Genomic DNA, 144,179 nt, shown 5'->3' with positions numbered 1-144,179 from the left:
ACTTTGGAATTACTTTGCCACGCAGCTTTCCTGGTAACGCATACCCTTGTGAGCAGGAAGGTTCAATCTCTCGAAGATAGTTAGCCAGTTTTGGATTGTTTCTGTGAAAATGGTAGGAAGGAATGTTGTCTAGTCCGTGGATGTTCGCAGATGCATATTTTGCTGAAAATGTAACGGAATGGAAATAAGATAGAAATTTGTTATGCTTACTAGTAGGTTAAACGTGTACATTATTTTGCATCGTTTGCTTAACGTGTATCATTGTATTTGTTATAACATTTACATATTGGTTAATCGGGTACAATTATATTAAATTTCGTATCACTTAGTAGTACCTTCGTATGAATACAAATATTTGATGCTATGAAAATGAAGTTATGAAATCGGATGGAAAGACACTTCGTCAAAAAAATAAGGATATGTGGCATACTTTTTGTAGGCTCTGTATATCTTTTGCATATTTATTATTATTTTTATAAACGAAATTATAAAAATGAAAATTAAATAGAGTTGCTTTAAATGTTGTGTCCAGTACTTTACTTTGAATATTATATATATTTTCATATATTGTTTGCATTCTGTATATTTTTACAGACTTAAATTAGTTACAAATGTATAAATATCGGCAGTCCAGTAATCAGTCTCAATTTAAAGTATATACTTACACTTTTGAGTCATTGGTCAAGCGTTGGATATATGCAGGGTGGTTGGTAACTGGTTGGTAACAAGCGGAAAGGGGGTGATTCTACGCGAAAAAAGAAGTTGAAAATATAGAATAAAAACTTTTCGTTTGAGGCTTTGTTTTCGAGAAAATCGACTTTGAATTTTCGCTCGGTACGCGTGCACTTTATCGCGTCTCGTTATAACGGATCTCACTGTAGATCGTTGTCTCGATGGAAAAATTGAAAAAAAAAATGAAAAAAAAATTTTATTCTATATTTTCGACTTCCTTTTTCACGTAGAATCACCCCCTTTCCGCTTGTAATAGAACAAATTAACAGAATAATCGTAAAAAGGATTTTAACACCTTGTTTTACCACAATTTAAGTGCGATATTTCCTTATTTTTCGACACTTTTATATTTTCACAATTGAATTGTTCAGTAGCCTCGTTATTCAATAAACTATTCTTTTTTTATGCTTTGAGCAGATTTTTTCGTTATTATACACGTACGTTAAAAACTTACTATATTACGAAATTATATCATAAGAGAATTATAAATGTCCTGCTATTACCCTCGAAATAGTCGACAAGCCGTTTCATGTTTCTTTGTATTATTATTACGCTAATGAGATATTACAGAGAAATTAACGAAGAAAAACTACTTAACATTCGCTGTGCTACGAATACCCCTTTCGTTTGACTTTAATCCACTTAACTGCTACTCTGTAGTACCTTTTGTAGAATCAAGTATATTTGCATCCTTTTGTTTCCTGAACGATTTTAATAACGAGTTGTATTCAAACAGTAATGGCAACAATCTCTATAATTTCATGAAAAATATAAAAGTACGTGTAGAAATTTATGTAAACTATAGGAGTAAAATGTTCTTTCACCTGCTATGGGTTAAATTTTTCGTATAAACTATAAGATATGTCGTTAATTTGATCGTATATTCTATATAATCTTATCACAGAATATAAAAGAAAGAAGGAAAATTAATTCAATTAAGAGAAATTAAAATAATGACAAGAGAATTTTTACGGATTTTGTTAATTTAAATTATTAATTAATACTGGAATCTTATTACTACAAATAAAATATAGTCAATGACGTTGGTTCAATTATGCAGGAAGAGTTAATAACATTTTTTAAGTAATACAAATATATAGGAATGAACATCGAATCAACTCAAGCAATATACTTTCTGTAATTTAACATCAAATTTAATAAATTATGAAATCGTAAGTTTGTCAGGAAAGCTATTGTAAAAATTGAAGATTTCTTTCTTTCCTATCGAATTAAAAATAATAATTCTGATATTACTGCAACGAATAAAGTTAGATTTTATTTTATTGGAAAAAATTGGATACTCGTGAGCGTAACACGAATGTTCATGACTGTAGGACTTTGTACAATTAAATATTATTTGCGTTCGTCGGAAATGTTCTCAAATTGAAAACAACGAAACTGTTTTACATTTGGATTTCATACAGATATACAATGGACAGTTGTTTTTCAAATTCATATCCTGTTACACCTTTCTGCCGTAACAATTTACGTCTAATTAAACGCGGCTCTTGTTATACGAAGGATTAAAATCACGTGTTTGTTTTCACAGGATGCAATCGCACTGTCAGGAATTCCGTTGGATGGATACGATGGACGGGACGAATGGGACGATGTATTATTCGCATCAGAGCGCCTCCTAGAGATCCTCAGGTAAATAAAAATTCTCTTATGAACAATTGTGAATTAAATATTTTGCATTTATTATATTTTTCTTGCTTTCTGTAAATCAAATTTTCGCTCTGTATAAAGAGTAAGTAAATCGAATAAAAATCACGATAAACGAAGCAAAATTCGTTAGTTTCATCAAAACGAGAAGATTAGTCAAATTTTTGGTAATGAAATCTCATAGAAACGCTGTACACAATCTTCACCGACATTTTTCTTTAGAAAATGAAAATCCACGCTATTAGGCATCGAATACGTAAATATCTTTTATACAGAATTTCATTTCGTAGTAATGTTCTGAAAACGCTATAAAGATGTCCTGTAACAAAATTTGGCCCGACGCAGGTGATCGAGTTAAAAGTTAGGAGGTTGCAAGTTGGTTTCCTGAAAGAAACCAGATGCGCTTCGTTCAATTCTCTGATGGCAGCGAGGATCTTGAGGATGAAACAGGACGTTACTGCGGCTATGTGAGTGGCAACACAACCAGGTAGAATATATTTCAATTTGATATTAGCTATTGTATAGTTACTGTCAATTATATTACTATTGCAAAGAATTTTATATATAGATATGTCATGAACAAAAATATCGGCACAGGCCAGATTTTCCTATAAAATTCTATATAAATCTGCAAAACACACGAGTTTTCAACCAATTTCTTTGTAAAATATCTATAACTTTCGAATTCTGAAGTTTAAGTACTTCATGATTTATTGTCGTTGGACTCTATGACAAAAGTGCAGTAGAATAGAACAGTAGAATAAAACATAAGATTTTATCTCAATTACTGTTGAATTGACCTAAGAATCGATTCTGGGACATTTTTGGGCCGTGGGTAAAAAAGAAAGGTAACGGTTCTATAAATTTTAATAGAATTATATTCATTTTGTAATAAAGGTTATCGTAACTGTTTTCAGTTCTTTCTTATGATGCACTTTGATTTTAAATTCAGTTATTATATTTTATGAAGAAAACTGATTGCACAAATACCTTTGTTCATCGCTCTACATTATACAGATCATTATAAGATCGTTATGCAAAAGAGTTTCTCTTATATCGTCAATCGGTTATTACTATATTTCACATAATTATACTGACAGATTTACGTAATTGCTTTATCGATAGGTATACTTTGCATACATAATTTCCTATGAATTTTATTCCATTTTTTATCCTATTGTACCTACTCAAATCTGAATAATCAGATATCAAAAGAAATTTGCATTCGTAAATATACAGAACTTAGCAATTACTAAAATAAATCATTATCAGAGTACGAAATGTTTGTACGATAAAATACGAGTGTACTAAATATGGAGATAAAAGGGAGGAGTGATTGGTGGATCGTTAATGAAAAATAATTAACCGGTTGGAATAGTATTCACAGCAAGTTGTAAACCAAATGTGTGTAAGTACCTCTGGTAGATAATGGATTAAACAGATGCCTGTTGGTTGAAATGGCGATTCCAAGCCGCTTATAAACGCGGCATTTAATGTTTGTAAATATACCCCATTTCGATATATCCGATAATTTTGGTTTGCTTTTTAATTTCAATTTTCTGGCTTCCGAGTCTCTTTTGTAATCCTTATTAACACGTTTCTGCGTTACGAATCATTTTAATACAGTTATTTAATCATTCTCTAATTTATCGAATGTACAAGCGAAATATGTTATTTAATTTGAAAGATAATTTGCCATAATAATAACAACGCATCATTAAATTTTACTTCGATATTCAATTACGATAATTAGGAAAATGGAGAGTTACATTTGTTATATTTATAATGTATTCTAGAATTTAATTGATTACCAATTGACCCATTACCAGACAGATAGTTGCTACTTTGATGTACGAGTCTACCGATCTTGAAAACTCATATTTTACCGCATTACGTATCTTATTGACCTTCTTATTCCAGCTATATTTTATGCTAATTATAATAGCAGAGAAATTAACATTGTTACTAACTTGTGGTTGTAACTATTGCGTGTATTATATATAGTAACGTTTCATAGATAGCGACAGCTTCCATAGCGATAAATTATATTTATTTATACTACAAAAGTGTTGAATGAAAAATTAGATCTTTCCGTTTCAATATGTCGTTACAAACGTAAACCAATTGACTGAATACGTAACAAAATATTCTTGAATGATTTATCAATAATTACTCATATGTATTGAAAATCTTCCCAAAATCTTGGAATACATAATAAAATTGAAAGATACATACACGCGGCAGACATTAAAATCAACAAAGGAGCTACTATCCACTTTTCAAATTCCCAACATTTTTAACATTACAACGAATTCTTGGGTATGTTAAACGAAAGTTTCGAACCTCTATATTTCATCCACTTCGTATTAGATACCGTTAAACGTAGAAATACCAGCGAATCCATTACGTTTTTAGTTCGTTATGTCGCAAAAACGTAATCTAGCCAGACCTTACCTATTCGGCTATACCCTTTTAATTATCCCGCAGGCTGTTCCTGCGAAAGGGACCGAATTTAACGATCATAATGGACTCGGACGTAAAGTTCGCCGCCGAAAATCGGTGATCTTCTCCGCCCAGTTTTCCATACTACCTGCCCAGCTGGCCGCCGAACGGCATCGTGGATTCTCCCCGTCCTCTTCGACAGAGTGCCCATTGGAGTGCGCCGTGAGGAATGATCGAAGGTCCTGCAGGCTCGCATCCCCGGGTTATCCGGGCGTGTATCCACGTGGTATCAAATGTAGGATTGCTCTGGAGTCGAGCGCGGGTCGCTTTAAAATCGGCGGACAACCGGACGACCTTTTCGACCTGATGAACCGTACGTCGCAGGACGGTTGCCAGACGGAGAACTGCGAACAGCACGTTGAGATCGTGGCGGAAGTGACGAAGACGAGGGTCGCCAGATCGAAAGACGGACGATCTCTAACGGAAGAGGTTCCGGTTGAAAGGCGAGCGAGAAGGAGCCCGGATCACGACGAGGAAGTGGAATTTATCATTGGGCAAACGTCGCACAAGACCAGGAGAGGCAGAAATAATCGAAGAAGACTTAAGAAAGCCAAAAAGGAAGCGGACGGATCAAAGGGTCCGCGCGGCAATTCCCATGGAAAAGCAGCGAACGGGGATATCCGGAGAAATATCGGCCGTCCAAAAGAGATCACTGAACAGTCTTCAGCAGACGCGTTCCACGGCTCGAGGAGCAGCTTCAGGCATTCCGGTGGCTATCGCGATCAAGGAATCCGGCTAGAATCTATCCCGAAGAGACTTCGTCACCCGCAGCGCGTCCATAAGAAGTCCATGGATTCGATAAGCTCAAAAAAGAATTTCGATCATGATCTAAGAGATATATCGGACGCGAGGATTCTACCCGACGGGTTGGGACACGAGATTGCAAGGAAAGGCTTGAGCCAGGAAAAGATCACCGCGTTACAGGTGAGTTATCCCCGGAAATTTATTTCGGACGACACCTTCGGACGCTATCTCGATCGTTTCGATCAGGTTGCCTAGCGTTTGATTGATTGCCGTGTTATTCGACAACGATAACGGGGGGAAAAAATCTCGTGTAAATACTAATAAGCAAGTAAAGATGTGTAGGTATGTATTGATCGCGGTGTATATTGTCGTTCTATTCTATGATACATATAGAGGTTATCTGATTTTAGTTGAACTTATAAGGTTTACCGCTTGGCAATCTGATAACCGAACTTACAAGGTGCTTCAGTTAGCAATCAGATAGACGAGTTGAACTTATAAGGAGTTCCGTTTACCATAACATGTTCAAAGTGTGAATCGATATATTTGAACGAATAAATTGCTTAACTTATAAGGAACGAATATTATGGTTATAAAAATCGCTCTTAAAATTTAAAAATTATTCATTCTTTTCTCACCGAGACATAATAGAGAAACAATAAAACGAAACAATAAATTTTTATTTGAATTAAAATGATTATTAATAAAACGAGTATTACTTTTCATTTTTTAGATAACGTATTAAGCAACATGTTTATTTTACAAACTCTATTTACAAGCATCACGTATAAATTACAAATACACGATTTAATTATATTGAGAAGAGAATTGAATTAATTAATTTGATCGGTTTACTCAAAATTAAGCAATCGACGTATCTACTGCCTCTTTTTAAATAACTTTCATCTTCAAGCAATTCCCGATTCTTTCAATAATTATTGCTCACGTAATTTTCGTCTTCCCCCGACTATTCTCATTCACTGGAAACCAACAACGATAAATATCCCTCGAACCCCGATAAATACTTATCGATCATTCTGTTGGTGTGAAATAGAGGTTGCAATTGGAGAAATTATTTTGCAAGTAGATACCGGTGCGCTTTAATTTCGCTGCAAGGATACAACAGTAACTACCAAACTCTTGCTAAACAGTTCGCGCGAAGTTTCCTTTTGCGGACCAAGTTGATTAAACGTTTCGCTTCGCGTCTAGCGCAAGGAATAGATACAACGCGTGAATCTAGTTAGACGATCTAACGTAACGTAGAGATGAAACGAAATAATCGAATTACATTTCTTCACCCAATAAGGTTCCCGACTACAGATACGCAAAGAAGAGTCGAATACCAGAAAAATTAGCAAGCACCAGTTGCGTGGGCGATTATCTGGCGTTGCTGGAGAACGTGGACGGAAAGATCTTTGAAATTTTCAAGTTCTGCGGAGAGGGTCACGTTCCACGGATCCTTTCGAAAGGAAAGAGCATTATCGTGGAGTTCTTTGCGGAACAGGACGGCACTATAATGCACGACGGGTTCCAGTTGTCGTTTCAGGAAACGGAAGAGGCGCCCGGCGTGAAACACGATCGAAATTGCGAGTTCGTTTACAAAAGTACGGAACGAACCAGGGAAAATATCAAGTCGTTGCAGAGCTGGTATCCGCCGAATACTTTGTGCAGTTACAAATTTATGGGCAGATCGTCGGAAAAGATCTCCGTTCATATGAAGATAATCAGGAACGAGCCGGACCAGGAATACGCTTCGCAGAAACGGAACTTCAGCCTGAATTACTGCTCCGGAAACGAGATTGCGGTTTACAATGGGATCGAGGTGAGTAACCGTCGAGCCAACGTAAGAAATTAACGGCTTGTGTGGTAAACATAATAGCTTCCCTGTTGCTTGTCTTATTGTGCTATTCGAAATTGTTCTTAAATGGTCTTCGTTCTTTTAAAAAAAGTCAATAAATTACGTAGGTACAGGGTCTAATTTCGTTACACCTACCGTAAGAAATTTTTCATTTACTTTCGATTGAAATTGAATTTAAACATTGTGAACATATTACGTTCTTTTTTAAATTTTATTATATCGTTTTAATGTTCATATTTATCGTATTTTCTATTCTATGAGTGTAAGAATTGCTTCTTATAATTCAAACAAACAATCGGAGGGTTGGGGTAAAAATGGGAAAAATTTTTCCATTTTATAACACACTTTGTTTACGAGAATTGAGATAGCATAAATTGTAACGATTATAATGTTCGAAAAATCATCTTCATAAGATAACATTAAAGATTTAATATGCTGATTAAAAAGGGTATGTATAGGGTATGACCATTCTATTACTGGAACAAACACGGATAAAAATGATTAATATTTTATTAATCGCTCCTTTTTATGATGTCTAAGTAAGATATAAATTTTATGAACACTGCCTTTATGAACAATTTAATTGAATGCAGTTCCTTCCTTAGTGGACTAAAACTCAATTAAAACTCAATTTTTTCAATAAAGCTATTTTGTAACATTCACTGTTTTCTCCTTTTGCTCTTCAATTTAGATAGTCGAAGTTATCGAGATAGTCGAATAATAAAGAGTTATTATAATTGTTAAAAATAACCACAAGTTTTCGTATATTTAAGTGAAACTAATCCCTAAAAATGTTTTGGAAAACTATGAAATAAACTACGAACATTTTTTGTGTATTTGTGTGGTTTGCTTAAAAGTTTCAACGCTCGAGTGCTTCTATATAGAATATTTAATACTTTAATATTATCACCGCAATATTAAAAGCCGTTGAAAATTTTACAGATATGTAGTTATTTATTTAATTACAACGATTCAATTACGTTCGTCGTCCTTAGAGCGTCACTGACTTATCTAATAGCGTGACCCGCATATTAATCAACGTGTTAAACAACATATGACTATCATTAACAAGAGTTGCATATATAAATTTTTTAATTTTACTTTATGCTATCGTCTGACTTTTTTCAACAACAAAACCACTACATCTGTTTCTATTACCTCGCATTAATTTGATTCGCATCTTTTACAAAGATATTTTATTAAATTTACTCAAACTTTTGTATTGCAAGGAACATTTGCATCTTTCGAGAATGTTCTCTTCCTCGTTTCGTTTATACTATTTCATTTCCATCCTACAGCGAACTTTTTCATCCTGCAATTCCTGTTATGCTAATTATAAATCTCTTCGTCATGATAAAAAAAACATGAATATATTGAACTTCCAGGTGAACAACAGCGTCTTGATGTGGTCTTACTGCGATGTGTCCCACCAGGATATTAATAACATTCAAGTTCCTCTCACCTCCAGCGGAAATGAATTGTTAATACAATATTATAGCGCGAAGGGCTCGTACGATGGGCAAGAATTCACTTACACGATATCCTACAGATTCATAAAGAAATCGCAGAATTCTACCACTAGACGTCAAGTCCAGGACGATTTCAAGCTGATCTCTCTCAGGCCGGTAAACTTTTCAGCGTTGAACTTCAACGAGAGTGAGAATTGCAACTGCGATTTCGGCGACAGAATCGGCAGCTTTAAAAACTGGTTTATGGTACTCGTTGTCTTAGGAATAGTCTCGTTTCTCGGTGCCATCCTCACTATAATAGCTCTCCTTGCCAAATGCATCAAAATGCGATCGATGGAGAAGAAACTGCTGCAGACTCCGAAACTATAAGCCCAATAAAATTTTGTACGATTTTCTATCTGTTCGAATAAAACGATTTTTTTTACAAGCGAAAATAGATTTAGATCTACGCATATGCTCATTTGATCCACATTTGGACATCTACATTTATTTATCGATTGTTGCAATGTGATTAAAATTTGGCCGGATGTAATGATCTTCAAATCTTTACAACTCGAATCAAAATTGAATTTGGAATTGAAGAATTTGGAATTGAAATAGATATCGCAGATATTTCTCTTGATATAACTTAATCTATACGTTGCATTATTTTTGTCAGAGGAGTTTCTTCTTAAGTTACTATTTTTTAATAAAAATATTTCTATCTTGATTTATATTCAAATTATATCTAACGACAGTTCTTGATATTCACGTTTCTCGTTCTTTTCCTGTAATTTTAGTCAACTTTGCATTCACCGAACAAATTTTCATTCAAGATAGGTTTTATTAAAAATAGATGAAAATGTATATACAACAATCCATGGAAAGGAAGAAATATAATGGCAGTACAAGATACAAAAACAACTACTACTTTTGTAACTTTGTTCTATACTTGTCACATTCTCACCTTCGTTCGTTAATTTTTCCTTTAATTTCCACTTTCGATATCAAGAGAAATTATGTCTCAAAAAATATAATTTTATTTCATGCTCGATAATTAAACCTGAAAATATAACTAGTCGTATAATTAAGAACAAATCGTATGATGCTAAAGCAATCGAGCATCTTGTTCGAATCAAAAAATATCGCCTAAAAGATCAAGGTCTCACCGAGATTTGAACTCGGATCGCTGGATTCAGAGTCCAGAGTGCTAGCCGTTACACCATGAGACCTTGAGAATTTTTTTACAGAAATTAGAATAGTATGCATGTGTAAGTAAGTGCATACTTTACACGTTTTTATAATGAATTAACATCGAGAAATATAAATGACAATTGTGATCGACGCAATGGCCAAGTCGATCAAGCATAAAATTCCATCAAACTGCGAACATGTAAATACGGATGATCCTCGACATACATATCTAATTAGAAAAACATAAGAAAATCAAATTGTTGACGTGGAAATGAGAGAAAACGAACGAAAGAGCGTGCGAAGTAGATATAAATACATACGATAAAAATTATCATACTTTGATAGGAGATCTAAGGAAATATCATCGCTTGAGGAGAAAGCTTTAAAAAATTTTTTTTACCGATAACAATAAGGGCTAATTGTACGGTCGTTGCGGACGCTAATATATACCGTTATAAGTGTTATTTTGCATAAAAGAATAAACGTCGCTTTTATACAATATGATAATTAATCAAGGGGAACGTGTAAAGTCCATGTAATATAAAGCATTCTTCGTTGAATAAATTGCTGTATTATAAACACTTCCTATACCATCAAATGCTATTGATTCTCATTGTTGGATCTGAAGTCAAAGATGGAGAGGTTTCTTCGTGCATAAATTACGATTATTCGGTGCTCGAGTCAAACCTTGAATATTCAGATCTCAGTTGAATGAATGAAAATTGCTTAGGACGTATTAGTAAGTTGTCCTAAGCAATTAGCAAACATGAAAGAATTAGCGTCAATTGTACATAATAATTTACCATAATGGAATGAGAGGACAGACATATTTCTGTGTTGCAATGAAAGTTGAAGCTGTAGAAAGATATTGTTATGTAAGCAAATCTCAAAGCAAAAATACGCAAAGAAAGAAAAAATGCAAAAATTAACAAATCGTACAGACTAGTAAAATCAGAACATTGAATCCTAATTCTACTCTCAGCGGCATACCAGAATCAAAGATATCAAAGAGTACGTTTTTATTGTTGCGATCGTGAGCAATTCAAGTAATTTCGCGAGCAAACTTTAACGATATAATGTGGACAGAATGGAGGTTCAAATCAAAATATTTAATTATAATTATATTTCAAGCGACAAAGAGTTATGAGAAAATCATAAGTAGATGTGCTTGGAAACGGGATGAAATACGTGTGAACGAAACACTTGGGGGCGTAATATCGTCCGACATAAACTATCGCCCTGCTTATTGCATCTTGTGATGAAATTGCAATGTTACATATAAAGAGGAAAGATAATCACAAAACAATATCACATAAGAGATTAGCTAAGTAACCACTTGAGAGGAGTAATCTCTTAAGTTATCTGTATTCATAATTTTTGCAATTCACAATTTATAATACATAAAATAAATGAACTACATCGTTAACAAATATGAAAATTAAAAAATTTCTTAGGCAGACTTAAGATTTAAGAAGACAAAAATGATCGCTAATCATATGTAAAATGTTTTGCTAAATGTAAAACAAGATTTCCTCGTTGTTCTTAACATAGATTATATTTCATTTTTTATCACTTACGAATTATTTAAATTAATTAACTAATGCAATAGTACAGCTATTGTTAAAAGCGATAGCAGAAAGATTAAAATATTATCGCTGAATAACTAAGATTTTAGTATTATAGTTATAACCGCTGTTAAAAAATTGTACAACATTTCAACAAAATTGGATTAAACGGGATGCCGTTAACGAGATATTTTTTCTTTAAATTCAAATGATGATTTCAAAGATGTAATAACTAAATGTTTGTTTTTTAATTTGTTTACATATAGAATAAACTCTTTCTGGCATCACATTTCGAGGTATTATAATGTCGTTTTAAAAATCTCCATTTTAATTTATACAGGTGCTTCGTTTATGAAAATGGTAACTTTTCCATTAAACCGCAATCTACCTACATTAATTTAAGAGCAGTTTCGGTGAACGCATAATGCGGGACACAATGAAGCATTCGCACTGACAGTAATTGGACGTTGCGCAAGCAATGATTTACCGGAAATATATTACATTGGCTAAGTCAAGGCATGAATCAGCACTTATTCGTGTATTTTGCCCATGTTTCATAATGCAACGAGCAAAAAAAGTGAACAAGCGACACAGCTGCGGTGCCAAACAATAATTTGTTAAAATGTTCCTACTCGTTTCGTACACGAAATATCGCGAGAATGTTATCGAATGTAGATCTCTAAGTATTAATTTTTATTATCCTCGCATATTCACGTATCTCCGTCGAATACTAAATTGATCTACATTTATAACAATGGAACGTATTTTTGTAAAAAAAGAGAAAAGAAAAATAAAAAATAATAATGAGAAAAGCAACTTGTAAATGTGATAAATATTTAATCGAATTGTAAGCCCACTAACAGTAAGCGATCTACAATATGTAATAGCATCAAAATGCTCGAACGATGTGTAACTGTATCAAGTGAAATGAAAACACTTCATAATAAAAACAAAAGTATTGCTAATTGTATACGATTGCATAATTCTTCTTATTCTGGCATGACCTAATTTTTTATTTGTTTTATATAATTTTGATCGTTACTCTACCAAATGAAAAATTAGTTTGATGGATACATCGCTAGTTTCGTTTTAATTACAAGAGTTTCATGATAAATGACACGATAGAGGTTTGTAACTCTATTAATTAAGCTTCTTTTCATGTTAATAATAGAACGATTAAAAATATTAGTTATTAAAAGTATTAGAAACATAATTGATAATTATAGATACACTTATATATATTTCTGTGATGAGATATTTATTTATTATGGAATAATATTTATTTATATCTAAATAAATCTTACTTACGATTTATTCATTATTACATGTACTTCATGATCAATACATCAATCTCTATATTATAAAATATTGACAAATAGTAGTCAAAAATATGTATACATTTAAATTTGTTCTGCTCTTAATGGTTCTCCTATTTTACCAATAGATGTCGCATTTGAAGTCCTGATATTCCTTTCTATGTGGTCGTTTGTCAACGGTATCGATTCGATACATGTAAAGTTAGTAGTGAGCTTGCAAATTCGCGGACGGAGTGTCGTTTCTAACTGTAACTTTGTGTATCGAAAATTCGAACAGAATGGCAAGAATAGCAGCCATAAAACAATCTTTGGAAAAAGCGTTACACGATGAAAGCAAAACATGGGCAAAGTATCTAGGCAAAGTCGAAAAAAAGACAGGAGTCGATCGACTTTATGTTTTTTTAAGTATGGACGTTAAAATCATATACTTTGTAAGCTTTTTGTGGCAGTTTTTGTCTTGCTTGATAAATCAATTAATTATCACTTTACGTAACGAGAACCTAGTACAAATTTCTCTTGGAAACAATAATTTAGTCGTAATTTTAAATTTAATTCTAAAAGTTTTCAAATTACGCACATTTCACTCGCATTTGACTATACTACAACGATATCGTATAGATTGTAGAATATAAAAGAACCTTGACAACGCGGTTATTTTATAGCGTAAGATTCTACAAAAAGCATTCGATGACAATTGAATATTCATAGGTATAATAATAATAAAGGGAATGATCGAGTTTTTCCGCATTTATGTAACATACACATTTTACTGTATCACAATAAGATTCCTGCAATTTGCTTAGAAATTTTGCTTACAATAATTAATTTCACTGGATTTTTTTATAATGTTGTTTAATATTTTTTAGGTTTTGTTGGATTTACAGCATTATATTTGGTGTTTGGTATTGGTCAGCAGTTAGTTTGTAATATCTTTGGATTTATATATCCTGCTTATTGTTCTATGAAAGCCTTGGAAAGTCCAAAGAAAGAGGATGATACAAAGTGGCTGACCTATTGGGTGGTTTTTGCAATTTTTACAATCGTTGAATTTTTCGCAGATTATATTTTATGCTGGTTTCCAGTCTATTGGCTGTTCAAGGTACTTTGTTATATTTTAATTACATAAATATAAAATGTAAACCATATACTTATTATATTGTTGGTTTTTACAGTGTCTCTTTTACATTTGGCTAATGGCACCTATTGAACGTAATGGTTCCTTAATATTATACAACTGTATTATTAGACCAAACTTTTTAAGATATCATCACAAAGTTGACGCATTGATATCGTCTGCTCAGGATGCTGGTATATTTTTTATGACAAGATATATATATGTACATAGTTAATACTTTAATACTTATTACAATCTACTAATGAAAATACTTTTATTTCAGCTGTTAAAGCTGCAGCAAATGCTTTGCTGACAGAAAAGCAGGAGTAATATTTATAACTTTGAATTCCTGGAGGCTTAAAAAATATGCCTTAAAAATTTTTACTGTTTTCTCGTCTCGTCCATTTTTAATAAAAAGGAAACTGCAATATATTTGACAGTTTTAATTTCCTATATATAATGTTTATATAGTAGTATAAATTTTATAATCAATTGTGCCTATTATCAAGATGTTATAAAATCCAATTACACATGTTATTGTGTATCTTACAAATTTCTATAGCTTGTCAGGAATGTAGTTCATCAGATCACAAAATTTTGAATGAATGTAATAAATACATAATACTGTCATAAATGCAAATAAAAATTGTATGAATACATAAAGTTTATAAATACAAGTCTTACAAAAATGGCTGTGTAATGTTACATTCTGTAGCAAGATTTTTACATAAGCCAAGCCAATTTAGTAATATTGAACAAATAATTCTTACAATATCATTTGTGATTGGATATTGATGATATTTTAGGCAGTTATAAGCACTATTTGAGCAAATGTTTTCTATCGTAGTATAATTGTCTGTATAAAGATATTTTTATGCCATGATATTACAGTTATAAACAAGGTGAATATTTTTAGTGTTGGAAATGAGTGTATAATGATTTGTAAAACCACCAAACAAACGACTTCTGTAAAAAATACGTAACACGAACGACGAGATTTATATTTGCAATTTTGTAAGTGAGGGTAGGATTAGGTAATATAAAGATTGAGAATATGTCATAAATCATGATACATGTGTATGATGTATGGATACTAAAAATTAATGAATTGTAGGTAAGCGCAAAATTTTTGAAATGATAAATTAGATATTAATCTTGCACAAGTATAAAGACAAGCTTTTATATGAGCTTTAAGTATATTTGTAGCGCCAAACTTATATTTGAGCAGACGTTATTATCTTATAAGAGGTTGAAGAAATATGTGGCATTTTGCGACTGACCAGTCGTATCTTAACAATCGGGAGACAATGTCAGGTCATTGTTGATCCATGCCAAATTCGCGTATTCAGACCTTATAAAATAAAGTGTAAGAGGTTCCATTATTCTTAAAATAAATTCTATACATTTGAAATATTTACGGTTTATTTTCAAAACTAGAAAATTTTCAATACAAATGGAAACGTAAACATCGAGTGAGCGAGACGGAATAAAAACAAATACATTTTCGTTCTCAAGCCAATAAATCGACAATATATCTTGTGACAAGGTCAGTGCACTTTTTACAACACAACTCAGGTCCGAATTGACCATGTACCGTCGGTGAACTAATACATTTTACAGTAATAAGTGAAAAATAATCTGTTTTTTGTATATTGTTCCTGCTTATACAAGTCGACTGGTCAGTCGTGTTTTAAACACCTTCGCACTGAAGAGTTTCGATGACTCCTTGTTATTGTTTCTGTTGAAAATCTTAGTCCAACGTTAATATTACAAGCCAATAGGTATGCTGAGACTCCTATTCACTAATAATTTATTATTCCATTACATTTTATTCAATTAAGAAGACATAATTATATTTAAGTATACAGATTTATTATTGGTTGATAAAATCTCAATAAATGTGTTTTAGGTCAATTCAATAAAGATGATATCTTTTATTTCATATTCTTTAAATGAGCACTTGATTTTTGTACAGTATTCGCAGCGCTGATATGTTACAAATGATAATCTGTTTCTTCTAGTGTACTTCTACAATTTAATAACGGTAAAATTAATTAAATAATACATACATATAAAACAATTGAAATAACAAAAATACGTACATCTCTTTGAAGTGTAATTTTTCTGCTGTTAGTGCAAGTTTCCTAATATTTCGAATAGTGCAGGCGGCGGCGATTTGCACTTCCGGGTCATCTGATCCCACCAAACGTAGCACATGCTGTAAATTTTTAATATAAACACATCAACAATTGTAGAACACGTAGAAATTATAGGATAAATGGCTTTAGGCCGTTTTAAATAAAAACCTTGTATAAATCTGTTGAAGAATTTTGACGAAACATTATTATTAACTTATATTTGTTAATATCGCACGGTTTTCATCTTAATAATTTCTTTATTAAAAAATAATGTAGAAATGGCGTAGTCGAAATACTTTTTATGTGGAAAACATTACTGTACATACTACATACCTTTATAACACCGGCAGAGTGCATGGTGATGCAGTTCATAGGCTCTTTACTTAAATGATACGCGGCTATGCAAACTCCCCTAAGAACATTTGTATTTTTGCTAGTCATGTAGTCAATTAATGGTGCAACCGCGTGCAATCGACCAAATTTAGCATTATTCTCCCCCCATTCGCAACAATGAGCTATGGCTAAGGTCAAATTTGCACGCAAATCTTCATTTTCCTAAAAGAGAATAAAATGTTAAATTGAAATAAAGCATTAATATATTGATTATTAAATTAAATAGTTCTAAATATTCAGGGGTTTAGTAAAATGTCGTTATTTCTATGTGTTAAGAATTACTTGAATAAGAAATTTGAATCAGTTCATTTTCGGACAAAAAGAATAATAAAATATGTTAATAAACTTGAAATTATAGATAAAAGCATGCAAAAATGTTAGGAAATTTATTTACTGTTTGGACTTACTGGATTCTCTCTCTCTCTCTCTCTCTCTTTCTATTTTACATAACAATAAAAACGTGATGATATACATTATGCATTAAAAATATACTTTTATCATAAATATCATGAGAGGGATATTTTAAATTTCTGTGGAAATTATTTAAATTAAATCATTCGAACAAAAATGATTTGAAACAAAATTAAGAAAAAAGAAACGTAATAAGAAAATATCATTCCCAATCTCAAAATATTTTAACGAAATACTTCCATTAGTACAACACATAAATTCTAACTGTCACTTGATATCTGATCTGTAATATGTTAACATGCTTCCTTCTTCTTAAACTAGAAAGATTGACCCTCTGAAAGAATCTCAAAAAATGCCGAAAGAATTGTTAAAATTCTTTGGATATTCTGCAGGAAAGAAGAAAGAAAAGGTGTAGCGCCGAATAAAGATCGCAAAAATTACCGTGGACACAAGATTCGCCAGTTTCTCCACTACTCCATGATCGCTGAGAATACCCAAATTTTCCGGGTCCGTAGCGATTCCGGCAATAGTGGCACATACTGCGCTCAGTACTTCAGTATTGCTACTTTCAAGAAGACTGACTGTAAGCTCCAATCCACCTACAAATGCCCGTACCATTTCTGGAGAGTCTTTGGCATATTTGATACAGGATACCAATGCGAGGCAGGAGTTTCTTTTGATTATGTCACTAGGATGTTTCAGCAATGACCAGACCAGTCGAACACCATCATTGATGTGCTCTGGATCGTTGATGATGTCCATGCATTGTTCATTTTGCGCGCACTCCTTTATCACCAATGGTATGTTCTCCAATAAAGGCTCGTACGTAGAGCTTAATAATTTGATCTACACAGTGATTTAGATCTTATTAATATTTTTACTGCCATATGTTGACGATGACCATACTTGTTGGACCACGAATGATTTTTCAAATATATTACAGGCGAATTGAGTGACATTTTTCTTTTCCTTTAATGTGTATTTCATACTATATCTCATTCTACTTTTGTATAGATTATATACAGTTCAAAACTGAATTTTCTAGCTCATATTTAACTTCAAGTTAAAATCTCAAAAGTAAAGACTTTCTAAAAGAATTCTAAAGAAATTCTAAAACAATAGTCAAATTAAAATGAATGCCATGAATTTTGCGTTTACTTTGTTATGTATCTATTACGTTGCTTCACCGCTTCTTTCTAATACTTTTTCAGCTACTGTAACTCAAATCTACAGAGTACGTGCGAGAAAACTTTATGAGATAATTTAAGGAACAAAGACGAAATCGGCCTTAAAATATTGAATCAGAGGATTAAAACGAAGATAATGACCACTTTAAAGTAGCAAATAGAGATTAGAGATACTCAGAAGTACCGAAGGGTATTAAGAGCCAAGATTAGGAAAATAATGATAATACCTCTCATCACAGATAAAGAAACAACTATAAACAACTAAAACCCGTAATCCATATTTTGATTTAACATATTAAATTCAGTAGAGCGACGAGATAAAAATATTTCCATAAAGAGAAATAAACGTAGAATCACCAGATTTGGCAAACCATCGTTGATCCTCAGAACATCTCTGTTAGCAGGATCTTTACAACATTCCGCCAGTGCTCCTACAACATTCGCCTGCACGTCATCATCCTCGTGTTCTTCTAAAAATGGCACTAAAGCAGCGACCAAACCATTTTGATTGAATCTTATTACGTTCTCTGGACTTATGGCACATTTCCATATTCCGCCTGTGACTGCGGCTAACAATTGTTTATTAGCCCGGACTTTTTCGCATTGTAAAAGCTTGCACAATATATCCAGACCAGATGTCTGGCGAACCATGTCCCTGGCAATTTTGTTTGTTCCACATTTGAATATCGCCAGAGCGCAATTTTCTTTCAACTTAATATTGTCACTTTGCAGGTGTCGTACAACGTCACAGATAATATCTGTGGTCTCGAACGCTTTGCGAAATACGTTCTGTAATTGTGAAGGAATTATCGATGGACATATGTAAGTTGATAAATGTTTTATAAATTTTTAGATAAGGATTTGCTTATTATCTCGTTTATCGCAAATATATAAACAGCATTTATGCAATAGTATCAATCTTGATAATAGATAATATGTTGAACATTGATAAGAAATATTGGTATTATTGAATATTGATGAGAAACAAAAGATAATTGTTATATAATAATTCTGTTTATACTGAGAAAGTTATACTAGAAAATAAGATACACTATATCATATAAAATATACCACCCATGTAAACATATAAAACATGCATCGAAATTCGTGAATTAAAACACTTAAGTAAAAATATAATAAAATCGAGTTAAAAGAATTAAAGATCCAAAATATTTTAAATTTTAGTATCCATAAATTGCAAATCAGGTATTTTGACTTTTATCATGGAATATTACCTGAAATTCTCAAATATCCACGTTTGAAATAACAGTTTAACATTTAAATTTCATTTACCTTAATTGCACATTGTTGAACAGCTCCCATCATCGGTACTACAAGAGAAGTGTGATGTGATTTCAGGAAACGTTCCATGAGCTTCACCACACCAAACTTGTGAAGTACGTCTCTCACTTTCGGACTACTGCTCAGAGAATCTAAAACTTTAGCACAGCCTATGGCAACCGCAACTAATTCCTTGTTAGTTTCGTTCAACTCATTGTACGATGTTCGAAGAATAGAATCTGGCACGTCCATCACATCTAACTATTAAAGGTTACAATTTTTTTATGATATAAAATCTTCGTTATACGATTATTTCGTTGATGATATGCTAAGAATTTAAAAAAATTTGTCAGAGGCTTCATAAGAAATTTCGCAAATAATTTCATTGATCACAAAATCAAAAAGTTAAATAAATATTTAAGAAATTATAAACTGATTAAGAAAGCTTACAATGAGAGGTATGCCTCCTCGAATTCGTATTTGTTTCCTTGCTTTCCTAATTCGTGCAACAATAGCCATAGTTTCTGCAGCTAAAACCTTCGCAGCAATAGAATAGAACGTCAATATAAAAATTATTCTCATTATTTTTATGCCATTCAATCGTATCTTTAAATTAATGTAACTTATTTTGTATTGAGCTTTATTGGAAACGAATCTTATTACTTTATTTCGTGAATAAATTTTTCATTAGATTTGTTCAAAAAGGTGTACTATCATTATTATTGTACAAGAGGAATAAAATTGTAAATGTTCTTGTGCAAATGAACGATCAGTGAAGTATAAGAAAGTATACTGAACGAGCGAAAAACTAACTTGAATGTCTCTAGCTGGATGCTTTAACATTTGAATCAACGGTGTTACAATACCAAGATCGATTAGGTGCCGTCGCATTTCTGTAGATGATACGATCTGGAGTAAAACCGACAGGGAGCCATTCTGGCATTTTAAATCTCTCGTTTCGAGTAGATTCACCAGAATCTCCAGACCTCCCATCTCTCGAATCGCCTTTTGTATAATCTGTTATCGTAGAAAATTAAAGGTGCATTTTATTTGTCCTGTTTTATTAACTCTAATTATGGAGTATATTTTTGGAAAATTTGAATTTCTAATTGTCTTTAATTAATACATTAAGAATTTCTATGAAAAAGTTCTCCCCCTATTTCTTTCTCCATTATTTCATTCTAGATTATTTAATAAAAGTAATAATAAAAAATTACATTATTTAATATAAAATAAATGAAATAAATTTAATGTAAATATAATCGATAGTCAAAGTAGATTCTTAGTTTTCTAATCGTTGGCACCCGGCATTACGATATACGATTAATTTTCATTTTCGTATGCAATACAAGTAACAATGATTAAATATCGTATAATTTTTTGAGAATATTTCACGCGAATGAATGGAATGTTGTAGAATTAATTCTAAATTCTTCGACATGTGAATTCATCGAATCTTCGCTTGGAAATTTTGTGCTTAATAATTAAAATTATAATTATATGGAATAAAAACTAAGTGAATTACCCTATTGGTCAGATCATAATCTTTTAAAAGACAGACAGCCACCATAGTTGCGGTTTGATTACCCGCTTTCATGTATCTGATAAGCTTCTGTATGTGCCAAAACTCTGATGGCACTTCCGGAGCTTCATCCTGCACGTATCTTAATTCATCGTCACTTTCTGATTCAGGTTCGTCATCTGTACTTTCTTCCTCCTGTTTTTCGCTGATGTAACGGACTCGAGGACCGAATGGTTGTCCAGTGACTGCTGATATTAGTGGCTTCGATGGTTCTTCCGGTTCGATTACTTCCAGCATATCCGGCTCGATTCTTTATTCGAAAAAAAAAAAAGAAAAATAGAGAAGATCAAAATGAAATGTCATAATTGTAGATCGTTGAAATAAAATCATAGGTTTCTTTAATTAAGCGATTAAACGCATAATGCAGTTATTTAATTACGAAATATCGTGATATTACAAATACTTACATATGTTAAATACTAAGGCTGTGAGACAAAAAATATTAAAAAACAAATAACTCTGTGAAATGACGGCTCTGGAACAAAAGGTATTAAAAAATAAGTAGAAGCATGAGTGTTGCAAACGTTATATAAAATTTGTTTTAGCACTTTGATGCGTTACAAAATGAAAATGAAATATTTATGAGATGATTGAGATTATAAGACGTATCGTTTTTTATTTACTCGGAAACTTATTTCATTTTTCAATTATTAATTTATCAAGTTTGACAATAAATAAGTAATCAATCGTCATTTACCACCAAGTATTTCTATACACACGTTAATATAGTACAATACTATATAATTAAATACTATAATTTATGTTTGAAGTACAGTGATTCTAAACTTACGTTGGTGGCGGTTCGATGGATATTTTCTTGGCATCTTTTTTCCGTTTCGGTGGCATAATCTTCTATTTCCAACTACAAGGAACGATGGAAACGTTGAAAACCTTGTTTCGTGTGGATAGGATAAAGTACCCTCTTTGTTTTGGACGCTTGGATTAAGAAATTTGTTAAGCTCCTTGTGCACGCAGCTATCGATCAAACAATTCATTACCATGTACAGCTCATGTAGGCATCTGTTCTGCGAATGATATAAAATTAATTTTATTTAATTTTCTTTCTTATGATACTTATTTACACGTCTAAATACTTATGTTTATATATATCGTAAATGTGCTTTAGTTAGCAACTTCTTCTATAATCTCTATCAAAAGATGTATTTTCTTCTTAAATATCTTCGACGCGCATTTTTAATTTCGTTTAGTTAAATTACATACTTGGTATTACAATACAAAAAATTGATCACTCGCTCGATCGATCAAATCGTTGTTTACTGACCTGAATAAATCGATTAATCGGACATATTTTTGTTTTATATACGTACATACTACGAGGGACAAACAAAGCAAAAATAAAATCGGAAAATTTAAAGCTATGTACATTTCTACAGCGCGTATACAGAAATGGACGATATATTAAAGTATAAACTCACATGGCAGATATATGACGCTGAAATTATTCAGTGTAAAATATTCTGAACGTAGCAGTACTCTGCCATACGATATTTATTTTTCGTTTAAATGACAGTTTCGTTTCGATTCTTCGCGTTCAGTCGATAACGTTCCAGGTTAATCGTGTCAATTGAGATTTACAAATGACAGAGTGAACATAAAAGCATTGATCGTTCGTCATTCTAAATTCTAGGTTAAAATTCTACAAAATTCCGGTCCATGTGTTCACTAATATCGAAACAAATATTTTCAGAACACATATATTCAAGCACAATAATGTATAATCATAATTGATGCATGGGAAAAGGAATTTACTGACTAAATATCGTTTTACGCAACTAATTAGATCGATGTAAAAGCATACGATGCACGTGACGTAAGCGTAAGGTAAGCGTAATAAATAAAATTAAGGGTGTTTACTGTTTGATCTTTGGGAAACTCAATTTCGTTGTATTTTTTAAACTCTTATAGCTTCAAAATAAAAACCCTGGAGAATGTGGCAAGTAGTGGCTAAGATTTACATTTTTGAATTATTAGTTTTTTTATTTCAATCTATTTACTGTTGCAGCCAAACTCATCGTAACTAAGAATCTTCGGATTCTTTTATCTTGTAATGTGTATCGTATCGTATCGTGTATGTAAGTCGTAAGTCATTTTTCTTACCTAAGAGAGCGCGTTCTACGGTATATAATACTGCCAATTTGTCTATTTCTTTTTAGCAAAATTTACAGACGTTACTGAAACATAGATAAATACAGTTTTTGCAAAATGTAAAATGCTAATGAAAAGGATTGTATAGATCATTAGTAAAAAAATGTAAAAAAGAATCTAATAATACGAGTCACTTTAAATGTTACAGAATGAAGAACTTTATGGAAAAAGGTGGAAGTACGGAAAATCTAAAAGCGGTTTGTAAAATTGCTAAGAAAATCAAATGTTCCGTATACACATATATGCTACTCCATTTTCAGTGGTGTTGCTTTTAATATCCTTGTCAATATGGCTTTGTATATGCCGCTGGGGATTTCGGTATAATTTGAAAGACCGAGAAGTAATTAATTACTTATATAAAATTATAATGCTGTTGAAGTATCTTTAATCATCATAATTGTGTTTTATACTTTTTAAATTAAATAAATGAATGGACACAGATTAATGACACTTATATAAACAACTTACACGTACAGATTTTATCCTGTTTAATTTTATACTTCATCGTCATTACTATGTTGAACATGCTTTTTTTGGGTCATATGCGATTTTATTGCGAACGTCCACGAGGAATTAAGAATTAAGAACCACATACTGTAACAGGTAAAAGCAATAATATTTATAAATATATATTGTTCATACTCTTTTTAGTTGATCTTTATTGAAAGGATAAAAAATGAAGAAATCGATTAATATTTTAATATACGTAAGAGAATATATTACACATTAAAGTTTTTACAAAATGTATTATTACTTTATAGCCACAGCATCGATTATCACAGTACTTTTATTATCTTAATTCGTTAATCGATCAAGAAATATTTTCTTTATATTGTTATGAAAATCAAGGAATATTTAAATTGAAAGTAATTTATCTAATAATATAAATAAATAGAGCATTCAAATGAACCGCGCTTAGAAACTGAATATGTCGATCTATCGGAACGGTATACTTACATAGGTTATATTCACAACAGGTGATCGTACGCTTATTTTAATTTTTTCTGAATAACTATACGTGTTTAATCAAAATTCAAGGTATTGTATCAAATGATCTACTAGATTAATATTGAAATTAATTTAAATAATAAACGTAAACAGTACTTTTAACATTTTTGATACATTACTAACCTATAAGTGTAGTGTTATTTAAATTCAACATAATTATTGAGATAAAGTATATTATTAAAGAAATTATATTAGAATCAATCCTATTTTATCTCTTATTAAAGAAATTATATTAGAATAAGTTAATGTCATATGTTTATTACTTACTGTTGTTTTATAATATCCATTTTATGTTAGTGAATACTTTTATATTATATGTATTAATATATTTTAATCTCGTTGCAAAAGGCAATTAAAATGCATATGCAAATGCAACGATTGATATAATAAACAAGGAAAATATTAATAAAGGTCTAATTCTGGATATCCTTTTCAGATGGGAATGCGTAAACATGCTCAATTTCTTGCTCGGACAGTTATGGTTCAAGATAATAATGTAGAAAAAGCTTCTCGTTTGTTAAATAGCATATTGTCAAAAGAAGGTATTTTTGAACAATATAGACGTACTAGATACTATGAAAAACCTACCCAAACAAGAAGGAGGATTAATTTTGAAAAATGTAAAGCTATTTATACCGAGGACATGACTAGAAAAATTCAGTTTATTTTAAGAAAAAATAGAGAAAATCCATATCCTGGCTCTGACTAAACTGTACTTATGTTTTAATTAAGTGTCTTGTATAATTTTAAAGTCATCTGTAAGTTTGTATGCATATGATATAATGGTAAATATCCTTACTTTATGTATATTCTGTATAACTGGTTAAAAGACGTTAAATAAATTACAAACGTACGCCGTCGGTATGTCAGAAGCTGATACACAGAGTTCCATTTAATGTCACGTCTATCTTATCCTTAGCCAGTTATATCATTACATCTGTACCTCGTTTATGGTCATATGTCATATATTATTTCATGCTGAATCGGTAACGTCAGAAATTACACAAAAAATTACGGAAAAATAGAAGTTCAGAGGACGCGGAATAAGATGGTACGTTAGATATTAGATCAACTTGTAGTTCTTGTATTAAACTACAGTTTCAAATAAATTGTATCTGAAAAGGAATACATATGCATATAATCCAAAGTATGATTTGTATCGTGGCGCCATCCTATGAACTACTTGAACCACTGATTTCTTTAAAACTTGATGGATAAGGGTCACTTTTCTGTTTGTACAATTTTTTAAACAATTTTCATCTCTGGTATAATAGATATCATTTTCATTTTAAAATTAATTATAAAGAATTTTTCAATGTATTAATGGAAAAACAAAATGTCGTTAAGATACACTGTAATTTCATAATTATCGATTTAAAAGGATATGAGATAAGGGTTCATTATTCAACATTTAGCCTTATTTTTATATATTGTTTCTTATCCAAAGTTACGAAATGAGAAATTTATGAAAATTAAATCAAATATAATACCAAAAATATCGTAAGCTACGATGCAACTAATTTTATAAAGTATTTGAAGTATATCGAATAAATATTATCAAAGGTGCCAGAGTAAACAGCATGTTTTTGACAGATATTTTCAACGTTATTTTCAACGTTGTAACTTCATTGACTGTTCTAATTTCAAAAAAACCTTTTACCGTAGTATTCTACGCATGTGAAACCAAACAATATATATATATATATATATATATATATATATATATTTCCAATTTTTCACATTTACAAGGTGCTACACTGTATTAATTCTGTGACGTGTAACTGGAAATGACGAGTTTTGTCGCTTTTTAAATTTACATTTGTTTACAATAGTCAAGAAAATGACGTGTATATTACAATGGTAAGCGTTAACAATAAGCGTAATCTAGTTCTCATGGAAAATTACTTCTGGTTATTTTTAATAACGCTGTATTGTTCTTTAACGAGAATAGTTGAGCTAGTTATCGTTAGCTGCAATTGAAGCGATCTTGATATAATTTGCGAATTGATTAGCAAGTTGCAGCTTCGTATCGAAAGTGAAACGTAATGAAGCAGAAAGTTATTTTTCTCAGTATTATTTAGAGTTACAATATAAGACCCAAATTTTTTATTAAATCTTAAAAATAGATCAAATATGTTTGGATATGACCTTTAAAATTAAATCAGTATTTTCTTAATAATCTTAAAACAACGTAATCGTACGAAACGTACACACATACGCAAACATAGGAAAGTAACAGTCGTATTAAATTTCTTAACGTTATTTCTCCCTTATTATTAAGATTAAATGCTTGTAAAATTAAAAATAAAGTTTGTTTACCTAATCAATACATTATTTACAGTGAGTGATATGAATCGGAATAAATTGTGCGATCCGTATTAATTAAAATAAGGAAAATAATAATACACAGTATATAAAATATAATCAGTAATTACGCATAATATTTAGTGTGTAATGTGTAATGATACAATAACAGATGTATGTACAGGGTGGTTGGTAACTGGTGGTACAAGCGGAAAGGGGGTGATTCTACGCGAAAAAAGAAGTTGAAAATATAGAATAAAAATTTTTCGTTGGAGGCTTTGTTTTCGAGAAAATCGACTTTGAACTTTCACTCGATACGCGTGCACTTTATCGCGTCTCGTTATAACGGATCTCACTGTAGATCGTTATCTCGATTGACGTTATTTTTAACATTTTTTAAATTTTTAAATTTTTAAATTTAAAATTTTTTAAATTTAAATTTTTATTCTATATTTTCGATTTCTTTTTTCGCGTAGAATCACCCCCTTTCCGGTTGTACCACCAGTTACCAACCACCCTGTATATAAGGAAGGAGATACCAATGAAGTAATAATGTTTATCAGTTTATAAGTAGACCGCAATTATAGTTTGATTTGTTTATGAGGAATGTTCGCTTGCTTGCGTCTTACACGTATATTGGCAAAATAGTTTATTATTCAAGAGTAATAAGACTACGTGTATATGTCTGCTATCTTGAAATATACTTTCTTCAGTAGTCTGTATATTTTCTCCTAGGGCTGAGATCCACATTTAGAACGTTGGTAATAAGAACGTAAACGTACTCGTGACGCGCATGATGGAATTATGAATCGTCTTAAATTTTAAATTTTCTGGTAACCTGCTATTAAAAATCCGATTATATGAATTAAACAGAGGGGGATTCTAAAATATAATCTTTTAAATAATTCAGTAAATCTATCGTGATATTTTATGGTTCTAAAATCTAAACGTTTCTGTCAATATGTATAAGGTTTACGTTTTTCAAAATACAATTTGTTTAATTTTTCTAAGGAAATGTTTAGAAAAAAAAAATAGAAGATAAGCCATTTTACGATGTAAGATATCAAGTAATATTTTCACGTTAATATAAGAAGTTACGGTCAGTTTATTAAAAAGGAGAAATGTCGTTCGTGCGTTATGTATCTATATCGGTCTTCTGCAAAAACATAGTCCGGGATGGTAAAACTTTTTCCAAGTAGCGCACCATTTTTCCTAAGTAATTTTCGTTATCTTTACTTTGGAAAGAACTTTAATCTAGTTTTTGCAATCATCTTACCAACTTCAGGTTCTCGACTAAAAAGATTATGAAATACAAAATTTTATTTCGTTTATTTTGGTTTTATGTTTAATTGATTCTTTGCTTCCACTGTATAAATATCTTCACATATCCAATAATTAACTTCTGATACGATAAGTACGTAAATAATGTTGCAGTTTACAAGACAAAAAATTCACCATAGTAGAAAGAGGACGAAACTCTCATTGTAATATGATGAACGCATTAAGAAAAAATGATTAGGAGATTTTTACGCAATCGAAAGATACATGAAATTATTCGATTAAAATAAACTGAATAATGATTTTAATAAACTGAATAATAATTTTTTGTCCTGTCTACGCTGGTATTCCTGTTTTTCCTTCTTGCTAGGGAACTTGGCACTACTATCCATTCATTTTTGCTATCTATTCAATTTTCGCCAAGTTGGCGAATTCATTGCCAAGAAAACCGACAAAACGTTTTGTCTTTGCTCTGGTTTCAGCACGCGAGGTAGAAAACACGGAGAATGAAGTCAGAGTTTGTAAAAAACAATTCAACGAGATTTGTCTTCTTGGATGACAAGCGCAGATTAGGAAAGCAAGACGTGAAACGACGAATACTTTTATTAAAATTGGAAAGTTTTAAGAAAGAAAGTTAGAAATTGAAAGGTAAAATTACGATTCCATAGATTACATATTTCTTTTTCTTCTAACCCGTTTATTTATTTGCATTTTTTTATAGATTATCTTCTGACCGTCTACAGACTGTCAGAACTAGAACTTACAAGTCGTTCTAGGAAAAACAATTTTGCGCACACATTTTACGATCAGACGTTTGTCAAAGTGACGCACTAACTGTTTACAATCTGTAATTTCCTCGATAGAATCGTTCATTCAGATACGAATTTCGTTAATGATGATTGCATTATACAGGGTGGTTGGTAACTGGTGGTACAAGCGGAAAGGGGGTGATTCTACGCGAAAAAAGAAGTCGAAAATATAGAATAAAAATTTAAAAATTTAAAAATTTAAAAATTTTAAAATTTAAAAATTTGAAAATTTAAAAATTTGAAAATTTAAAAATTTAAAAATTTGAAAATTTAAAAATTTAAAAATTTATAAATTTGAAAATTTAAAAATTTAAAAATTTTAAAAATTAAGAAAATAACGTCAATCGAGACAACGATCTACAGTGAGATCCGTTATATCGAGACGCGATAAAGTGCACGCGTACCGAGCGAAAATTCAAAGTCGATTTTCTCGAAAACAAAGCTTCAAACGAAAAATTTTTATTCTATATTTTCGACTTCTTTTTTCGCGTAGAATCACCCCCTTTCCGCTTGTACCACCAATTACCAACCACCCTGTATAATATAGTTACGATATTTTGCTTCGATCTTTCTATCTTTCGTCGCGTTTTCAAAAATATGAATTTGCATTTTGGTACAATCAGTAATAAATTATTATTCAGAAGGGATCTATCGATGACGAGATTCAAATTCAGTAACGAGGAAAGAACTATAATAGATTCTGTATAGGAGCAGACGAGAAAAAGAGTGAATTGCGCGGACAAGGGGAAGAAACGACGAAACAAACAATTTACAGAAGAATGCAGAGAGGTTGAACGAGAAAAATAGTTAACTAAACTAACTAGCAATTAATTGGAATTTAATAAAAATTAATTAAAATTGATAAGATTCTCGAGTATTTCGAGTATCTCGAAATACCGAAATTACCTTTAAATTTTTGTATTTATGAATAGATATATCGATTGGTACACATTGTACGGTACTGCACTGTATTGAGCAACCCGGGAAGTTAGTTTCGATTTACATTTCGATGCTCAGGTTTTTCGGTGAGAAACTTTTCAATATAATCTTTCATGTCGACCAAATTCCATAGAAAACGAAACGAATTTTCCAGGCAACCCAATATTTATATATTGATTTTATTGGCTATGCCAATAAATGATCAAAATATAGAAAGAAAAAGGCAGATTTATCTATCGTCGTGTTTCATAAAAAGTCGGTCACATTGCATGGTATAACGATGTCAACTGACAATTGGTGAGTCAGAGCGTGAGCGTGAAAATTGGCAAGTCGAGGATTTGAAGATGGATAAGGGAGAAGCGGAGGGTAGTGTGCAAACGGACCGATATAGAGAGTACGAAGAAATGGATAGTTTCCCGAGAGAGAGACAGAAAGAGAGAGAGAGAGAGAGAGAGAGAGAATTCCAGTTCCAGGCAAACTGTCTTGCCAGCAGTTCGAAGATAGTTTCGGTCCAGATTCCTCGGAGTTAGGCCAAACCGCGTTTCCAACCAAAACGTCCACTGTTTTCAACGGAGTCGCTTCTCCACGTTGACTTCGAAACGAGCTTCTTCCGAATGCTGAGTGTTGGATTTCCTGCGTAATCAATTCAACGAATACGATGGTTCCTCTTCTTTTCTAATTGTTGTTTGTATTAGACGTTTGTATCGGTAGACTTTATTCGATTACACGACAATTTTTCGCTAATGTTCGTGTCAATGATAGAAATTGCTTTTTCCTTCTAAAAAGTAAGTTGAATCTAGATACAAGATTTTAGAAATACCATGATTTCCATGTGCAATGAACAAATGATATTAGTAAATTAAGAGATTGTATTATTTAGCAATCGCAGTTTGTAGAATTCCTTTGGACAAACTGTTTTCGCAATTCTGCAAGTTAAAGTAAGAAAATACTACAAATTGACAGAATGAGCGAACATTATCCATAATCCATAGTCAGCAACGAAAATTATTAATCTGTCGAAATTTGTGAAAATTTTGCAAATAATCTTTTGCAACTCGCGTCGCTGTTGTACAATGAACGCTTAAGAAAAAGGGAATGAAGTATTAGTCAATAATTTTTAAATTGTTTACGGCTGTCGTGTTGGCTTGCATGCAATTAACTAATTCGCAATGTATAAAATCTACTGGAAATGCTTTATTTGCTTTACTATTACATAAGAGAATTTATTAGAATTATTAGAACGACGTTTTCATAAATTATGGTATTTTATTAATATTAACAAGTTAATTGTGCAAGAGCCCTATGTAGTTATCTTAAATAGTAAAGATAGGATTCCAAACTTTGGGTATAGGTACAGGATACCACGTGCTGTTGCATAATATACATTACTGTTTCCCTTTCATTTGATTCCTACAAATGTTTTCGAATGGAAATTTATTCTTCTGTGTGTTTATATATGCACATGTCATATTTATGTATACGTCCACGTGTACGTTATACAAATGTTCATCTTTCTAACGGGATGTTTGTTGTTCATAAATATTTTCATAGATTAATTCCAAATGGATTTCAATGTTTGAGTTGCAAAAGTGTCAGCTTTGACGTAAGAGAATGGCAAACATATTTTTAAGAACTTACACAGAATATCATAATTTAAATTTATTCTGAAGATACTTAGTGACCTTAGAAACTTTTACCTATCTTAGAAATAACGACGAAGTATATTTTTCATACTTTACCTTGTATATTCTTCTGTTCCAAGATTTTTTTCACTTCCTATTGAATATTCATGATTGTGCCTGATTTGATGACATGAATAGATATATAACACCAGTACCATAATTTATACATACATCCGTGACATATATATGGTTAATGATCCTACTCATTCGTGTTGTGAAATACTGGCAAATTGATGGGCTCTCATACATTGTGTATGTCAATTCGTAATATCATTGGCAGAATATTTGATTCTGTTTACTTCTCAATTGCTTCTTTTATTTGTAAAACTAAACCTCTTTGTTATTCGTTAAGGTAACAGAACACAATGAAAAGATTGTAACTTGCGATAAGACTACGAAGGAAATACGCTTTACATATTTCTTCAAAGCACAATCCTCAGATCCTTCGTTTTCTATCAATCGAGGCAAAAACCAATAGAATTTCCTATATTGCTGGAATTTCCTAAATTATTGCTTTTGAATTTCAGCCACTCTAAACATTTGAATAGATAAAAATTACTGCAAGATTTATCGCCGTGAGCTTCATTTGATTAAAGAGCCTAGTCAAAAGTGTCAGAAACAAGATTTCCGGGAAGGAAGACCGTGAGACAGATTTTCAACCGAGGCGGCAATCCCAACGCTCTTCTAACTTTTAGAGCGCTTCGTTGTGAAGCGATTACTCTAGTCCGTCAGCTCATGAATACCACTCGTTAGGCGTACGTGATGAGAGCAAAAGGAATCGTCGCGTATATCGTAAGGGGAAGGTTGAAAATTGCTTCGAAGCGCACGATTAACGTGGCAAGATCCGCCTTTAAATATGCCAATTCGATGGAGAACTTCGTTTATGATTGAAATACCGGCGGATCGCGAGCGTGTTTCTTGAAACTGGGACCTGACCCCGCTATAACGAGGCCGAACTTGAAGCAACAATCTCGTTTTGCAACTTGTTGCAGCTGTTCGTTTCGTACAAAGGGAATTAGAATTGGACGATCCGATATCTTTTATTCGGGTTTCCAAATAATAAGGAATAGAGGATTATAAGAGTTTGAAGTAGAACTCGTTCTTTGCGTTAGGGACGAAGAGATGCTGGGGGAATTAGAATAGAAAAGTAAAAAGATCTGATCTTATCGGAGTTTCTAAATAACGAAGAATAAATAATTATGAGGCTTTAAAATAGGAACATCTCTCTTTACATAGAAGATATGGGGTTGTTAAGAGAGTTGAAATCGAAGAATGAAGTAAATCTGATTTCTACTATGAAAATTGTATCGATACGGCGTATAGTATGTAGTATCGTATGAATTGACTTTTAGAATAGAAAATTCTAGGATTGTCGAATAGAATCCACTTTTTGTGTATGCGAAATGTTGGGGCAATTGAAACTGTAGGAGAAAGTAAATCTCATTTCTTCCATCGAAATATCCAAATACATCGTGATTTTTCAATTTTCAGAGTAGAAAATCATAAGAGGTTCGAATAGAATTCTTATTCGATACATAGGAAATGTTGAAAGGATTGGGATTAAAAAGTAAAATAAAACAAAGTACATAGTGTCAAAGTAATAGATTATGTTAGTTATTATAAATTGGTTTCTTCGAAGATTATAAAAATGGAATACTAGCACACTAAAATATAATAAATGGTTATGGAGATGTCGTCTTCTGTATATGTAATAATAATAATAGTGATCATTGATAAATTTCTCTTAATCGATTATACGAGGAAATAGGTGAAAATTGATGTTTAAAATTGTGTTAATTATAGTCACTACAGCTCGAAACGGACTCTCGGGATAGAAATTTCAAAAATATTTTTTTAACGTTTAACGATTCACAATTAACGATTGATTAAACATTAATAGGTTCAGCATTTTCAGTATTATATTTTTAACAGTATCTTCGGACTCGGTAAATGATTTTATACGAGTTTAGAATTAGATAACATTTAGGGCGCAATTTTAAAATAACGACGATTCGATGATTAGAATTTATAAATGAATCACATTTTAAAACGAAAGCTTCGGCTATTCGTAATTTCCAATCCTCGGATACTAATTTCAATCTGCTCTCAGGAAATTGAAAGACAAAAATATCGTGTAATCTTCCGCTACTAAAAAGAGCGCAATTGAGAAATGACAATCCCTGTCTGGGAAGAATGCAGAGCAGAGAACGGAACGATTTCACCAAACAGAAGTTCGATTAAACGAACGATAGAGGAAGGAATTGGGGAAAAAACCAATCTGCAAAGCGTTAGATTTCAGCTTCCTGAAATGTATTCTGCTGAAAGATCAAAGAGTCCTCTTGCAAATATCAGTTGGTTCCGCTAGAACAACCGCACTTTCAATCATTAAACCTGCCAGGCGATATCGTCGATTACTACACGTAGAAACTCATCATTAAACGTGTAGAAAAGATCCGTTATTCTGCACAATTTGCTTGTAATCTGTGAACGATTGCTGGTATCAAAGGCGCTCTTTACAAAGCGTAACTGATGTTAATTTTATTCGTTTTCTCTGTTTGGGTTATATCATTGGCAACACCGTTACAAAAATTGATTGATTTTAAAATGACCAAAAAATAAGAATTTAAATTTTAATCTTCGTTTAAAACTTGTACTTCTGTGTTGATTATTAAATTCGAATTATCAACGATATTTTAATGGTTTTCGTGTAAATTATAAATTATCTTTCTCGAGTTTGTTTTACTTCTGTCTATGCTAAAATTACGTGTTTTTAAAATCGAACGTGGCTAATTAAATATCATATTCACGAATTTATTAGTTTCGTATATTCTCCTTTTAGAGGATATTTTTAGTACAGTTCTTCTAATATTATTTCAAAATAAACACTACTCATTATACTTATAGACTTATACTATTTTAATGTAACTACAGGACAGCAAATAATAGTAACTAAAATACATTTGTCAACGTAACAATGTAACGAATGAACAGCTTATGGATGCTTCTTCTAAATTGAAGAAGATTAGAAAAAAGTGTAATGCCGGAAAGAAGAAGGAATTTCCATCGTCGATTTAACGATAAAAGATTCGAACCAGATAGAAACCTAATAAGAAATTATAATACACGTAGTGAATAGAAAATAGGTATTTTTAGAATTAAAAATTACCGAATACACTGAGCGAGAATTGTTTAAAACGAGAGCACCGTGCCTCTAAAAGTCAAATTTTTCAAGTTGTTTTCGGGGCCCATGACGAAAAGTTGTACGCTGTTTGTGACGCTTGAAATGATTTAACGGGGGCTGGGCCGGATAGAAAGAAGCTTCCACCGCGCTAGACAGGCAGGATATCAAAAAACTTTCAGGACAATATCTTTATCTCGGACGAGATATTCGCGTAGTTCTTTAAAAAAGTTCACAAGTTGGAATTAACCGGTACTTTATGACTGACTCTCTTTACACGACAAACACACTCGCAGTTCGTAAATCACTGGGAATTTAATGCGGCTGTTTTCACATCATGATACTGCACGAAGTTTGACTTTAACACGGAGTAGACACTATTTAATCAATTTAATCGACAGTTACTTTGGAACGCGCTATTTCCCATCTTGATATTTCTGTGAAATTCTTAACGAAATTCTGATGAAATTCCTCTTTAAGCTTCAAATTATTTAGTATACTTACTTTAATATAGAAGAGTGACACGTATCAAGGATCGTCGGTATCAAGATATCCGCGAAAATTGATGGGAAATTCGGTTCCTATTTAGTCAAATTATATTATTTAAAAAGAAGAATGTTACGATTAAAGAAACTGTTTTATTGGTAAAGAATAAAAGACTCGTAGAATTCAGAGACCATTGACTGAATTGCAAAAGAATGATGTAACACTTTGTTATCGCTAAATAATTATTATAAGACAGACCGCTGCGATGCATTTCAGAAAAAATTCACGTGCTCTAGTTGTAATCTGGCTTTCCCTAATGTTATCATTTGCGGATAATTCCTTTGTACAACACTTATCAAACGTTGTTCTTTTTTTCGTAATATGTTTGCTAGTGGTAGAATAATAATGTCACGTATTAATGGTAGGTTAGATATAACTTTTATCATAAAATTAATCATACAATATCATCACCATTAATGACGAAATGTTCTTTTATCGGTAAGTATGTGTCATTAAAAAGCTATTAACGAGAGAGTAATTCTTTCACTGTTCTTATTTCTAATATTCTGTTTCAGGCCAGTGAAACGTAGAGTACTATGTTATTCAGAAATATCGCGTAGCAAGATAAATTTCACATGATCACTCTTTTATATCCAACTGTAATATCATTTGTACAAAAACAACATGACTCTACACTTGTTTATTATTTATTTATTTGTTTATTATGTACAATTTTCAATCGTACATATAAATAAAAAATCTGGTGTTATATCAGTAAGACAGTTGATACGATTTAAATAATAGAACAACAATAATATACAGAAAAAATATTCAATCCTATATAAAAGTGAAAAAAATTTCATTTATCATTCAACTTATAGCCTTATTTTTATTTTCAAATAATCATAGCAAAATAATGCAACTGCAATAGTATTAATTTTAATTATTTATTCAACATTTTGAATGATCACATCAGATTCGGTATTTCGTTTAAATCTATCTAATCAATTTAGAATTTATTAAGATACGAATTATGTGTGGGTAGAAGTTATATAGAGACAGTTGTGTATCAGTAAAGCAATGCACAGAAAGAATTTTTCAGTCTTAAAATTGGCCATTTAAGACTGAAGAAAAAAAAAGATTCAAAGACTCAAAAAAGGATTCAATGTTTCTGCTTATATTATAGTCTATTTTTAATTCGCAAAATGAAAATTATTTTTCAATTTTCAAGAAAATATTAGTTTAGATTAATTAAATTAAAAAAATGAATTGTTCAATGTAAACATTTTTTATTAAATTAAACTGCATCTGCCACGTTAAAAATGTAAAAAGAAACTTGATTCGACCATTACTTTTAGAAATAAAAATTCCTAACTGCAATTTTATAAAAATTCAAAGTTTCGTATTTTCTAAATATATTCTAAATTGAAAAAATAATACCTTGAAATGCACTTAGTTTACATCATATTTCCATTGAAAAAAATTTCTAACATCGATGTTGTAAAGCTGTCGATGTAATGTGCAGAAATTCTATTAACTAAACGTGATATGAAATTAAAGTTCAAGAATTTATTTCTTTTGTTCAATCGAAAATAAAATAATTAAAAAATAAAATAAAATTGTCTTGTTGAAGGGCTATGTTCGGTAAATTAAAAATTCATAAATGTTGACTTATGAATAAATAAATTGTTATTTTGAAATGAAACAGATTGGAAAAGAGGAGTAGTAGTTTATAAAACGAGACATTTGAATAAAACTTTTCATGTTTAAAACGTTTATATCTGACAAAAAGCATTACATCCCTGATGATCAGAAATTTTTTTATGCAGATACTACATTCTATTGTATAACTGGTCGTTGTTAATTTTCCGAATAATTTCTAGCACATTATTTTTGTCTATTTTATTCTGCAAATGACGAGGCATGCGATAAAGTTCGACTCGATTTTTTGTACGTATTGATATATAAATATCAATATTTTATTTACAAATCCATTCTCGCGTCATTTTATCTTTTTATTAATGGAATTTTTAAATAAGTGTCGTACGTTTGCAAGAATGTAAAATGAGTTTTTCATTAATAACAAGAACATTCCAGAAATGATAACTATTATCGATAAGATTTATAGAACATCGCAGTTTCAAGAATCGTATGACTGGCTTTTTTGAAAGTGAATGAACGAAAGCCACTCCTGTGCCTCCCTCCACCGATGTCATTTATTATTTACGTAATACATCGTATGATCCTAACGTGATTGGTTCGCTACAACTTCGCCTCACCTAATGATTTCGCTAGGAAAGATATCATGCAATGTCATGTACATACATTTGAATGAGATGGAATTACAAGAAATATATATATGTATCTTTTTTGATAATTAGATAGTTGAACTGATAGCTACTGATTACACATCAATAAACATGCCATGAAACAGGTAATATTATGCAAAATTATGCAGAACGTGAATTTACAAGAAAGACGTGAAAGGTGATTCATTTAATTTCAAAGATAAATTTGATAAGAACAATATCTACAGCCTTTATCTCAAGGATAGGAACATCTGAACGGTCCACGGGAAAAAGAGCCGATGTCAATTTTAACACATTTTCGTATGCTCTCGTGTATGCTCCTTATCACTGGCTGTGTCGTATTACGAATTAAAATTTTTCGAATTTCACCGTAGTTATAAAAGTTTGACGCGTAGAAAGGAAAATGGATGCCTTTCATTTTGTACAGTTTAATGTGTTATATATCACTTGAAATTACAAGTAAAAGTTGAAAATCACGTAGAGTAAAACGATGTTTTATTTTGATAATTATTTTGAAATAGAGTTTGAAAATTTGTCAATCATAGTGGAACTTGGCTAATTCCGGAACGGGAGTAAATCATCAAGAGTTAAATTAAAGTTAAATTACACGTGAAAAGGAGTGAAAAATATCGACTACAACTTTTTCATAAAACGCTTTGTTTTCGAGAAAAATAAATTTCAAACGCATCACACGCGTATACCAAACCAGTTTTTAACTACACACGTTCAAGCTTTCTTGGCTTGATCCCTATTATTACATTTATTTGATGAAGTTCATTACAGTCTTAACTGTCATTGTTTATGAGCGCAACGTTTGTTCCCCTTTATTCATTTTCATACTAAAGCATTTGTATTAGGTTGTCCTATAAAAGTTTCTTTCGATTTATGAGGAAATAATAGACGCACAACGTTTTTTGTTTTATATTATTTTGCCGAATTACGTACGATCCATTTTGTTCTATTGAGATAAACACCGCGACATTTCACAGACTTGGTTTCACGTTTGTATGAAGCTGCATTGTTGTAAAAAACATGTTTGCGAAAGAAAGACACTTTCCGGACAAGTTACTATATATACAGAGTGGTTGGTAACTGGTGGTACAAGCGGAAAGGGGGTGATTTTACGTGAAAAAAGAAGTCGAAAATATAGAATAAAAATTTAAAAATTTAAAAATTTAAAAATTTAAAAATTTAAAAATTTGAAAATTTAAAAATTTGAAAATTTAAAAATTTAAAAATTTGAAAATTTAAAAATTTAAAAATTTAAAAATTTGAAAATTTAAAAATTTGAAAATTTAAAAATTTAAAAATTTAAAAATTTGAAAATCTAAAAATTTAAAAAATTAAAAAAATAACGTCAATCGAGACAACGATCTACAGTGAGATTCGTTATATCGAGAGGCGATAAAGTGCACGCGTACCGAGCGAAAATTCAAAGTCGATTTTCTCGAAAACAAAGCTTCAAACGAAAAATTTTTATTCTATATTTTCGACTTCTTTTTTCGCGTAGAATCACCCCCTTTCCGCTTGTACCACCAGTTACCAACCACCCTGTATATATCGACGTTTGAAACGATATAATACATTTTATCTTATAATACTATACATTTTTATATTGCTCCAGAAGTTTTCCATTAATTTCTTTTATAATGCGCGTATTTAATTATTCTACATGCAAAAATAAGTTGAAAAAAATAGAGTAAAGTTCGCAGTTTCAGGTCTCGTTTTCGAGGAAATCAAGTTTGAAAACTCGTCGAATACATGTGCACTCAGCTAACTTTCGATTGAACGCGTTTAGTGCGGTTGTCAACGAAGCGTCGACGACTCCCAATGCAAACTCGATTTTCTCGAAAACTAAGTGCCCAACAAAAAAAATTTATTCTGCGTTTCCTACTTATTTTTGCACAGAAGATAATTTCCAATTCTGTCATTCGTTCTGGAACATCCTGCTCATATCATAATAAAATATATACATAAATACATACATACAGGGTGGAGCAGACAACTAGAATCACTTCCATTACTGAGCAATCAATGATTTTGAAGAAAAATGTTTCAAATAAAAGTTGGATGAGATAGGAGGACACATGGAGGACACATGAAATTTGTTTCTTTATGCATATCGATAAATATTTTTTATTATATTCATTACTTAATCGAAGTGATTCTAGTTAGGTATTCCATTTTGCTAAATATATGAAATCAGTATGTACATAATAAATCTGCATAAGAAATATAGATAGATACAAAATTTTCAACTTATGTCTGAAATATAATGAAAATAAATGACAAGGAAGGGAATCTTTTCAAATTTATCTCTAAAAATTAATTCAATAACTGTGTCAACCCCATAAGTATTTAGAAGATTCTATGAAATTCAAAGATGTCATATAATTCAAAGACTGCATAATCCAAAAAAATCAATACATCTATCAACCTATCAATTTATCATATGCTTTCTCTCCTGTTAAGAAACAAAAACTATTGATGACGCTATTTATTCCTTAACACTAGAGCAATACTGGTCTTTAGTGTACATATATCTAAATATATTACACACACACACACATAGACTTCAAAAATGTGCGATACGTATTTACACACAGCATTATTTTCCAATGAGTCGTTTTTTAATCAGGTCTATGTACTAATCAGGTCAACTACTATGTATACTGCTGTATACTACTACTACTGTATACTACTAAAAGATACGAAATTTAATAATATACTTGTCCCTAATAAATTGGTATGTAAATGTTGTAAGAAATACAATGGTCCGCAAACATATGTTGTAGCCATTGCAATTAATCAGAATTAAAGCAATGTGACAAAAATAAACAAGTATATGTAATCACGTTTCCAGCTTAATTAAAAGTAAACATTGATGGTACCAGAAACACGGTTGCATGTCTTTGATAATTACTGAAATCAAAGATTTGATACCAGCCATTGTCACTGGTTTGGCAGTTCTGGTATTAACACGATGCTAATTTGAATATCGCATATCACGAGATTCGTCCTAGCTTCTGGTAGTAGCCAGCGGCACTTCCAGCCGCACCGTGTCATCGCATCCCGTCCTGGTAATTCGGTAATTTTTTCTTCTCAACAACGACTCGAAACCTCTAATTGCGGAATTGGTTGTCCATGAAATTACTCGGACGCATTAGTTGCATATGTAAATGTACACGGTGGTTAAAGTAGATGTTACAAATTAACGTAGCGGTCGCGTAATTAACAAGTACCGGTCGTGGTAAAATCAGAGAAAGGGAAGAGCGGCATAAACAAGTGAAATGATAAAGTAATTACCCTTAAAGCTGCTGCGGCCGAAATTAATGCGCGCCACGGGAAAAAATAAAAATCGAATTTGAAATTATCTTGCACGTGATTCGAAATATTTGACGGTCACGGAACAAATTAATTTTTGTGGAAACTAATTATTTGTCGCGTTTTAACACGGCACGATTTCGCGAGACTGCTTTCGAGTATCAGTTGTGTTTTTTCGCATATTGTACGTGTTTTTCAATAACGAAAACTTTGGTATTACGAGCAATGAATATTTATATTGATTCATCGCCCAGCCACGTGTATTAGATTCAATTAGATAAAATTTTATTTTATTTATCGTTTTACACTGTAGAGCACGTATAATTTGCATAAAATAACAGATTCATAATAAAGTAACTTGCAAGTAAAAGCAGTAAAAAGCGTTCAACTTATAACTAGATTGTGGAATTAACTACGACCAGCATTTGTATGGAAATTCGTATTTTTGAGACTACAATTAAGAGTTGATCCTCGGCAGAAAATTGTTTTACCTATCAAATATTATAAGAAGCGTTATACTTTGGGTACTTTATATATTTTGTCATAGTACCTAGATTTTGTGCAATTTCCCGTTTTCAAATTTCCTAGGAATGCAGAACAATTTGTAGTCTACTTGCAACAAATGTGAATAAGTGTACGTGCGTAAATATCAATAGTACGTTTCGTTTGTTACATTCGATGTGAGAAAGAGTATAGAAAAATAGAATGTGTGCAAACTTCATGTGCACAAATTTATTTATCGAGAAATTAGCGATTCGTGGTATATAACAAAGAATTACGTTTCGTTGTGTGAACATTCAATAAAACAATGTCATGAATTATAACAAAATGAAATTTCTTAATAACAAAATGGAATTAAAATTAATCTGATATCATCAATTCAAATATTTTGCTTCATTCTTTTACGCTTTCGAGCTTATTTGTGCACCGTATGTGTTAAATTATTTCTTATCCGTGCAATATATATACTGTGGAAATGTATTTAATAATTCGTTATTCACATTATGTTTTGAATATATTTCTCAATATCCTGAATTTTTCTTGCGTTATCTTTTATTTGTGTTTCTCGCGTAGCACGAAACGCTTTTACAAATCGAGATTCTTTGAATCGATACGATAAGAAAACTGATATAGTTGAGAATCAGCATTTTCAATATTCTTTTCAAGATAAGATGATAGTGTGGAATACCATCAAATTTTTCTATTCATTCTCTGCAATGTTGCAGAAACTTGTGATAAGAAGACGCTCTGATAAAGGGACAGCTACATAAATATTCCATATATTACATATCAAAGATTCAGATTACATATAAAAAATTAACGTGTGAACTGTGAAGGTAAATATTTCATGCTCAGGCTATTTCGGCCGAATTGAATTTCTCGCAAGGTAGAAAACCTTTTTTCGCCTACCTAAAGAAAGTTATTTTGCAAAAGTTTTATGGTAATCATAATTTAATACGTTTGGAAACATTATATGTATTCTTTTTTTTTATCTTTTCAACAATTATTAACTATCGAAAAATGTATCGTACATAAGAGTCCCATGTTTACAGTTTAAAAGCACCGTAAAAATATTTACAATCTAAGGATTAAGATAACATATCACATTGAACAGGTTACAAATAATTTACATACTTATTACTAATACTATACTAATACTATACTAATTGAGTTATGTACATAACTCAATTTATATATTAAAAACATTTTTCTGAATACATACGTATGTCCGATGCTTACGTAAGAGTAATTTTAGATCTCCACTACTGCGAGTGAACGTTCCACTTTCTTCAAAGCGTTTCATTAACTTATTACACGATAAGGTGAAAATTAATTTCCGGCCAGCAATTTTCCCCTTTCCAACAAATCTTATTTAACTGTCTATGACATCCGTACCTGTAAATAAACGCTACTTCTTATAGAAATTATTATTATTAAAAATTCCTTCTAATACAGATTTTATTGCCTAGCAGTTACAGAAGATTTGTATAGTAAACCATTAAGTAAAATTTTATCCATTGATTAACACGCATTATCACACAATATGGTGATTCTCGTATCTGCATACTGTACATATATTAACAATCTAATTTTGACGAAATCTAAGGAAAAAATGCCTACTTGCTTTTTTCCATAAATTGATTGTCTGAGTCCAGGATAAAGTAAGTAAAAAATCATAATAATAAGTATATCACATACTTACGTAAGTAATTATATAGTTTATTATAAGTTGCCAATTACAATGTATTTTAAAACATCTTCCTGTACCTTGCTACGTGGAAAGCATAATTTACGTGCTTTTCTCTATATTAATAAAACAGAAATAATAAAATCGTGTAAAACTTTCCATGTCATGTCCAGTGCACACGCAAACGAAACTGTCACTGGTTGAGCTGTTAAAGCATTAACGCAACGATGAAAACTCTCGTTTATAATTACGAATACCATGAAAATAATGTTCGGATGTTGTAAAGAGGCGTTGCTTCTTCAATTAGGAATCACCACGCGTCCCTTTGAAAATGGCCTTGAGTAAAAAATAGGGAAGGACAATCACAAAGGGCAGTTGACCTCGTGGTTTTTCTCGTTGCTCCATTTTGCCGAATGTCGGCTCCCAGCCAACAAAGCGACGATTTACCAGCAGCGAAATAATAAAAACGGCTCGTTTAATGGCGTGATGTTTAGCTACGTGCTGAACGCGCTGCGTAATAAAACGGACCCAATACAATCGAGCTAAGTGCTCCGGTTAACGTCGAATATTTTGCTTAATTGCGCAACGTTATAATAATCTTGCGGGGTAATGTAATTATCATTATTTTCAGACAGAGCTGCCTGCAACCGTTTCGTTGAAAATTTTTAATCATTCCTCGTTAATGAAACCTCGAACAAGGATGTTGTAGCGTGGTTTCGCGATATTTCCGGAAAAAGATTCCGGCGCTTAATTCTCGAATGATATTATGTCATAAATGATTCGAATAATTTACCTTAGATTACTAAAATTCAGACTGTTTAACTTATCACGCGTTTTACATATTAAATATTCCAAAATTAAACTATCCAATCCTACATTTAGTTAAGAGTTAATAACGTCGTGTTGAGATTAAGAACGTAGAGTTGTAATACAGATAAGTTGATACTTGACTCGATCCGTAACTTTTTACTTTTAATGATTCCATCTCAAGTTTTAATACTTTCCAGAGGTTGCTGTTTATCCTTCTATCCAATGCATCGTTACCTCGTCAAGTATCTTCTTCCTTTAACTATTTTTTCCTGGCTCTTTCCACCAAGTGAAGCCATTTTTCATGATGGTTCTTTTTTTTTTACTAAATGTTTCTTGTTTCAAGGTTTTACGAACCATGATTTTTCTTTAACTTGTATGTTTATTGTTTTATAATTAACTGAGTTCAATGGAATATGATACATTTAATTTTATTACATTTATTTAATTTATTACACTTTATTTGAGTGAGTTATTTAATGATTAGGATGTGACTACGTTCAGAGAGGATTTTTATTATTTAATATTATAAAATATATTTAATAAATGTTTCTTTCATTAATGTATATGTAAAATTATGATTCCGTGTAATATTCTAACGAGACATTAGTTTGAAAATGATTCGTTAAAATTCGAGTAAATTCTGCGTTTCTAATTTTTCTCCTAATTAAATTCTGATATCCCGTGAAAACAGTGATTATCTGAAAAACCAATGGGTTCAGAGCCCATATTAAGCTCAGATTTTATTTGAAAAAACCAATGAAATTATTAGTAGGTCATTAACTAGATATTTAACAATAATTTAAATATTTAACGCTTCAACTATTGATAAAAAAGTGACATAATATCGACATGATGAAACATGCTAACGTCATAGACAAATTAACCGAAAAACAATGAAATAAAATTCAAGTAATAAAATTAATTAAATATAACAGACAAAAGTATAAAAAGTGAGAAGGTACACACACACAAAGGAGAAAAAAACAAAGTTCACGTGAAATTTGAAACATAGAAGCAATATAGTTGAAAATTCAAAAGAGGAAACAGTCACTTAAAAGTAGTTATTCTGTAACCTTGAATTCCGTAACTGGAACGTTTAATCGGCGTTATTCGACGACAGTCTGACTGGCACCGGCCATGCGTCTGATATTCCTTTAGCTTTTTGCTAGCTTCTCTCATTCCAGTACAAAGATGTGACGTAGGAGGAGTTACATGTTATCCATTCATCACTTCATTCAAGGTTGTTTCCATAAATCGCCAAATCTCGGACTAATAAACGAGATATATGGAGCGTTACTCGCCCCAAGTAATAATAAAAGACTGTGAGAAACAACCATGAATCCAAAGTATTAGTTTAAAATATTAAATTGAAGGAAAGGATGTAGAGTTAATTTATTCACTATGGTCGCTTTATTTAATCAATTACTTACGAATATTCAGTAAAAATTGAACGCTTTTTATTGATTTTATTTTCTAATTATTTCGATATAAATCTACCGTTAATATACCAAATAAGGTAAAATTTGTTAGGGTATTTCAAGAAATCTAACGAGTAATACTTATGTCCAGCAGTATGCATTATATAATGTCATTATAAAAATCGAATTCTTAATTAAATTTATCCAAAAAATAATTAATAGCACCTGATTTACCTGTCGAGCTTGATTAAAACGAATGACGAATTGTTAGTTGCAATCTATAGATCTTTAAAGAGCAACATTTTAATTACTAACGAGATTCAATTATTTCGATCTGCAATTAGAGAAATTAGAGTAAAATAGAGATTAATGCAATTTTCACGGAAAAATGTTTCATGTGTTTTTGTATTGTTCTTCTACATTTTTTCTATATTCATTTTGGATAATCTTTGAGCTCGTAAGAGAAACATCTTTTTCGTTTAGATAATTTTGTGGAAGTTGAAAAAGAACGATGATCGAAATTCGTTACAAGCAGTGACGTGATTAAAAGTTGACGTTGCCACTTAAGAAAATGAAGATAAAAAATACTTATATAACAATTTATATAATTACCTTTATTCAATATTTTAACATGTTTAAAATCGTACATTTTAAAAGATGCTTTCGTAAGAAAATACAAATTTTACAGGTATTGGTATCTGACTGTTATTGATTATCTATAAATACTACACGAGTTCGACAGGAAAATGTGACAATTGCACGATTAAACGCGCAATTTAATGTGAAATGGCTCGTCCTATTCTTCCATTTCCTTCTTTACTTTCTCTCTTCCATTTTCCGTGTCACTGTTTGTCTCTTTGACAGCCATTCGTTCCCGGTTCGGCGTCCAGAAGGACTCATGAAGAAACGAGCAGCAATGTCAGGGGAAGGGAAAAATAAAACGAAGGACAGAGGACGAATGAAGTTTCTTGTTTGTCGAGACGTGGCCCAGTTTCGCGGGAACACCTCATCCGATGGAACGGTTCCAGAAATACTTTACTTAAGTGAAATGTAAACAGTCGGTAATGGATTCGTAGTGAATCTTTGGGTAATTGCATCTGATTTTCTGTACAGCTTTACACTCCTCCAATTACACGTAGATCCGTATGAAAACGTAATTTCCGCCGGATATTCATAACGGAATGATCGGCTATAGAAATATCCCATCCTTTCAGAAATACCCTCGCACTGAATTACGAAGAAATTGCTCGGACGATTTAAATTGCTTCCAACAGTTTAAAATGCTTAGGTATACTTTCCATATACATATTAATAAACGAAGAATTTTATTGCACGGTTTTTTCTATTTTTCTTAGTATTGATATCATCATTGGCATACGGATGCTCAATTTGACGCGTTCGGATCGATAATTATGATAATCAATTTTTAGTGCTATGACATGGTTATAAATTATAGCTGCATATCAAAGTGCATACAATGCACGTACTAGGGAAAGATATATAAAATATAATATAATTATAACGTAATAATATTTTATAAATGGAATAAATATTTGCTTATATTCTACTTTTCCAATTGTGTTCATAAAAATATAAATTTTGATAAACTTTCATTGTGTGATTAATCTAGCGCATGATTTTCCGAGATAGTTTCTTAGATCGTACATGGATATCAAATAAGTTTTAAATGGCTTGTTAATCAACTCTCGATGACAATTATATTTCGTACAATCTCCGAGTAGATCGCGAAAATTTACCGTTTACGAAAATGAGTCTTGGCCCATAAAAGATTGGGAAGCCTTGATCTAGCATATGTATTTGTGTATATACCTGTACCATTCATTATTATGTTATTAAAGTAATGATTTCTTTAATTATCCACGATTGTCATGAAATAAAAATTTCTAATTAAATTGCTCTAGTACAAAAAATGTCATTCATCAAGATAATGCTTAATTCATTAATCTTGCATGCACAATTTGCAGCATAAATTGATGACGTATACTGAAATCTATGAATAAAAGATATATTCCATTACACTTTCCTGATACAATGATAAAGTTAGTGTTAATGGAGAAACATGATTATTTACGATTTATTGTTTTACATCTTTCATAATAAAACATAACGAGCAAAATTAAAGGAACGCTAAATTTTTACCGAAAAATTGCTAATATTTAAACTGTTATATTGCTATATTTTATAATAAGAAAACATACAATTATTTTATGTTTGTTTTAAAGCGTAAAGCCTGCATTTTCAGAATCCCTAAGCTAGTTTCTCCAACAGAGGTTCCTGTATAAAAATACGGAAGCGAAGATGTTTTTTCTTTTCCAAAATTTTTCAAATTCAATCGATTCCACAGACATCAAGATATCTCTCTCTCCGTTACAACGATTCTTATAGAGTTAATGTACAATTTTTCATTGTCGTTTTATTGAACTTTGAATAGAAGGTGGCATTTATAATGCACACATTATACGAACGCGCTAAACACACATACATTCTATGCAACCTTGTGTCACCTTGTAGCACAAGGTGTACCTTGTGTTATTCTAATGCCGGTGGCACATTTGTGTATTTCATTTTTTCAGTCAGTCGGACTATTGTTTCCTTTCAACAGGACAAGTCGTGCTTAATTTAAATTTCGACGTACTTCATTTTTACCAATTAACATGACCCCAAGGTGAATATATACAAAACTGCAAAATTGTCGAAATCGATCATTTGATTGGATATACAATATCACGCACCATCCTCTCTGATGCCGACAAAATTCTTTATTTAGTATCGTGTTTTATTACGCGAGAGTTATGAAAAGGGACGAAAGGAACTCTGCGGCGAAACTGCTGGTAAGTTATTCAATGTTATTTTTCTCTCTTCCTTCCGATGCCTAAGGTTTGAAAATTGAAGATTGTAATTTAATATCTTACGTGTAACGGAATAACCTAACTCGTATTACATTCTATCATGTTTTAATTTATAAAATTACATTTCGAAATACGTATTGTGTTTCAATTTATAAAATTATACTTTGAACTGTTTTAGCCGTGAATATTAATACATTTTCAATAGAAAGGATACGTTGTACAGGGTGCTTAGTATAATATGATACGTTCATTACTTTTACCGCATCTGTCAATACGGTAGACAAGATAGTGTTTAAATTTTCTTCGCATAATATTCACTTTTACGCTAAAAGCAAATATCCCGCGTGTTTTTCTATTTCTCTGATATAATGTGAAAATATTGTTATAAATTCTTCTTTACGTCATACTGCAGCAACAACATAGACTAATCTATCGCTTCTCGATTAACGAATTCCGATAGCGCAACATACTTCAAATGTATCTCAGTCAAAAAAATGTTTTCGATAAAGCAAGCTAACGGTTACTTTGTGTTAAAACTCTGTTCTACGCGAAAACACAGAGATTCAACACGTTGCGGTAAACGAATTTATCCAAAGCCAATAAATCACGATCATGCGATTGAGTTTTTTTTTTTTACAAAGATACGAGGATTCCGTGTTTTTCAACAGATTTCCCTTGATCAGCGGGAATGTACAATTTTTCCATGACGATAACGGGAAATACTAGATGCGTAATCGGTGATTACGCGCGTGATTCGCAACGCGATTTTGACATTATCACCCGACCGCTGACGTTATACCGCGATGTAAACATTGTCGAAAACGCATTTATGTACAATGTAAGTACATGCATCGGACTCGATGTTTCGTCACGATAATTTCGTTGATTGGATTTGAATGGTGTTTGACTGTGCTCGCGCTACGCGCTCACGATATTATCGGTATTAACCGTAAAATGTCATCCACTGGTGAACGTGTATCGTTCGGAAACCATTAATGTGTGAATAACTGCGAAAAGGCGATGAAAATACATAGAGCGTACAATGACGAGCCATGGAACTCGGCTTAAAATTAATATACATATTTATTTCAAAGGAATATTATTGCTATTACATAACGTTCTTTTAAGTTGACCTAAATATCGAATTATAATTTTTCTATCGAATCAAGAATATATAGAAGACTTGACCAAAAAATTCGTAAGACGTTTATCACTTACCCTCTTTTAAGTTACCATCTTCTTAGGTATTCAAAATGCTATTCTTTTACGATGATACATTGTCTGAGATGAACAATAACAGTCTGTAACGTGTCATCGATTGTTTCAGGGTGAATAGCATCGCACGCTCGAACTATTCTATTTTTTATATCCTCTGGTGTATTGTAGTTCGTTCTTCGTTATAAACGGTTCATTTTAATTCCCGACAAAAAGGATCAAAATTGGTGCGAGGTTCAATGCACGCGATGGCCATGTTATAATTCCATTACGTCCAATCCAATAATTTGCAATGTTCATATTTAAAATTTGTCTTATAAAATGTGTACGATAAACTGGGCAATCCTCGTACTAGTATCCACATTCTTCGACCAAGATCTAACGATGCATCATGTAAAAGCGTTCGTAGCTCATTTTGCATATTTTTGAATGCTGCATTCTTTTGTCCGCTTAATGTATTATTCATAAAGTAAGGTCCACCTATTTATGCCGCTTCAAACATTTACGTTCTACAGCCTTAATTTGTACGCATATTTCAATCATCGTGGGATTTGAGATTTTCAATTGACCAGTGACGCATATTTCTCAAATATAAACGGCCATGGTTGATGAAAGATGTCTCGTCAATGAACACAACATTTTAAAAAAATGTTTGAAAAATCATTTTCATATTGTCGTGGAGCCGATTAAGAGAAATGCACGTGATTTTCAAAACCTCCCTCATGGAGATCCAAATAGCGAAATGAATAAATAAACGAAATAAATGATACGATTGAAACCTTTCTTCGTAAAGCATTCGTATTACGCTTGTTCCCGGAATACCACTTACACGCTCAAATTCAAATTATTTCTAATAATTTTTCTATTACTTTCGTTTCTCACAGTTTTGATACTCACACACGATACTACTACTTCTTCACGATACTACCAGTTTTACGAACATTCTTTACTACCTTTGCTTATGTATGTACAATGTAATGTGATAATTAGCTTTAGAAATCATCACATGTGTATACATTTGAACCTTTAAGCTGCTTATTTTTCGAGTTACATAAATGATTATCATACTCATCTTTTGAATAATTTATTACAGATGGTATATCGACACACCATTAGAGTTGAAAATCATCAGATGATTCTCAGGGCTCTGTAGTGCGATAATAAACATATTTCCATATTTATAAGCTTCCACTTGTATTTTTTTGCCAAAACTTGCGATTTCGATAGATATTCACCTTTAATCTTAATTTCACAGTCATTTTAGTGTCATGTTTTTATATATGTACATGGGTGTGTGTGTGTGTATGTGTGTATCTAAATGAGTTTTACCATAAGATACAGTAACAAAAAGAAAGTGATGGTAATAAATAAAAAAAAAAATCGATGACTTGTAAACTTAGAAGAAGTAACCTTTGAAAACAAATATTTTTCTATGATATTAATGCCTTTAAACATCCAAGTTATCTATAAAATGTTTTACGCATCATAATATTTAAATGGATCACTCGGTATATCTTATAATATTTTCACCTATACATTTTGTATATTTTAAATGAAATAAGAAATGTAACGTATTGAACTTCGTCCAGTGAATTATCCTCCGATAAAATCCATACTAGAACATGAAATGAATTTGTTTAAATCAATTTTCCGGAAAATCAAATTCAAGATACAAGGAACGATTGCTTGGTTGAAGATACAATCGTCATTTCCATCTTATTCATCCATCATTCTCTGAATTTCTAAATTCCTTATAGACATTTCGCCGTCATAGCTCGTAAAACTGTATAGGATTTTATATTTTCATGTCTAACGTAGGATCCAATTTTGTCGACTTAAAACAAATTCCTTTGATTTATGTCTATCAACTTAGAATAATATCTTTGTTCGATTAGTTCTCCGGTAAAAGTTGAATACCGTTATTTAACAATGATTTTGCAATGAAATTATCAAACGTTATGCCAATAATATATTTAAGTAGATTTCGGTCATATTGATACAAAAGTGATATACGAAATAAGTTTTTCTTCAAATAAATTGACATTAAATGTTATGTAAATGAGCGTTTCTGTCAATTTTGCGAATTTCTTGCAATTATAGAAACGATATAGAAATGAAATAAGAAAAACAAATGGGTTCCTAATTTTCCAAGAAAAAGTGAAATTGTAAAGTTAAACAGCATTACGAATATTATAATCGATTATCTGTAAATTGTAATATCAATTAGATTACAAGGTATCAGAGCAAATTTTACAGTAACGCGAAAGTGTATTGGTATCCAATAAATGAACTTGTGTACGTAAAGGTGAAGGTTTGTGTACTTGTCGAGATTGGTTACATGGGAATTTAAAGTGATTTTGTAATTATGTGTATAGTACTACATACTTCAAAGGCAAACACATTCCATGATTCGATACACGTTTTCAACTACCTGAGAAAATTGAGTAAAACTAATGTAAATTACTTCTGGTTTCACTATCCTTTATAATCATGCTTGTTTAAATCAATATTGTTTTAAATAACATTAATGTATAAATATTTAAAAATACGTTATAAATATTATTTGATTTTTGTACATGCAAGATGAAAAATCTCTTTTAAATGAATATTAATTTTAAGATACATACTCTTTTTTCAAATTCACGCAGATATAATAATAATTGTAAAATTATTTAATTTTATTAAAAGCTCTCTCGTAGAAAAAAGAAACTTTGTCTTAACTATCACTTACATATTAAGCATGCTGATATAACATTCAAGTTTAAATTCAAAAAGGAAATTTTTAATCAGCATCAAATATATCTGTAGATTTAAATACTTTATCTTAATGGCTATCTTTTTACTGCTTTCTAGTCGTAGTCCATTATTTTATCTTCGTCTTTTGTCTCATACACGACGTCCAGACCAGCTTGGTATTCACCAAGAGGAACAGCTCTTAAAAGGATCAAATTATCTTCTCCTCCTCAGCTTCGATATTTTCAGCTCCTTTCTCTGGAAATTGTGACTTTATACATTTCTTGTTACTAAAGCTTTCTCTTTTTTCGCGAACGGGGCAAAACTCGTGTCGGGTCGTAAAACTTTACGAGTTTCGTTTTCTTCTTGATTCAGCTCGCACTTAGTAGCGACCGCTTTCTGATGCGAAAACCTCACCATTCTCAGCGCACTCCGTTTATCCTTATTTGTTTTATTTAATTCTTCATTAGCCTGAACGGTAAACGTATATGCCACAGCATATTGCCCAATATTCTGTTTGAATTTTGCAAATTCTCCAAGTTGTCGGTCCGATACGTTGCACAATTATATATATATATCTTTCGTTGAGTCTTTCCAGGGTCTAACCCAATATTCAGAAATGGAGGAGCAAAATATTCCATATTTCTACCTTTTTACTAAGATAGTGAAGCGGGCTTGTGAAGTATTTGTAACAGTAAGATAAGTTCTTAAGGTTCGAATGAAAAAAAGACTTGAAGAAATTGCTTGAAACCATATAAATTATATAAATTATGTTATAAGAGAATAGGAAAGAAAGAGCTTTTTGCAAAGGGATAAAACCTGTAAACTTTTTCAAGATTTATAGATGTTAGATTATAAAATTGTATTGATTTAGGGGATAACTGTTGGTTTATACATAATTTATCATTTCGTTGTTTCCAAAGGATGGCACGAATGAAAAATACAAGGAAGAATACTAACAATAAATCATATTTCCTATTTTTTTTATAAGAAAGTAATTTTAAGATGTACATTATGTTGTCAATGAATCCCATTTCACCGAAATTATCTTCGTACTTGATTTTCCAGTTAAACATATATTTTTATATCCTCTACAAAATTGAAGATACTAAAACATTAATTGTTTTAATAATTATACGTCCGGCTTTCATAAGAATTCGCCAATGTATCAGACATTTTTAAAAGACTTATATTTTCGAATGTAACAGGTTATCTTCATTTTCAATTATCTCATATTAAAATCCTTCTGTTTAATCATATAGTGACATTAAAATAAAAAAATCGACGAAGCAACCTATTTGCTCTGTTTTTCCTGTGATCTTCAAATAGAAGATTTTGGCCACTGGATCTATTTTTTCTATTATTAAACTTAAGCTTATTATTATTAAAGGTATGCTTAAATATAAAATATATATATTGGAAAATCTAATTTTGTAAATGACGATAATAAAATAAAATTTGTTTACAAAATAATAATATTAAGTAAATAATAATAATAAAGTTTTAAAGATATTTAAATAAAGTTCTTCTTTTTATATCGGTGAAATGCCCTTTTCACTAATCGTATAACGTAGTTGAAGAAATCCTGGTCCCGTGGTCGAGAAACAGAAATTAATCTGTCGCCTAAGTTACGATTTACCCGGATTATTTCCCGAAATTATTCTGTTCCCTTGTGAACAGAACTCGCGGTTAAACTCCGCCTTGGTCACCGGCTCGATGTAATCAAATTGGAAATTTGCATAATGCAAATTCGACGAACTAGAAAAACAGTGAACGTTGAAGTTTCATGAGAACGCGAATGTACGAGCGAAGTGGGTTCATCGTGTATCCACGAGCATTTCTATGCTCAATTAAGAGAGCACACGGAACACTGCTCAGAGGTAGAGCGACCAAAGAGGGAAAATCATTTTTATCCAGCCTTTGAAGTAAAAAAATTTGATATTTCTATTATTTTCAAAATATGCCGTAAAAAAAAAATGGATACTTTGCCTATAAATGAGACGGGAGAAGCGTAAACAAATCATGAACTTTTAGGACGCAATAAAATTAATTTGATAACCATTTGCTGTTATCCAAAATTAATATTTCTAGTAGTTTAAATATCAATTTATTTTATATCACGCAGATTTTGATTCGAATATAACAAATATAATAAATACTCAGTATGGATTCAGTGATATTAGGTTATTATTATCTAAATTTATTATTTAATTATAGTTAAAAACATCTATTGCATCGAAAATAAAAGAAATAACTTCCTGTTCACAAATACTGCGTTTCTTTTCGCTATGATAACAGCGATTCATATATAGTAAGCTCACAGAAATATTTAAGCATTCTTTAAAGCAGAATAACTTTTTTAAAATTGAAGTAAACGACGTGAGAAGATGAATTAGAAGAACGACGAATTAGTTTGCTAGATGACACGTAAAAATATTTTGAAATTGCAATTGGTATAGCCAACCAAAATCCTCGTAATATACGTAATGGAACATTTGTGAACAATAGAATTTTCTAACACTTTTAATAAAGTGCTTGCATTAATTATCGTACAGTGCAAAGGATAGAAAACTTGGTTCACTACTTCGCTAGTATTCTTTGTTTCATTGCAAAAGCATATAATTCACACGTCTACGTAAGCTGTCCAGATTATTCCCAGTTGCGACGAGTACTTATAATTAGTAATCACGCAAAACCATGACGAGACACTTTCAATAATTTACAATCTGGTTTCATTATGTCGATTGATCGCCACATATAAAATGACTAAGTGTTACTCGGGCTGATTGATTTATTAGATTATAATAAGTATAGTATTTTCCAGTTTTTATATGGCCTGTATCTATATTTATTTTACATTTCTAAATAATACTCGCGACATAGTTTTAGCTTTAGGAAAGCGTAATACGACGAAAATTTTCTTTTTCTTCTAACATGCTCAAAATTTCACAAAAAAACACCATATCACAATAAAAATTTATATCGTCAGAATTAAAATTGAAACTTTTATTATTAACGCATCAGTTAAGTTTTTATTGTTAAAATGACCGCTGAAACGTAATTTTTAAAACGATATATATAACATGCGTGGATGTGAAATTATCTTATAACCTGATAATTGACATGCCATTGTATTTGAGATTAAACTTGAGATTAAAAAGACATTCTTCTTTCTATAATTAATAAAATAACGTTATTTGCGTACTTCTTTTATTCTTTTCGGTATTTAAATGTCCTCGACCGTGTACGACTTGAATTGTAGATTGAGTGTTAACATTCCTCCCTTTTTTGTATCGTTAGCCGCAACCGGTCGTAATCTGTTTAATGAAAACGTATTATTTTGAAAGGATCGACGAGGAAAACAAGAAATGAAGAAATATCGTTATCCTATCGATAAAGATAAAAGATTTAATGGAAATTATTTCAGAAAATTTCTTCTATAATATTTTCTTGCGTTAAAAGGTACAGTATTGTTGTACCTTGTAAAAGTAAAGTATCCTTGTTACACGAAGGACAATAAAAGTTTTTATGATAATGAGAATTGTATTTTTATAAAACGAAAAAATATAAAAGCATTTCTGAAATAAGTATTTTTGCAGCGTGTTTTCTCTCGTCGTTATTTATGTTATTTCGAACAAATGGTTGCACAGGATTATTTTCACTGCTGAAAATCGTAAATTCTCCGGTACTTTGCCGTAATGGCACAAAAAGTACAAACGAAGCAGACCTGAACATGTGTATGTTTCGTGATCTCGTCATTAGCTAGCTCTTGTAACATCTACATAACGTAACATAATAACACCAAAAGTATCATTTTATATAGCTTAATTCATTAATTCGTAAATCCTTTTCTGAAATTCATCTGTTAAAGCATAATTTGTTAAAAAGGAAGATTAATTAATAAAAGAAGCATCGTTTAAATGAATGTTTCATTTTTAGTTGTTCAAATAAATCTGATTGCTTCTTATATGTATGTTAAAGATTGACTTGTAACATTTACAAACAAAAACTAGATTATTCCTTCGAAAATAATAATTAAGTAATCATTTACATTTCATACTACGTTTTAAAACATTTATCAGAGGGTAACTTTATCCATTCATCATTGTTAATTTTATTAACCTCACACGCATATTAAACGACGGTACGTTTACTTTTTCTAGAACACACATATCTTAATCTCCAATCTAGTTTCATTGGAACGACGGCATTTCACTATCACTTTTAATGCATCTATAGAAGTATCATTTCTACGATCTAAATAGGAATGAAATTTGGTTGGCTAAGCAATTATTGCAAATTGACATATTGAATAAGCAATAGAAAATTTTCAAGTGTATCCTGATGTATGAATTTCTCTGATGTGGAAGAATATAGTCGTTATTTGATCACATCTATCAATTTCGAACATGCCTTTATTATAGATTATAATAGATAACTGTCTGAAGTCTAACTTCTTTATTCAAACCAAGCATATCAAGGTGTACCGTGCAACTGGGACTAAAATAACTTCAAAATGATTATAAATAGAAAAATGCATTATGAAACAAAATGAAGCGGTTCGTTTAAAACATGCAATTACGTTTTATACTTCTGCTTGCATTTTTGACGTATCTTCATGCTTTAAAAATCATTTATTTAAAAATTAAGTATTACAATCTGAAATTTGGATTATTTTGACATATTATTGAACGTCATGTCATATTTATGATATATTATTATATACACTTCCATCTTCTTCTTCGTACTATTTATCATATGAGTCAAGTCTGATCATCATCAATAATGTTATATTACGTACATACATATATGTCATGTGGTAATCTCAAAACGAAATTTGTTTATAACACATATGAATATTTATATAAAATTGTCACTTTCCAAAAAAAGAGCGCTGTAGACATAAAAATTATATCAGTTAGCAATTATTTCTTTTTCGGAATTTTTTCAATTTTATAGGAAAAATATTTCTCTATCACTGAAAATATTCATTCATTCAGCTTTCTTGTTATACGAAAGAATTATATAATCAGTGTTTTTAATGGAAAATGAAATGGATTTTCTTTAGACACTGTATATGAACTGTTGTACTGAAATCAGTACAACAAACTCTCGTTTTCATCGCAAACATAATCTACTTATAGGGGAAATCCTGTTATCGCGCAATTGTTAGGAATCTCTGTCCTATCGGATCTAGTAACGTACTCGCCACAGTGTATTGATTCACTTACTGATTTTGCTATACGTACTTCCCAAATGTAAATAATGGAAATCTTTTAATGTAGAGTGTAGATCATAATTTAGATAATCGGTAGTCGAACAGTCGATAATGCGAATAATGCGATTGATACCCAGAGTTAGTGTTATCATAGTAGTGACGCGATACAGATATGTCTGTAATAAATCCAACAAATCTTAGACACAGGACTATTACGCAGGCCTGAAGATCACGTATTCTACGTTTATTATTATACAAATTTAATTATATTTTGTAAAGCCATAAAAACGTGTTATGACGAAGAATAAGGCTATAATTTAATAGATTATGAAACTCTTACGACGCTTGGTAAGATGATGCATTTAAAACTATGGTCTTCGGAAGTTCACAGAATCAAGTCTTGATAAATCTATTTGTTACGACCGTTCGCGAAGAGACGCGGTCGCGAGGAAAACGCGTCAGCGAGAGTCGTAAATTCTCGCTACGATTCTGCTAATCGACACCGCGAAATAATCGTTCCCCTGTTTCGATTAAGATAACAGAGGTAGTTCGATGAATTTAACACTGTATTAACAGGTTAACCTAAAATAGTATATTTGACAATAATATGATGAACACGCCACAAATTGTTTAACAATGAATACAGTAAATATGTTACAGAAGGTTGACCCGACTTTACGATATCTCTCAATGAATTCGTTAGACTATGCGACTTTAATTTTACTCGTCTGACCTCTCGATGTATAACGTTTGACTCGTCAGAAGGGACTGATTGCCCTTCGATCATTTCTTTGTCTTCTCTGGGAAACGACCCCCACTACGCTCGGGTCACGCCACCGTTCGCGCCTATGATCACGTATACCACCTTCTTGTGTGGAAAAAGTAACGGACCAAAATCGACGTTTCTAGATCTCGCTACTTGGTGACAACTATACGCTCGTCGATACATTGTGTATGTTTCGTCGGGTAGATAAGACGATCTGTCTGCGACACTGTAGGACCGTGAGCGATGGTTAGAAATACAGTCTGTGGTAAGCCTCGTGGCGTAACACTATTATTGTTGATTTTCTGTTTATTTATGTCGTCTAGTAGTTGTAAAGTGCTTTAATATATAAAAGTTAAGATGGTGATAAACTTAGGTTCCAAGATAATCATTTTAATCACTGGTTTATAAACAAATAATTCAACAGGTTTAGAATAAACCGTGGAATAACTTCATAAATCCACGAAGACCTGAGTTCTGTTGATAAAGATTAAATACTATTCAGTGTTTATTATAATCTTTAATATCAGTCATGTTTTATAGTTCGTTATCTTAAAATAACATGAAAGTTAGTTTACTTTTCGAGAATATTTTGTGTGATGGTAAATATTTAATTATATGAAATTTAATTGGTTTCACGAACAAACCAATTTGCATTTTAATATTTAATTTCATCGATACAATTAATCAGAATATAAATGGATCTACATCGGTGATGATTTATAATTAGTAGGTAGTACTTATATCGAAGACTGATTAATTCTCAATTGATATCGTTAAATCGTGGATGCCTCGCAATAGTTTAGCCTAAGTTACTTTTAAGATATTTTAAGGTATTTTTAAGTAATTTTAGTGTATATATTTCGTCTTAATTTGTATTTTTATGTTGTGACACAGACCATCAATATTTATGATCAAAGATATAGAATAAAGTTTAAAATTAAATATTATTAACGCAAAGCGTTGTGTGACGTATAACCCACGTCAGACGATTGAAAACACTAAAGAATTTATTTTTAAAGGAATTGACAACAAAGACAGAGTATTGTTATTAAAAACGAGTTTGACGTAATACATTAATGAGGCGCGAAGATGTTCTTCTTAATTTTAAATGATCCAAAAAGGAAACGATATTTCATTTTGTAAAAGTAAAACTATTCTACTCAAAGTTATTTATTTGCATACGTGTCTGTATAATTCAATTAAATTCAATAAAAGCTTAATCGATACACAATTCAATTAAAAACAATCAGTTTTCAGCTACAGTTTTCAGTCCCCATTTACTCATTTCCCGTAGTAATTATAACCATGCGGTATGTAAAAATATTTCTTTTTTGTGCATGTAAAAGCGAAGTATTAAAAAGACAATTATGGATAATTCTTTAATAGATGATTTTTTGATGGAGTATCATAATAGCAAAAATATAAAGCATAAGTATCGTGAAATAATTGGTCCAATTAGTAGAGAAAAATAAATTATAAATGCTATACGCTACATTATATAATATGACAACAATTTTCAGGAAACAACGTGGTTAACTATATAAAACTTAATGTTATAATTAAACAATCATTAATTAGGACTTTATCGCGATCGATACCCATGGTCGTAACGTTTCATCTGATGCGTATTGTATCATCACGATTATCAGGGACACCCGTTGCATACGTAAACACCCAGACGTGTTGGTATTCCACCTAAATCCGCTAATTACCCATCACTATTGTCCATCGACAATGAAAGCATGTTCTTAATTAAATTCCATTCTCGGCAGAACACAAGGTCCTGCTTTGTCGTTGTTCTGAAAAGGCTTTCGATTAATGAGCTTGCACAGCCTGCTACGAAAGCTGTAAGCTGCAATGAGTAACGACACCGGCATTAACATACATAGTTCGGCAAAACATCGCAGAGCTACAGCGAAAGAGAAAGAAGTAGTCTCAATACCCCACCAAACAAGCCGGTGGCGTGAGCGGTGCGCGCACGCGCACTCAACGAGCGCCTTTAAAGCTTGCTGCCGCCAAAATGCATTCTCAGAGTCAGTTGTGCACTACCGGTTGCGAAGTACGGGTCGTACTGTGATTACGTGTTCATTGACTGGTATTCGTGAGTTAAGAATAACATTTTACGGTATCGGAGAAACTGAAACAACGTGCGTGTGACACGTTCTTTGCATTCTATTTAACCTTTCGAGGAAACACGCTCGTTCTACACTATCGTGTGTTAGCGTTTCGAAAACACTTTTGCTCTCGTGTGCGAGTCAGTTGCATTCGCGTTTTTCGCTACGACCTCGTCTGAGTGAAACAGAACCTGTGAAACAAACTGTCGTCGAAGAAGTCTAGAAATGAGAAAACTTATGGAGAAACAGCTGTCTTGGCTTGCCTTACTCGTCACTGCGTTCTACTCTCGTGAGTAACTTTTACGTATCTTTCGTGTGATTTCTCAGCAGAAAGTCTGAAATACTCTTTACGTATGGTATCGCGGACAACAAGATTATCTCAGTTTCGGTCAACGAAATCTCGATCGAACAGTCAAACTCTATACGTGCTGTTGAATGCAATAACGGTGGTATTTTGAGGGAAAGGTGTGTGTATATTTATGTTTGAAGAATTTGATTTTTCGCAACAGTCGACCTAGCGTGATATATTGAAAGTAATGGCGGCATAATTTTCGTATCCAAGGAAACATTTTACTGATCGAAATTCGATGATCGAATATCTAGATTCGAAACGTTAGACGGGGACATTGGAGGCGGCGTTAGTGTTCTATCTTTAGATATTTTCGCTCTATTTCTGACGTGTTTTGCGAGTGTAATTATAATAGCCGCCTGTGAGATCTCGTACGAGCTATTGCGTGTGAATTCGTAAATTTGTTTACACACGCTGCCTCTGGTGACTAAACCATTAACTGACCTACACAGCGTTCACTGTGTCCTTGATTTCATTCAATCAGACACATCTGCCTGCGTAACTTATCAATCGCGTAAATAGTCCAATTTACGACTTCATCATCGAGGACGATTTTATTATCTCTTTATAACGATATCAATGTATTTCATTCACAAGTTTCTACGTTATTTAAAGGATTGAACTTCTTTATTAAAAATACTTATAAGATCGATTATAAATTGAAATGATAATATCGATGGGTGATATTAACAGAGAAAAAAGTTGATGTATGTTCTTTTTTTTCTGTGATGCCTAATTGGTCAATTAAACGAAATATAGCTGCAGCGAATTGAAAATCAACAGCATATGTTGTGACGTGCAGTCGCGATGCGTTTGTATTTTATTAACGTCAATGGTTTGATTTTTATGAATAAATATAATGTGAAATAAAAAACTGTACTTAATTTCATTCGAAAACGGTATTTACGATCGCATAAAGAGTGAAACACGCATGGCGTGAAATTCTAGAATGATCGTTTGAGAACAGGATCGTGCAATTAGATTTTCTCGTGGTGCGATACTAAAATAACACGATGCTCTTACCACGTGGGTGAGTCTCTCCGTTACATCGTACGAGATGACGTTGCAGTCGCTGATTGGACGACCGGATGGGCGTGCGCCTGGCCTTACCTTAGCAGCGTATAGCGATGGGACTGACTCAGTCCTTGGAATTTTCGAACAAGCCGGTTGTCAAACGTTTTCCACCGTAATTACATAAATCAAGGAAGATCGTAGTGTTTTTCACACATTGCTTTGAAACTTGTTCTGAAAACCAGATGATAATTAAGGTGTATGTTTGATGAATCATTTATAGGATGATAATGTTTAATTCATACAAGATTTGATTCTGGAAATTATGGCTTTAAATCATTGATATAGCAAATTATCTTTCTTCAGAATGACATAGATTCACTTTAGCAACACTGTTTAGCAATGTGTACATAGAATAAGACACTTACACTTGAGAATTAGAATTTTTGCGATTTGAATTCAAACGAATTTAGTCAGTCGAAATTAAAATTCGGTAATGAAATTTACACTAAAAATAGGAAGAAACGAATATTTTATGTCTTTTAATTTATCATTTTGTATCATAAAGAACAACTTATCCCACGATTATTACTTACGTAAGTCTATATGGATCTATTAAAAGTCAACTTAAAACCGTCAGTATGTATTATGCTGCACAGGAGTTCTTAGGCTATTTTTAGCATTAACTATAAAGTAAGATCATGAGCAGATGCTCAGGGTTAAATTATACTTCCTGTATGTGTATTTTCTATTTTACACAATTTTCTCATTTTGTTAAAATCTAAAAATATACGCACAGAACAAAGACAGAAATAACTTGGAAAAGGTTATTCAAATTATTAAGATGTATTATTTTGTTTATAATTTTAGTTGTTACAGGACTCTTATGTTAAATATTGTAATAAAAACTGCAATTATGCAGACTAAGATTAGGTATTTTTTTTGTACGTTTTATATCTAGTATGTAAATCCATCGCGTTTTTCGATCATTGTTTCATTCACTATTTGTGTGTATTATGTTTTCTACCATATTTGTTATTTTAAGTCACATTCATATTTCAAGTATACTTCTCAAAGCTTTCTAACTTATTGAAAATTATTTCAATAGAGTGATTTAAATTAGAACATCGTGCAAGTCGACACATAATTTTTCATTCATAATTTTGTTATAATTATTGTAAATGATTTTTGTAAATTTCTGAATACGAAATGAATCCTTTTACATGAATACAAAATTTTAATAAATTAAACATTCCTTGATTTCCTTGATAATCAATTATCACATTTCGTATAAGAGCAGAAAAAGACTACACATTTGTGAATGAAGTTATTATATCTGATCTTAATAAAAAATTTAATGTGTTCTGTGTTTTGCGTTCGTTAAACCTGAAATTCGGTACTCAATATACGCTTGGCGCCACATTGCTTTTTGTTCCAATCTGTTTATATAATATTACGTGATAGTTACGCAGAATCAAAAAAATTAATTAATGTACGAAGAGAACGACGCTGCGCAACAATGACCCGAATGGCAGGTGTCGATTCTCCACCTTAATACAAGAGGTCAACGATGACAATTGTTCTGATCGATTCCATCGCTATTCCATATACACAATGACAAAACTGCGTGTCAAGGTTTTCTCGAATCCATGCAGAAAATGGTCGCATATCAAAAACATTCTCAGCCTCTTTTTCTTCACAGGCCGTTCTCTCACACGAGGAGAGCCGGTTTCTCGCCATGCATTCCTTCGAGTTTAAGTTCTCCTTTCGTAACCAGCCGCGTAGGTATACGTGCACGCCCAAGATAGACGGATGTCCGGTCATCAGTATCTCTCTTCTTCCGCGAGAACTCGCTATTCGCGGAATGCGAAATGGCATCACGTTATTTTCACTCCCGCCACCGTTGAAATGCATTTCCATGCTGCTGCTTTTATATCGTTAACCCTCTGTAATCGAATTTTTCTTTGTTTGCGAGGAAAAGAAATTACAATTCCTCGTTCTGATGGGAGTAGGAAGTAATAACTCTCAGAAACAAGTCGTGTAGCAGTACAATGATATTATGACGAAGGAAAGTAGCGTAATAATAAACGTATGGGAGAGTACTGTTAAAGGTATTATAAATCTTCGCTCCTAATCGAATTTCCTCGTTATCTATGGTAAATAGTAAGAAGTCATTTTTCAGATACTATTATGAATGAATTTTTAAAAATTTCGTAATTTTTTATTTAGAATACACGCTCACTTCTCTCACTATTGCTCAATAGTAATTAATGTTTGTTTAATTTCTAAAGTATTTGTCCGATAAAGATTTTGAAATTCATACAAAGACATTCGATATTAATTGAAGGAGTAAATTAAAAATTTCCGACTATGTACATACATGAATCATATATTTAATTGTAGTATAAGTCCTTTAATAAATAATCGTAATAAATAATAGTCGTGGTGTACGCAGTAGATATGTCGACGGTCATTTAAAATAATTATTGGAAAGTAATTTCTGTTTCGAAATCGATATAATAGTAGATATTAAAATTTGCTAAAGTGATTCTATTATCAGATAACTGAAAATCTAAGATTCAATTTCATGAGTTAATTAATTAGTCTTGTTAAGTGGGAAGAGGATAAAGATTTTCGAGTAACTGATAACAATAGTTTAAATTAACGAGCTCTTGAAAATCGAATTACTTTTTTACGTCTTTTATGGGAAGCAGTTCTTGTAATTTCTTACTTGCATAATCTGTGCATTGAAAGTATTGTCAGATGTTGAACACCCTATATAGAAGAAAGTGATAGCGATCGAAGTAACTCGATTTCTATTTCGTTGATACGATTGTACATCTATGAAGGCTCATCATTTTTTTTGATCCTGTTCGCGTTTCAGCTTTAGCCTGTTCTTTTAGATTTAGATTTAAACCGTTTTCGCTACGATTAATTACCGAACCTTTCAGTCGAAAAGAGTTCACCGGGCCTAAAGTTCATTCGAAAGAAAATCAGCGTATAAAGAACCAATGAGTACGCGTATTTACGAAATTCAGGTCTTATAGAGACATCGCTTTAAATTCAGATTACGATTATGGCTAGGATAAGGTAGAATACGTGCAGTTTGATCACATTAAGAGGATTCCTTCGCACAGTGTTCGTTAGGGAGGAGCAAGGTATCGGTATAGTTTTCGTAGTCTCTGCATCTTTCACGATTCGACCACTGTTAGCTGACTTTATACCTTAATCCAAAGTCGAGAAGTTCTCTCGTAGTATCGAAACTTGGCCCCTTCAATTATAACCGTAAATAACGACACAACAACCACCATCGGTCGGCTTACTGGTCCAGAACCCGCGTTTTTTTCTTTTTTGCTAGTCTTGTTTCATTCGCTTGCGTACTCTCTCTCCCTTTCGTTTCGTGCAATTTCATTCGTCGACTTTTACTTTTCGTTTACCTTTTGTACCGCAATCAACGCGCGAGAATTCTCTGGTGAATATGGAAAACAATGTACTCGGAAGTACGCAGCACTGGTCTCGATCTGTTGATTTTAAACGGGCGTCGATTGTATCGGCCCTGTTCATCTGCTTTTTTGATTGACCAGAAACTCGAGCTGCGATTCCGTTGGGACGATCCAGTTGTTATCTATTTATTGAATGTTACTTCATTCAGGACTCCCCCTTTTTTAGCACTGTAGTTTGTTAGTTCCTTTTTTTTCCTTTTTTCTCAAATTTAATCGAGACGCGATAGATTTGATTTACGTTTCGATGGTAGTTTGTAAACGTTTTGTAAGCTAAAGTATTTATGAAATTAATGTTTGAGTACCGTTAAAAATTCGTTATTGGTATAAAAAATTATTGGATCATACGGTTTTATCCATTAATTGGATGTTACTTGATTCATTCTTCTCTCTCTCTTTTTTTAAAATGCTATTTTGTTCATTTTTTTTAAATTTAATCGAAACGCGATAAATTTGATTAAAAATTTCGATGGTAGTTCGTTAACGTTTTGTAAATAGAGACATCTATGAAATTGATTTTGGAGTACTGTTAACATTTTGTTATTTCTATGAGATTTTGCGAGACTGTTTAAATTCGGTGTAAATGTTTATTCGATTAATTAAAATTCCATATGATTTAAGTAACAAGTACTTGGGAATATTTAAATTCTATCTCTGTGATTTGAATCGCGTTTAATTTAATACTTTCGAAGGTTCACTCTATATTATAATTATTAATTCCGATAGGAGTGACCAATTGATTGGATGACAATTAAATCAGAGCTAAAGTAAATTGAAATATTCCTTCGGTCGTAGACTCTGAATGCAATTGAATATTAATAAAATTAAATCGTTTTATAGTCGTACACCGTTATTAATTCCAATTGCATTTTAAGTAATAAAAGCGACAATTCAGTATCTCCGAAGTAATTGATTTATCAATACAATTAAAGTTTCGCGAACCTCAATGGTATTTGATTTTTCTACATGAATTGTAATCGGAGTAACAATTAATCCAATTTATCTTTACGAATTTTCTAAATTTTCTAACATTCCAAATTTTACGCTTTTCTTATTCTCTTTGCTAACAAGATCATTGCTTAATAATATGTAAAGGGTAAACATCTTCTTTATCCATGTTTGGAATTAATAATTCATAATTTAATAATAAATACGATTCATGGATATAGTTTGAGATCGTTTCATCGTTCGACTATTGAAATAAAGTATTCGGTCTAAAGACTGCTTGTAAAAAGCAGTTTTACGTTGATTTGCGATAAATTGTAGGAAGACGTTGCAGTTCGATACCGAGCCTCATAATTAACGTGAGTTCGTACATGCAACCCGATCATTTCGAGAGGGAAGTCGCAAGACCAGGAAAGTTTTTGGCAGCCGAAAAGCAGGGTCGTTTGTTGGCAGGGTCATCCATCTGTTTTGTCGAGGTGTCGAGCGGAGCCAAGAACTGCAAAAAGACTCGTTCGTATGTCGGTCATTTTAAGTGCGACAGACGAGAAATTTAAACCCCTTGCAAATTATCGCGTACAATGAATCGATTAGCGGTTATTGATTCGTGAATCTTCGATAAAAAGAAAACGTTTCCTCAGTGATAAGATACTATCTTGATACATACTATTTGAGATTACTCGATTCAATAAGTGACTTTTCTTTTTTATCTTTAGTGGATCGTAGCTTGCTATATAGGGAGGATTACAGGGAAACGCTACAATGGTTGATTTAGATTCTTGAACATAGTCAGAATATAAATAGTTTTCGACATTTTAAGGTCTGTGGAGTAGTATTTTGTGATAAACTTTACAGAAGCTTTGAAGAATGGATCTCTGCAATAACTTTCAGAGTATTAGAAATAAATTATTTCTAGCAGTTTTAGTAATTTTAGTAGTTTATTATAATGAGCGAAACGAGTTTTACTGTGATCTCCACTTGCGATTTGTAAAAATGTTGCGCTTTATTTCAGCGAAATATTAACTCGTTGGAGCTGAAAATCTGATAACAAGTGAGCTTCGAAACTGACATCTGCATCCGTTAGATGTTATCGACGATTATTGATTTTTACATATCTCACGATCTGCTTGCAAAAATAGCCCATTTGTTTAAAAAATGTTTGCTAATATTTCGTTATTAAGAGATTTGCCTTTTGAAAGACAAACGTCACACTGATCGTAATTATTTTAAAGTTACTGACGAAACATACTTTCGTATTATAAAAATTCACGAATAAAAGATTGTTGCATTTTTTATTTCCATTCACGTATCACTAAACTTCGTAAAATGAACCATTCTAAATCAGTTGTAAAGCGATGAAAGTGTATTTGTCATATTTCAAGCGATTCAGGGTTGATGGAAGCGAAAAGGTAACAAGATGAAAAATGCCAACGAAAAAAATTCCAGAGTCAGTGAAAGAAAGACGAATTCACGATTGTAGAGATATGTGACGAATGCTTTTAATTTTAATTAAAAGCAATCGCGTTTTGTAACGATGGTAGTAGCGGAAACAATTTGTCGCTCCATTTTGCAGAATCGCCCTTTGAAAGCTTAATTTAATGCCGTTGATACACGTGTTCCATCGTGGTTTCTGATTTTTCGAATTTTTTCCTCCATTTCGATTTTTGCTCGAAAACGAAAATGCTTGCTGGACCATTATCTCTCACGGCCGGTTTGTAATTTACCCTAATGGAAAGGTTATCCGTACTCGACTTGTTCGAGCCCGTACAACGTTATCTTCGTTATTGTTGTTATTGCTGTTAAATACATGCCAGAGGCGACGTCAGGTCAAAGAGTATCCGATTCTGATGCGGGAGATGACAACGTTATCATCATTGTTTTGTCTAGTGTGCCAAAGATAATAGACGTCATGTGTCAGTTGCACGCCGGATATTGTTGCTGATCCGGACATTAAAATTACTGATCGTCGTTACAGTATTTAATTAATGTGATCAGTGATTTTAATTAACGTGCTCGATTAAGACGTTCTTCTGCTGCAAGCTGTGGTGTTTCGGCATCTTTCGCAACAAAACTATACAATTTGTGTTTGTTGAAATTTTCCACATATTTATTATATATATTTATCTATATCTTAATAATATTCATAAATTTTCTTGAATGAAATATTCAAATTTGAAGAGTATTTACAGCCTGGAATATACTTACATATTTATACACTTTTAAAGTTGAATTTTGTTTAATTGGTAAATTAATTAATATGATGATGACGACGAATGAATTAACAATAGCCATGTATTTTACCTAATGTTTTTCTAAAGAAAATACAATTGTCTAGGATTTGGGACCAGTTTTTTTATCATTTGGTTAATCAATAATTTGTTGAAGCGCGAAAGAGAAATGTCTTTTTATAGTTTCCATAATTTCGATCTGCTTAGTTAAGATAGAGAAAAGTAGATTTTTAATTAGGATGAGTTCGGCTATAATAAGTAGCAGAATGAAAGGAGAAGGTCGTTAATTAAAAACGTGACAACATTTTGGAGTCTAACTAAAATAATAATCTTTATCTTTTTGTATTTTTTGTCGATTGGAGAAATGAAAAAGTAAGAGATTTTGAATTAATCCTAGCAAGGTTTATAACAATACATGCGTTAAAGATGTACATAAAATTTAGAGTTGTTCAAGTAGATTTTTTTAATATCACGAAAATCGCTTTAAAAGATATTTAAACATGTATAATTTTTAAAACTCGAAGATAAAATTTTAGACATATATTTAATAATAATTCTTCCTCTTTCTTTGAATCTGGATCTTCTCTTTTCTGTTGAACCTTGAAATGCTTGTGGAAATTTAATTTAATACTAAAAAATGGATTTTTGATGATTATTGCTCGTGAATATTTGAAGGGATGTAACTATAAGGAGATGTCAGAGTTCTGAAAGATAAATTGCAGTAAATACTAGATGATAGTTCTCATAATAATTTCTGAATAGAAAATGTGCTCACTTTTGAGAAATAAAATTACTAATTCATAGCATAGTTATGTTACTATAATAAGGCAGTAAGATATTCATTGCATTTCTTTATCCAAATGAATATTTTCGAGTCCAATTATGTAATGGGACATGAACTTTTCATACAAGTATTTTTTACTTTTGTAGTTGAATTATTTTGTATCAGATTTTATCTCTGTAATTTTCTAACCGATCTAATTTCGTAATTTTCTAGTAAATCTCAATTACGTTCATTATTATTATGGTACATTTTTTAGTATCTTTTGAAATATCTGTTGATTCTTTTACTTTGAAACTTTTCAATATCTTTCGAATAAAGAAATACACGCTCCTGAATATTTGATATTCGTAAAATCTTATTAATGTATTATTCAATACTAACGATTTCGTATCTACAATTTGATTCGCGGAAATTGTATTGGTTTATTGTTTCACCTGTATTAACGGGGTACGTTGAAAAGGCAAAAAGTCATCATGATTATTCGGAATGGTACTATTACATTTTCAATCATGATATCTTGCTCGACATTCTGTTTATTTTTACCTTTCAAACGTGGCTGGTGAGATATAAATGCAGGAAAGTTGGTTTCGAAAGCTCGCAAATGTTGCAACATTTCGGAGGTGGATGAAAACGGTCGAATAAATTCACGGAAACGTCCACTCTGATTTCTAGTTTAAAATTACATCGCCAGATGCAATTTCCTGGAGCAAACGTCAATAGTTTTGTTTGCAGTCAGTTACGACATTCTTCCAATAAATTAGTCGCGTCGCCTTGCCATCGTCGATCGTTCGATCGTTGTATAAAGAGAGAACGAAAATGGTTCATGACGCGTGCTTAGTGCTCGTCTTAGTACAAAACAACGCGGTATTGTTCGTTTCATAATTGGATGAGAACATTCCACGGAATTTTCATGCCACAAGTTTCATCTAATAAACATGTCGATCGTATCGAATATTTTAATTAATTCGCATTCCCCTCGATAGATACTTAAATTTCATTTCGCCAGTCCATTGTCGGCTACTATTTTGGCTTGTAATCCGTACAAACTTGGAAGAACTTTGGCATTTCGAATAGCTGTAAAGATATTTTGATACAGGTCGTACGTAAATCCTGGGATACGGAAGCGTGAAATTTCAGTGTCTGACACTTTTAGTAATTTCTTTATTATTTTTAGAATTTTAAGCTTGACATATTTCGAGAAGTTAATTTTTTCGTAAACAATAGAACTTTAATATAATATAACTGATTATAATGTTTGTGAAAACTGCAATTACAAGAATTATAAATTACGGTAATTATCGCGCAAGAGGGATCCCAAGTTCAATGACCTTAAGCTATTAAGATATGTTGTAGACAGGAAATTTCAGTATAACATATACTTTGACCGAGGCGTGGGACGATCATGGTTCAAAAATTAGATTAAATCTTTTGGGGGGTCTGATGGGCTCCGCCTTGAAGCTAATGAAATCTAATCTAACCATATCTTACCATTATTAGGATCGCAATCCTGTGCAAATGTGCATGCAATTTTATTTTTAACCACTTGTATTGGAGTAAATCTAACAAGTACCATTTTTCTTTTTGTCATAAGTTTCGAACCACGATCGCCCTACATCTCGGATAAAGTGCATGTTACTCAGGACCCTGCCTTTTACAAGATATCCGAAATCCAACAAAACTTAAGTTGAATCCCCCTTTTGTGCATAATTACCTCAATTACAAAATACATATATTGTATTTAGTCACTATTTTATAAAATTATTTTGTAAAATAACTGTCATTGATAAATATTATTGATGTTGGAAAAAACAGGTATAGAAAGAAATGAGTAATCCTTAATAAGAATCGCCAGAACAATGATATAGAAAGTTCGATACCACTTATGGAGGTACATATTTCATTCTAAGATTGTCATCGAATTACCAATCCCAAGAGTGTTTTGGTATCATCTGTATTCTTGATAACGTTCGTAACACGATATCTACAGCCTCTTGTGTATCATTATCAGATTATTAACGAATTTAATTAACCTAATGCATCCTCGTGTTCATCAATTACATTAGACTTGTAATCGAGTATACAAGACTCACATGTAGCCGAAGTTGTTATTATTACGTTATGATTTTATCGCTGGGACGTACGTATGTACATATACTCCATGATTTTAGTGAAATTTGTTTGCTGATGTATCATATATACTTTTTGTCCAGACTGAATATGTTTGCTAATGGATTTGGTATAAAGCGTTTCGTAAGAAGATGTATCGATGCATAAATATCAATAAAATTATGATTTTCTGCAGCGTAGGAAAAATTGTTGATTTTGGCAACTACACGCGCGCTGTTTACGAAAACTCACGGTAAATTAACATTTTTCCTGTTATCGGTATTGCTGATAGTTTCACTATGAATTTAGTTTTCGTTTCCTTACTATTTAATTTTAGATCGTCGGTAATACTCTGTTTATACGAACCTGTTGAGAGAAGCGGTTTATAGAACTGGAGTTCATAAAGTACGATTTACTGAGTTTTCCTACTGCTCGTGATTTTTCATTTATATAGTAGAAATTCACGTTCAGATAAGTAGATTTAGTCAATCATACAATAAATTCATTCACTCGAATAAGTAGATTTAGTCTTCTAGGTAAATAGATTTGATAAGTAGAAATTCATTTAATCGAACAGTGACTAAAATTTTATTCAAATAAATGAAATTCTATTGTAAATTTAAGTACTAAGAAGTCACATTGATTAATTTTATGTATTGAAATGTAAACAAAAGTGTGTTAAGTGTTTCCTTCGATTTTAGTTTATGCAATTTTTCATAATAAATAAATTTATGGAAGTAAATAATTCACTTTCTTAAAAAGTTTAACAGTAATTACGTATCCGGATAACGAAATTGAGATATCTTTAAATCGATCAATTTGATTTCTGAGAAGCTAAATCATAACTCGTTTGTAACTACATAGTTTATATTGTACACTTCTATCGTTTTGGTATTAATTTTAATCTTGAATTTTTATTTAGGTGTACGATTTAAGTGTATAAAAGTAACGACCGTTAATGATAAAAAAAGATATGATAAAGATATATTTTATTTAGGAGTACGATTTAAGTGTATAAAAGTAACGACCGTTAATGATAAAAAAAGATATTCCATTTAATCCTTTCATATTGCAACATAAAAATCCTCGCATTAAGCCTTGAAGTATAATATATGCTAGACGTTTTCTATCTTAAGTGAAAAATCAGAATTGTATATTTTGTATACCTGACATTAGGAATGCAAGAAATCCTGACGTTGGAGAAGTAATTATTATTCTATAGAAAATAATTTTCTAAAACAATAATTTTATACGAAACAAAAATTATTCTTTGGTATACTTATTCTCTTCTTCTCAATAATTATTTTCATCCCTTATTTGCTAAATCTTCTACTGTCCCTTCTAAATTCCGGGTTACTCTATTATTCCCCGTGTGAATGAGTTAAATATTGTAGCAGAAATTCATTTACCATACTATAAAGGTGACAAATTCCATTCATTGTAAGTTCATTCACGTTCGTATATTCTCATTAGCAGTTCCTATTCCGCGGATAAGAAATATACTGTAGTATCGGAAGTATTGATACACCAACAAATTAGATAACTACTCTCGTACGTAACGCGGATTACGTATCTCCGGATATGGTCGTCTATGTTTAGTCTGCAGAAACGGAGCTTGAGTGATAAGGAACATCCATTGTGACGCAAATGATTTCATTCCTCTGACACGTTTCCACGGTGTTATCGCGCGTTCTGTTTGCGAATTAAGCGGATATCGTGCTGTTGATTTTTTGCTGTTATCGTTAGCCGAGCGTAATTTCGCCTACAAATCGCGAGTTTCAGCCGTCATTCTAATCGAAGTCATAAAAAATTAGATTACGAAGAGGCTCATTAATATATTATATCGTTACATATATCATATGAACGTATGATTGTATATGTTGCGAATAACAAACGAAATAAGATATATGACGTACTAGTTAGACGAGATGTATAATATCTACCAGCGATAAGCATAACGTCAAGCAACACATCAGTTTTTGCAGACAGTTTGCACAAAACAAGATATGCACTGTTGGTCATAAGTATTAGGATACTACTCCTTATATTACATTTATTGGGGAACTCTCACGAACCTTGTATTTGACCTTACATAATATTTTAGATAAAAGTTTCTTTTCAAACATTTTGTTTCTTGAACATACATACTTATGTCTTATAATTAACGAGTTCTAAAATTGTATTTAACATTTTACACGATAACACAACAATGACACGAGGTACGATAGCAGGTTTATTATAAAATTACTTACTAAAAAAAATAGAAATAGTGAAAAACATTCAATTCGTATCAGTAAATGTTCTAATGCTTATGATCAACAGTGTATGTCAAAGAAACGTATGTAAATGCAAAAACAAAAAAAAGATAATAATAATCCTGCTGTCTTCTTGTTTTTCTTCTTTATTTTAATAAATTAATTGCATATAATGAGTGTCACTTTGTAATGGTTATATATTTATATGTATAATATCAAAATGTGCCTGTCTACTACTGCTAGTACTACTATTACCACTGCTATTGCTTGAACACGTTTTGGCCAAGCTTTACCTAAACGAATATTATCTAAAAGAACTAGACAATTCTGATTTTAGTTGTTTAGAACATGATTTGTTATTATCAGTGATGTTATAATCCATGACACATGTATAATTAATAAATTAAATAATATATCATATTAATAAAATAAATAAATGTCGCGTTTAAACGTTCTAATTTGTCAATATTATTTTAAAACAGCGGAAGGAAGATTGGTTTATTTGGTGAGGTGTATTTTTATCATAGATTATTTAATAATATAATAATATATATCTAATCTATATCTAATAATATATCTAATAATAATTTGTTATGTGCCACCTGTAATTGACTGATAAGGTTATGTAAATTATGAAATATACTAGATCATATGATGGAACCATTGAATTGAATTAAAGAAATAGAAAATTTAATTGGGAGTAATACAATGAACACTTGTTTTTATTATTCGATAAATGTATGTTAATTTAGACAAAATTTTATATGTCGTATCTTCTTTTAGCGATTTTGAAAATTGTTCAAAATGTTTGTATGTATTATTTGAAAAATAAGTTTCATACAACGCGTGATCTGATAAGTAGCAAAGTATGTGTGGCCTGTAGATTCGATGATAATAAAATTCCATTAATTTATGTTTCGTTGCTTACAAATATGCACGCAATTCGCTCGTTTGCAAATTACATTTCGAGGCACTATGTGTTACAATTGTAAAGTCATATGATTCGGATGAAAATAGTATGTACGTGCAGTAGAAACAAATTTCGTCCAACTGCAAATTGTGTTCAGCTGCAAATTGCAAGTTTTTACTCCAGCATTCGTTGAAATTTTTCTGCTAAGATTTTATTTTGATGAAATATTGCAAGATCAAATCTTAACGTTGGCGAAAGTTTTGTAAAAAAGTAATTAAGTAATTTCTGGGTTAAATAAATTATAGAGAGAAAGAAAAATTAATTAATCAGTAAAATGGTGTTATTATTAAATTATTTATCAAATAAAAGGTTACTTAATGTTACTAACATAATGTAGATGTAGTACATACACAAGATATTATGCATTTCTTCAGTTCTCATCTTTTACTTTAATTCAAAATATTTTAAAATTTTTCAGCGAAATGAAATGAATTATTCAGTTGTTACTTTTTTTTATATATTTGTTTTGTTACTCACTCTATTTTCAGTATTTCTAATAATAAGCTGTAAGATGGAAAAGTAACAAAACACGTGTTATATGTAAGATATAAACTATAAGGTATGAGATGTGGATACTAGATATCGTAAACACGAAATTTGAATTTTATCGATCCGCCATATAGGATGAATTTAATAAAAAAAAGCGAAACTAAATTTAAAACTCATAGAATTTTAGATCCTGCAGCAATAGATGTTATGTTTAACATAGCTGTTCTGCTGTATACAAAGGGAATCCAAAAGTTATGTTTCAAGAGAGAATTTTTTCAAGAATATAATTTGTTAAAGTACTTCCATAATTTTCAATTTTACATTTTAAATTGAATTCAGAAATAAGTAGTTGGTATTCCTATTTTACGCTATTAACGTCTATTAAATTGTATTTTATAATTTATTAAGGGGTCACGAAGTCAACATAATAAATAACGATCGCTGTAACTCGAACAAAATGGAATAAGTAAATACATTTTTCTATAAATTTCACTACTTTTGTTTTATCAAAAATATATCAAGTCGCGACATGAAATATACTTTTCATAAAAAGTTACAATTAGGAAAGTTTGACAAACATTACCGTAGAGCAACTCATGACTCGAAGTATAATGCCTCCCAACTAAGTTGCTTTAATTATATGTGCACTAAATTGTTGCATATGACGTACTTCTCATAATAAGTTTTGATGAAAAGTTCAAAAAATAGTATATTAGGGAATTAAAATAAACAATTTGTTAGCCTTTTACTATCTTGACAGTAAGTATATATGCAGCTTTTCAGTTTTATCATATTATTATGTAACAAATATTATATGACGAACATCGAAATGTAATTTTGTAGAAAGCGTATTATTACAAGTCTACATTTTTATTGCAAGCCAATTTATTTCCATAAAATACAGGAGACTTTTGTTAGTGTATCTTATTGTGGCGAAACCGTTTGTGATAGTTGTTCAGAAGTTTTAATCGTAACTCCTATGTGGATAGAGGAAATTTCCGAACAAAAATATTGAAATTTGATTGTATATCCCTTTAAATCATTTTTCCGTGGATATTACTGTCTCAATACATATACTCGAAGACCAAGAGAGAGTACTCGCTTCGCGTAAAAAATTGATGACGCGAGAGACCAGGGACATTTTCAGAGGTAGCCTAAAATTTTCAAAGCTTCTCTAAAATTTTCAGAGCTTCCTTGCCTGTTGCTACTCCATTTAACCGTGGAATATTTTCTAAAATAATTTTCTAGATATTCCTTACTTTTACGTCTAAAAGAATTGTTATTTTCTATACTATCGATCATTAACCAAATAATTAAGATAAAGCTTCCAACATCGTATGATAAAAATAAAAATCCAGATAAATTCGTGATTTTTGCAGTGTGTAATTTCCCGGTTACCGCATTGTTATCTAAATAACGTTCATCCTAACAAGTGTCTAATAAACTAAGTACACACTAACTTACAATCAAATACGTATAACGACCTACTACGATAGCCTCCAACCATAGTGCTTCAAAAATTCCAATAAAACCTCCGCATATCTCTCCCACTAGGTCACGATTACAACGAAAAACAACAACGACGCGCTCTATCAAATCCTACTGCTCGAAATCCACTACCTTAAATCCTTGCCAATTATTTATCCCTATCACGAGTCTTGTTTCACACCGTTCCTTTGGTACGCGCGTTGCCACCCACGCGAGCGTAAGCTGTGATTAAAGGACCCGTGGCGGTGCGGCGAAGGACCGCGTCGGCTAGAAAGTTTCATTAACCCGATACACTTTCTCGGTGTTATCGTCTGGGCCGCAACGTGGCCAGCGCTGGCGTCGCGCACGCACCGAGGCGCCTATTGCCACGTTCACCTCGGCGTCTCTGTTTCGAGTGTGCGATAGTGGTGCACAGGCCCCGTACTCTCACGTTCGCGCGCACACGACTCTATGTGTATAAGTACTTGCGTACGTATTCTAGTTAACGTACGCGCTGACGCAGCGATACGGACCAGCAGGCTGACTGTCGCGAGGGGCGAGGGAAGGGATCTTATTTATAACGAGACGAGACCATCGTACGATGCCGGCACGACCAATCGCGTGGCATCTCGTGGTCTGGCCTTGCGGACTGTTTCACCGTGTACACGCACAAGCGTGCGACTGTAATTCAGTGACGCCATAGAAAGCATTCCTTGCCTGTCTCTATGTTTGTTTCCAACGCACGTGTGTAAGTGCCTGCACGTCGTGTGTGTTCCAAAGGCGTTCGAACCTTCTCGACCCCCTTTTTTGGACTAAGAGCTTTTGGGTTAGGGGTAGCAAGGTCTTGTTTGAATGGGGATGGATTGGTTACTACATGGGTTTGACTCCCGGGGAATGGAAAGGGTGAGTGGATGATCGGTATTGATCAGTGGGGCACGGTGACATCTGGGGGCGTGGGGAATGAAAATGCGATGAGAATTGTTGAATGACTGCGTAGAACGATAACGTTGACTCGTGGCAGGATCTGGTTGTAGAATTAGCTCTTTTGTCACGCAATGAGAAAATTAATGGTCGTTAACTTTTTATACCGTGAACTAAAACATCGTTCTTTGGTCAAGTTTCTAATTTTTTGAAATACACATATATTTAGGTATAGAATTTTCGAAAAATCTCGGCAAAATATTAGATGTGAATTGGATCTATGTATCTCTGTTAATTGCAAGACATGATCTCAAACACCTGTCCTGACATAGATTATAGAACTGATTCAAAGACACCAGGATTATATTATTGTAAGATATTTGCATATATGATATAAATACGTAACATCAATTAAAATATGCTTCTACCTGTATCAAGAAACTAAAGTAGTCGTATCTTGATATAGATGCATTTTAGAATACATCATATATTTTGCTTTGGCAGATAGAGGTAACGAGTATACCCATATTTTTGCTCCAACTTTCTGATATACCGTGTACATGTCCCGAAGAATGAGGATTATTAACATTTTCTTACTCGTGTAAGTGAAACTTGCTGAAGTCGTATGATTCGCCGTGACTCTCGAAAAAGTCGGTGATCAAGTTGTACGTTGATTAAATACATCCCACTTTTACAGGCAATTTATGTTCGTTTCTTCGCTCTCAGTTCCAACTCCATACAAATATGAATAAGAATGAGGTAGTAAATAAGTCGGTTATAAATATTCGAAATTGAAATTATAGAACGGTTGAGTCACTATTGGGAGAAAATGGGGTGATGTGTGTTGCTTGCTAATTTTAAACTTCTATACGTATTGCTATGCGATTTGGAAGTATGTTTATATGTATATATGTGTGTCTGTATATATATATATATACTTAAATGATCATTCTCTTTAATTTTATTTTGGTTACTTATTGTTTCACGAATGTATTCTATTACGCTGACATTATTTATATATATCGAAATTAAACATTTTTTATAACAATGTATGCAACAATTTGCAACATTATGTAAACATTATGTGTTTCTTCTCAGATTTGCATAAATCCAAATGTAGAATGTTGGAGATCCTTTTAAGACCTTTATTGGATTTTAATTAGTCGATGCAAATAGTTATCTACTCGAATAGGAATTAGAGAATTATATCACAGAATTATAGAATTATCTATCTATATTATTGGATTGATATTGGAATGTTGAAATAGGAGATAGGGTCTGAATGCTTGGTAATTCCAATTTTGTGGAAAATAATATTTAGTTTGAATAAAAAGTTCTAAGAGGTAACTCTAGTAGAATTTAAATAGAAGCTTTTGTACGTTTTTATGAATTTATTTATGCGTGCTATTCAAATTCCATGGATATATTTTGTGTAACATATTGCCTTAATCAAGATCGATGATGAAATTGTTGATTATGTTGCTGGCCATTCACAGAGAATTTTTGAATTCACGATACGTGAGTGTGTGACCAAATGCAGAAGTTCCACTATTACGTGACCAAATTGAGATCCCTTTTCCTTCTATGTAACCCACGTTGCACCAGTAACATATTCTTACGATTAGAAAGTTCCTGATACAGTGTAGCTTTCATTGCATAGATCACATTTATCTATCATGTTTGATGAGTAGGCAATTTTGTAGATCTTACGTTGTATTTGAATGAAATAATTTTATGCAACTGCTTTAAATAAAAATATGAAATATAGCCAAATCTGCTGTAGTATATATAATTTTTTAAGAACTAGGCTAATCTTCCATTTTTCTATTTTTGGTAATCTTTGTAGAATTTTCAACACTTATAGTTAATCACACAAAATTATAACGAGTCTCTAGAGTATTAAAAAATTTATCATATGTATTTCTTTTTTAACCTTTATTTAAGAAACAAGTAGTGGAATAACACGGGAAAATTTCGTGAATTTTGAAATAAAGTAACTTACATATTATTTTATCAAAGTATAAATGGAATAGAAAAATAGGTATTTGCTTAACAGAAATCAAATACATACTTCTTTGTATCAGTTATGTTCATTCAGTATTTGATAATGCAAATTATCTGCAGCAGCTCGTAAATAAGTGACGATTGCATCTTGTTAACGTGATCTTGATGTTTACTTAATTAATACATTAAAAAGCAATGGTATTCAAAGAGCCTTTTTGTGTTCTTTATTATCCTCGTATGTCAACTTGTCAATATCATGTCCTCGAGCTATACGTTCAATTTAAACTCATATTTACCTCATGTCACATACATATACACGCTTGGTACGCACATATGTTCGCTCGATTGAAAACATATGAGGTCGACACATACGTGTATGTTTTTAGTGTCATCGATGATTATATTGGATGTTTCACTATCGCATTTGTCTCGACAGTCATTTCAAAGGACACGTTTCGCGATGTTCGCGTTCTGGCTGGTGTAGCTTGCAAGGTACAGAAAGGTAAAAGTTTCACGGTGAATTATAAGTTGTCGAATAATTCTCGCGCGAACACAGGTGCAAACTCGAAAACGTGCTTTAAAAGATCGAAGTTTCACTACGAGATACGTAAATTGCCTTTAAAATGCGTCGAGCTTACTGATGTAGTATGTTACGCGCGGAAAATGTTGTATGTATTATGCATTCATCCGCTTTATTTGTATGTTCTTTGTCGCATTTACGTTTTTGCATCGCGACAGTACTTGATTTTACTGTAGCATTTAATATACTAAATGCAAATAGTCGTTATTAAGATAATTTGAAAGGAAAATTAAGGAAATGAGTATGTATATATAATTATGTTTTTGTGTTAATAATTCTATGGAAAGTACAAACTAAAATCCTTCAGTTTGAAAAAAAATTCAACAAGTTTGCAAGACAGTAAAATTTACGATCTGCTAATATTTATCAAGAAAATTAAATTAGTGGATACATTGGTGTAATATAATGATTCGCGCATAATATGATCTCCCATATTGTCGCTAATAATTGTGTAGTTAGCAGATAGATAGAAGATAATTAGCAGGTTTGATAATTCTGATGTTGTGTTTTATATAAAGTTGTTTTCTAAGGTTAAGATGTAAAGGAAAAGTCTTGTGACTCCATAGGGAAGGGAAGTTAACTCGACAAAGAAGCTAAAAAAAATTGGACAAATAAATTAGATAGTTTTTATAAGTATAGGTATCTATTGCTAATTATTCTTGAAAATATTTAGCATAGTAATATGTTGGAATGTAGTAATAATTTTAGAAAATCGTCGTAAAATCTCTAAAATTATGTCGTATTAATGTAAATATTTATCTATAAATTCCTCTGCTTTCAATTGCTAGGAATATTTAATACATAAAATATATTAGCAGGAAGCAACATGAAATCATAAAATAACATTTACTCCTGAAATTATGATTCCTTAAAATCTCTACATTTATCAACAGATAAGTACGTACCTACGTATAAAACATAGTGAAATCTCGTTCAATGTGTACTATAGAGGATGTTAATTTTAGATCAAATATCTGACTTATTTCCACTACTATCGAAGGTAAGAAAAAATGACTAGTGTGCAACTATTTATCTTTCTACTTTGATTTTATTAGACATATCGTATGAAAGGCAAGGAAAGGTATTCGTGCGTTCATGTTTCCTTTGTTTTTCGCAAGTAAGTTTCAACAAAATTAGAGTTTAAACATCTTGCAAAATAAGTATTTTTGTACGCGACTATCGTAATACTTTTTTATAGAGATTAAAAAAGAACGTGAATTGGCGTATAAAAAATATGTAGTCGCAAAGAAATGTCAATGATCTCGAAGAAACTGTCCAGATGACCGCCACAGAATTTTCTTTCTATTACCACCATATTTGTTTATTCGACCAATCGCGGGGAGACGTAATCGCAAGGAGAGACGTCAACGGGGGTCGTAAATCCCCGTTACGATTATAACAATCGACACCACGAATTGATCGATCCCCTGATTTCCGTTGAGATAATAGGGGTGATTGAGGTTGTATAACCCTGGGATTCACAGAATTATAAATTATATATTTCCAGCACTTAGATTACACTGACGTAGAGAAATAAGTAATTAACAACTTGTCGCACGAAGCTAAGATAGATATATGCGTTAGAGCAGGGCTCTTATAATTAGATTTAGTGTATTAGTGGACGTAGCACTATGAGATTTAGGAGAGGAAATGTATGCTCGACAATACCGAGACCGGCTCTCGCGTTATGCTTAGACTGCCCCGCTGGGCATTAGCGTATACTTAGTAGTTGACTTTTCCACCGATGTAGAAGAAGTGAAGTTGAGTGACGATGCTGTGTCCGAGGAAAGCTAAGGATGGGTGTGTCTAGCGCACGGGACCATCGGATTTGTTGGTGCCGATGTTATTTAGGAGAGTGAGGGAATAGGCTTCGTTTTTAATTGGTTAAACGAAGGGTCTTAACTGCCCTCGAGAGAAAGTGGTTAGTGGGAGGAAAGTTGCAGCGTGCGTGAGAAAAACCAACTTTCCCTTGTCCAGCCGTGGTAGACAATAGTGTTTAGAAATTCCTCGGAACCAGATGTTTGTTTTGTTTAAAGGACCTTTGCAGGCAAGTGACTCGGGCTTATGACGGATGCTTAAGGCTACCGAGGGTACGCCGTACGGAAGAGCGGACATCTGGTGTCCGTCTGGCCCGCGGTGTGTGACCCGGGCCAGGCAGAGAGTCGCCCGGCGTAACATCCTCCCCCCGTTGAGAGGGTACCGATCAAAATTTCATTAAAGGTGGAGTTAATTGGAACAGCCGCCCGACTCCTTGTTGATTGCTGATTGTCCTTATTCTGCTTGATCGGGTTGGCTCGCTGGTAGGACGAGCTGTGTGGCACGTCGTTCCAAGATGCTCGTTGCCGTATGACTTGTGGTAGTCTGGATGAGGCCGTTGTCGCCAGGGTGCCTTCGAAGATACGGTCGAAAGTCCGGTGCGTTGAGGATATGTTGTCTTCCTTGCGTTCTGGATCGCCGTGGTCATCTGCATTGCCTGGCGATTTTCTATTGTGGCTCGCGAACCAGGAAGTGTCGTGAAACAGCTCGGCCCATGAAGTATCGTGAGACACCTCGTCCCAGGAGGTGTCGTTGTACAACTCGCCGATTTCACAAAGGCAGGTGAAATCCGTGGGTGGTCGCACAATGAAGACGTGAAGGAGGTCTACGGTGGATTGGGGGACAGGGCTCCCCCCGCTGATCCATTCGTATCGCGCCTTCTTGATGATGCTTGGTGGTTGGACCGGCGTGGTCCAGTTTACTGCGAAAGACAGAATTAGAGACATCTTACCTTCCGTTTGGTTAGGTTTGGATCTGGAGTGGGAAGATTTTGCATCTCGGTCCAAGATGCTCGGCTCCGTATGAGTCATTGCCGTCCGTAGGTGCCGTAGCTGCCAGGGAAAATGGATGGCCAGGCCTAAGGGTTGTTGCGTTGAGAGCAAGTGGTCCACCTTGTAGGCTGCACTGACATCGACGAGTGTGGTGTTTTGTTTCAGCCCATTCGTCGGTGTGCTCCATTTCGGCGATAATGTAGTAGGAGACGGCATGTCGGCTGGTAAGGTTTCATCCGTCTGTTGATCCAGAGACTCTTGAGCGGCTGTCTGATTCAAAGCGTCTGATGGCGTGGAATCAGATTGTTGCGATGCTGATGATGTGAGCGAGGTTGTCGTTGGGTCTCGGGTGGGTGACACGTTGTGAGTGTCACGCGATGAGGTCCGCATGTCATGCGACAAGATCGGCGTCCGAGTCGATGCGATATTCTCCGTCGGCTCGGGTTTCACGCATGAATCGCGTGTTTTTGTTGTCGACGGGGTTGTTGCTGATATTTGTTCAAAGAGACCTAGGAACCGCACGTCAAGCTCCCGATGCTCTTGCGATAACGAATCTAAACCCTCAGCTTCCCCCTCATCTAACCCATCTAGCTCGTCTTGAACCGCGAGTATCGTCCTCCAAATTTCATCGAACGAGTTGCGGCAAGATATTAGGAAGAGTCTGTTTGCCTTCCCAGACGCTTCGTATTCATCGAGTTCGCGCCTTATGGTTGCAAGTCGACGGGCTACGGCGCCTCGTCTCCGCCGTAACGTGCTGATTAGTTCAGCTTGGGCCATATTTGATTTTACTAACCGGAACGATCTTGCTTGATCAAATGGACGTTGATCTGGGACTCGGTTGATGATCGTTACGATGCGGCGTTGGCTCGTGTAGATGCTGAGCGACGGAGGTGCTCCTCTCCGATGGCTGTTCCCTTGATCAGCTGACTAAGTGGTTGGAACTTGGATTTCACGCGACACTGTATAGTCACTGGTCAGTGCACTTTTTGGGCGACACGAAATCCGGCTCGAAGGACCATGTTTATTCGACCAATCGCGGGGAGACGTAATCGCAAGGAGAGACGTCAACGGGGGTCGTAAATCCCCGTTACGATTATAACAATCGACACCACGAATTGATCGATCCCCTGATTTCCGTTGAGATAATAGGGGTGATTGAGGTTGTATAACCCTGGGATTCACAGAATTATAAATTATATATTTCCAGCACTTAGATTACACTGACGTAGAGAAATAAGTAATTAACAACTTGTCGCACGAAGCTAAGATAGATATATGCGTTAGAGCAGGGCTCTTATAATTAGATTTAGTGTATTAGTGGACGTAGCACTATGAGATTTAGGAGAGGAAATGTATGCTCGACAATACCGAGACCGGCTCTCGCGTTATGCTTAGACTGCCCCGCTGGGCATTAGCGTATACTTAGTAGTTGACTTTTCCACCGATGTAGAAGAAGTGAAGTTGAGTGACGATGCTGTGTCCGAGGAAAGCTAAGGATGGGTGTGTCTAGCGCACGGGACCATCGGATTTGTTGGTGCCGATGTTATTTAGGAGAGTGAGGGAATAGGCTTCGTTTTTAATTGGTTAAACGAAGGGTCTTAACTGCCCTCGAGAGAAAGTGGTTAGTGGGAGGAAAGTTGCAGCGTGCGTGAGAAAAACCAACTTTCCCTTGTCCAGCCGTGGTAGACAATAGTGTTTAGAAATTCCTCGGAACCAGATGTTTGTTTTGTTTAAAGGACCTTTGCAGGCAAGTGACTCGGGCTTATGACGGATGCTTAAGGCTACCGAGGGTACGCCGTACGGAAGAGCGGACATCTGGTGTCCGTCTGGCCCGCGGTGTGTGACCCGGGCCAGGCAGAGAGTCGCCCGGCGTAACAATATTCATGTCTTTAAATTCTCAAAACCATAAATCCTTAATCATTTTTCCTTACCCTCAATAATATTGTAGATAATTTAAATGTTCGATTTAAAAATGGCACCCAGTATAATAGATTCTTTGCTAAAATGAATTTTCGACGTATTTATTGAAACTAATGAAATTTAATTAATATGGCGATCTTCGATGATTCTAATAATTACGGGCCACAGCCAATTGAATCGGAAAATATTCGAGCGAATTCGTTCTTGTTTGAAGAACCAACATTTAATAAAACGTAGGTGGAAACAATAGGTAGGTATTTAATAAATGACCGGTTTGGCGAATGATCACCTATGATTCAGGTTTTTATCGAGGGAGGTCGTTAGAGCGACTCGTTTGCAATTGGCGTTTTAATCGCGGTTACTCGATTCTCATCGATGATGCAGTTTGCGCACTGTGCGTTTATGCATACGGATCAACGTTTTCGTTTTGTTTCTCATATTTAATTTCCTGTTTAATTTTTCGCCGTACAGCGAATCGAGGGGGTTGATCGTAAGTGGATTTAGAAAGTTGCGAAATTTGCTTCAGTCCTTTGATTAGACAGTTAAAACTCTACTTGCGGTGTAAACTTATAGAAATTTGAAATTTATTTTCATATATTTGATACTTTCTATGAATCGAGTGTAAATCGAGAGGTAAATTTTCCAAACTTGAACGTAAATTAACAGTTTTAGATCTTAAACCAGCGCGACGATTGTTAGATGACACGTTTTTATGGTTCTTTGGATTTTACTCGTGTCTTTTTTAATGCATAGCACTTTGAGCGTCTCGCGGCGAACAGAGTTAAGAGTTGTTCCATGATTGGTTAAATCTTTATTAGAATATTTTATCGACTTTTTGTTGAATTCAATGCCTGTTAAATATTAAGCTCTTCAATTTGTACGAGTTAGTTTCAAGTTATACATCAGTTTCAATCTTGTTCCTGTACTTGATAAGATTTGATCGAGTTTCAAACTTTCTTCGTTCAAACAAGCTATTAAAGACTTTCTTACTAAACCAGTGTTCTCGAAGTTAATCCAGTGTTTGGTTGACTTCCTAGGCTTTCATTACGATTTGGTACCTCTATTTTCTTCCGGGACATTTATTATTTCTACTTACGTTACAGACCATCTGTGCAATTAAAAACGTCAAGCGGATTAACCGTTAGCATTCCAGGGTATTATCTGCGATGGAGTTTAGCAATTATTTCTATGAAATAGTTTTAGTATGTTCTTTCACCAAATTTTCAAAGATTAAATTCTCTATTCCATCATATTAAGTAATATATTTATATAACACGTTAGGATATTAAAATTAAATTAATATTTATTGAATAGATTCTATTTTATCGTTTTCTAAGTTATTAGATCGAGTCGTGACAATATATGCTAATGCAAACTATTATTTCTCATGAAAACCTAGGACAACGGAACCTAAATTACATCATACAATTTAATTCAGTATATCTATGAGTAAGACAAGTCGACACAACGCAGAAAGTACTAAATCTCAGAATCAGCTGAATCATCCTAGAATCATCGAAACATATTTTAATAGACTTCCTCATAATCTATTACGTAACTGCACAAACAAGTTTCGAGGTCATAGTTTAAAAACAAGCCATTAGATGTTTGCTCATAATTAACTTTCGTAACAGCTACATTTTTCATTCCTGGAAAATATCCTCGAACGACAACACCAGCTCGAAACGAGGAAGAATTGGTTCAAATCCATGGAACGTACGTACCAGAAATTAGCGAAATTTTCGCGCTACAACGTCTCGATGGAATTCTTGGATTCGCCAAACCGAACGCGCGAATGAATAGACGGAAGGAAGTTACGCTCGTTGAGTTTGTTCTCTGCCGTCTTGACGGATTTGTATGCAGTGGGAAGGTAACAGGACATCGTAGAGAATCATGGTTCTCTTTTCCATTGGCATCGTTTCGCGAATCCCTCGGCGAAGAACGTCGGACTAATTATTCCGGAGCGCGGGAAATTCGGCTGCAGTTTGAGGTTTTCTTCGGTTGACTTAACGCTTGGGAAGCTGACGCTGCCGTTCGCCTGATTTCGAACGTCGAAACGACTGGAAAAATTTGCATTTCGAGCTCGTAGTCACGTAGCAGTTACGATTGCTCCGATTTTATTCCGGTATTCCTCCCCGGAACATCGGAACCAAGTATTCACTGTGTAGAAAGGATAGAATTGGGGTGGAAAATTCGCTTCATCTGAGTAATCAAGCTATTGCGTTCATGCAAACGTTAAACGAACTTTGAGACATTGCAAAGTGGTTGATTGATATGAAAAATAATGAATAAAAGGGATGTTTAATATATCGTGTTTTCAATAGAGTTTTTAGATTAATTTCTAGATTGTATTTCAGAGATGTATTCTCTTTTAAAGGGATATGAATATGTATATTGTTCAAGTAAATGTTAAATACTTCTATCTGTAGTCTTGTCAATATGTTTGTTAATCGTTAAGGATCTTGTTAGACAGAAGTTAAACATTAAGTTAAACGTTGTTTATAATTCCTTGTAATCGTAGCAAATATACAGAATTTTAGATACGAAGACTAAACCGTAGGTTTCTGTAAAATTGCTTTTTCATTTTTCTAAATATTTTCTTAGCTTCTTGCTGCAATAAGAGATTGATTAAAGCAAATTTTTTAATGAAGCATTTGATTATTCAAACAATATTGTTTGGGGAAATTAATTTATTGTTTGCTAAATATTCTCGAGTTAAAATGAAAAATATTAATAAGATTCTCAGGATATTGAAATTCTTCTGTGAGTATCAATTGAAAGAAAACAAAATTATTTCTCGGCAATTCGTAAAGGATTTATTATTGCCAGGACTGCTCCAATTTTACTGAAATTCAGCTTGATACATTTTCCATCGTTTAGCATGCTAGAAGTTTGTTACAGTACTATTATAGTAGTTATAAAATATATTACATGTAATACTTTATATGATAATGTTACAAAGTATGACACTCGTGTCGTAAATTACAGATAATAGTTGATAAAATTTGATAACTGTATAAACAACGAAATTTAAGTTCCAAATATGTATATATATACCTCTTTTGTTAAATATGAATCTTCTAAGCATTTTTTACAGAATGATAAAGCGATCTGTGCCTTAGAATTTGAGCACCGCTGTGTAACGGAATAGGGTTACATAATGATACGATCGTACACGTCATTTTATTTTTAAGAAATAATGCGAGCATTTTTCGTGTAAGCAATATCGTCGAAGGAAGAAACTTGATCGGCTGCGTGATAGATTTAGCAAATGAAACAGATCAAACATTGATGCTTCTTCTGCTTACGAATTCAGAATTTTCTGCGTGTCTACTTATACGTAATGAACAATGACAAAGAGAGATATGTGTAGATTTTACACATGCGAATGGTTTCTTCCGGAGAAGAATATTAAATCTGTACGTATTTTTCGCGTTGAAATATTTTTTTATAGAAAATGTAGACTTGTTAAAGCACAAAATTATTCCAACTGATTTTTACATACTTTGGGCATCTGCATCTATATTGCTATTATTCTATTCTTCCTCTGAATCGAATTATCATCTTTGTAGTTATCAAACAAAAAGAAAAAAAAAAAAGAAAAAAGAAAAAACGAAAAAAGTGTAATTTGAAGGACTTGTTCTGTGGGAAAATGTGCATTATATGAAGCAGAGAAATGTTTATTGTTCTGTAATTTATTATTTTAAAATGAAGAGATATTTCGTTATTTTCTGGAAATAGAGATGATTCGGTACTTTGCATTTTTACGCTTCCAAAATCGTAAAATTCAGTTACTGCGTGCTTCACTGCGCGCACTCGGAATTAAATGCAGCTTTAACGTTAATTTGATTCTGGCAAGTCGCATCTAGTTGACCAAACAAGGTTGAATATATTTCGTATTAATATACTATACCATGTAGAATGTAACTGTTGCTATTGATCTGTCAGTATTTATTTCATCGGTCTAATTATCTCAATCTTAATATATTAAGTATAATAATACGTAAGTAATGGTATTAGTGCATTAATGTAATACGAATAATTCTTACGAATAATAATAATTTTGAAAAAATCATGGTTTAGATCTTCGGTCAAGATTCTTTAAATTTATCTTTTTGCGTATTCTTCCAAAACCATACACATTTTCTTATTTAACAAATTTCGTGTTCTCCTAAGACCACCACTACTTCGAATTATGTTTTCGTGTATTTCTTTTTTATCTAAATTCTTAAAAATGAGACTTTTTATGCTACTTAACGTGAAAATATGTCGATTCGCGTTTGTTTTTTTGGCTGGCAACGTCAAATTTGCCCTCGAACAAACAAAACACTCAACCGTTTTGAAATACTGCAGTTTTCAGTCTGTTTTTGAAAGGGACGAAACAAGCCATTTGAAGCACCAAACGCGCATCGTTGTTTACGACCAAAATAGACTGTCGTCGCGGAGAAAATAACAGTTATAATATCGACTTTAGCACGGTCTGATGAACACCATAGAAAATAGGAATTGAATGAACTGATAATAGGAAGCAAATAGGAGCCAATTGTTTTCGTGATTAGAACCAAAATTCAAACGGAAGAGGAAAAAACAGACATTTGTTACATAAAATGGCGAATGAAAATTTTCTAAAGCGAAAATTCAAGTGGGAAACAGTAAATTGAAAAGACTCTTTTGTTCTAAAACGTTCGTAGAAATGGCGTTACAAATATTTTCGCCGTAATATCATATTTAAAAAGATTTCATACATAAATTTGAAAATTGTTCCTAGCAATTTCATTTGTTGCATGATCACTAGAATACAAATATAAAGCAATAATGAATAAAAGATTAAAAAAATTTAATCAAATTCAGAATACTAATGACCAAAAGAGATTTTGAAATATATATGTAAATGATAAATGAAATTGCAAAATTTCAAAAGTCTATCTTATCCTTCACTCATATACATATATGCGTGCATATCCATGTTCATCTACATATACTCGTATATTAAATCTCGGAGAACATATATTGCAACCACTCATAGACTCACATCCTAATTTCACTTGCACAACGATAAATGATTTAAAAATTACGTCTTTAAAGTTAGTATAAAAACCGAAAAAATGAAAGTTCGAAGGAGTGTTTTATTCAAATTGGTATATAACTATCGCGTATAAATTGTGTTAAATACACGTTTACCGTGCGTAACTTGTACTGTAAATCAACAATCATCCGAAGTTTCCAATTACTCTTTCATTCAAAACACAACTCGGTTCTGTAACTTTAATTCGTGACAAACACACGCTGCGTAGTTATCTTATCCGTACGCTACGGGCAAGTTCACAACTCGTGACACTAAACGATGTGCAATATCAAATTCGTTGTTCAATGTTTTAAACTACCGCGAAATATTACGTCTATTTGAAAATTTTTCGAATTAAAACAAACTGAAACGTAAAGTTCATTTAAACATCTTTCGAATGGAATTAGAATTCTAGGAGATAGAATTTTGCCAAATAAATTTTGCGAAATGATAAATGATATGTGAATGCTCTTTGTTAGAATATGAGCGAACCAAAGCAAGTAATACAAAAGTCATTAGAAAATAAAGGAATGTACGCGTGCAAATCTAAATTGATTGTGAAGGATGCATGTATAAGCAAGAGTTAACGTCTTTGTACCCGCGAACGAAATATTCCGCGTTGCACTGTCGTTCATACGTTATGGATGATTTATCTCGTATGTTTGGTTTCCACTGTTTGCTCTATTTCGCCTAGAAGAAAATAGCGTTTCATCTGTTCACACTCGTTGATAATGGTGTTTTGTAAAATTGATATTTCTTAAATGCATGAAAGACATGTTATGGACGAGATATTTGGTATCTTATCTTCAATAATGAAATAGTAGAAGAATATAAATAAAAATATAAGAATTGTACAATTATACAAAATTCTTTCCCTCGATTCTAGTGTTCTTGCATTCTTCATGTTTTCGTGACAATGAAATATTCTGTATTTTATATCTACGTATTTCGAAATAATATTCATAAATCCAAAAGAATTAAGAATGCAAGAAGAGAGAAGAATTAAGAGATTATTTCGTTGAAGATTTCACATATTAAAAAGCTATCCGTGACCCAATTTCTCAAGGATAAAATGGAAGCAACCCATCTCAGTTGAGCAAGTATGATCAGAGCTCCGTTTACAGTCGCCTTTAAAGCACGAGATACCGCATTGTCACAAGCAAATCGTGCCAATTCGAAGTTCTGCGTGCGTATGCATGCATTTACGTGCTCTATGTAGCCGTGTGTGCACTGCGCGGAATTACTGTCGTCGGTTTATCCGTTTTGTCTTTGACGCGTAATACATACTAAGCCGAACTTGAGACAGTCAGACAGACAGACCGACAGACAGACAATCGTGTTCGTCGGATCGCACACGGTCCACGTTAGTGTATTTGGGGCAAACCTGAATTGCTGTACCCGCCCAGTCTCCAAGTACATAGTGTAGTCCGTTTTACAGAAATGCAACAGTTACATTTTCTACAGAAATTAGCCGGAGAGTTCGCTTCCTGGAATAATAGCGGAATTTCGTTTGGAATTTAATAAATGTTCCACGTTTCGTTAACTTTACGATTTCATTGAAACGCTTCCCTTCTTTTTTGGAGATTTTCTTTGCGATGCATGTGCACATTTCTCGTATATTACACCTGTAGCTTGATTTTTTGTTTTCCTTATTTTTTTTTTTTTGTTAATTTGTTGAATAGCAATTCGAAAACGTAATGTTACACGTGTTGATTTTGACCAGTCGAACTCAAACTGTGTTTGTGAAAAGGAAATCCAAGAATTTGGATCTAGATCTTAGAATTTTATACAATTCAAAAAAATTAAAGTATTTTGTATCATCAGGATAAATTATTTGCTTTCAAATTATATATGAAACATGTTTTTACGCCTTCGATTTCTGTAGTAGACTTCTATCTATTATTTCAATGCATTTGCCGTACCTTGACAAAATAGTAACTTACTTTATTTACATTTTTCTTAACACTTAGTCAACCGCGCGCGCCACAGCGAGCTATACGTTTTCACCGCGCTCGCACAAGCCAACCTATACGCTGTCCACCGCGCACTTTTCCAAGCATCGAGAACTAATATTCACTACTTATGAAACAAAGAAGTCAACAAATTATTTAAATGGTTAATTATATATCGTGGTGATGATTTTATTTAACGATTTCACATATTGTTTATACAAAACATCAAATTAAAAGTATATAATAAAAGTATAAAAAATGTAGGTAAAATTAAAAACATTAAAGACGACCAAAAATAAATAACACGACTTGAACGTGAAATTAAAAATTCATAATGCATTTTAATATTTTTTTACAATGTGGTATCGTTCGATTATAACTTTAGTTATAACTGATAGTGTAACCTTTCAATTAATTTTAAAACCACTAAATTGGTGTATTTTATTATATACTGTACTTTATAAAAACAGAAAAAGTGGCGCAATTAATTGGGAACAATTCCAGGTAAACAATAACTGATAATAACAACAACAGCTAAAGTCAAAAAAGGACATCTCCCCGGTCACGCAGCGATGTTCTTCAAAGAGGGGAGATCTCCCATTCGGTTGGCTAAGTGTTAATAATGTTGCACATTATTTTATCGCACGTTTTTTAATCGATTAATAAAGAGGAAATGACTCGTGTTCTGTAATTAACTGACTTCTGAACGCATTAAGAGTCACGGAATAGATTATCGTAACTTTAATTTCTTAGAATTGTATAAAATTCTAGAATATAAGTGGGAGAAATATGGATGAAAAAAATGTAAAACCAAACTTGGAAATTTCCTTTCATGATCATAAGGTGAAAAAGTACAATTTGATAATTCAAATCAATTAAAAAAATTGCAGGTGTATCGAGTTAGCTTACTTATCTCTCTTCGCTTTCTCTACTTTTATGATTGTACAAAAAGATACATGTATGTAATAGAAAAGCATAGTATTAGTATCAATAACGTAAACCTGCATAATGTAATTATACTATTATAAAAGGTACGAAGATATTGTAAAGCAGATTCAGTTCAGTTTCTTTCAAACTTTAATATAAAGCTGATTTCGCTTGGTTGAATTTTCATAGATAAAATTTCATTTGCAAAGAGAATCTTTTGAACGTTGCTTCAGATATTTAATTCTAGCAGTTCTCTTACTTTGATTTTGTCGTTCCTTTGAGTTCGTTTCATACTTCATTAGAATAATACTTGTCTAATAAACCATATTGAACTTATTGCATGTCAAAGAGTTATGTAAGATATATTTTTGAATTTTAAACAGCCATACTTATCGATGTGCACATAAACTGAGTGTGAAATAATTGTCAGAAATAGATTAGCATAACATTGACTAACATTAATAGGTTTTGAGTGATACTTATTTATTTTGTGTTTCAAGATTTTATTGTATAAAATAATAGTAGAATTATTGTATGAAATATCAAAGAAATTATCTACATTCTGTAACACGTAATTTTCAATTTCCTGTTGCAAAATACTGTTCACTTTATACTGTTCACTGCATAATTAGTTCGTGCGGTCATTGAATTGCAATAATAATGACGCTAGGTATTGTTCCGCTTAATTATTATCATAATTATTACGATTACCCCCTCTTTTTTTTCGTCATTGTCAAGCTTCGTGTCATTATTGCTCTTATTACTCTTAGTAATATCATTTGGAATAATTCGAAGCGAACAGATTTATATATATATTATTTAGGTTGATTTATTTTTCCATTAGTGTCGTTACGTACATTTTCTAATCCATTATTCGCGTATTTTCAAAAGATTTTGTTCTGGAACTACAATTTTATTCGACATTTTTTATACACATTGTGTAAGATGTAATCATAAGACAGAAAACGCATAGGTGACGCAAGATCATGCATAATCCCAACTACAGGCTGATTATCATCGTAATGTATGTAAAATATTTTTCTTTTTTTCTTTTTTTTTGCAAACAAGCAATAAATTATTCCCAACATACATAATGTAATTACATTTGAGATCAAATGTCTTTATGGATCGATCGACAATACTCGACAACATATTGTTTCTACTTATTACAAATATGTCACTGTTACGTCGTTCGACATGCCGTTATTAGAGCACGTAATGAACTTTAATCACCCGCCGACCAATTGGAATAATGCTACATACAAATTACTTGCTTTCGATTAATTCATTAGCATCGTAATCATATCGATAACGTATGTTCAACTGCCTCCTAGATATTCCATTTTTCTAACTCTTTGCACAAACACATTTTCAACTCCCTTAAACATCAACCCTTCCTTATCATTCGGTCACTGTCAATCCATTAGCATCGTAAATATACACCTGGATGTTTATACATTTATGAGAAATGTGAAGGTGTAAAAATGCACACAGTACACATTATACGTATACATACACATATATATAATTATTAGAAATATGACAGATACTTACTTCTCACAATAGCGAATAAAACAAATCTCTATTTAGGATCTTTAGCGCGTCAGAAAAACATAAATTTCCATAAATGAACATCCACATTCAGCTGCCAAAATATTTCAATTTCGTCTGTCTTCTCGCACGAACACCATTTCCACCCTCGAAACATCAAGCCTCCCTTGTTTCATCTGCTTCATATGATACTACAGGAATTTCAACGTCAAAGATGTCCATTCTCGCGGCCGAAACAACCTAACACCTTGTGTGCAGAGAGCAAGAGCGAGAGGGAGAGAGTGCGTTGGAACGCTAACCAGAGGGTGCGCGCCACCCGAGTCACGAAATTAACTAATGCTTGCTCGCATAATGCGCTCGTAATTTTCGCCTCTCTGAGAGCGTTATAACGTTGTGCTCGCTTTAAAACGGAACCTGGACTTTATGGGGCCGTCGACGAGACGCGTACACGTGTACAGCGCATAGGAAAAGCACGGCAGAGGATGGTTGTTCGTGATGAAACTAGAGAGCAGAGAATATCGGCCGATCGGTGGCGCGCGAACGGTGACAAAACGTGCCGCGATTGTCGTCCTCGTTTTTCAAGTTTCCCCAGTTTCGTTTTCGTCGCTTTCCGCTTTCGTTCTTTTTCATTGTGGGCTAGACTGATCAGATTTTACGCCGGAAATAGACTATTTTTGACCAGGACGTTGAATCGACAGCTCTCAGTTCGTTTATTCCAGACCGAATTTCGCTTGACTTGCTTCGTGATATACAATAGCACGATATAGGCTATGGATGTCTGCTGGTTTCGCGTACGCTGTGTAAATTGTATAACGCGTAATTGTTTAGCATTGTTGTGTACGCCAGTTATGTGCCCTCGATGGAAGATTAATGGAGGTGAAGAGTATTTAATTAGATATGGGTAGAGAAGGTTAATACGGGGGTGTTTGTGATGGTACTACATTTCCATATAATTTAATAGAAACATGTGCATGAATATTTAGGTGAATTTCATTCGTGGAAAACGAAATGTTGTTTATGAAGTATAATGCTTGTCGTTAAAATAAATTGACCGATAAAGCAAAAGAATATTGGGAATTATAGAATGAGATAGAATTAGTTGGAAAATAGAAGGTGAGCTGAATTAAAAAAATAGATTAGCTGTCTTTCTGTAGAAATTATGTAGCTTTAAAATGATAAAACAAGTGAAAATACGATAGCCTACAGTAAATATATATCTTATTTGTAGAAGGAAAATATTAAGGTGAAACGCGAAATGTCCTAAAACTTTGAGATCATGTAAAAAATGTTGAAAGTTTGAAATGATCTTCATATCATAAAGTTATGAAAGGAATTTTTTAAAATAAAAATATTTGTTTTCTGGATTTACCAGTTCATTGTAACACATTCATACTGTTCGAAATACGAATGTACGTCGATTGTCGTGAAAACGTAGATGACAGAAAACGTAGAAATTGAAAACGGTCGTCTGGTAGTGATGCTTATAGCGAGATGTTTGCATAGAAAGGAGGCGAATGATGGATAATTTAAGTGGGCTGGTTGAAATTGAAATTAATTAAGTTCTGACTTTTCACGTTGACTTCGTATCCTATTAACGATGCTACTACTATTTTAAGCGGAGTACTTTATCCGTAATCCAGAAGCAATTTCCATTCGATTTTCATAATTGGATCAAGATCTTAAACGGGAATGGATATTGAATAATATCTATTTTTTATTCTTCTGTAACACAGATATAACGTAATTACCTGTTTGTAAGATGTTTTATTCCTATTAAGCACGAAGCAAAAGAGGATTTTAATAAATAATCTCATTTCACATATGGGAAATATAAAAACTCTTTGAATGAACTGTGAGTGGAAATTGATAGCAGTTGTACATTCATTTACAGTTGCAGTTGTACGTATTTACTACAGCAATTAAAGAACCTACGAAATATATGAACAGCATAATTATTATCAGATCGTAGATTTGTATATATTTACGGGAAATTTAAAGGTGTAATTTAATAATGTAAATTCACGTAATAAGCAAAAATATACGAAATATCCAGATAATCATAAATCTTTGCTTAGGTTTCGTTTTTTTGTTTAGCCTTTCTTAATAATAACCTAATTATTCGAAATATGTTTATTTCAACACTAGGAAGACGAATAATTTTTCGTAGCAACTTAAAAAAGAAAAACATAAATTTATCTCAACTTTCATTTCTCGATTTACACAAGCTGAAAAATAAATATTGTTGAAGCTTCGTAGAATACCAGAGGGAAATAATTGGCTCGTATTTCCGGTGAAGTCCATCTCGAAATGCAGTGTATAGGTAGCTCATACTCATACATTCGATATTTCGCGGTTACTCTTCTCCGGTCCGTTCTCTTCTTGGGAATACCGGTTCATTTTCCCCAATTATAAGTTTTGGTACCTATTTCCCTCGTGCACATTGGTCAAAATCAACCTTGATACAATAAAGAGAAGCTGGATTAAGGACAGGTATGATTTAATTCGTTAGGTCCAATTTCATTCCAACTTACAATCATTGAAGTATAGGGTAATTAGTGTCGTTGTGGGGAAAAGTTTTCACGTTGAAGTTGCCTCGAACGTGCATGTTCTCGCATACGTTAATACATTTTTATGGAGATGTACTACGTTGAAGTGCAATTCTCCTTGCATCAGGCATCAAGATTTTAATTAATGTTACCTTTTCATTACGCCATTATCTTCTTTTTTTATTTTTTTCTTCGTCATATGTGTTTTAGAAATATCAAGAACATCCTAATTTTATTTGGAAGCAAGTTGTTCTTCCATTTTTCACTTGTTCTAACCTTTCGCTGTACTTGATAACTTGATATCAATAATCATAAAATGTGTCGTTATATTTACTGGTCACCTTTTAATTTTATCCCCAAACAGACATTTCTAATTCTAAGGATAAAATTTAGTAGAAACATTGGCAGTCTTAAATAGGTATTTTAATAATTTATTTATAATAAATTACACGATACGATTAATAACAATACAATTCTAAGATTCTTCATTTACTCCATCTATCAGCCTTTCGAATACTATGCGAAAGTAGAACAGAATAAAAGATTTAGCTACGCTGTTTCTAAAAATTGTTTGTAACGAACATTAATCACTACCTTCTTCCATCTTTTTAGCCGCTTCATTTTAACTCGATCGCATTACGCCCAAGATAATTACTCCCGGTGCGGAGTCGGCGTTCCTATACAGATCCGGCGTAGCCAGTGGTTCCTCCTCCCCTAGCGATAATCGAACGATAATCGAGAATCAATTTCACCCCTTCCAATCTCGTCCCCCGAGCGTACGTTGTCGACGCGAGGTTTCCAAAAAGATAGGTGGATTAATGACGTCGGCAGACATCGGAAATTATCGAGCAGCCGGGGAAAAAGGGGAGGAAGGTAGAACCGAACTCCATCGTGTCGCTTGTGTCTCCACAAATATACCATCACTGGCCCATTCGATACCTTCTGCTAGATTTTCCACTGGATTCCTCGTTTCTTCCTTCCGTTCTCGTTTCTCTGCCTCTCTTCTTCCTTTTTCTCCTCGGGTCGAGAGACTGTCGGCTCTGGCAAACATTAATTCCACAAGCCGCGAAGGATGAAGCACCGCCTCGGCGCACGATCATTAAAATAACGAGTGAAAGGATCCTCGAGAGAGAGGCCAACCCTCGAATGTGGACGCCACACTCTCGAGAGTAGCCGGGTTAAACTTGAGCAGAGCGAACTTGGGTTGTATCGTTAAAGCGGGTAGTTTTAGAAGAGCCGCGGATATTATATACATGGGGAGTGTAATAAAGGGTGGTTCGGTTAATCTCATCCAGTGGATCGTTGAGAAAGGCAGGGATGAATATATTAAATCACGCAATGAATTGTTGTTTATGAAAAATACACTGCGTCTCATAATTATTCTTTTTATTATTTTCTTTGTAATTATTTATCGTAATTCTTGCCTATCGGCTTACGTCATATTCACTTATCACTATCTTACGTACTAATATTCTGCTATATTACATTTTCTTATCTGATTAAACGCACCTACATTGCTTTTATAATTACTGCACTTCCTCTTTGGCACTTTCTCTTCTGCTTTCTGCTAACTATCACCACTGCGTCTCATAATTATAAAACCACTAAAAGAAATTTATTTTCAGAAATATTTATGACAGGTTGAAAATCACAGCGGTGTAAGCCAAGACTTTGGAAATTTTGCTTTAGTAATTAATTAAGCTTTATTCTCTGTCGCGATATGTTTTTCATGACCTCGGGAAGTAAAATGAATTGTTCGTCACGCTAAACGCAGAATACTGTCTTTATGAAAAATAATAGTCGAGAAACTGGTTTATCGTGCCTCTCAAACGTTTATATGTTGCGTTATATCTTCATATGTTAATCCGATAAACTATGAAGTATGACATATTTGAAATCATACGAAGAAATATAATTTTCTGGGGCAGAGAGAACAGTTTATGCTCACAATAGAGAAGATAAATGAGAGAAAACTATTTCACAGAATAAAATTGTAGCAATAACTTCTACGAGTTTAATTGCTCGATTTTGCATACTTCTAAACAGATTTTATCGCGTTATCTTTTCTATTCCGCGTCTGATAGTAACGTTTAGAAGAACTGAAATGTATATAAGAATTGACAATTTTTCGGGTAGTTTCAGGGTAATTTAGGAATCGATGCATTGAAAGAGGTATGCTTCTATTTAAAAACACTTTCACGGTCTCGAAATCAATTAAATTCTGAAAGAAGGTTGTATTAGGTTGTCCGGAAAGTTTCTTTCGTTTTATGAGCAAATAGTAGACGCACAACGTTTTTCGTTTTACGTTTATTTTGTCGAATTACGTACGATTCATTTTGTTCTGTCGAGATAAACACCGCGACATTTCACAGACTTGGTTTTACGTTTGTATGAAGGTGTACTGTTGTAAACAACACGTTTGCGAAAGGAAGACAATTTTCGGACAACCTAATACACGAATCGTATATTTTTGAAATCCATGAAATTCTAAAAAGAAGAAGAAGAAGAAAAAGAAAGGCTACGAGAAGCCGTCTTATGAATATTCTTCCACGTGGACAATATTTTTAAAACAGAAGAGTGTCAGTTTCTTCGTTTACATTTGAACGGCAGTGTTTACGTTTCGTTATGTAACTGCCTTTCGTTACTCGTCTGTCTGATCTCGATGGTCTCTATCACGTATGCGAAGCCACTTTTGAGGTTTTAGTTTGAGTTTCGCGGTGTTTGATGTACTACGTTTGAATGGATTCATTTGGAGACTCATTCGATGAGTTTCTGGTGATCGTCGTCAGAGAGATTTCAAATACTGTGATTTTGAGGACTTGGGAATGAAAGGAGAGTAGGATGTTATCTACGTTTTATTAAGAGAATGTAGGGTAGAATACTTCTGAAAATGTATAAATTTCTTTTTCACATTATTATGTTTATTACGTAATTGCGTTGCTATCGTTGTTCAGAAAAATATATCAAATTTTTGAGTCTAGAAACTGTTTTTTTAGATATTACTGTTTATTAAATATTAAATATTAATATTACTCGATTTTTTAATAGTTCATACGAACACTTATAGTAATTTTTTAAAGTTTTGTCAACCATTGTACTTTATAATATTTTATTTTTTACTAAACGATATGTCTGTACTAGAAATTGTTCTTAACATTGACTCGAGAATGATGCATTGTAATAGCACATATTAACTTGTTAATAGCTATTCATTTTGATTTTATCGAATAATTATTTCGATATTATTTATTCATGAAGTTGCTCTTATAAGAGTATCTACTTTATAATAAATATTTATGACCCAATCTTACCTCTCCTATGCAAAAATAATCGCTCGTAGGCACTGTTAGTTATGATTCATAATACAGAATCAAAAAAATATAACAGTTATTTATTATCTGACTGTTAAAACTTCCTCAATTACATTCAAACTCTACAATACGTAAAGCCATATTCCATTTCATTTGTATTATCATAACGTGCATGAAGTTCGATACATTATAACGCTACGTGAATACGTTGTAAAATCGAGAGTGTAACTCGTGTGCAGTTTGCGAATTCGAATTAAGCCGATCGAAATCATACGGTTGGTGTACAATTGACGAGGAAAGTATTCCTGCTGATCGTGCTCGATCTGTCTTTCGAATTTACATTGGCCACTCGGATGTATACGTACCACACGGGTGTCAGTGTAATCGGTAACTCGTTATTTCATGTTGAAAATGCGATACGACCTTTGTGCACAGCGAAAAAATATCGAAATCGTTTATTTTGCTTGTGATCCGTCGACCGTAAATGCGATAGGAATTGAAATACGATAAATTGGAGAAAAAATGCTCGATAATGTATACTCGCCTCTATGAACAATGTGAAAAGTGAGAAAATAATTCAAGTGACACGTTGGTCGATGCTTTCATTGTCCAATATATCATTTAGTAAGGTTTCCGTGTGGTAAACGCAATTTGAAATTAATGATACATCGCTTCGTGAGTGTGAACGCGAGACAAAAACTTGAGATTGGCCATTTTAATTTTAAATAATTTTTTTTTATTCTGAAATCTAAATTATACACTTTATGTATGCTCTTAATTGCTTTTATTATTATTAAATATATATAATATTTGTTATTCGAATTTTTGGTGATTTCTTTAAAAATGTAAATTATGAACTGTGATTATATACATATAATGGAAGAAACGACCGAAACAAGAAGCCGTTGTCTAAATTATAGCTTTATTTTCCAACTGATAATCTTCGAATCTGCTATGAAAATAGTCGAATATGGACGGTTATTCGATTTAGATTTCAGAACCTCAACACACAGACATACATAGAGTTTCTGTCTGTTTTGTCTCTTAGTTTGTCTAATATCTCTGTTATTGTTCATAGGCAGTTACTCAAACAAACTCGCATCGAATGTACACCAATCACTCTGCTGAACAGATTACGTGGTTGAATTCAAATTGTATCCGAAATTTGTCGCGCGGCCGATTCAATCGATACTCGTTGGTAAGTGCTTGCGCGTGTAATCTCGTTTGCCACGCGATGATAGGAGGCCGATGTCATATGGTTAACCGTTTAACCATTCAAATTGGTTAAGCGATTGTCGATTAATCGGCACAGTTTTCCCGCTGCTATTCCCAACGAATTAACGTTTTACCATCGTTTCGCGTGGATTTTCAAATTTAAAACGATCGGTATTTCTAATGAAATTTGTCAACTGTCCCATCGGGTGATACGCCTTCGAACTGTCGCCGAAACTATTCGTTGGTCACTGGTCGAATCGACGTCGTTTAATTCGATATACAGAATATCGATTTCTATTAAACTGGCGAACCTAGAATTCTCCCCAAACGTCGGCCAAATTCTAACGTCGAGCAAATTGCAGGCTGTGTAATTATGAACAAATGTATTGAAGAACATCGACGACACCCGGTTTGAATAATCAATCGCATGGTTAACTGATTTCCTTGTCAAAGGAGCAAGAGAGAAAATTCTTGAGCGCGAAAATGCATGATTTTCGTTGGCCGCGTTTGATGAAGAACGGTTGAAAGTACTTAAACGAACACAATCGAGGAATCCATTAGGGGCAGTTAACTGTATTCCGGACGATGCGAATAAATGAGCGGACGACCGCTTTTCTGCTAACTTTTTTATGCCGAATCTTCTCTTAATTGACACGAGCACCGCTCGAAATTGCCACGTAATGAAGATGGCGCGAAAAGAGTTAAACAGTAGCAAGTTATATGATATATTGAATATTCTAAACTATTGTTCGTTCATCGATATTCGAAATTCGAAAGTATGAATAACAATTATATTTGTCGTATATTTAACCGTGAAATCTGTAAATTTGCAACACGAGGTTCCAACGTTCCATTGAAATTCTGCTCTCAATGTTATTACTTCAAACAACAGTGTTTCAGATGATAAAAACGATTCATACTGTCCTACGTTCTTCTTCTTCTTCCTTTTTTACTATTTGATTAATAACAGTTATGAAGAAGCTAAATTAAAGCATAGTCAGCTAAAGAACGTTGCAAGTTTGCAAGAATAAAAAGTCCTTGTTTTTCTCAATGGATGATATTTTTTTGTTATTTGTCCTTTCTATATCTGTAATTTTCTCTTTTGCGCTCTGCACAACGAACGAAGTCTTCATGGTACATTTCCTAACAAGTTTGTCTCTCATCTGCCCTATTTGTTTATCAGCGCAGAAAAATAAGATCAGAGTTTTGTATAAACTATTTTAGCTAATTTAATCTTCTCGCTCTTCCTACTTACCAGAGCTAGTAATAGAATATCTATATAGACAGATTTCTTCTAAACTATTTCTATCAGTCGCATTCAAATGAATTTACTGGATAGGTAATGCACACGCAGGTTTTTTTGTAGCTGAAAATAAAAATAAAATTTATTCGCTAGTTTCATCCAACTACGCTGATCGCGTTTATTTGATCGCACTTCGCGATCAGCTTATCGGATTGTCGACGACGTCGATATTAGATGTTTGATATTCGACTTTTCTCTTATCTTGATTTGGGGGTGTATTTACGATGTTGACAGAGATAGAAGAGTGGCTTTGCTTCAGGGCACAGTGACATTTTTCGTTCCGCGCGTATACAGATCGCACGTGTAAGCCGCGCATGCATAAACATCAGTTCGTGTTCCTCCTGGAAGTCACGAAACCTCTGCCCGCCACAGAAATATCGATAATAACTTCTCGCGTGACTTTACCTTGACATTGAAAACCGAACTACTATCCTTCATTCAAAAGCGTGGAAAATAAAATGCAGAACTTAATCAACGGAACGCGTTGTTCGAAAATAAATCTAAATAAATAAAAAAAATAAAAAAATAAAAATAAGAATAAACGTTCAAAAGACTTTAGAATTCATTACATCTTGACGCATTTTATGAATACCATATTATGGTATCCTATTGTCTCGCTGCGAGAGCAACGAGCCGGATCAAGGGTAGAATGGAGCCGATGAAAAATCACGAAGTCAGGCTGAGCAGGGAAATTGCGCAGAAATTCGCATAGACAGAACGATGGAGCTCGATACATTCTCCCTATTGAACCATGGTGTTCGACGTCGCGCTCTGTTTTCCACGATGATATACCGCGCGTTATTTGATAACAGTCAATCTCGCGGAAAATAGGGACGACACGAAATTTACATTCAAATTCGGCTTCGTTTCTGCGCTGATCGAAAATTATACCTCGATTACACGTACACGCGCGCACATTTTCCCAAGGACCCGTTCGAGAAACTTGTCGAATATCAGCCGGATACGGTAAAACGGAATTTACTTTCCACGGGATTGTATTTCTTCCTGTGTGGACATAGTTTTTCTCCGCTTCTCGAAAATGTTCAGCTCTTCCAGGCTTCTGCGTTGGCCTCCGCTGTTCTTATTGTTCTGCGCGACAAATGGAAGTTTGCCACCAGACCGGTTTTTGTTGCGAACACGAAACGGCAAATAACTGCAACAAACGGTTGCTCGCCGCGATGAACTACGCTCCCCGCCGGAAATTATGTTGAATCTGTTGGACGGTGACATGCTCTCGCGAGCGTAATTCCTTTTTTTCTGTTGGAGCTGCGAGCGATGTTTCTCGGGACTGTGTCACTCTTTAATTTACGCGCAAATGTAATTTCATAATCCGTAAGGTTGGAATTTTTGTGTATACTTGTTTTATGAGTATAGCGTATTTTTTTAATTACACTTTGCATTCGAGTTATATCGAAACGTACATTTGATTAAATTTATAATGAGAATTTGTTTTTATCGCTGTAATTATTTCATACGCTACTTTGGCTACTTTTGTTGGTAAGATTTTTGAAAAGTACTGTTTTATTTATCCTCTGATCTTTGTATCTCAGCTTAGGTGACATAGATCCAATTCTTAATTGATGTTAACAAAAATATTTTGTATTTATTTTTAACACAGTTTTCTGAATATTAATAGAATTTTTTTTAACCGCTCTTCACGAAATGGGTAAGATTTGTAAAATTCTTCTCTGCACAATCAAAACAAATATAATTATAAAAGTTCGTGACGAACGTTCAGAATTCCTCCTACATCAAAATCATCAATCTTTGATCGTTGATCGAAGATGGGCTGGTAAACGTTTCCCTAACTGTTTGTAACTGGGGCATCAAGGGAAAAATTCAGTGGTCCTAGATACGAAACACAGGAAACGCATTTCCGGTGTGCCTAATGATGACGAACGAGCGTGGTTATTATCATCGGGTAGTTCGTGAACCAACCAGCGGGCAAAAACCATTCGTTCAAATTAAGAAGTTGATTCGGATTTAATGGTCTTTTGTTTAGCTGCTGGAAACAGGCGATACGTCTCTTTCTCGTGTTTTTTCACAATTTCCTTTTCTCTTTTGCGTTGCATTCCCTCCCTTTTAAAAACATGTTTTGAATCACAACATCAAGCTCGAACAGAATCAGGCCAAATTTTACAGCTGATTTTCAGTTTTGGTTGGTTTTGTCCCGACATCCCTTTTTCGTAGCTTCGCAATTCAAATTGGTAAACGAACAGAAACTCGGTCGTGTTTTTACTTCCTAATTATTTTCATATTTTTCACGGGGAAAATATTTGATTATACTTTTCCGTAAAACAAACAGTTTGAGGTTTGAGCCTTGAGCTTTGTCATAAATTGGTTTTACTATGACTTCAAATTAATCATAAAATTTGTAGAAAGAATATCTTAAATAATCCTTGATCTTTCAGTTATAAATAAAAGCAAAAAAAATTTTAATTTCTAATTACTTTCTTATGTTACTGGGAAATGAAGAGCACCGTTCACATCGCTAGCGCATTTCTATTAAATGGGTCATATCCTACAAACGGAATGTTATTTAATTGCCATAAAGCGGCCCGCTGAATGTTCCGCTAAAATCTATCCAACTACAAATTATCTCGCGAATAACAATTTCAAATTTAGTTGCAAACGTATAAGTACACGTTACTGTACAAATTAACATCATCAACTACGTTCAAAATTATCCACTATACGCATATATAATCATCAAAAAGCAGTTGAAAATCATAAAACGTCGCGATACTTCAAAAGAAAATAAAAGTCGAAACTTGAAATAGTTGACACTGCTGTTCTCTTGACATTTTTTTCACGTTTGTGTCTCTTCGGACATCCTCTTTTCTCAGACTACTTTATTCATAAAAAACGTGCGACGCACAAAAGGTATTAAAATCATATTGAACGTCAAAGGCAAATTATTAAAAACTATCTCCATTTTAATAATATCTATTGAGATATAACATCCATTTCAGGTCACGTCACGCATCTGAAAGGAATAACAAAGTTAAAAAAAATAAAACGATAGAAACCGCCAAAAATATTATTTTATCTAACAACACTTGAAAGACTTGATAACTTTACTTGCCTATACATAATAAACTTATCACTTTAAATAACAATAATATTAATCAAACGTAACTTTGAAATTATTTTTTAAATTAGCAATAAGAAATATTTCGTATCTTTTCGTATTTACTAACATGAAATTCATTTCACTTCGATACGAATGATTTCCTAAACATACGATATACCACTGATAAGTTACAGTGTTAGAGGACCTCTCGTCAGACGTGTTACATGCTCTCACGAGTATGTTACACGCATGTAAGCATTCGGGCAGGTGTGCACGGGTGCAGTCTGCGCAATGTTAGCTAAATTCTCGTTACCCTGGCGGCCGTGTCGGCCACGCGTAATCCGCTTTAATCCTTGCAAAAAGACGAGCCAAGGCTCAAGTGGATCAACCTAGCATTGCTCGGACGCGCAGTAGTATATCCATAGCAGTGCCGTTAGTCGACGACTCGATGTACGGGCTAACGTGGCTATATTTATCGTCCCAGTTTGTGACGTGACATCGTGTTTCACGTTTTATTCAATACGTTGAACTGCCGTGTCATTTAGTTGACATACAGATTGGTAATTGATATCTAACGTGGGGATGAAGGATTCTGGATTTGCTAGAACTTTGACGAAAATATAATATCTCACATCGAGTTGACGAATACAGTGATTTTAATCAATACCATACGAATTTTGGTTTTATCGATGCAATTAACAATTGGAATTATGGATTTATGTTATATCACGAAACAAAGTTCTTTAATTATTCGTAAATTCACGAGTACTTCTAAGCTTATATAAGATATTCGACAGCTTCATTTGCAAGATAAGATTACTACATAAGAAGATACTAAGATACTAACATAATAATTCCATTGAACTTCTTCTTCTTTATTTATATATATTTATATACTTTATATAATATACATGTAGTTAGAAAAGTAAATAGGTTCTATCCGTCTTGCACCGTATTTCATCTGATAAACTCTAAAGATTACGTAACAAAAGGTTTTCAATTTCCGCGTACGTCTTGTTCAGATGCGATTATAAGTATTATATAGTTTTTGTGCTGTACATACGTTATTGTATTATTTGCTTACAAGAAACTGGTTTACATTTTACATAACCACAAGAAAAACGTTTTGTCAGAAATAATTAAAACATCAGCTCATGTCTGTTCTCTTTTGCATTACAAATTTTTCTTTATCGAGTGAGACAGTTTACTCGAATCTGTACCATTATTGTCCGTTTCTAAACTAATTGGTTAAAGTTGAAACGATCGACAAACTGAAGCACGATAGTATTTGCTTACGTTTTATTTCGTAGCGAAACTAGAAGCACACGCTTCCATCGTTATTAATGTTTCACGTGTTGAGCGAGTTTTAGGTGAAAAATGAATTTCTCTCTCTTAACAATCGCGGCACGTATTCGACCCGATCAAAGGCAACGCGTATAACTTGTGTCGAGAGTTTGAGCGACGTGAAGACCAACTTTTCTTCTGCAACCATGTTTTTCGAAGAATAACTATAAGCTGCAAGGTAAACGGCGAGGGAAGATTAGCCGGAAGTGACGCGCTCGAGACCAAACGGAAATCGTCCGAAGGCTATTCGCTGAGACTTTATCCCGTTTTACCATCCTTCGTTTATTTTTATTAACTCGTTTCTCATTATAAACTTGTTCACGATTTGATATAAACACAGAAGTTCAACGCAGAAAAAGTTAGTTTACAAATTATCAGGTTTCTAATAAAACGAACGTTCTTCTCACTGCTATTGTATTTATACTTGCGAACAAAACGAAAAATCGCGTACTTCGTTTATCCTGATAGAAAGAAGTCTGAAATGTGTTAGATTAATTCGCTGTTAACAATGTTCAATTAAATCATCGTGAAACAAAACTGAAGTTGTAAACTGTGTGCATTCGTGATATTAGGCCCACTAAATTTTCGACCAATAAATTGGATAGAACTGGAAGCAATTGTTAAAGTTTCACAGCAAGTCTTTGTCAGAATTGTACGAAGGAATAAGAGACTTCGCCGTTGGAGATTTTGATCTTTTTGAATTGCTTTTTTAATAGGTAGATTAAAAGCAAAATAGCATCGTGGACGTATAAACTTTAATCTATCGCAAATTTATAACATAAGAAATTTACTATTTTATTTATTGCATATTGTCTTCTTTCTTTCTAGAAGAATTTCTAATTATTTTCGTATATTTTTTAAAAACTAATTACTATAAATCTTATTTTTATATATTAACTTGGTTAATTAACAGTTAATACGAAATCTCGAGCTATTATTCTTGAAACATGATATACATTGATTAAAAAAGAGAGTGTATAAAAAATACAAATTTACAATTCTGTCTTTTAGTTACTGGTATAATATTGGTTTACCGTTTCGTCATTATTTGTCCAATTTCTGTACTTAACGTATTTCAAAATTCTGTTGAAATACGATAAATTAAATCTCTTTTAAGTAGAGTTCGCCTAAAGTAAGTTTTTTTATTTAGCTCTTAGATCCGACATTAATTAACCCTTATGAGTAACTTACTTAAGGACCTTTTATTGCATAGATACCTACGATATTTCATTGATACTTTAACAATATCGTCATAAGAATATTAAATATCTTTAAGTAATTTTCTGATGTGTTTACGTTCGCATTTAGTACAATGACACAATTGGCGAGCGTAGTTGCGAGAAGGTTAAACGAAGGTTAATGTAGCGAATAAACGTACCACTTTTCTGTTCGCGTGGCAGCCGATAAATCACAAAATGGAACACCATCCGAGGCATAAATTCGTCTTACAATATTTTAAAACGACAGCCAGATCGTTCTCCGTTCTTAATTGTTCACTCGTGGAAATATCTTAATTTATCGTTAGGCCACTGAAGTTTTTCGTATCTTTCTTCGTTCTACATTATCGTTGTTTCCGTTTCAGTGCTTGGCAGTTGTCGGGGCGAAGAGTGCGGACACGAAAGGTTGGTGAAGTGCGGAAGACCACTCGAGAGAATCAACAGGAACGATTTGAGTTTCGCCGTGAAAAAGGAGGAACTTCAGCAGCTATGCCCGTAAGTTTTTGGATTAGATTCTTCCGTAGATTAGATTGTAGGTTCGTTTCGATGGTTCTTCTTTTTTTTTTTTTTTACGAACTTCTTATTTGTAATTTTCATATTCTGTTAGAGTTGAGCAATTCTTTTCAAGCAAGCTTTCGTAACTTTCATTTTTATAGTAGAACTTCTTCTGTTTTTTTCTATCGATGCTTTTTTCATAACATGATGTTTTAACATTTCTTTTATTCGACACATATATTGAACAGATAAAAAAAATTTGTCATCTAGTTTTTTAAATTCCAAATATCATTCGAGTTTCGAACATATCAGTGTAATATTGTTTGATACAAATTGAACGATTAAGATTTGAAGTTTTGTTTTTAATCTATCAAGTTTCAGAAACAGGAAGCTAAGATATTAATTGGAGAAGCAGATTTATTACATTACTTACCTATTAATAAATTATAATACGAAAAGGAATAAAAGTTTCCCGTTGAAATTAAAAATATGGACGCATAATATCGATACTTTACGTAGATCAATGTATACGTTGGCTAAATATTTCAGTCAGTTTACACCTTCTCGTTTATGTTTGCCATAAATTCCTCTTCCTCGATTACTTTTCCGCCAATTTTTTTTTTTTTATTCAACACCTTAAAAAACTTTAAGTTTTAACGCTCTGTTCTGGAATAGTTCTTACTTAGCCAAGTGTCGTTCGAATTCTCACGAAGAAAGAAAAACCACTTGGGAGTCCAATCGCGCTAATAATTAGTCCAATCGAGGCAAGTTTAATGCAACTTAAATTTTCCGAACGCCTGCTTATCCGAATTCGTCGATCGTGTTGTCTATTTTCACGATCGAGAAACTCGAGGAACGAGTTTCGAACATTGAAAAAGAATTCTAATAAGCTAGTCCGCTAATTTGCTTGAAAGTTTGAAGGACAGGCTACTCGAGATTTCTTCCGAGTTTTAAATAGCCTCTTAAGAGTTTCTAGTTAATTTTTGAGAAGTTTGGTTATCAACCCTTTGCCGGATTAATTTTTATTTCTCAGTTTCGCGAGGTGACTTTGTTGAATTAATTTGAAGCATTAAAGGTACTTGAGATTTAAGCTATTTGATAAATTTCAGACACTAACCGTCTTTTATTATATCAGAAATATGAAATTTATGTTCGATGATAACGCTTGTTTGGCTTGTTGGTGAAAATAAAGATATGATCGTTTTTTTAAAGACTACATTATGGATCGAACTTTCAACGTTACGTGAAAAGTAATCAGAAACGGTATACTAGGATCACAGACATAGGATTTTCATAAATTCAATTTTATTTAAAAATATCGAATTTCATACAGAGGAAAGTACCTGAACTGTTGCCCGCATTTAACGTTTAATTTTTACGGGGAAAAGTAAACAGAGTTTACGATATTTCGATGTGAATAAGTATTTATTTTTTTTATTTTCAGTCGTCGTTTAATTGGAAAACATTCAACGACAGATACACCGTGTTAAATACTTTGATATAAATTCAATAACAGCGTAGTAACGCCCGGAGGTATTTTTTTCAAAAATCAAGATCAGCCGATCGATTTTTAATCCCACCAACACAAATGGTCGTTGCAACGATTTCTCTTTTAATTTGTACAATTTACTCGTGTCGTTTCGAAATATATATGGATAAAAAAGAAAACAGCGTGGAAACAGCTTCTCAATGTTTACTATATTTTTTCTTTGGTATAGTTCAGAAACTTTATTATTTAATGGTGTAAAAATGATCAATTCTGTGGTAATAAGTAATACAAAAATAAGATATACAGTAAGTCGCGAAAGTATTCGAATATTTGCAAGAACCTTATTTAAATATATTATATTAATCCATTCGTAAATACTACAATGTATTACATTAAAACGTTAAAAAATTGCAAATTACTGTATCATTAAACTTTGAACCATATCTGTAAATATTATATACAGAAGCTGCAAGATATTTAGTATAAATATACACATACATATGTCATATAAATACCACTCCTCAATACAATAAATCAATACAATAAATTGTAACTTCTATATATATTGTATAATATATGTTCAGATTGGTTTTATATTGTATCAAAATAATAATGACAATCGTTACAATGCTAATAAAATGTCAAACTGTTCTTATACAACACGTACAATGTTTAATGTAATGTACAACACATGGAAGCTTTTTATGGTAAATGCTCAAGTCTCTTCTCTATCTCTCAGAATAATCGGATAGTTTCTATAAGAATTAAAGTCGAGAAATTTTTCTGCTAGTTCGAATAATGGTTTACGGACAATTCCCTTTTCGTTCGAGCGATTTTATCGAAAAGCTGATATCACTTGAAGTCAGTTGTTAGTCTGATGGCGTAAATTCCTTCTGGGATCGATCAACCGCGTTTGGCGATAGGCATTCTATTTCCTCTGTCGCAAGATACTTACAAATTGCTTCTCCAATAACGTAGCGTCGAAATTCGAATCATTTAAAACAGCAGCCGATTACGTACGTACGTGTGGATATTAAACAAATAAATTACAATATTCAACTACTTTTTGAACGCTTCGTGAACCATGAGATCGAAATTAGAACGCTTTAAAAGTTTTGAACACGAGGAAGACGTGTTATGATTAATTTCAAGTCATTCTTATGTAATTTTCTGCTCATATAAAACTTAAGAATTATTATTATAATTTTCGTTTTTTTTTTCAAATAAAATGTAATTGAACGCTTCGTGAACTATGAGATCGAAATTAGAACGCTTTAAAAGTTTTGAACACGAGGAAGACGTGTTATGATTAATTTCAAGTCATTCTTATGTAATTTTCTGCTCATATAAAATTTAAGAATTATTATTATAATTTTCGTTTTTTTTTCAAATAAAATGTAATTATCATATCATATAATTTAATATATTTTTTTCAGCTTTAAACTGAAAAGGTTAAAAGAACATTAGATAATTCTACGAAATTTAATTTTCCGTGGAACTTCTCTTGCATTTATAAATAAGGCGTTACGCTTATAAATTGAACGTTACTCTAAACAATTAATTCGCACGAAATGCAATACGTATTCCTGACCATACTGCGGGGAATCTTTTATACGTAAAAAGAAGCCATACAAGATTTATAGTCGTTGCGAATTCTTTTTCCCGGAGTAAAGAGGGCAGTTGATTTGCAGGGATAAAAATTATACGGTTTCGTTCGTTAGAAGCTGCAGGTGCAGCTCCCGTTGCATATGCGGAGTAAGTAGAGGCACAAAAGGTTAGAGCTCGTTAAACCATTCGGCCTTGCTGCTGTTACTTTTTGCGGCATTTGACCAAAAAAGGAGGTAAAGGGGTGTGTTTCAGTTACGTGACTCACTCCTTAAAAGAATAGCTAACAAGTTAGTGGGAAACCGTAAGTCTCGAGAATGAGAGAGTCACTTCTTCTTCGTACTTTAGAACTTTCCCAAAGAAGCATATTTTTTTCCGAACACATATGCGACAGACATTGAACTCTTTAGCGTATATTTATTCATTGGAAAAGAAATGGAAGGAAATTCATGGTTCCTTTCTTCGCAACTTACCTCTTCAATCTTACGATTGTGAAATATAATAGAAAAGTTTAAGTTTAACGAACCTTAAAACGTGCAATAGCTTTTATTTGCGATATAATGCTTTCAAATACTATAATAGAATATTATAAGTAGGATATTGGATTATTAGTATATAAATACGATTTATCTTTTCAAATATTCCATTTTATATAATATATGCTGGACATATAGATACATACAATATATAAAAGTGCACCTGGTATTTTTATCAGATCTTCTTTTATTTTATCATATTTTGTACAGTTGAACTTCGATTGTCATTTAATGCATAGAATGCAATGTGAAAGGAATTAAGGATTAACGTAAACAATATCCATTGTGTACCCGAAACCTTTTTCAAAATTAAACAAAAGTACATACTGAAACAATAGCAAGCCAAATTTATACGAACAACAATGAGCCGTTTGACAACTTATAGATAAAGATAAGCGCTAATTAAGTGCTTTGACATTAAAATTACAAAAATGTCAAAGCGAATGTAAAAGCGAAGATATACAACCACTTTGACCTATGAACCAATTCATTATAAATATTCCGGTAAATGATAGAAAATAAAAATATCGTCATTTGTTCGTTCGAGTTTGTACGAAACCGTCCGATAACAGTCGAAATGTCCTTGCTGAATAGGATCAGTTGAGCGTGCTATCGAACGCGTGGCATCCAGCGTTTATAACTGATGCTAAGGCAGCGAAAACGAGATTCAGAGAGCAAATCGAGCAGGTTTTTGCCCGGATAAATCGCGTTCACGTCGATAGGAGAAATATCGGGGTGAATTTTCGGTAACCGAACCAAATCAGCCGGCGGAACGATAACGCGCGCACGTGTACATAAAACGGCCGAACGTACGAGCGCGCGTGAGTTTCCAAGTAGCGCCGTGCCATTTTCCCAAAATCATAAATTTAGGAAATTATGCCGCGATTTCTTTCCGTAGGAACGAGATTAGAGGATGATGTTCTCAGATTTCTGGGAAATAATCAATGAGGCTGAGGTTGGATTTGAGTAACGCGGATTACGTGAGATTTTAGTGGCGTTAACTCCATTCAAAGTTGGTTCAGATTTTGTACGTATTTGGCTATATTGTGTGCGCGCGTGTGTGTGTGTGTGTGTTATATGAAATATTTTAAAATGTTACTAGTATTCTGATAATTATATTGCTCAAGTTTGAAACCAATTTGAAAATGTATATAGAAATTGCAAGGCATTATTGCAAACATTTATTTAGTGAAATATCGATATACAGTGTAAATAGTCGCTATAAACATAATAAATGTTAAATATGTTCCTACAAAATAATCGAGGCTTGTTGATGTAGTGGACAGTTGATTGTTGAAATATTTTTGTGATCTCTGCGAAATACATACTATACATACTTATATTAAATATCTTGTAATTTCTGTATAGATTTTCAGATCAGTTTCAAATTTGATCAACGTAATCACGATATTCGTGTTTCATTACGGTGCTAATGGAGTTTCGAAATTCGAAATTTCGTATAACATACATAATACGGGTATATATATACACACACACAGGAGGCGCTTACAAGTGTACGAACACTTTCAGAAGGCTGTGTATATTCAGCGAAAACGTCGATTTTTGTACATTTTTAATTGGCAATGATGACATAACACTGCACGGTAAATCATCTAGTCACGATGTTGCATGCCTTTCAGTTCATTGTTATCGGATCAATTGCAATGAATTATTTCGCGTGCTGGATTCACGTAACCAGTTTACGAGCAGCCGCACGGATAACAGTCAGTTCAAGTATAGTGGCCCGGTTTCCGCATTAAAATTTCAAATTTCAATCGTAACTCGAGCTGCGGGGAATCATCTAAATTCGTCTTGCTCACGCCACCGCGAAATTACCGGCACGTGTACGCGAAATTCAACAATCACTGTCATTTTGATCGAAATGAAAACCGACTGATTAATTTTCATCCAGGCATTTTATTTTTATTTTATTTTTTATTTTTATTTTTCAAAAGATGTCATTTACAAGCCGAACGCATTTCGGTATACATATTGAGAACGTTGAAATATTTCTCACAGTGGGATTTAATATAATTACGAAACGAAGAGATGCACAGTTTAAAATTTTAATTTAATTTCTGTCTTACAATATATAGGACAAACTTTGTATCCTTTTACGTTCTTTTTAATTACTGTTCGTTTTCCTATTCGTTGGGAGATGTTTTTTATTTTGCTTGTATTTAGAAAATCGGAAGCAATTTTCTAGAAAAATATTTTTAATTACACGTAAGAGAAAGAGCAACTACGTGGTTTGAAAAAATGCAAAAAAATCACCAGTAAATTTTTTGCAAAATACCTACATGTATGATCAATAATTTGTTTCGCAGCTTTTCACGTTTATTAACAATTTTTACGAAGTAACTACTCTGACAGAAGATAAATTCTACATAGCAGTAAAGCGATCTTGAAAATAAACCATTGTAAGGTTAATGTTAATTAAAAATGTCTACATTTTCAATCAAAATTTCACATTTCAATACTTCTTCATACATATTATTTGTCATTCATGTTATTCCTTTAAAAATATGTGACACTTATCCACATTAATAACTATCGTATAGGCAATAACCATGTTTGTGTAATAATTTAGCAATTAATGAATTGACAAGCTATAAGTTATAGGATATAAACATTGTATAACTAATAGGACGCTCAGTTAACTTGTAATTTATAAAATTTATATATACAGCTTTATTTATTTCATTATCAAACCTGTTGCGCAAAAGAATATTTTATAGACGTCTGCGTAATTTAAACGAGAACTACATGGTAATATAGCGCTTTCCTAATATAGCTAATTCCTGACTTTCTTCTTACTTGGTGATTAAAATGAAGTATTTCGATATTTTATGCAAAAATATAAAAAATAGCGTATAACCTTATACGTTTGAAAATACGATCCTTTGGAAAATAGATGATAATTGCTATGTTAATTTCATTAATATCAGTCTGCATGACCAATATTTAGTAGTTTAGTAGTTTGTTTGACAACATATTGAATTTTAAAATCGCTCTTCTACGAAAGACGAGAAATGTGTTAATAATAAAATAATTTTTAAGAGACAAAAATAAAAATTAAAATGGAAATTTTGTAAACAACACTGCTGCTATTTCATGTGAACAGTTAGAAAGGCGTCTGAGGTTAGATATTAATCTCTTGGATGCTCAATCTGTTCTTTTGCTAGCGGGTGATAATCTGAACGATAATCTTAAATTTTGCAAGTATCGATTCGTGTACACGTTATCCGTCCACGCTTTCTTCCATTTCCTCCGATTCGTGAAATTGAAATTGAAATTGAAATCTGAAATTTAAATGCACCGCCCCGATGAAGCCGGAGGGTGATATTCGACGAGTGTCGAGTAAGGTTAAAGGAAATAAAAAGGGAAACTGTCGAGATCACTCCAATAAGCAACAGCAAGATAATTACTCCGCTGGCGAGTAAAGACGTCCCGATTTCCGTTATTGGAATTCTTCCTCCTTTCCCCCCGTTCCCTTTTGTTCTTCTTTCATTGCTTCTGGTATCGATGGTAATGGAATTGTCACGTTGCGGAGAAACTCGATCCTCGAGTAGATCGTTTCCAATTATTTCTCACGATTATTGAAATATTTTCTTATTATCGATTCCTTTCTTATTATTTACAAATGTTTAAAGGTTTGAACATTGCTTAATTTGTTGCAATTCCTCACCGAAGTAGTCGAACACTTCTAAACAGTTTCTAAGAATATGTTGTGTGCGTTATACGAAACATTTAAGAATCTTAGTAGTCTTAAGTAGCTTAAGTAGTAACTATAGTCAATTATCTATTATATTACTAAATCTCAATCCGCAGTGCGACAATTTTTGACACTTTCTATATCGTTCAGATAACTATTCACGCGGTGTGTTAATTTTCTACTGCAATAAATCAATATTTGCAGTAAATATCTTTGTAACTCTTATGAGATATTTTCTCATATGGTTTCAAACTTTACCAATATAATCGCACTGACCGTATTTCAGTGATAACGAGATTTTCTAAATATTTTATATAATACGTACTATATAGATATACAAGTGATGGCAAGTGTTCAAATACTTTCATCAGCAACTATATCTCGTTAAATATTTACAAGGATTTAATTTTTCTTTAATTAAAGAAATAAAGTTACAAGTTCATATTTCTCTTTTTAATTTTTTTAATTTATTTTATTTGTAATTACTTTATTATCCAAATAATTAGAAAAACGTGTAGTTTCGTTTAATCTACAGTCGAAATCGTTTTGACGAAACAGAAACATGCAGTTTATAGTTCACAGCTAGTTGGTATACAACATTCTATTTCGATGAGAACTAAGGCTGATAGTGTTGATCGTTATTAAAGAGCCTTTCCGCTCCTCCTCCAGGATCTTCCCTTAATTAAGAATAGGAAAAAGTACTTTTCGTATTAAGAAAATCCTCTTAGAAACCCTGCGTTATTCCTCTTCAAGTCTCCCTCTATCTTATTAAATTTATTCTTATTAAATAAGTTTTGTTCTCTCGTCGCGTTATGAATTTATGAAAAGCGAGTTCTGAAACATAATTAACTTAATCGTGTTCAATTTTTTCAAAATGTCGTGTTATTTAAAGAGGCTTGAAGAAAATCGACAAGATTTATTATTGCGAATGTGGTTAAAAAAGATAAAAACAAGGCTGTTAGATAGATAGCTGTCTAATAATAAGTTACAGTATTTTGTAGAACAAGAAACTTGTTTTTCTTTCTTTCTTTTTTGAAATCAACTTGATTGATTGTTCATTTTGTGTAACTTAATTAATTTTTTAATATATCAACTCAGAACTAGACGTTTTTCTCGAATATCTTCATATTCATCTTTTATTTACGATGTTCGGTTATATCTAATAATATTCAAATTATCTAGCATTCAGTTTTAGTTCTTTTCATAACGTGAGAGAAATTGATCTTCGCGATATTTCGTTGAACTATTAATCTTCTTAAGAAATCGAAATTAAAAACTATCAATATAATCGCTATAAGCCTAGTAGAATATAATATGGCCTTATTAACCTACTTTTATCTCTTCACAAATTCCTGAATTTCTCCAAATTGGCTCTTGTATCACGATTGGCCAAATAGCAAGTTGGAAAAAATTCTTAACTATGTACTTCACTATAATTAGTTATCGTCACAACTCCGAAAGTCGCGGACGAAACTTTCCACGAGACATTCTTTCACCGAGATAATTACCAAAATTGCTTTCGTCGACTCAAAATATTCTTACGTATTCAACGTTGTCGTTGCCGACGTCAGTGCACAAAATAATTTCTATTGCTCTTATTACGGAGTTCGTTGAAACGAATTCGCTGGTACATTTTCGTCCGACATTACGTTAAATCCTATCGAAAGTACTACTTCTTCTCCAGATCCTTATTACCATTATACTTTTATGGTCGCATCATCAAAGTTTCTTTCTTATTTCTTGCAGAGATTTCGAGGCTGGCATGAAGTGCATCCAGACGTACACGTTGGATTGTCTGCAGGAGAAACAAAGGGAACACTTCAATTCATTGTACGCAGGCACCAACAAGGTGGTCATGGAGCTGTGTCAAGATGGCCCTTATCAGGACGGTAAGTTGAATAACTACGTTGTTGCTATTACCCTAATGTAATTATAAGGTGGTTCTTGTCTGGTTGGTCTCGAAGAGTGAATTGAACCTGGCAACCTGATATTTGGTACAGTGTACTGTTAATACAGTACATTGCTATTCTCTTGTAATTTATGATGATGATATTATAGGATATATTAATTAATTAATTAATTATTGATAAATTAATTAAATTGAAGTAAAGTTTGTACCATTTGCTGACATTTTTATATGGCTAGAAAAATTTGCTACTATTATTATTATTATTATTATTATTATTATCATTATTATTATTACTAAACTTGAAAATAGGATGTAGAATCGAATAACAAAACTTCTTGTAGACGCTATGTTAGTTGAAATTGAATATCGTAATAGAGGACCATATTATTATCGTTAATACTTACCGAATTAAAATATCATGATGGATATTCTTTTAATTGGTTGGATTATTATATTTATAATTGATACTTCTGTAATTCTGGATAATAGCATTTCATTGAAAGAATTAACCAATATTACCAGTTGTCAACAATATCTATTCATAGCTACATAATTAATTAAAATTTTTTTTCCTTTCATACTCGAGTCTTTTGGAGGAAAGTCTACAGAAAATGATAAATTCTAAAGATAAAATCTAGTCTAATCTAAAAAGATAAAGTATAAAATCTATTCTTTTTCTGTGTTTGCCATTCCTTGATTCGATGTTGTACTTATAATAGAAATGGGTCGTTGTCGAATTAAGAATTTTGTAGCAACCTAAGATCTTAATTCTGAAAATATATTTGATTGGCACATCGATATGTGGAAATATCTCGAGTCGACTTGAATACAAAATTATTAAGACGAGTATCTTACAATTGATCTACTTTTTTTAATCTGTTGATCTCTTTCCGAAGAGTAATTTCTCTTACCCGAAACATCATTATAAGATGAGTAGAGCATCATTATAAGTTAGCACGTATAAGTTTAATAGTTTTACCATATTCTTATACCATTATTATACTATTTATTTACTTGTTTTTAGATTGTATATAATTCTTATAATTTCTTGCACCATGTAGTACATTTTTGTCTTCCATTTTGATCTATTTTCATTCCTGGTTCCACTAACACTGCTTTTTATTTATATATATCATAGCAACATTTGGTTCCAATAGCTTGTAATTTACCCTTGAACATGAATCAGCTTGCCAAAAGAGTAACTATTTTTAGTTAATAGCTAAGTTTCTTAATCAATTTTTCTATGAAATGACATACATATAAATTTTACAACATTCTCAAACAGGGCATCTATAATACGTTTAAATCACCAAATGTTATGATTTTATTTACGATAAAAAATAAAAATAATATCGTTCATTAAGTATCTTATACTAAAGAAAAATTGCATTTTCCTACGTATGTAGCTTCTCTCACTTCATACAACTCTTTGGTCATTTAACTCCCTCCTACAATTTTTTCATCAATCTATAATATATTATTAATTTCTCCCTGTATATAAGTAGGTACACGTAATATCTGATGGATTTTACATTGCGTTTGTCATACTAGAAGATATTACCAATCGTTTTTGGATGCCACGATCGAGCATGCTGTCGATATTCGGGTAATCTCCAGAGTACCGAATACATTATTGACTCCAATAGCCAATAGATTCGAAATGCTCGCACATATTCTACACGGTTCCATAGTTTTGTCGTGAAATGCATCCTGTGATAATCATCGTAGAATGCGTCTTTCGTGGGGCTTCAAGATTCCAATTTACATAATATTATCGCAAATTATAATGTTGATCGTTCTATGCTTCGTCAATTTTGCATAAGTTTCATTTTTATGATATATTGCTTTCTGGTGACATTTTCCCAGTTTCAACCTCGTGAAGAGCTCTTGCTATCAAAGAATAATACATTTTTGTTATTGGAATCTACATATCTGTTCAATTATGCTCATATATTCGTCCGCATTGTGGGATATTTGCAAAAATATGTAGGTAGTTTGAGGCTATTTGTTTATCAGTTGTGTTACATAGTTCGAAGATTTTGATAATGACGTTATTCCATTCTTTTATTAAATGAAAAGTTGATTATTTTTACTAGACATTTACTAATTGTTCCATTACGTAGAAATCAAGTAATCTATTTAAAAAGAGGTGTTAGTTTTCAATTCCATCTAACACAGAGTAATTAACTATAATTCTTTTTCTTATAAACAAATCGAGTTCTGAGCGTACAATGTTTCATTAAATGTTGAATATTATAATTTATTAAAAGTAATATTTACGTCTATAAATGTATCGTGTTATGTTTCCTCCCGTTGGTCAAATTATTTTTTCTTTCTTTCCCTTTTGTTTCATTTTTTTACGTTGCTCTGCAACGTTAATTCGTAGAAAGTTGATTAAATATTTTCATATTATTATAACGATCACTATTTATTATAGTGACACGTTTCATAGAATTTTTGTCTGGTAGCGGTTTTCTTTATGCATTTTGTAATATTAGTAACATTAATACAGTGAAATAGAATTTTGCCAAAGTATGATTGATCCTACCATATTAACTATTCTAGTTAGTGCAATTATTTACATGGAATTTAAATTGGAGTTTCCAAGCATGATATTTCCAACATTTATTTTTAACACAGAACTCTGCTCGATACAGAACTTCGTGATATTGAGCACTCGATATCTATCCGTTTTCGGTATTAGAACTGTGCAAATAAAAAGTTACGTCCCCGGCCAAAGCACTGAATTTATGTCGTTTTCTTTTATACGATTTATTTGATATATTATTTTCGAAAAAAAAAAGAACATTAGTTCTTTTACTGTTTGCGCATATAGATGTGTTGTCTGTTGTTTCATCCAGGATTACAACGATAACGTGCAGATACAATCTACATTGTGATCCATTGAATTTTACTATGTGTTCTTTCTTAATTAGATTCGCTCTATAAAATTGATTAGATTTGATAAAACTCGATGAACTTGATAGAAACAAACTTTTGACGACTTTCGATGGAAGAATAGATTTTCGCTTTTAACGTTACTTAGAGTCAATAAAATTCTTAAAAGCTCTGGATAAATTCTATTAAAATATTGGCTTGTTTAAACTATTTGTAGTTATATTAATACGTCTTTTTTAATACTTAATGCAAAGCGTTAAATTTTACTTCTAAAGTAATTGGAACCTTCTTTCTTACATTTCTTAGCTATGTTACGTAGTTCTTATATGTTTTGAGATTTTTTTGTGGATCATTCTGTATACAGACTGAGAAAGAAAGAAGAAAAGAAATTAATGAACGCAAGATTTCTCCTACTGTATTAAATTCATAAAGTCAGTTCTTATTGCTTGAGACCGCATATTATACGAAGGATTTAGAGGACTAAGTTAATTAGCTTTTTAACTATGTACACAGAGTAACTTTTTATCCGGTTCAGAAGACAGACTTGGAATCTGAGATAAGGGCGGAACATAGTATAAATTCGTATAAATTTCATTTCTTACGCTGAAATGAATCGAATAGGTATTACCACCGCAATGCTAATATTTTGTATAATATATAATACCTTCACATTAATATTCATTTTCAGCGAGAAGCACAGAATATTATTCACTTATTTCACGATTCATGCTATGTCTCTTTTGATATCAACTTATCGATATTTTCAAGATTAACTAAAATTTTACTAAATCATAAAAGAGCAATTCACCATGTGTTCATTAATTGAATGTCACAAAGTTTATATATATAAATATATGTAGTATATTCATTTAACAGCAAAACTACTGGGATAGTCAATATATCTAATTCATAATTTTTTATAGAAATTTTGCGACAATAAGTTATTAGAAATACGTAGATCGACATAGAACTATATACTTTTACATACATGTACTAATATTATTTTTCATCTCTTGTCATCGCTCTTAAAAATAATGTTTATTATATTTCCATTTGCAACAAACCAAGACTTCCAAGAACTACAGAAAATCAATTTGCCTTTCTTACTTTTCAATTCCATAATTACAGAACTTTCTGCCAAATTCTGTATGATCCGGTGAACAGGTTAAACAACCTATGTGCATGTATGTAAAAAAAAAAAAATTTTTTTTTTCTTGTTATCAAGATTTAGATTATCTCTCTTGTGTGTCGAAACGTCAAACTAGGTTTCGACCATTAGCCTGCAATCGACTATTTGGTAACGTATATACACACGTGGCTCCATTCTCCAAGCAAAAGCAAAGGAAACGGATTCACTGGCCGCTGTTGTTCGCGGACGATACACGAATTGAAACACGCTAAACACTATTCCAGTCCCCGGGGCATGGAACGCGTTATTGAGTCGAGTGGTCATTGAGCTGCGTTGGCCCCGTGTGGCTGGTCGGTCTATAGTGCTATCTCGAAATCGGTTACGCGATTAGCGCCTCGTTAAGAGCAATACCACGGTACGCGACTCGTAACGAGCCCGATTATCGACGTCGAACGATCGAGTTTATTCGACAGTACCGTGTTCGAGCTGTCCTCGTCGCTTGACGTAATTAGATACCATCCCTGTATTTACTTATCACGTGTTTCGCATCATTTCAAATTTTAAACCCCCGCCATTAGAAACCCCGTCCTCCCCACTGGAGAAAATCATTTTTCACGACGTAATCGTTATTTTCGACATTTTTGAAATTTTACAAATTTTTCAACTGTTATCGTAGATTCTCACGATTAAATTTCGGATATTTGTACAGATTCGTATTTTCTATAAAAATAACGAAAAGCGGAAGCTAGATATAGAACGTATAGAACGCGTATAGAGCGCTGTTTTACCTATGAAATGTACTGCAACGAGCGTCATGCATACTTGTTGAATATTTTATATATTTTTGTATATCACGCGCATCTTTTTTCTTCAACTTTCTTATAAATGCATACGAATTTCTAAACTATTCATAATTTATGTGAAGAGATTCTAGCCTGTACATACGAACGTGATGAATATTATAAAAGGATGGATTAGAATGAATTATTAGATATTCAGTAGAAATAAGTATATTATTAAATCCGTTTTATAAATTATTATAAAAATATACAAATAAGTATATTATCTTGTTCACTGCATATCAACATTTACCGTACTTTCAGCGGCTATTTTTATATCTTGTTCCATCAATATTTTGTTTTCATAACTCGTGTACAATAATGAACCATTATATATAGACTTTCATAATAACACGTATTGTTTTGATTTCTAAATTAATATTATTGCTCTGTGGGACAAAATATTTACAAAACAGGAATGGATATTCTACACGTGTACATTATGTATACGTTAGGATGATGTACGCTAATCATAAAAATATAGGTACAGATATTACGCAATTATAATAATCAGATTTCGTTACTACGAAAATTTCAATACCAAAAAATTAATCATAATCAATCTAAACGTAATTAATGCTCGATAATGCATGTGTATAGTTAGCATTAGCAACTTAAGAGGTAAGTTGGCTATCGAAAGAGACGAAAAAAGGAAAACTGACCAAAATCGATGCGACGACACGAGAAATATGTACGCAGTTTTCCACGTTTCCCTGTACGTCAATATTGATAATCGACTTCAGAAATGGTGGACCGTTCGTTCGATTTACCTGCGATGCTGGTCCTGTAATTAATGTTATTATGTTTATTCAAGTTTTCGCTCGATGTACCGCGGGAAACTGACGGAAATATACAACGTGCCGCTGGAAAATTAATAACATGTCGATGTATGAACGATGGTTGTTTGCCGAAGCAACATTGAAGATAAAGAGACTTCATTATATATATGTATATATCTATATGGTTGTAATCATTCTTGCGTATGTATGTGTTTGGATATATCCACCGCAGTTTGCGATTGAACGATTATTATCGAATCTCGATTGTTTTTCTAATATCAATTTCTGGCGATGTAAATATTCGTTCTGATTTTGGTTGATAACGATTATTAATTTTAGATCTTCGTGAAACCATCGACTAACTCGTCTGTGATGGAACTATTTCCAAAATTAATCTAAATTAAATAACTTTATTTTATCATTTTTGGAAAAATCTGTATTCTTATCTTCTCCGTGTCTCGTGTTTAAATATTATATTTTTGTTTGGATCTTCATACATATTGGATATGTAGCAAGGCGCTAAGTAGCGAATAAATGAGATTATTTTGAGAAGCATGGTAAAAGAGAAATTCGTGTTTGGACTAACATTGTCGTTTTAAAATAGTTTGATTAAGGAACTATCGTTCTACAAAGCGCTAGCGATGAAAATTAAATTAGAACGATAGTTGAATATGCGTGAGAAAGCTGAGTCGTCAATCATAAATAAATTAGAGACGTACAATTTTGCAAAAATGTACTCTATTAACAATACTCTGATTGCATGCTACGACATCGACATTTATGAATTTTCGAGTTCACGGAACAGCAAATTAATTCGACTGTTTTTCTTGTTTGCTTGTTTCAGAATTCCTACGACATGCACCATGCATGCAAAAGGTGCAACCGAAATACGAGGCTTGTTACAAGAAGTACCAAAGAATCACTCAGGATATCGAAAACGGAAATCAAATTGCGAACCCGAATGAACCCCTCAAGCCTTTGTGCTGGTAAGCGAAAATTATAATCTCTCAAGAGGTACCCTTTAACCTGTTAAGCGGATAGTTCACAAGTTAACATCTCCCTACGCGGATACATTTAAAATACAAGACGCGAAGAATCTCGTGTAAAGTGTATATAAACGATTTAATTTAATTTCACTCGAGATACGAAATGAGATGGAGTTAATGGACGAAGACTTTCACCTAAAAGACCATTTCGTTTTTAAAAATGTATAGGTTTAAGGACTCACGGTTGTTTTAAAGACACGTCATAGAAAAACGATTTGAACTGCACTTCTATGATGGAAAAAAGATACAGTAGTAAAATGATATAGAATAAAATAATGATAACAAATGAAGGAATTTTAACGAGTCTGAAAAGAAAGAACATAAATTAAAAAATATGAATAATATAAATAGTAGTAAATATGAAAATAGTATAACCTCGGTGATTTTGCTTTAACCGCTTCTTAATGCATAAAATATATAAAATTTCATTCGAGACTGGATAAAAACAAACTAAAAATGGTGTTTGTTCAAAGCCCGAAATTTTTTTGTGACACGTGTCCAAAATAGCGTAACGTATCATGTAACACTTTCATAGTCTCCATTGGGATTTCTGTTGACGCACAAACTTACGTCTTTATCTTTTTTTCTCTTTCGGGTTTCATTAGGTATTATAAGTATTCTTGGCCTTAAAAACATATCAATATTATGACCTCATCTACGTGTCAGAATACCTCTTTTAGAATACCTCTATTAGAATACCTTTTTCAGAATACTTCTTTTAGAATACTTCTTTTAGAATACCTCTTTTAGAATTCAATTTAACAGTGTTTTCTTTTTTACATATGCGTTGGGTATTGAAAGCCGTGCAATGCGCAAGACGATACTGTTTACGAGTATTTGAATTACACGCAGTTAAAAAAGATTAGGGCAAATAGAAATTATATTGATCTAAGAATTGCATGATTTACCGATGAATAAAACGAAAAATGATTTCTATCGCGTAAGCAGCGTTGCAGTAGTTTTATGCACATCGTATTTGGTATTAATGTATTTCCATATGTACATATGTAACCGTTGGAATAAAATTGCGGACCAGCCTTGACTTTTGTCAATGTCTCGACTGTATCCGTTACGCTTTTGCGTGAATCTATTGAATCTACGTATCCGACTGAATCTACCGTTGCTGTCAAAAAGACTATACAAAATTATATAATATGTTTTTCCTTTTAATAATACCGTGACGATTGCGTCGGATAATTGTCACGATTTTTACAATATTTTACTTTGCCTTTTTAAGTTATGTATAGTAAACAGGGATGATATAAAAAGAAATGTTTTAAAATGAAATCGCAGTTTATTGTCATTTCACGTATAAACGTGATTGTATTATTCTGTTTGTCTTTGATATCGTAGAATATTTGACTTTTTATGTTTGAAAAATGCAATGAAATGAGCATTAATTTACAAACATTATTCGTCGTTTTCACGTTTTTACGGATCAGGAAATGAACGGACGCGTGCTTTTCATTCTCGTATTTCTGTTGCGAATTACGAAGCACAACTTAGAGCATAGTCGATACTACGCTATCAACACGACGAGCATCGTGTATAACCTCGGAAACATGAATACTCCTGTACGTAAAAAATTTAATTAAAATTTTGCTCCCGAGCTAAGTCAGGCAAGCGTCTGATCGAAAATTCTATTTAGTCTGTCCCTTGCGCCGTGAAGGAATTTTTATAAGAATTCCGTAAAAAGAAATGTAGTTAAAATTTCTTCGCGTTGGCAACCGTGTAAGGATATTGTGAAAATTATTACTCTTAAAAGATGATAAAAATTGTTATAAGGACTTATTAAAAAAAATTCACGAAATTCCATGCAATTTTTCAATATTTATAGTATTTGACGGATGGAAATTTTGTTGGGGGAGTTTTAACGGTGCTGGTTTCTTTTGAACGTATTATAAATTAAGGGTCGAAGACGTAGAACAGAGAGATAGCTTGAAAGCATTCCCTTTGGGCGAGTTATATTGTTAAGCACATTAAACGTAATAGGACGTGCACGAAAAGATTTAATGTAAAAAGAGCTTGCACGGTGAAGGGTGCAATTGAATTTACGCGATAAGAGAGTTAAGGGAGCGTCGTGTTCATATGCGGCGGGATGTGTTTGAAATTCTTTTTTCCTCTCGTGTGCTCAGCCATTTCTATTCCCGGTCGGCTCGCTTTCTGGTCTTCTTCCCTATCACTCTCTTCCTCTTTACGCCCGCTGTTTCTTCCATTTTCCTCCCTGGTTTTTGTTTCTTTCCTCTATTCTGCATCGTTTTGCTTTTTTCTCCGCCGTTTCACTTTGCTCCCACTTTGTTTTTCCCTTCTTTTTTCCATTCAGCTTCTGTATTTCTATCTTCTCCATTTTACTGTTTCTGCGGCTAATTGTTTCCTAAATTTGTATCACTTTCCTTCTTTGTCGTTTTACTCGCTGCTACGTTTTTTCTTTCCTGTACTCGAGCGTGTTTTTTTTTTGTTTTCCTACGTTTCTGTATAATTACATTTCTTTTCATTCGAATAAATAACAAGAATCGCTAGTTCTTTTTGTTTTGTTTTTTTTTACAGTTACAGTTTTATCGATATCAGTCTCTTGTATTTAATTTCACTGCGTCCTTTTTTTCTACACTTATCTTTTATATTCTGTTTTTTTCCTCTTTTTTTAACTTTCTATTTTTGTCCTTTTCATTTCCTTCTCAAATGATTTTATATATTTACCTTTTCGCCAATTTTGTTTAGAATTATTACAATCTGTCTTCTACCGTTACGATACTGTTTATTCTTTTATTTTAATTTATACAATCATGATTCCTTCTTTTTTTTATTACTTCACTGTTCTCTCTTTCTGTATTACAGTTTTCTCTCACTTATAATTTGCACTTTAATTCTTAATTTTTCATTCTCCTTCGTGTAATTTCAAGCTATAATTAATTTTCCAACTTTTCCCCTTTCATGGTTCCATTTTCTATGTCATTTGTTCCCCTCCTTTTCTCCTTCTGTTTTACCCATTCCCTTCCCTTTCTTTCTTCGTCTGTCTCTCGCTCTTCTTATCCCTTTCTCTTTTTGTCAACCATCTCCGACTTCTTCGAGCGGGTGATGCACAATTTCAAAAGCTGCAACAGACCGTGGCGTAGATAAGCTAATGACATTACGTTCTATATACAGGCATCAGCGTGAAAAGCTTCCTCCCTCGCGTCATGTTTACACGGCTTCGTCGAAAAAAAAAGAGAGGAAAAAGTACAAACGCGATGAAAAGCTAGTAGCGAACGCGTAACTACAATGCGAATACGTATCGAACGTTGCGCATTATTTTCTTCCATGTTTTTTCTCTCTTTTTTTTTACATCTCTTGATATTCCTGCGTTTTTCATTGCGGTTATTCCGAATAACAACAGGAAGAATTTTTTAAATCGCTGTTCAATTATTAACTTTTCTGCATTTTTCAGGTCATTTTCCATCGAATTGTATTTTCTATCGGTAGAAAATTGCTTAAGTACGAAAAAAATAAGAAAGAATTGTTGCTGATATTAAGATAACAATTTTTATCTAAGTTTTCTATAGCTAATATCTTTCATCCATTCTTTTTTTCATTTTCTTCCTGTTCCTTTTACATTTTTTTTAAATGTATTCAATTTTTCTCTTGTATTATACTAGATATCTTTTTATCATCGACGATGAAGAAGGAACAGGTATTTCATAATATTGAATGTATAATATGTATAATGGCAACTGTTCTCTTCGAACAGAATATTAAGAAATTTATGTTATTAACATGGAACAGAGAGATGCGATTTTGAATATTTTATATTTTTCGTATATTGCGAAGTAGCGCTTCTCTAGATTAAAGCTTTAATCTCGTCGAACTAAAGTGCGTATATGGGCAAGCTTTTTCTTTCCTTTTTTGAATTCTTTTTTTTTTATGTAAATCGATTAGACGCGTTCGAAATAACTTTATGCAATAACTGTGTATCTCATCTGTACGTATATCGAAACGAGTTATTTCGATAATCCCGCGATATTTAAATTCGTTAAAATGCACGAGTTATTTAAAATTTCTTCAATGGATACAATCGATTCGATTTTTTAAACGGTATGCGTATACTGTTATACTTTTTTTTATGTCCGCAATATACGTACGTAACGATACTAAAAGAATCTACAAGTAAGAAATATTTTCTATAGAAAAATTTATCAATAAAAGTAAGAGCAAAGTCTCAGAAATAATTCCTCCGTGAAACTTTGTTTCATATAGTATTTTTGAACAATGGAATTCAGAAGCTGTTCAATCTGTTGTTGTTTTGATAAACGACAGACGGCTAGTATCCCGGAACTCTGATAGAAAGTTTTATTCCAAAAGATGGTGGAATTACGCGTGTCTCATTTTGACGTCGATTTATGGCATCGCGGACAACTGATGTATTGTACTAACAGCGCGTAAATCCATCATCGAATCAGTCTATTCTTTGTCATTTGCCGAAACTTTTCCCCCTTAGTCTCGAATTTCAATACAAAGTTAGACATTCCGCATTGAAATCATAAATAACGACTCGCCCAATTTTCCGTACTTTTTTCATAATGTACGATAGCGACAACATATACAATAGGATACATAGTGTACTCCACAATTAATGTTCTTTTGCGAAAACGCGAGATTTTGCGCAGTTCCATCGATGTTCTGTAGGAGGGAAGGGGCAGGAGGATTTGAACGTCGCCGTTGAAATACGAGGAAAAAAAAATTCGGCGAACCTATAGTTGAAATCGTATAAATACGTTTAATTAAAATCCCGGAAACGCTTCCATGGATTTTTCCGCTGATGATATTTTCACATGAGATATTTTCCACCGCATTATGGGCTTCACGCACCAATACTCTCGTATTGTGAAAAATCGGCAGACTGTGTTTCTTCAATGTTACACGCAGATACGATGGATTTATAATAAATAGTTTTAATTTCAAAGAAATTGATTCAGAGTAGTTCTTATAGGTATGTCTGAGATGCGAGTCTACGAATTAATTTTCATTTGCAATATTGTGCCAACAAATCGTTAAATATGAAATGTATTTAGTTTCAAGAAACTACGTACATATTAAATTCATGCTGTCAATGTGTTTAAACATACATACATAATTACATTAGTTGTTTTTATATTCATAGTTTTCGAAAAAATCGTATGCAGATAGATACATATCACATTAGTTGTTTCATGTTCATTCTGTTTTTGCATTGGAATCGTTAGCTCTTCTACTTTTAGTTCTTGACAATCAAATGCAATTACTTTCATATGTGAAATATTATACTGCAGATTTGTGCTATGCAACGTTATGGATACAAAGCGTTATTCTGGATACTTGCTATTGATATCAGGCGAAATGAAATTTTTAAATGCAAGAAGAAAGGAAAAATTATGTTACTATAATTTTGGAGCGTCTATTGATTTTTCATATGACTGAAAAAAATAAAAATGGAAAGGATTGTCAGAGAAACTATAATGGCCAATTTGTGATTTCTTATAAACATCATTGCATTTTATAGCAGTGTATTTTCTTAATTGCTCTAGCAGGAATAAAAATAAGTCAATCCATTAGTAGACCGACGTTAATCAAATATTCCATAGATCCAATAAATGCAGAATAATGTATTCCATACGCTACTAAATGTATACAGCACTAAAATATAGTATATGCAATTACGTTAATTTATTAGAATTTACAAAGTAGGAAAATAAATGCTCTTGAATCCATCGTATCACTCAGTATATAAATCCTACGTTACTGCTAAGCACAATTTTATTTCAATGAAATTCAACACGATTTCAGTGTTAAATTCGACTATAGTCTACGACATGCAGTTAGGTTAACTCTGAATATTTATGTTCCAATTTCGCTCGCGTTTCACTAAACACAAATTTGTAGAGTATCGAGAAAATTTTAATATAAAACTTTAAACAAGAAATCACGCGGATTAACGAGCATTCTTTCTCATTGCCTCGCACATAAGAAATCGTTCAACGATAGAAAATCGCAATCGAATGGAAAATAAAGAACGTATGGTTATAATTTATAATTTAAAAACCTAAAGTAAAAGACTACTTCTCTTGAGTCCGCTTTACAAGCTAATATAGACTGTACTATAAGTCAATATAATACAATATTTACAAGTTAGTATCTAATTTTGTTACTGATTATAGAAACATTTTTCGAACCAGTTTTGTAGAACGAAATTTTCAAATGACAAAAGTGGAGTTGGCTTCGGAAATAGACCAGACGCGTGCAATTTGTTTTATCGTCAAGAATCGTAACCACGATACGTTTCAATCGGGGCGCATTCGTCGCAGGATGTAATATAATTTGCATTTCGTTGCGCGTTTTCAGTCGCTGCGCCGGGAAATTGAAAGAAAAACAAGATTGGCTGCGTTGACAGGAAAGAGACGGGTGGCAAAGAAACTCCGACGTCGAGAGATCTCTCGATTCACGCTTCGCCTTTCGAGTTTTAATATCCGGAACGCTCACGTGTATCTTATCTTTGGAGCTTGCCGCTTAGAAGCGAGGATGTAATTTGCCAAATGCGTGCTTCATAAAATTATCCCGGCTGTTAATGTCTTGATAGGTTGTTGACAATTTGAAACTCCTGTATTACAAATTGAATAGATAGTATGTTATCTTCCCTGAACTATTTTTAAACCGTGAAATCGTAACATTACGGTGGTGTGTTTTACATACGTAGATAATTTCAAAACGTTGACAAATCTTTAAATACAAACTGATCGCCTTAGTTTCCAATGAATAACGTATGTGCTATTTTCTAGATTGAAAATTTATTCAGATTTTAACGCAAAATATTCGACTACTACTTTGGCGTTCTCTATTGTGATAATTTTTTATTATTGTACTATATTTTGTACCGATTAGAACAAATGAAAATCTATTGATATGAAGTTTAGAGAATGGAACGGATAATGTAATAATTTTCAATTAACATTATATAAAGAGTAAAGAAGAATATTTCTTTTCGTTACGATTCTTTTTCCATTCATTAAGCTCGATTGTTAATTAATTCTTCGTTATAAATTTCACCAGCTCGCCGTTTGATTTGACCTTAGATATCACAAGTGCATAATGAGGGATAACATTTTTATCTGTAACTACATAACTCTTTTGCCTTGTTACTTTCAAACTGGTATTTTCATAAGATAAAGTTAACTGTTGATTAGACGAAACGTTCATTTGTCTCAAGGTAAAGAATTGATATTGAATTTCGTGTCAGTGTTCGTAGCAATGTAAAGTTAACATTGTAAGAACGAATAAATTATCTAATTCGAATGTCTAATTCGGGATTATCAATTAAAACTGGAACGTTCAAGCGCATACACGTGGACATCGTAAATCAACTACAAGACATGATAACCTTAAAGAGAATTGCTATTGATGAAACTTACCTTCGAGCAAATTCGCGACAATTATCTGCAAAGCAAAAATTTATGTAAAGATGTATTCGTGTTTTAGAGTGGAAGGTTTCGAGAGATCCTTCTTGCGAATAAACGTTTCAGCTTTGCAGGCTTTAACGTAAAAGCGTAAAAGCATCGAGTGAGAAGTTGAACTACGAAGTTCTGGATAATCGACAGGACTAAAAATGGGATACGTCTGTTGCAGTGGCTTCAGGGAATTTTTGGAATGCTCGCATCATACGATTCGTCGGCAATGTGGCTATGACACAGCTCAATTTGCAAAGGGGTTCCTCGACAGAATGTCGACCTCACTTCTTAAGGTAAATATTTGCCACTTTTGCCTCGGGAGAAACTGTTGTCGCCACAACGAGGCACGTCCGGTCGTGTAATGCTGCAGCTCTCGTGAAGTTACTTAAAATATGTATCTACTGGCTGAACATACGGTGCAAAATACTTACACGGACCTGTATATCGTTGGGAGACGATGTTACATCCCGATGAAAATTTTACTTTCATCGAAGATATGAACGAATTTTTTAATTTCATTATTCTTTAAGATTTTCATCGCCTTTTAAAAAATTTTTTTGCATGTTGTGTACAATATAATTGGATCTAGAATTCACCAAGAAGATCAATGAGTACATTTTTTGGCTATTAAATTAATATTTTCAACCTTTTGTTTGATACTTAAAGGGAATTAAAAACGGCAGAATAGATGAGTTCTTTCGCGATACGTCTATACACGTAAGGTCTTCTGATAAAACAAATCGGGTGGCTTCTTCTTATCGAAGATGGTGAAATAAAATAGTTTATTTTCCTGCACACATACTTGCAATTAATTTCTTATTTATCCATCAATATCAATTTTTAGTTTGCCACAGTTCTCTTATGTCAGTGTCTCTTACCGTCAATGTTTACTTCGTCAACGATGTTAAAAAATTGCATGATCCAATACAGGCATATTAAATCAACCCTTAAACGGTGTAGGCTGAGTCAATCCTCGTGCAAGTACAAATATTTCACGTTTATATCGCTTTCTAAGAAATACATTCACATATTATGTAAGCTATGGTATTGCGTCAAGTTTAACAGTTTTTTAGTCCATGCAATTTATCTAGTAACGTGGGTCACCGATGACCATCGTCACGTGTCAACCGGTTGACGTTCCCTGTTCACTAGCGATTTTTCCATAACGCTATTAACCTGTACGCGATTTTCGGATGATTTCAGGAACATTGTGCGCCGTATACGGAGAAGGAGTGCTGGATCGGTAGCGGCGCTACTAGCGTGTACAAAGTACAGACACTAGTGATGGTCGTTTTGGCGGTGCTAGCAAGGTACTTCACGTAAACGATTAGGCGGCACTCGTAGCCAGAAAAAGGGGACGATTTCCGTGCATCACGAGCGTCGTGCTGAAACCGGGGCCCCCGTTCGTTCTCCGCTTCAGATTCGCCAGAATATTTTTTTATTTTCCGACGAGCAACCAAGAAGAGGAAAAAAGGAGGCACGCGCACGCGAGCAACGAGTGGGTCGAGAGTATTAAGAGAGGTAGCGCGAAGGAGAAAAAGGAAAAAGGTAACAAAGACAAAGGGGAAGGATGTGGAGAAAGGAAAAAGGAAGGAGACGCAGGACGAGAAAAAGTTAAGGAAAGGGAATAAACCGGCTGGACACGATCAAAGAGAGGCAGGAAGAAAGTTCTCTCGCCACGTTCTCCGCACGCGAACTTCCTCGCCGCGCTCGTGCGGCAACCGTTTCTCTTTGACGGGAAACGCTCGTGGAAAACAAAGAAGAGAACGTGCTTTCGGACACTGCGACGGGCTTAATCATGCAATCAGAAGGCACGTGCGCCAAGGTGGACGTGTTCCATCGTGCTGTCACCACTGCTCTACTATTCGTAGTGCTTCGATGCTCGAGAATCGAATACATGAGCTGGATCGGTTTAAGATCGGATGCTGAACATAGACGCGCCATATCTTGATTACGTTTTAAGTTGTTATTTGTCAAATAGCTGCTCTGTTTGAGTATTGCCTCGCGTGTCGTACTAAAGGAGAGAACAGAAAGCGTGAAGCTGACGTGATTTAATAGGGGAATACAGATGAAAACGAAAGAAATTTACGAGAGACCATTAGAAGATGTCGATACGACACGTTAAATTCTATTTCCAGTTTTGCTATGGAACAGCAGTGGAAAGGAGGAAATGAAAATTACAACCGTGACACATGAAACACTCGATTCCTTGAAAATCTGGTCATCGAGTGTTTAATCGTAGATGGACGACACGTAAAAGCGCTGATACTCGTCTGCTTGGCGCGGAAAAGCCTTTAGAGCTAAGAATAAAACCATTTTCTCATAGCGACGTATAGCGACGAACTGTATGAAGAAAAGGGGAATCAAACGTGGAACGCATCTGTTGGCGATAAACGTAACTCCGACTAGTCAACATTTGCCATATCTGTTTTCGAAGCGCACGCCACTTGAAAGAAACCAGTATATCCTAGATCTTTCTAACGAATACTAGATGTGATTGCTTCGAGTAAGAACGGGTAGAAGGTTCGCACCGAGGATCGGATACCTCAGAAGAACTCCAATTTCACGAGCAGCTTGATGAAGCTGTGGGAAATCAAGCGGAAATGTTCGAGCAAAAAAGTGTGGTTCTTCGATCCATCGGAAAACCGGTATAATCATTCGAATCTAACGTTTGTTTGAAATATGATAATTCGAAAAGTGTATTCAATTAATTGATTTTTCCTATCGTTCATTTTCTATGTCAATAGCTGCGACGTTTCAGAGCGAACACTCGCATTCGTTTACCTACATTTTAATGAATCATTAATCGATACAGATACGAGAGCAAATTACGCTAGAAATTTTACCAACAAACGTTCAACTTTATATCAAGAAATGAACGAATGAATAGACTCGAGAGAGTGAAATCACAGGTTTCTATGGGTTCAAACATCTGCGAGATTAAAACCTACGGTACTTTGGTCGCGAATAGCAGATAATAATACAATACCTACTCTCGCTGTTGGATTTACTAGGAGCGTCGTTGCAGCGAAACGAGGAACAAGTATTCGAGAAATAGCATCCTTGTCCCTGCGTTCGGGTCGGGAGCCATGGGACACAGAGGCGTCGGAGAAAATCGACAAACGAAGCTGGTATCGCTACAACGGGCGCTTCGTCTTGTCTCGCGAGGAGCCCTTGTTACAACGAGCGTCTCGTGTACAGTGCTAAGCAAACGTTCGAGAAACGAGGTGAATTGTTGGTCATTGAAAGGGATGACGAAAATGAAGAAAAGTGAAAAGGAAGATGGAGGAGAGAAGAGGGAGGAAAGCGTGTCTTCGTTCAGCGCATAGAAAGACGAAAAATAGCGCAGGAGCTTGTGAAAAGAGATTGAAGGAGGAAAGGAAGAAAAGAGGCGACGAATCGTGAGCTGATGAAAATGTGACTCGTTTTGGTTCTCGAAACGCGATTTCGAATAGTTAGAAGCAGCTTCGAATGGCTGAACGTGACAGCGGCGATCACACTGGTTGGTATCTCGGCTGCAGACGATGCGACATTTTTCATCGGTGCGACCTCGGCGAAATGCTGGCGGAACAGTGCTGTTTCAGATGCAGAACGTTCTCTAGTTGCTCGATTGCTTATGCAGTCGACACGCCGCGGGTGGCGTAATCGAAAGGCGGAAAGTGACAAGGAACTGATAGTCTGCAATTGCGTGCGGAACTATTTCTATGGAGATATTCCGGATAGATTTCCAAGGAGAACCTCGCGTCCTAGGAATATCAGTAGAAGTACCAGCTGCTATTAATATGTAACCTCTGAAGAAGTAGTTGTACTTCGGCAGATCCTCACCTCCTTTCGACTATTTCCGCTTTGAGATTATTGATTCTTGTCTTTCATCAGGCGATTTCTAAGATCCGTTTAAACGCTTGTTCTTTGCATATTCTTTTGATGCTTCAAGATCGATCAGCAAAAGACAGTAAAGATATCGGACAGTCGATAAACAATTGACAAGATCGTATTATTGCCTTTGTTTTTATAAAACCATTCGGCCCGTTAGTGTCGTTCGTAAAATCTGTTTAACTTCAAGACGAAGAAAAACTTCATCGTAATAAATTGGCATTATTTTGCCTTACTGGAAGACAGTTATCATCAATGTTCCTCTCGGACGCCTTTGATTTTATAGTTGGTACAGAAAATATCCTGAAGGACTGTTGTGTCGATACGAACTATCGTTATTCCCTATGCACCCGATCGAGGAGTGTATCGTGGGTCGTAAGTGAAGTGGAAAGGAAGAGGAAGAAAGGAGCGACGAAGCTTTTCAGTGGCTGGAAGAGGACGCTGTTCTTCCGCTACGTGCTTCGGCTATCGCTGTAAACAGGGGTAGATAGCGAGCCAACTGTTCGAGGGGTCGATTCTCCTGCTGAAAGGGAATTACTTCCAGCGTGGTGGCTCAGCACAAGTCTCACCAGGGGATCTTAAAGTGTTCGAATCGACTTGACGAGCTTTTGCCTACCTACTGACCGTATTTTTTACTGCTGACCATATTTCGTTCTAGAGAACACTGTGTTAATTATGTTGCTGAAGAAAAGAACGTGCAACGATAAACGGTATGACTTCTTCGTTGAAGGAGGAATTAATTATTGAAGAATTTATAATTCGATGTTTATGTGCTAACAAATTGTGTATTAGTGATAGAATATTGTGAAAAATCACTGCCTTGATCACTTAGTAGCACTGATTTTTATTAAAAGGTATCGTTACGACAATATTCTAAAGGGCAGATCTGAAATGAAAAGATGCTTCTTTTGTATCAAAAATTTATTAAACATAGACAATCACAGTTGTGAGTACTTACAAGTATAATTTGCTGTTGTGTCAATGAAGAAGAAAAAGAAGAGCAGTGGAAAATCAACATTGTGACTTATAACAATATATGTTACGCGTTTGAATATAACACGGGCCTATACACTGAATCTCTGTTCAGAAATGTTAAGAACAATATTACCGAGCCTGTAACTAATTCTCAAGTACATCAAATTCTACCCGCTGACGCTTTAAAAATTTTCAATTGTAGAAGAATTTACGTAATGCTACGATCACTGCCCACATTGAATCCAAGAAAATCCAGCAAAATAAACGAATCCTAAGCAGAAAACGAAGCCAATCGAGAAACAAAAAACGTGATTAATTTCCGCATATCGTACAATAAATTGTTGTTATTTCTCGCAACTCTTTTATATCTGCCACTACGATCAAGCTTAAGAAGAAGAAGAAGAAAAAGAAGAGAGGAAAAAGAAGAAGCTGAAACGCTTCTTACAGAGCGGATTGTGGGTCAGTTGCTTTAAAGCCACTTTGTCACACGCCATATTCCTTCTTGGCGAGAAAGAGAGAGAAATGGTTGACAAGATAGGCGAGAAGTAGAAGAGCAATAAGTGATGAGATCGATTTCGCTGTATCGAGCGATATTATATGGCTTCGATGAAAAATAGATGGTTGAAAGAGGCGGCGCAGGTGTATCGGACAACTGTATGACATTGTCTTTCCACATTAAAGATCCGTTTAAAACGGTGCTCTCTCGAGAACGAGTCGTATGATCGTAAAACACAGAGAATACGTTTCCCGAGAGAATTGTTTAACTTAATTTCGAATAACGTGTCTTCTACTGTCTGAAACTTGAACGTAGAGAAGACACGTAGCTCTGTTCTGTATCAATCATACAACGTTTTAAATCTAAAACGCGGAAGAAGAGAAAAAGCGATGGAATCGTTCAAAATTATACGCTGCAGCGATCCGTGGAAATTAATGGAAGCGGCAAAAAGAGAAATGAGATTTCGCCGATTCGAGGAGGAAAATTATTACTCTTCTACAAATTTCCTCGTCAACGATGAGGAAGCAGCGAATATATAGCATGTACGCAGAATGTTCTGAATGATTGGGAAAGGCCGGACACGAACGTGGTGTAATGGAAAAGAGGAGAAGAAATGGATCGGGTGTCAGCTGCTTCGACCAGGTCTGATTTTCGTGCACGTACCATTTTCCTGGTTCAACTCGAAACGCGCTCTAAATAGCAAGCGAAACGCGGACTCGAGAAAAATCACTTTCATCGTCGCACGCGACACGTGACCACGTCCACGGAAAAATCACGGACGAACGAGAATTCCGCTCTTTTGCTACGTGTCGTTTCTATCTTAAACGGGTCCTAAGCCGGGAACGTGGTTACAGTTTGGGAAACGTCCACGATAGATAACCGTGTACGTGTATTATACCAGACGATTTCTTGCTTATTTCGAACGAAATATCGATCGTGTATTATTTCGATAATCGTTTAGAGCAACCTGTTCATGGAAAGGTTCCGTAGTATAAAATGGGGAAATTGATCCTTTCTGAAACTTTTATTTTGCAATCGTTTTTTCTATACATTGAGAATTAATTCGAATTAATTTTTGAAAACAGCCGATGATTAACTTTTTGTCAGATTCAGAACATAGAATGAGAGGTATAGGACATATATCGTGGCGTAGATAATTAATTATGCAAACTGATATTTGCAAGTAAACAAGTAGTAAAATTGTTTGACAAATCCTTTCCATAGTCGAAATTTATACGTGTCTGACGGTTATAATGATTATTAATGGTTTTATATGTCAGATTAATTGAACTTATCGCATAAGCAATTTAAATGAAAGTAACGTAAAAAGAAAAAGAACTTTTGTAACCATTCATGATCCAAGAATACTGGATTATACTGGATTAACAAAAGGTAGAAGTTTTCCATTCTCTGGAAGATTTTTTAATTATTCAGCTATACTAGTGGATTTATTTTGACTTACAAAAGAGACCAGTTAAGACAGTTCGCGGAACAACACCAACCCTTTACGTATAATTATGGTGTTCAATATTTCTTCTATTTCAATATTAGAAAGTAAATTCACATATAATAATTTTATAAACTATCCCTGATATTTTTCTAGTTGTCGTGTACAATTTTTGAATATATGCGGAAAAAATGAAAAATAGAATCAACTTACTATCATTGTTGGCAACTATGTGCTCTCAACGTTCACATTTCCGTGACACTGGTTACACGAATTGAATTCGATAGAAACCGGATTCCAGGTTCCGTCTCTCGCATCTCGCAGAGACATAGCTGATGCGTGTAATTTATGCATGCTTCCATCACGGTAAGCCTTGTGACGTATCTTGCAACGCGTGACAAATAGATCGTTGCCTTTGAAGCCAACATTGTTGATCCAACGACTCGACGTGAACTCAAATCCAAAGTCAGTCAGACGAATTGAGTAACGATAGAACCTGGTACAGGTATCCTATGTGCGACTTATCCCGTTCGTATTAACCGTACGATATCTGTTAAACGTCTTATGTATATCTCACAATCTAATTTGCTTAAAGCTTTCGCTATTATGGAGGATCATTGTCGCTCTTTATGAAGTGACCTCCCTTACGTTACGAGCACGATCCTCGTACGGTTGTTCGCCGCACGATCTTCATATTTTTATCAAAAATGATAGAAAATGTTCGAGTTGTACGATACAAAATACAATTTTCTAGTCCTTTAAATAATTAAAAATTATGAACATGAACATCGTCGATGAATGATATAAGATTCACTATAAACAATTGCAACGAGAATACGAAAGTACTTCCGTATGCGTCAATGATATTTAAAGAATGAAATTTAGTGTATTTTATTCGCAAAAGATAAATTACTAGGATTTTAAAGTAAATGAAATTTTCAGAAAAAAATTATTTCGTGGCTAATTAGATAATTTAATATGTAAATAGGTATTGGCATTTATAGCGAAAGGGTAATCTCAAAATGTTTAGAACGCTTCTTTCGTAGGTTAACAAGCAGGTTTTTCAAAAAAGATGCGTCACTTTAATGTTGAACATATAGTAATTTAATCTTTTGCGATGAAAGTTAATTTTTTATAATTCTTCAGAAAGTTCACAGTCGAAACGTTGTTTTCCTTTTTTTGCTATGTCAGTATAAACAACTTGCTTGTTCCTTCGTCCAGGATTATTCGACTTGTTATTGATTGCTTTTTGAGAATGAGCAGTAGCGAAAGAACTCTATTAGTAATAATTTATCTTGCTCTTATCCTTAACGATAATTGCTTTATTTTTCTTCCACGGTTACTCAAATTAGCATTATTTCAAGAGTATTTACAATATTCATGTTTATTGATGCGATTATTAGCGAATGTGTCTGCCCTAAATTTGAAAAGAGATTATGTTACTTAATTTCGAGTCAAAAAGTTGAAGCTCTTACAATTTAATTAAGGCTTCCGCATGCAAATCCTACCCTTTTGGGAACAGTATCCTGACGTTTAACATTGAAGCTAGTTTCATTTGAGATCAAGAGACACACTGGAATTGTATCGTCCCTTTATACAGTTCGTGAAAGTTTCGCTTTTGCTTGAACGACGGCGTTGCCGTTCCACGGTGATATTCGACTCGAGTAAAAATAGCCAAGAAACTTCTACGGAAAAATTGTAATAAATGTTTCTCGTGTCACAGTATCAGTAGCCCATAATTTTTATAATTTAGAAAGTTACTTTATATTCGTTCTTAAGTTTCGTTTTCTAATAGACCATTAATTCTTGCAGAATTTGCGAGGTCAAAGTTAACTTTTAATGACGCGCAGTTCGGCATCTGTGACAAACTTGTAACCAGGCTACGCGGCAAAGAAAGATGGAATCCAATATTTGTTGTTTGTGTCAATAGAAAGATAGAGGTGGAGACTGCAGTAAGGGAAATGTTTCGTGTAAATAATCTCCTTGTACACATGTGCAAATAATGCTACCAGTTTCGAAGAGATACTTCAAATATAAACATCTGCACGAACGTGAAATGGTGAATATTAATTGAACATACGGGTGATACGAGTGATCGAAGAATATTTCGTATTATTAGTTGGATGTGAAGTAGCATAATATCGAAAGATATCATAATTTAGAAGCGTATCCGATTTTAAATTATTTTACGTTGTTCATCCAAATATACGAAGTTATATGGAGATTGGAATTTTAGTACACGATTTTCTATTAATTATTCATCGCGTCAGATCTCTATTTTAATTTGACAATTTTCAACCCTTATATATTAAAATAAAAAAAATCGAATAAAATATTCAAGAGAGAACATTTATACTAAAAACCGGTGTTATTATATTAAACGTTCGAAATGTATAAAACAATCAAATAAGATTTCCACCCGATAGCTATTAGTTTAAAAACAGAAATTATAAAATATAATTTAGTCCCTCGATTCACGTCCGTATTTATTTAATCGTATTTGCTCAAAATTTTCATGAAAGGAAAAATCAAAGCCTGCGAGCTTAAATAGGTAGAAACGCAAAGAGAGACAAGAACATGGCAGCTGGTCTTTCATCGAGTCAGAGTTGTAATTTAGTATCCACATTCGTGGACATAGCAGCGTAATTACCGCGGTGGTTAATTGACGCAGGCAATGCGTGGCTGCTCATCATACGAGCGGCGCCATAACATCGAATCCCTGTGGTTTCATCGGGATTCATTTTTGCGGTCACCCTGTTATTCCTCATTAAACCTGTTCAAGCCCTTCCCTCTAGCATAATCGATGCTAGATCGATCCATGGAACATTTAACGAACTTCTGTTCATTAGTGCTTCAAGTGTATCTGTATTTCGTAATCTTCTTCTACTTTTGTTCTACGATAGTAGAATTTTGGAAAGGATTTGTTCAGACGAAAATATAGCATAGGTGTGAAGTATATAATTTTATACTTTTTAAGACTAGACTGTAGATGTTTATGCATTTATTGGGAAATGAAAATACGTAAAAATGAAGAAAATTCAAAGTAAAATACTATTATAAAGTATTATATACTTTGTAAGTGTTATTTTATAAATATAGTAATTTATAATTAGATACGATTAGAGAGCTAAATGAATCTGTAACTTTTACTTCTTTGATCGTGTTGAGGAAAATATAAATTTGTATAAACATTTGCAGTCTGTCTATAAATTACTATTATTCTAGTCACGATATTGAACACGATAATTTAAATGTAATAGATTCGTTTTTTAAGGAAGCTAGTTACTGGCGATAGTAATTGAAAAAAAGAATTATTTACGACTGGGTCTTTCTTTTAATTGGAAAAGATCGTCGTATACGAAATTATTTATATATAGCGGGTGAAGAAATTATTTAAAATTATTACATTTGTGTGGTTTCGTTTCGGTTTTTCTACGAATGAAAAGGACGCTTTCCCATTTTTTGCAACATAACGATCACGTTTATCGACAGAATTATCGAGTAATTAATCGATAATTAAAACATATCGGGTGCCTTCATTTATTTATTGGCTTAAATTTTTCATGTAAAACTGCTAGTCAGGCATTTGTCAGATTTGTATAAATCATTTTAGAAAATGTTTTATTATTATGTCGGTACATGCGGAGTTGCTTTTAAAAATCTAATAAATTAGAAATGTTTTAGTATTCGTTCCTACAATTCCAAAGCGTTTTTTTAAAAAATTGTTACATGTTATAATTTCTAAAAAAAAAAGAATATACGTGCCACCAAGCTCAAATTTTGAAACAAGCATATTTGACATGAACGAAACAAATAATAGATATATTCAGAAAAGAAAAAAGACATTGTCGAGGGACAAGATAAAATTATAATTAGTGATTATAATTTTTATCATTACGTACAAAGGAATACAAGTAAAGACACTCACTGTCTTCAATATTTTCACGACTTGAAATCCAATAACGAATTGCTTAATATCGGCATTAAGTATTTCCCACCGAATTCTCGTGTTAATCGAAGAGAGATGATATATTCACGATATGGACTTTAGCGGTAATACTATATTCGTTGAGTCATGATTTTTTAATACACTACAATGCAATGTTAATTATTATATCATAACTTCGTTATTTTTATGGAAAAGACATTCGCCTATCATTAACCTGTTAATTAAGAGCAATTAGTTAAGTTGTCATTGCATCATACTTGCATAGCCATTATTTTTGTAATTATAACAACGTTGTATCATTTTTACATTTTTCACAAAATTATATATTATCACCTAAAATGTGTGGTAAATTATAATTTTCGTTTATTTCTGTCCGTAAGTCACACGCCTAATGCCCTTAAGATGGAAAAAAAGAACGTTTTAATTAAAAAATAAAATCTATATTTGGCAATTACTATTATTTATGTTTAAGGATTGTTGACTTATTTTAATAAATATACTACATATAAAATTGGCATAAAATAACATTTTTTATTTAATTAACGTTTAATGGCGTTAATTTATGTAAAAGTAGCAAGTGATTTATGGGCAAAAATAATTCTTCAATTAACAGATTAACACACACTTCGAGCGATCAATTACGAATCAATTACGAGGTAACAATAATCGATCGTACGCGAACATGTGAAACTAAAGGGAAGAAACGATACGTAAGAAACGACAAGAAAAAGCATGCATTTCGCGAAACATTCTGTGGTCAGCAATTAACCGCGTGGGAATACAAAGTAATCCAAGAGCTTCGTTCACTGTTCTCGCGTATCAAACTTGAACGAGTTGAGAATGCGCGCAAACAGCTTTCCACGGAATTGTATCCGAAGCTTTAACGACTAGTTTAAATAATGCGATTCGTGGTTTCTCGAACGGGAAGAACGATCCTTGCACTTTTCCTATTCGAATTGATTTTTCGCGAGAAACCCTTCTTCGATTAATTTATTCTCATCGTCTATTTATTGCTTTTTATTCTACCGTGCCACTGAATTGGGGAATTAGGATTTACTAGTAAAATATTCAAATAATATTTCGTTATAATTATCGTACTTCTGGAGTGGAAACATAACATAAGTGGAAATATAACATTTATTTTTCTATTTCTTCTTTTTCTTTCTCTCTTTCTTCTTTATGTGGAACCGTGTGTTTGACTGACACGAAAATATTAGCACGACTGGAGGGACTAGTAGAAGTGTTACGCGTTCACAGAAGGTTGTTGTAAGTTAGGGGTAAAAAGTGACAGAACCTAGATCCCCACGCTATCACGCATACGTGTCAGGTACAGCATGTGAAATTCATGATTTCTCCATAGCTCAAAATTCTCGAGCCTCGGATAATATATATATATATACATACGTAGTCCATGTGTCAATTAGCACTCCTTTGACTCGATATAATTATCGCAGTTATCTTTGCATTAATCAGTTCCCAAAAAGCAGTATCCCACCTTTATTTCTACTAAAAATATATTAAATCGTTTATGTATAAAAGCTCTTAAAATCTTAAAAAGAGAAATAGAAAAGTAATCTGGAATAATGTTACTCTATTAGTACATTACTATGATTCTTGGTATTATCCAAAAGGAAGAAAAATTGTTTCCTACTTTTGCAGAATGAAAACATGGAGCACGATAATTATCATAAACGAAAAGGAAATAAATTCTAGTCGAGCACTGTCTTTAGTGGCAAGGTAGTAATAACGAAAGGGTGTTTAAGCGT

The 144,179-nt window shown here is 33.1% G+C and overlaps 4 protein-coding genes, 1 long non-coding RNA gene, 1 other non-coding gene and 1 pseudogene across 8 annotated transcripts; 5 read left to right on the top strand and 2 right to left on the bottom strand.

Moving 5' to 3' along the window:
• Window positions 1-2,274: 2,274 nt before the first annotated feature.
• LOC117212758 lies at window positions 2,275-9,404 on the top strand (annotated as a pseudogene).
• Window positions 9,405-10,109: 705 nt separating this feature from the next.
• Window positions 10,110-10,181, bottom strand: Trnaq-cug. Its single transcript has one exon. It is a non-coding gene; the product is annotated as a tRNA-Gln (tRNA).
• A 3,013-nt stretch (window positions 10,182-13,194) lies between these two features.
• Window positions 13,195-15,551, top strand: LOC117212755 (receptor expression-enhancing protein 5-like). The gene is made up of 4 exons (XM_033457785.1): window positions 13,195-13,429; window positions 13,891-14,123; window positions 14,197-14,332; window positions 14,422-15,551. Exons 1-4 carry the CDS (start codon window positions 13,303-13,305, stop codon window positions 14,466-14,468), a joined length of 543 nt encoding a protein of 180 aa, XP_033313676.1. The 5' UTR covers window positions 13,195-13,302; the 3' UTR covers window positions 14,469-15,551.
• A 383-nt stretch (window positions 15,552-15,934) lies between these two features.
• Window positions 15,935-24,696, bottom strand: LOC117212754 (armadillo repeat-containing protein gudu). Of its 3 annotated transcripts, XM_033457782.1 has the most exons (12): window positions 24,572-24,696; window positions 23,765-23,890; window positions 21,921-22,155; window positions 21,074-21,380; window positions 20,362-20,565; window positions 19,999-20,085; window positions 19,561-19,809; window positions 18,625-19,056; window positions 17,522-17,926; window positions 16,610-16,831; window positions 16,241-16,356; window positions 15,935-16,166 (listed from the first exon to the last, which is right to left on the bottom strand). In XM_033457782.1, exons 3-12 carry the CDS (start codon window positions 21,974-21,976, stop codon window positions 16,133-16,135), a joined length of 2,112 nt encoding a protein of 703 aa, XP_033313673.1. In that variant the 5' UTR covers window positions 21,977-22,155; window positions 23,765-23,890; window positions 24,572-24,696; the 3' UTR covers window positions 15,935-16,132. The 3 variants fall into 3 exon arrangements, with proteins under 3 accessions (XP_033313673.1, XP_033313675.1, XP_033313674.1); XM_033457784.1 differs by lacking the exons at window positions 23,765-23,890; window positions 24,572-24,696 and adding an exon at window positions 21,538-21,605 and having other exon boundaries at window positions 21,921-21,997; XM_033457783.1 differs by lacking the exons at window positions 23,765-23,890; window positions 24,572-24,696 and having other exon boundaries at window positions 21,538-21,997.
• Window positions 17,750-21,400, top strand: LOC117212757. The gene is made up of 5 exons (XR_004488522.1): window positions 17,750-17,880; window positions 18,292-18,537; window positions 18,672-19,089; window positions 19,627-19,818; window positions 21,241-21,400. It is a non-coding gene; the product is annotated as an uncharacterized LOC117212757 (long non-coding RNA).
• On the top strand, window positions 24,213-25,183 carry LOC117212756 (28S ribosomal protein S21, mitochondrial). The gene is made up of 2 exons (XM_033457786.1): window positions 24,213-24,334; window positions 24,741-25,183. Exon 2 carries the CDS (start codon window positions 24,741-24,743, stop codon window positions 25,011-25,013), a length of 273 nt encoding a protein of 90 aa, XP_033313677.1. The 5' UTR covers window positions 24,213-24,334; the 3' UTR covers window positions 25,014-25,183.
• A 34,691-nt stretch (window positions 25,184-59,874) lies between these two features.
• On the top strand, window positions 59,875-138,142 carry LOC117212752. Its single transcript, XM_033457779.1, has 6 exons — window positions 59,875-60,234; window positions 108,148-108,277; window positions 117,369-117,511; window positions 124,021-124,162; window positions 131,852-131,966; window positions 132,877-138,142. Exons 1-6 carry the CDS (start codon window positions 60,171-60,173, stop codon window positions 132,994-132,996), a joined length of 714 nt encoding a protein of 237 aa, XP_033313670.1. The 5' UTR covers window positions 59,875-60,170; the 3' UTR covers window positions 132,997-138,142.
• Window positions 138,143-144,179: the final 6,037 nt, after the last annotated feature.

Source organism: Bombus bifarius, unplaced genomic scaffold (genome assembly GCF_011952205.1).
Source record: "Bombus bifarius isolate JDL3187 unplaced genomic scaffold, Bbif_JDL3187 scf7180000008366, whole genome shotgun sequence".
Taxonomy (NCBI): Eukaryota; Metazoa; Arthropoda; class Insecta; order Hymenoptera; family Apidae; genus Bombus; species Bombus bifarius.
Note: the sequence above shows the minus strand (reverse complement) of the source record. Positions and strands in the feature narration are given on the sequence as shown.

Coding starts and splice junctions, on each gene's coding strand:
- LOC117212755 (XM_033457785.1), top strand. CDS start 13,303: ATGGCAAGAATAGCAGCCATAAAACAATCTTTGGAAAAAGCGTTACAC. Junction 14,124..14,196: donor CAGTCTATTGGCTGTTCAAG/GTACTTTGTTAT, acceptor TGGTTTTTACAG/TGTCTCTTTTACATTTGGCT. Junction 14,333..14,421: donor ATCGTCTGCTCAGGATGCTG/GTATATTTTTTA, acceptor CTTTTATTTCAG/CTGTTAAAGCTGCAGCAAAT.
- LOC117212752 (XM_033457779.1), top strand. CDS start 60,171: ATGAGAAAACTTATGGAGAAACAGCTGTCTTGGCTTGCCTTACTCGTC. Junction 60,235..108,147: donor CGTCACTGCGTTCTACTCTC/GTGAGTAACTTT, acceptor TTTCCGTTTCAG/TGCTTGGCAGTTGTCGGGGC. Junction 124,163..131,851: donor CCCCTCAAGCCTTTGTGCTG/GTAAGCGAAAAT, acceptor CGTCTGTTGCAG/TGGCTTCAGGGAATTTTTGG.
- LOC117212754 (XM_033457782.1), bottom strand. CDS start 21,976: ATGCCACCGAAACGGAAAAAAGATGCCAAGAAAATATCCATCGAACCG. Junction 19,057..19,560: donor TTCAACAATGTGCAATTAAG/GTAAATGAAATT, acceptor TCACAATTACAG/AACGTATTTCGCAAAGCGTT. Junction 17,927..18,624: donor ACGATGGTTTGCCAAATCTG/GTGATTCTACGT, acceptor ATCACTGTGTAG/ATCAAATTATTAAGCTCTAC.
- LOC117212756 (XM_033457786.1), top strand. CDS start 24,741: ATGGGAATGCGTAAACATGCTCAATTTCTTGCTCGGACAGTTATGGTT.